Below are 139,423 nucleotides of genomic sequence, written 5' to 3' on the forward strand. Positions count from 1 at the left end.
CGTAGGGCAGTTCTTTTCTTTTTTTTTTTTTTTAAAGATTTTTATTTATTTATTCATGAGAGACACAGAGAGAGGGAGAGAAACAGAGACACAGGCAGAGAGAGAAGCAGTCTCCACGCAAGGAGTCCGATATGGGACTCGATCCTGGGACTCCAGGATCACGCCCCGGGGCGAAGGCAGGCACTAAACCGCTGAGCCACCTAGGGATCCCTATTTTTAACTCTTTGAGGAACCTCCACACAGTTTTCCAGAGTGGCTGCACCAGTTCACATTCCCACCAACAGTGCAAGAGGGTTTCCCTTTCTCCACATCCTCTCCAACATTTGTTGTTTCCTGTCTTGTTAATTTTCACCATCCTCACTGGTGTGAGGTGGTATCTCATTGTGGTTTTGATTTGTATTTCCCTGATGGCCAGTGATGCAGAGCATTTTCTCATGTGCTTATTGGCCATGTCTACGTCTCCCTCTGTGAAATGTCTTTTGCCCATTTCATGATTGGATTGTTTGGTTCTTTGCTGTTGAGTTTAATAAGATTATGGATACTAGCCCTTTATCTGATATGTCATTTGCAAATATCTTCTCCCATTTTGTAGGTTGTCTTTTAGTTTTGTTGACTGTTTCTTTTGCTGTGCAGAAGTTTTTTTATCTTGATTAAGTCCCAGTAGTTCATTTTTGCTTTTGTTTCCCTTGCCTTCATAGATGTATCTTGCAAGAAGTTGCTGTGGCCAAGTTCAAAAAGGGTGTTGCCTGTGTTCTCCTCCAGAATTTTGATGAGGTTTAGATCTTTCATCCATTTTGAGTTTATCTTTGTGTATGGTGTAAGAGAATGGTCTAGTTTCATTCTTCTGCATGTGGATGTCCAATTTTCCCAGCACCATTTATTGAAGAGACTGTCCTTTTTCCAGTGGATAGTCTTTCCTGCTTTGTTGAATATTAGTTGACCATAGAGTTGAGGACCCATTTCTGGGTTCCCTGTTCTGTTCCATTGATCTATGTGTCTGTTTTTGTGCTAGTACCACACTGTCTTGATGATCACAGCTTTGTAGTACAACTTCAAATCCAGCATTGTGATGTCCCCGGCTCTGGTTTTCTTTTCCAATATTCCCCTGGCTGAATAAGGTCTTTTCTGATTTCACAAATCTTAAGATTTTTTTTAAATTTTTTATTTATTTATGATAGTCACAGAGAGAGAGAGAGGCGGAGACATAGGCAGAGGGAGAAGCAGGCTCCATGCACCGGGAGCCCGATGTGGGATTTGATCCCGGGTCTCCAGGATCGCGCCCTGGGCCAAAGGCAGGCGCCAAACCGCTGCGCCACCCAGGGATCCCTATTTTGTTTTTTAAATAATTTACACAACCATCTCCTTGTCTAAGACTACAACAGAGTTTTTTTTTTGTTGTTGTTGTTTTTTTAATTTATGAGAGACACACAGAGAGAGAGGCAGAGACACAGGCAGAGGGAGAAGCAGGCTCCACGCAGGGAGCCGAATGTGGGACTCAATCCTGGAACTCCAGGATCACACCCTGGGCCAAAGGCAGGTGCCAAACCGCTGAGCCACCCAGGGATCCCCCAGAGTTCTTTTTTTAAACATTTATTGAGATATAATTCACACACCATAAACTTAATCCCTTTAAGGCATACAATTCACTGATTTTTAGGATTATCAGAGAGTTGTACAACCAATCACCACAATCTAACTCCAGAACATTTTCATCACCCCAGAAAGAAACCCTTTAGCCATCACAACCCCGTTCTCTACTCCTCCAGTCCCTGGAAACCACTAATCTACTTTCTGTTTATCGATTTGCCTATTCTGGACATTTCATATCATTGGAATCATTAGATATGTGGTCTTTTGTTTTTTTGTTTTTAATTTTTTTATTTATTCATGATAGTCACAGAGAGAGAGAGAGAGAGAGAGAGAGAGAGAGAGAGGCAGAGACACAGGCAGAGGGAGAAGCAGGCTCCATGCACCGGGAGCCCGACTGTGGGATTCGATCCCGGGTCTCCAGGATCGCGCCCTGGGCCAAAGGCAGGCGCCAAACCGCTGCGCCACCCAGGGATCCCTGTGGTCTTTTGTGTCTTTTTTCACCTGGCATACTCTTTTGAAGGTTCATCCACGTGGTATTATGAATCATTACTTTTTAGACATTTTAAAATAGTTTTTCTTTTTTTTTAAGATTTTATTTATCTATTCATGAGAGACATAGAGAGAGAGACAGAGGTTTAGGCAGAGGGAGAAACAGGCTCCCTGCAGGGAGCCTGATGTAAGATTCCATCCCAGGACCCCACGATCACGACCTGAGCCAAACGCAGATGCTGAACCACCCAGGCGTCCCTAGATGTTTTTTTTTTTTGTTTTTTGTTTTTTTTTTTTTTAGAGTAATTTAGAGTTAAGTTGAAAGTACTGAGAGTTCCTATATCCCTCTACCCCCTATCCTAGCCTCTCTACTATCAGCACCTCATACCAAATTGGTACATTGGTTATAATTTATGAATCTAGATTGATATATAATTATCACCCAAAACCCACGATTTACATTAGGGTTCGCTTTTGGTTTTGTACATTTTATGAGTTTTGGCAGAGGTATAATAACATGTATCCACCAATTATTATCGTATCACTCTAAAAATCCTCTGTGTTCCACCTATTTATTCCCTCTCCCCAAAATCTGGCAACCACTGATCTTTTTACTGTCTCCGTGGTTTTGCCTTTCCCAGAATGTAATATAGTTGGAATCATACAGTATATAGCTTTTTCAGATTGCCTTCTTTCTCTTAGTAATAATGTATTTAAGGCTACATGGGTTTTTAAAAAATTTTTATTTATTCATGATAGTCACAGAGAGAGGGAGAGGCAGAGACACAGGCAGAGGGAGAAGCAGGCTCCATGCACCGGGAGCCCGAAGTGGGATTCGATCCCGGGTCTCCAGGATCACGCCCTGGGCCAAAGGCAGGCGCCAAACCGCTGCGCCACCCAGGGATCCCCGGGTTTGTTTGTTTGTTTGTTTGTTTGTTTTTTTGTATCAATAATAGCTCATGTCTTTTTTTTTAAGTTTTTATTTATTTATTCATGAGAGACAGAGAGAGAGAGGCAGAGACATAGGCAGAGGGAGAAGCAGGCTCCCTGCAGGGAGCCTGACGTGAGATTCGATCCAGGGTCTCCAGGATCATACCCTGTGCTGAAGGCGGCGCTAAACCACTGAGCCACCCAGGCTCTCGTGTCTTTTTAAAAAAGATTTTATTTATCTGAGAGAGAAAGAGAGAGAGAGAGCAAAGGCAGTAGGGAGGGGCAGAGGGAAACGCAGACTCCCGGCTGAGCAGGGAGCCAAACGCCGGGCTCTATCCTGGGACTCCGAGATCATGCCCTAGTCGAAGGCAGATGCCCAACCGACTGAGCCACTCAGGCACTCCATGGCTTATGTCTTTTTAATGCTAATATTTCACTGTGTGAATGTACCATGGGTTATTTATCCATGTCCTACTAAAGGACATGTTGGTTGCTTCCAGGCTCTGGCAGTTATGAATAAAGTTGCTATAAGCATCTGTCTGCAGGTTTTTGTGTGGACATAGAAGTTACCAGATTATTTGGGTAAATACCAAGGAGAATAATTGCTGGAACATATACTGAGAGTATGTTTAGTCTTATAAAATAGCTGTACGAATGGCTTTTTTTTTCTTTTTCAAACTAAGCTCTACACCCAGTGTGGGGCTTGAACTCACAACTTCAAGATAGTCATATGCTCTACCCACTGAGTGGGCCACGCACCCAAGTACTAATGGCATTTTATTTTTAAAAGACTTTTAAAATTTATTTATTCATGAGAGATATAGAAAGAGAAGGAGGCAGAGACACAGGCAGAGGAAGAAGCAGGCTCCATGCACCGGGAGCCCGACGTGGGATTTGATCTCAGGTCTCCAGGATCGCGCCCTGGGCCAAAGGCAGGCGCCAAACCGCTGCGCCACCCAGGGATCCCAGAATCTATCAGTTTTCCATAGTGACTGCACCATTTTACATTTCCACCCACAGTGCACAGAATCCCAGTTACTCCACATCCTGGCCAGCATTTGTTCTTTTCTTTCTTCTTTCTTTTTTTAATGGTAGGCATCCTAATGGTTTGGAAAACAGCACCGTTTTTTGAATATTGAACAGCTTTATCTAATCATCCCTATTTTAAGTAACTGCTTATTTATTTTTTTTTTTAATTTAGAGAGAGAGCCCAAAAGCACCTTTGAGAGCAGGGGGAGTGGCAGAGGGAGAGAAGCAGACTCCTCACTAAGCAGGGAACCCCACACTGGGCTGGAATCCCATCACCCTGGAATCACAACCTGAGCTAAAACCAAGAGTCAGATGCTTAACTAATGGAGCCACGCAGGCGCCCCTAAACAGCTGCTTTTAATGTGACTTCTCTAGCTCTTTCTCCAGTTTTTTCCTAATTGATTCACAGGGCTTGTCTTTTTATGTGTTCAACTCAGAAGAGAGGCTGTCTTGGGCAGCCCGGGTGGCTCAGCGGTTTAGCGCTGCCTTCGGCCCAGGGCCTGATCCTGGAGACCTGGGATGGGGTCCCACGTCAGGCTCCCCGCATGGAGCCTGCTTCTCCCTCTGCCTCTCTCTCTCTCTCTCTCTCTCATGAATAAATGGATAGAAATCTTTTAAAAAGAAGAAGAAGAAGAAGAGACTGTCTTATAATTCCCTGGAGTGTATCAGTGCTACCACTGTGGCTTCCCATGGTAGATCCCATAGGTATCTTCACAGGTAAATATATTGGACAAAGGTATAATATGCAAGGGGCCAACTACCCTGCCCTCAGATGTTTACAGAAGTCACACTGAGCTAGGAGTGAAGTCTGCACTGCATTATGATGCCCTTATTACCTTGGAACTCCTGGCTCCAATCCAGGCCTTTTCCACCCCTCAAGGCACCCAGACCTTTGTATATTTGTTTATCTCCCCCGGGGCTGTAAGCACCACTGAGAACAGACCTGCTTAGAGCCACCTCTTTTCAGTCCCCAGCATTATGTTTGCAGATGCCGCGCGTTTAATTATCATCAGCCCAAGGGAGCTGCAGGCGCTTAGGGACTAAGCCTTGGGTCACACCCAGCGGAGACCTGGGAATCTGGAAGGCCGTGGAGAGCAACTTGGCCTCCGTGGCCGGGGAGACTGTTTAGCTCCCTGCTCTGTACCCAGCTCCCGGAGCTGAGCTCAACTGGGGCGCTCAAGGCGAGCGGAAACGTCGTCCAAGTCCGAGGGCACAGCCGGCAGAGAGCCCACCCCCGTCCCCGGGCGATGCAGAGGGGCTCTGGCGAGGCCCGGCCGAGCCCGCGGGGGAAGAGGAGCGGTGCTCTGGGCCCTCGGGCCTCCCGCCGGGCCGCGCCAGCGCGCGGGATTACGGAGCAGGTGCTCGCCAGGCCTTCGGGAAGGAGGCCGGCTCGCACGCTGCCGCCCGCTTCCCTCCAACCGAGCGATTCCGCGCGACCCAATCAGAACGCCGGCTCCCGGCTTCCTGGCCCGCGCCGCCCAATGATGGTGCGCGGGAGGGAGAAGGGCGTGAAGCCTGGCGGCGCCATTATCCTTGAGGGCGAGCGAAGGGTTTCGAGCCCGGGTGCAGCGGAGGGGTTGGTGGGCGTCTCCTGTGCTTCCACCGTGGCCGCAGGCATCTTCCGGTGCTCTAACCCAGGTCCATGAAGGACCCGTAAGATTAACTCCGGAGGCGTTTGCCACGGCCCCACGAGAGGCTGGTCCTGGTGCCCTTCGGGCCTCCGGGGCGGCGCTGTGAGCCCGAGCACCGGCCGGGTTGGGCCACGCGGCTTCCAGAACCCCGGACCCGCCGGCGAACCGAGGTGGGGTGGGGGAGGGAGGAAAGCGTTGGACCCATGGTGCCACCCTGGGGCCCGCGCCTCGCCGGCAGGCAGGCAAAAACCCAATCTGGGCGAGGGAGGCCCGGCGCCGTGAGCTTCGCGGACGTGGCCGTGTACTTCTCCCCGGAGGAGTGGGGCTGCCTGCGGCCCGCGCAGAGGGCCCTGTACCGGGACGTGATGCGGGAGACCTACGGCCACCTGGGCGCGCTCGGTGAGGCCCCACCCGCCCCTTCTCTCCCTTTTTATGACACAGATTTTTAGACTTAGGGTCTGGGTGCTCCTGTGTGTAATTTGGGAGGGTCTTCTTCCGGGTTCAGGAGGTTATACTGCCCCCGTCGTCTAGGCTCTATCCTCTCACCCGGTCTGCTGTTGGCCTCTTCTCCCCTAGGATTCGCAGACGCCAAACCCGTTCTCATCGCCTGGCTGGAAAGAAAGGCGGAGGTGTGGACCCCGGAGGCCGAGGATCCCGAGGAGGGGGCCAGGCACCCAGGATCTGGGATAGGTGAGGAAAGTTGGGCTGAGCTGGACTGCAGCCGCTTTTTGGGAGCCAGCCTGGAGCCAGCCTGGGGCCAGCCCTTTCTCCTGGCAGCCCGCTTCCCACACACAGCCTCTTTTAAACACTCTAGTTGGTAAGAATCCTCTGAGCCTTCTCTTCCAAAGTTCCCTTTATCAGACCTCGTGTCTTCCTTGGGTCAAGGATAGCTAGGCAGGGGGAAGAGAAGTTAGGGGAAGAGAATTTACTGAACCTTCCTCTCTATGTTCCTGGCGTGTCTGCAGGCCTCAGAAAGCGGCCAGAAGTTCACTGAGTGAGAACAGCAATTTTGGCTGAGGTGGTGACCACTGTTTTGGTAGACACTGACCTGCAGCTCATTCCTATACCAGGAGAAATCTCTGTTCCTGCTGAAACGCCCGCATGTAGGGGCTTTAACACAGCAGGTGATTGCTTATTTCCAACAGGCACTACCATCCTTCAGCTTCTGACAAAAACCACAATTTTCTAAGCCCTACATGAGGGAAACAAAAGGGCATGTGGCCATGGAATGGGGAGCTGCTGTCTGAGATGAGCCTGGGGGCTCTGAAACACGGACTAGTCCAGAGAAATGCCCTGCTGCTCCATTCACTTCCATCTCCCCATGGTGAGAGAAAGCACAGAATTGCATTTCAATTCTCTTGTCTCTTTAGAAAGCAAGAAAAAGAAGAATGAACCCAGCAGCAAAATAGCGGCCAAGGAGCTTGAGCATGCCCCTGTGAAGAATGGGCCACCAGTAGAGGCCAGGCTGGTCCCTAGTTCCAGGGACTACAACTATCCATTGCCTCAGGTGTCCAAAGACATGGGACACCAGTGCACTGAGACTCCCAAGAGGCCCTACCCCTGCCTGGAATGCAACCGTTCTTTCAGCTACCCTTCCCTCCTAGCCAGCCACCAGCGGGTCCATTCTGGGGAGAGGCCCTTCCCCTGTGGCCAGTGTGGACGTTGCTTCCGCCAAAGAGGCAATCTGGTTGTCCATATGCGCATACATACAGGGGAGAAGCCCTTCTCCTGCCCAGACTGTGGGAGGCTCTTTGCCTATCCCTCGATGCTGGTCAGACATCGGCGAATCCACTCTGGAGACCGCCCATATGTCTGTGGGCTGTGTGGGGTTCAGTTCTCCCAGAGGGCTCACCTCGTCCAGCATCAGCTGCTTCATACAGGGGACAAGCCTTATTCATGTCCAGATTGTGGCCGCTGCTTCCGCCAGACTGGGGCACTGGCCATCCATAGACACAGACATGGTGGGGAGAAGCCATACGTGTGTATGGAGTGTGGACGCCACTTTACACACCCTTCCCTCTTGGCTATCCACCAGCGCACCCATACTAGGAAGAAGCCCCATATCTGTTCTGATTGTGGTCGGGGCTTTGCCTACCCCTCCCTCCTGACCAATCACCAGCGAGTCCACTCTGGTGAGCGCCCCTACCCTTGTCCCCATTGCAGTGCCCGCTTCGCCCAGCAAAATAACCTGCTCCAGCATCAGCTCATTCACACAGGTGAAAAGCCCCATGAATGCCCTGATTGTGGCCGCTGCTTCCGGCAAAGCGGATCTCTGGCTATTCACAGGCGCACACATACAGGAGAGAAACCCTACTCCTGCCCCGAGTGTGGGCACCAATTTACCTCTTCCTGTGTCCTCAACAGCCACAGGCGCAGCCATTCTGTTGAGAGGCCCTTCCCTTGTTCCCAGTGTGGGAAGACCTTTAAACGAAAGAGTGCCCTGGAAGCCCATCAATGGATCCATCGTACAGGTGGGACAAGTCATAAGGGTGACAGACCTCTGTTACAACCCCCAGCCCAGGCTTCTGTTCCTGAGGGTCAGGAACCATCAGTACACTTCCAGCATTTTCCTGACATGTTCCAGTAGTGGGAATGACAGACTTAAGCAGCCACTAGCAACAAATGTTTTAAGAGTCTCCCTCATCAAGTGTTGGGAAGGAAGTGCACAGAGGGCAAGGGATAGGAGAGGAAAGAAAAAAGGGATCAAAATGGGGAGGTGGGGGCTAATCTATGTCTGGAATCTATGAGATATGGGAGGTGAGAGGGAGGACATCCAGAGTGAAGAACCTGCCAGGAAAAGCATGAGACTCCTCCAGTCTCCTCCCAGCCCTGACTGCTGACCTCAGACCTTTCGGCTCTGGGTTTCCCCTCACTCTAGATCTCAGGAGAACATATCACAGCTTGGACCAAGGGCCATAGTGTAAGAGGAGGATCATAGACTTTGAATCAGTTTATCCCATGTTCAATCTTGGCTCATCTCTTGCATCCTCAACATCTGACTATAAAATGAATACATTAATACTAGGTGGTTGTGAGGATTAAATAATATATAGTCAGTCAAAACTGTCTAGTACAATACTTTTCACTTGTGTATATCCTTCCAAGCTTTGCACCTGCAGAATTGTTTGAATACTGAGGACACCCTTACCTAATTACTCCTGCTGAATACAACTGCTGTTAATGTAAATTTTCTAGCTCTTTTACATGATTCAATAAGTTACAAACTAATATTCTGCCTATTTTTTTTCCCCTGGTACTCACAATGCTTATCTTTTCTGGTGCTCAACTCAGGTCTCATAATTCCCTGGAATGTGTCACTGTGGCTTAGGCACCCAGACCTTTGCTTATATATCATGTGTCTACCTCCTGTTTTTTTTTTTTAATGTTTTATTTATTTATTCATCAGAGACCCACACAAAGAGGCAGAGACATACGCAGAGGGAGAGGCAGGCTCCCTATGGGAGTCTGATGCAGGACTTGATCCCAGGATTCCGGGATCATGCCCTGAGCCAAAGGCAGATGCTCAACCACTGAGCCACCCAGGTACCCTGTACCTCCCCGGGTTGTAAGCACCACTGAGAACAGACCCGCTTAGAGCAACCTCTTTTCAGTCCCCAGCATTATGTTTGCAGATGCCGCGCGTTTAATTATCATCAGCCCAAGGGAGCTGCAGGCGCTGGGACTAAGCCTTGGGTCACACCCAGCGGAGACCTGGGAATCTGGAAGGCCGTGGAGAGCAACTTGGCCTCCGTGGCCGGGGAGACTGTTTAGCTCCCTGCTCTGTACCCAGCTCCCGGAGCTGAGCTCAACTGGGGCGCTCAAGGCGAGCGGAAACGTCGTCCAAGTCCGAGGGCACAGCCGGCAGAGAGCCCACCCCCGTCCCCGGGCGATGCAGAGGGGCTCTGGCGAGGCCCGGCCGAGCCCGCGGGGGAAGAGGAGCGGTGCTCTGGGCCCTCGGGCCTCCCGCCGGGCCGCGCCAGCGCGCGGGGAACGGAGCAGGTGCTCGGCCAGGAGCATCCCGGGCTCGCCAGGCCTTCGGGAAGGAGGCCGGCTCGCACGCTGCCGCCCGCTTCCCTCCAACCGAGCGATTCCGCGCGACCCAATCAGAACGCCGGCTCCCGGCTTCCTGGCCCGCGCCGCCCAATGATGGTGCGCGGGAGGGAGAAGGGCGTGAAGCCCGGCGGCGCCATTATCCTTGAGGGCGAAGGGTTTAAGGTCCCGGCGCTAGGCCCTGGGCTCTCTGCAGGGACGCGAAGCGGCGAACCCAGGACCACCTGGGAGTGACCTAAAAGTCCCAGCCCTCCCCTTCTCCGCATTTTAGAAAGAGGGGGCACCTTCGGCATCGGCCCGGATGTGCCCAGTGCCTGTTGTTGGGGAGGGTCCCCTCCACTCTAGCTCACGAGGCTGCACCCCACTTCCCCTAGTCTAGGCTCCATCCTCTCACCCCGCCCGCCATTGGCCCCTGTGCTTGGGATCGCTGGCCTCAAACCCGCCCTCATCTAGCAATGCAAAAAGGAGGTGTGGAGGGGATGAGGCACCCAGGATCTGGGATAGGTGAAGAAAGCGGGGCTGAGCTGGACTGGAGCCTCTCTTGGGAGCCAGCAGGGCAGGCCCTTTGTCCTGTCAGCTACACCTACACCCCTCTCTTTAAATACCAATATTCCAGGGCAACCTGGGTGGTTCAGTGGTTTGGCGTCTGCATTAGGCTCAGGGCGTGATCCTGGGGACCCAGCATTGAGTCCGGCGTTGGGCTTCCCTTGAGGAGCCTGCTTCTCCCTCTACCTGTGTCTGCCTCTCTGTTTCTCATGAACAAATAAATAAAATCTTAAAGAAAAAAAGGCCAATATTCCTAAGAATCTGATGAACCTTCTCTTCTAAAGTTCTCTGTCCCAGACCTGGAGGCTCTTTGCCTTCAAGGGTAGTGGGTCCCCCTGGTACCAACTGGGGAAACAGTCGAGGATTGAGATCTTTGCCTTCTTTCCTCTGAGTACTTAGATTATTGCTTCCATTAGAGTTTTCCTCGATTGTGGGAATGTTTTATCTGTGCTGTAGAACACAGAAGCCACTAGCTACATGTGGTCATTTAGTGCTTGAAATACAGCTAGTGTGCCCAAGGAAGTGAATTTTTCATTTTAATTAACTTAAGCCTAGGGATGCCTGGGTGGCTAGGAGGTTGAGCAGCTACCTTGGCTCAGAGCACCATCCCTGAGTCCCAGGATCAAGTCCTGAATCAGGCTTCCTGCACGGAGCCTGCTTCTCCCTCTGTCTATGCCTCTGCCTCTCTCTGTGTGTCTCATGAATAAAATCTTTTTAAAAATTAACTTAAGCCTAGAGATATGCATGTTGTATTTCTGACTGGCCTTGGAAAGAGGCCAGAAGTTCAGTTTGGCTTATTGGCCTACCCCCGTGTCTCAGGTCATATCCTGCCATTTGAAACTGCCCGGAGCCCTGTAGAATTTAATAACTTGCCATCTTTCGTTTAGAACGAAAACAGGTGTTTTTGTGTGCTCCAAAGGTGCGAAGGTCTGTTTTTTGAGAAATGTTTCCACTGAAATGTCTATATTTAAGGTCTATAACCAGAGGTGCCAGCTTCCCCCTGAAATGCATTCAGCCCCTTCTTTATGAGAACCCTCTCTAGTTCTGGAAGCCTGAACTGAGAAGGAATGATACTCTTTCTGAAAATGGGAAATGTCTGCCTGAGGCAGGTGGGGCATCGCTGGGGAGGGATTCACACTTAGATCCTTCTGCCCTGAGTGAACGGGGCATTCAGTTACCAGTGCCGCTCCATCTGTGGTGATCACAGCACCCCACAATCTATAGTTGCAATTCTCTTGTCTGCACAGAAAGCAAGAGTAAAGAAAAGAAGGGAGAAGTGGAGGGTAAAGGAACTTAATGCAGCCTATGTGAGGCTACCATGTAAGGCAGCGTGGCAAGACACCTTTCAAGTAAGTGAGGGCCCTGGCTCCAGGGGGCATGGCCAGAAACTCAGGGCTCCTGAGCCACAACAGCAGTGCTGTCAGGCTCCAGAGAAACCCAGCAGGCCTGCTGTGCTGAGCAGCGTCTCTGTCTCCACGTTACGGTGAGGATGCCCCTTTCTCAGTACAAGGACCTGTTCCAGGATCAGCCCCTCCACACCAGCCGGACAATCTTCCCCTGCCCCCAGTGGGGGTGCTGCTTTTTAACAAAGTAGGGTACTGGCCACCCATATAAAGGAGGAGGTTTGTATGTGTCTGAACTGTCGGCAGCTCTTTGCCATCCCCTCACCATTAGACATGGGCAGATCCACTCTGGTGACTGTCCCTGTGTGTGTGTGCGGGGAGATCCTGCGGGGGCCACTTTTCCCAGAGGGCTCACCTGGTCTAGCTCTAGCTGTTCTACACAGGGCACACCTGTGTCCACTGTAGCTGCCACATCCACCTGTGTAGGGCCCTGTGTGCCCGTGTGGACACAGGGGCAGACTATGGGTGTGACATCATATGGCCCTCTCTCCTGGCCAACCACCTGCCTGTGCACCTGAGGAAGCCCCGCCATCATTGTCTAATGGTGCTGTGGCTATAGGTGGTGCTTCCACCATAGGCTCCCTTGGCCATTCACAGATGCACACCCCCCCCCCCCCCAGGAAACTACCCCTGCCTGGGTGTGGCATCTGCTTCTCCTGCTCCTCCCTCCTGCTCAGCCACAGGCATATCTGCTCTGATGAGAGGCCCTTTCCCTGCACTGAGCGCGCTGAAAGCTCCAAAAGAAAGTATACCCTGAAAGCCGGCCAGTGAAGCCATCAGGCAAATATAGAGAGGCCACGGGCACCTGGGGGGCCCAGTAGGTTAAGCATCTCTTGATTTCAGCTCAGGTCATGATCTCGGGGTTGTGAGGTTGAACCCCATGTAGGACTCCATGCTGCGGGTGGAGCCTGCTTAGATTCTCCCTCTCCCTCTGCCCCTCACAGACAGCCCCCCCCAAATCTCACGCTGAGCGCTGTCTCTCTCTTTAAAGATTTTATTTTATTTATTTTTTAGATTTTATTTATTCATGAGAGGCACACAGAGAGAGGCAGAGAAACAGGCAGAGGGAGAAGCAGGCTCCCCATGGGAAGCCCGATGTGGGACTTGATCCCAGGACCTTGGAATCACGCCCTGAGCCAAAAGGCAGACGCTCAACCTGCTAAGCCACCCAGGCATTCTGAGCTCTGTCTCTCTTTAAAAACAAACAAACAAACAAACAACAAAACCAAAACACAGAGAGGTCAAAATGTGGGAGACCTGTGCCCCACCCTCCTCCTTTGGGGATCAGGACCCTTCAGTTCATGTCCACTATTAGATAAATTCCAGAAATGTGGGTGCTGTGAAGGAGCTTATAACGGAAGATATCCCTTCTCGGCAAGTGTTAGCCACACAGAGCGAGTAGAGGCAGAAGAAAGAGGGGTAGGGGTGAGATGTACAAAGTGAAAAGATCTGTAGGTGCCTTGACGTCCTCCCTCAGAGAACAGTATATAGAGGTAATCAGAAATGTACCAGTGAGTTACCTCACCCAGGAACACACAGGCTAGAATTGGACTATGTGAATCTGTTGGGAAAAGGGAAGATTCCGTAGTGCCTGGGTGGCTGAGTCGGTTAAATTTCTGCCTTCAGCTCAGGTCATGATCCCAGGATCCTGGGATTGAGCCCTGCATTGGGCTCCCTGCTCAGCGAGGAGTCTGCCTCTCCCTCTCCATCTGCCCTTCCCCCAATTCATGCTCTCTCGCTCTCTGTCTCTCAAATAAATAAAATCTTGAAAAGGGAAGGTAAGATTCCTTCATTATTCATGACATAACTTTCTCCGAGGACTACTGTTTGCTGGAGTGTGGGTTTATGGTGCAATGACATTTGAGGCAAAGGTTAGGTTATAGTTAGTCTATAAGGTGAAGTCCATGGTGTACAAAAATCAAAGGTTGGACTGCCAGGTACTTCCCTCTCAGTGAGCATGAAACAAGGAGAAATTAATCTCAAAGACTTGCACCCTGTTTAGAGCTGCCAGTGGAATGCAGAAGACACTCTAGGTTCAAATCTCATCTCTGCCTTTACTAACAAGTTTTGGGCAAGCTGTTCCACTGTTTGATAATTGTCCTCATAAGGACTCTGAAAGGTGAATTTCTTATTTAAGTTTTTTTTTTTTACATTTTTAAAACTTAAATTCAATTTGCCAACATTTAGTATAACACCCAGTGCTCATCCCATCAAGTGCCCTCCTCAGTGCCTGTCACCCAGTCACCCCATCCCCCCACCTACCTCCTCTTCCGCATCCTTTTGTATGTTTTCCAGAGTTAGGAGTCTCTCATGGTTTGTCTCCCTCTCTAATTTTTCCCCATTCAGCTCCCCTCCTTTCCCTTATAGTCCCTTTCACTATCTCTTATATTCCAGGTATGAGTGAAACCATATGATGACTGTCCTTCTCTGACTTATTTCACTCAGCATAATACCCTCCACTCCCATCAGTGTCAAAGCAAATGGTGAAAATTCATCTTTCTAATGGCTGATATTCCATTGTGTGTATATATATACATATATACATATATATATATATACATATATATACACACACCACATCTTCTTTATCCATTCATCTGTTAAAGTACATCGTGGCTACTTTTTAAAAAATATTTTATTTATTTATTAATGAGAGACACACACACGGAGAGGCAGAGACGTAGGCAAAGGGAGAAGCAGGCTCCTTGCAGGATGTGGGGACTTGATCAATGTGGGACTTGATCCCAGGACTCCAAATTCACACCCTGGATTGAAGGCAGACACTCAACCACTGAGCCACCCAGGCATCCCAACCTTTTTTCTTTTTTTAAGTAATCTCTACACCCAACATGGACTCAAACTCACAACCCTGAGATCAAGAGTCACAGGCTAGGGACACCTGGATGGCTCAGTGGTTGAGCGTCTGTCTTCGGCTCAGGGTGTGATCCCAGAGTTCTGCACCCTGTTTAAAGATTCCATATCTGGCTCCCTGAGGGGAGCCCGCTTCTCCCTCTGCCTATGTCTTTGCCTCTCTCTGGGTCTTGCATGAATAAATAAATAAAATCTTAAAAAAAAAAAAAGTCACAGGCTACTATGACTGAGTCAGCTGGGCACTCCTGGAAGGTGAGTTTCAATTGAGATCATCTATATCAATGTGCCTACATGGTGGCACTTAGTTGGTACTTTTTTGGCCCTCACCACCATTTTCCTTTACCCAAAACAAGGTGTCCTTGGTCCTTATGTGGCTTCTTGGTGTGCAGACTCCATGGATCTTCTCCATTCTTCTCTACAGGGGAAATAAAAAGGCGGAGCCCTGCTTGTCTTTGTACCCAATGTGGATCCAGGAATTTATACAGAAAGGAGCAAGAACCTCTGTTGTTTTTTTTTGTTTTTTTTGTTTTTTTGTTTTTTTTATTTATGATAGTCACAGAGAGAGAGAGAGAGAGGCAGAGACATAGGCAGAGGGAGAAGCAGGCTCCATGCACCGGGAGCCTGATGTGGGATTCGATCCTGGATCTCCAGGATCGCGCCCTGGGCCAAAGGCAGGCGCCAAACCGCTGCGCCACCCAGGGATCCCGAACCTCTGTTGTTACATTAAGTTCTGGGTGCTTCTCCCTCCAAAATGTTTCCCTATGGTTAAGAGCATCTGACTCTGCCTGATTCCTAGATCCTGCCTTCGTAGCTCCCACCAAGACAAAAATAAGCTAGGCCAAATGGGACCTTTCCAACCCAGGGCTAACGGGCTATATGTGGGAAGAGGGCTCAGCACCTTTTCATCTCAGTATTTAATCATCCTTCCTATCCTTCCTATTCGGTATCAGCATCATTGACAGCACATCATTACCATTTAGGCAAAATTCCCACAGATGCCTTTCCATTGTTTGAACACTTTCTTCCAAATGAAATGGTTTGCTATCCATTGGCCTTTGTATTCCCTTAGCAGCCCAAGTTTACCTTCTTATTTCTTTAAACTGAACTATGTATAGGCAGAAAGCATAGGCACAAAGCTATCAGCCCTGCAAACTACCAGAGTATTTTTCCAAAAACATTATCAGAAAGCAATTCACTCCTCTAAACTGATTTGGAACTCCCCAGTGTGCAGGATAAAGCCATCTAATACCTGGTGCCAGCCTATCCTTTCGATCCTTCAGTTTTACCCTAATGGTATTTTGTACTGCATCAGAAAGTGGACTCATTCCCTCCACACTCAGAACTTTCCTGAATTCCTTGTTTTGTACCAGAGATCTTTATGGCCCTGGAATTCAGCTGTTTATTCAATGGGTGTACATTGAGCACCACTGCCCTCCCTAAATCCTACCCATTCATAGACCAAACTCATTTTTCACCTGATGCATCAATCTGGAACGTCAGAGGGACCCTGTCTTATTCATTTGGCAATCTTGACATTCCACCTGCATCCCCAGTAGTTTGTTCAATCAACAGTCACTATGCTTGGAACAGAGAACTCAACCTGTTTACTGCAGGTTTTCCCCCCTTACTTCCGCTGTTCAAAGTCATCTTCCTGGGCAGCCCAGGTGGCTCAGTGGTTTAGCGCCGCCTTCAGTCCAGGTCATGATCCTGGAGACCTGGGATCGAGTCCCATATCGGGCTTCCTGCATGGAGCCTGCTTCTCCCTCTCTCTGGCTGTGTCTCTGCCTCTCTCTCTCTCTCTGTGTGTGTCTCTCATAAATAAATAAATAAAATCTTGAAAAAAAAAGTCATCTTCCTTGGAACCCCTTACTACCTATGTTATCCTACGAATTCCTGACACATTGTGTTTACTCATTGCAGGCTTTGGGGGTAGGTGTTTTGCTAAGAGTAGGTACTTAAAAAAGGTTGATTAGGGATGTCTGGGTGGCTCAGAGGTTGAGCCTCTGCTTTTGGCTAGGTGTAATCCCGGAATCCTGGGATTGAGTTCTGCATAGGGCTTCCTGCTTGGAGTTTGCTTCTCCCTCTGCCTATGTCTCTGCCTCTCTCTTTGTGTGTCTCTCATGAATAAATAAAATCTTTTTTTTTAATTAAAAAATTGATTAATGGGCTGGAGAGATAGCTGAAATGTTGTAGCAAATGGCATATTCTCTGATCCCCAGATCCTTGGGAAACCCTGCACAGCCACAGAGAAGTGGGGACCGATGGAGTGAGGGCTGACTGGTTCCATCAGCAATTTTCCTATGCCTTTCACATAGATGCTTGCAGCACTGTTACTACTTTTAAATGCATGTGCCTCACTCAACTATTAACTCCATTCAGAGCATGGTGCACGACTCATTTCCAAAATGCCCAGCACCACGCTTTGTACATTGGACAAATGTCACGTAAAAATAAACTATGGAGAAATGTGCAGAAGATAGAACCTGAGAAAAGGCCAGGAGGTCAGATCATTGACAAGCGAATTCTGATAGTGCGGGGGAAGGGAGCCGACTTCAGCGGTTTTAATAAAGGGCCGGTCAGCCTCGGGTTTAAATCTTTGTTTCTTCTCCTTACAAGCAGAATCCCTTTGAGATTTTTCCTATCAGTAGAAACGGAGGATAACCATCACGAACTTTACACAACGGTAGCAAAGAAAAAAAAAAAAAAAAGATGAAATGTGTCATAGGGGAACGGTGCCTGCGTGCAGGAAACGCCAACGTTCTTTCCCCTCCCGAAAGGGCACCAGGAAGTTGTCCAATTCGGAGAAAGCCACCAGGGTACTCTCAGCCCCAAGTTGGCCGGGGTGGCTCCGTCACTCAAATCCTTCCCTTCCTCAGGGAGGCAGCGGCTGCCAGAGAACAGGGCCGGTCACTTAGCCGCCTAGCCGCCTCGCCGCCGCCCGCCTGCGATCTGGCTGCAGGGCCCCGGCGCCCAGGCTCGGCTTCCTGCCCTTAAGCTTCGGTTGGCTTCGTTCAAACAGGCCGCTTTCGCCACCATCCAATCAGAACGCCCGATCTTCGGCCGCCGCCCAATGGGCGCGTGTAATGGGGGAAAAAAGGGCGTGAAGCCCAATCGCAGCGCCATCACACTTGAGGGCAAAGAGGTTAGGAAGCCGGCATGGCGCTCCGGTCAATAAAATCGATAGCTGGAAGCCGCCTGTGTTCCAGGCTAAGGCGGTGCGGTAGCAGCGCCGCCATCTTCCCCGAAGGCATCTTCCGGTGCCTTTCACCCAAGTTCGGGCAGGAGTTTCCTGAATAACAGCGAAAGGTTTCCGTTAGCCCCGCAAGGCGGCCGATTCCTATTCCCTCCGGGCCTCCCCAGGCACGCTCAGCCCCGGCCCGGCTGGGGATCCCAAATCCCGGGGTCCGCCAGGGGTCCAGGCCGGGACGGGGAAGGCCGTGGCGCTGGCTTCTGGGGTCCAATGGCGCCACCTTCGGCTCCACTGTCCGCGCGGGGACAAGGAGAGGCCGCACCCGGCCGGAGAAGGGGAAGGAGGCCGAGGGCGGTGAAGTTCGCGGACGTGGCCGTGTACTTCTCCCCGGAGGAGTGGGGCTGCCTGCGGCCCGCGCAGAGGGCCCTGTACCGGGACGTGATGCGGGAGACCTACGGCCACCTGGGCGCGCTCGGTGAGGCCCGGCCCCGTTCGCGTCCGCGAGGCCCGAAGGGATGGAGGAGGTTAGGAGCGGGCGGGGGGTAAGGGCAGGGCGGCAGGGAGACCAGAGTGTCCAGGGACCTGGCCTGCGACCAGGTTGTGTCAGGGGAGGAGGACAGGAGATGACACCGGGTAGATCTTTACCGAGCGTTATCTAGGAGCTGGAAGTCTGACTGGTTCTCCTCGCCCAGGGTGCGCAGGCCCCAAACCAGCCCTCATCTCCTGGTTGGAACGAAATACCGATGATTGGGAACCGGCTGCCCTGGATCCGCAGGAGTGCCCAAGACGGGTAACAGTCCAAAGAAGTGAGTGTAAAATGCCTGCAAAGGGCCTGCAACCTCTAACGACTTAGTCTAGAGTGTTGGTGGCCTGGGGAGCCTGTGGCCCATGCTGTAATGCTTGATTTTCTGTGTTCATTTTCACACCTTAGGATCTTGTCTCTCTGATGGTGTTGGGTGGGTCCACCATACAGTGATTTACATGTCAGTTTGCAAACCAAGGGCCTGCAGTTCTCTGTTGTGTGAATGAATTGGTGAGCTTTTAGAAGGAGCTACCCTCTGGCCTCCTTCCCAGGATCCCTGTCCTCCAGTCTGCTCTGAACTGGGCTCTGACTGAGACACCTGGTACCTGTCTGGGTGTTCTGGATTTGGGTTGAAGGGATCTCATGGGGAACAGCTGCCTGGGGTGCAGGGTCCTCTTTTTGCCCTTTTGGCAGGGCAACCCCTAATCGGTGCAGGAATCTGCTCTCAGGATCAAGCAAGGCTCTGATTAATGCCATTAAGGTGGACCGGTCCCAGATTCACCCATAGGGGTGGATATAACTGCTTGGGCTGCTGTTTGTGTGCTGGATTCTCTGAGACCAGGGCTGTCTTTCCAAGATTCAGATCTGTCCATGATACTTCCTTGCTTAAAACTTTTCCGTTTTTGCCATGGCAGGTTGTCATGTGGCTGTCAGTTATAGCGCAGTCACTTGAGGAACTCAGTAAAAAAAAAAAAAAAAAAAGATTCCTGGACCCAGAACTATTAATTTACTCTGATGGATATCTAGGACCTTGTATTTCTTTTGTTAACAGCCCCAGTTGACTGGCATGCATGTTTACGTTTGAGAAGCACTGGAGTTTAAGGTCCTCAACAGCAGTGGTTGAGAGTGTGGTCCTCAGACCAGCAGCAGCATCACTCAGGAAAGAATCAGAAATACAAAATCTTGGGCTCCATGCCAGACCTGCTGAAGCCAAACTTGTTTCAATAAGCTACCCAAATAATTCTCATCACAATAAAATTTCAGAACCATTGGCCTAGAGGGCCTTATGACCTAGTCACTGCCATCTCACACCTCATGCTTCTACTTCCTGCCTTACACTTAACCTCTTCAAAAATTTGTAATTTCTTAAATCTGCATAACCTCCAAGAAACTCTTCCTGACTTCTCCAGATAGAGCTGGGGACTACTGGAATATCCTCCCTATTTCTTTAGTAGTATGTCACAGCTTGTTGTCCTTGGCACTAACACTCCTTGAAGAGGGGCTGAGCCTGTTTGTCTTCTCACCTGTAACAGTGTCAGGGGCAAGGATAGGGGAGTAGTATTTGTTAAATTAATCTCTCCCTGTGTTTCTATAGAAACCAGAACCAGAAAGAAGAATGGAGAGAAGGAAGTATTCCCGCCTAAGGAGGCACCCCGAAAAGGGAAGAGAGGGCGGCGGCCCAGCAAACCCCGGCTGATCCCCAGGCAGACATCTGGGGGCCCCATCTGCCCTGATTGTGGTTGTACCTTCCCTGATCATCTGGCCCTGGAGAGCCACAAGTGTGCCCAGAATCTGAAAAAGCCTTATCCTTGCCCAGACTGTGGGCGCCGCTTTTCCTATCCCTCCCTGCTGGTCAGTCACCGGCGGGCACACTCTGGTGAGTGTCCCTACGTGTGTGACCAGTGTGGCAAACGTTTCTCCCAACGCAAGAACCTCTCGCAGCACCAGGTTATCCACACAGGGGAGAAGCCCTACCACTGCCCCGACTGTGGCCGCTGCTTCCGTAGAAGCCGCTCCTTGGCCAATCACCGGACCACGCATACAGGTGAAAAGCCCCACCAGTGCCCCAGCTGCGGGCGGCGCTTTGCCTATCCTTCCCTGCTAGCCATCCACCAACGCACACACACGGGAGAGAAGCCCTACACCTGCCTGGAATGCAACCGCCGCTTTCGGCAGCGCACCGCCCTCGTCATCCATCAGCGTATCCACACAGGCGAGAAGCCCTACCCGTGTCCAGACTGCGAGCGGCGTTTCTCTTCATCCTCTCGCCTGGTCAGCCACCGGCGGGTGCACTCCGGGGAGCGCCCCTATGCTTGCGAGCACTGTGAGGCCCGCTTTTCCCAGCGCAGCACGTTGCTCCAGCACCAGCTCTTGCACACAGGAGAGAAGCCCTACCCCTGCCCGGACTGCGGCCGCGCCTTCCGGCGGAGCGGCTCCCTAGCCATCCACCGCAGCACGCACACGGAGGAGAAGCTACACGCCTGCGAGGACTGTGGCCGCCGCTTCGCCTACCCCTCGCTCCTGGCTAGTCACCGGCGCGTGCACTCAGGCGAGCGGCCTTATGCCTGCGACCTGTGTGCCAAGCGCTTTGCCCAGTGGAGCCACCTGGCTCAGCACCAGCTCCTGCACACAGGGGAGAAGCCCTTCCCCTGCCTGGAGTGCGGCCGGTGCTTCCGCCAGAGGTGGTCTCTGGCAGTCCACAAGTGTAGCCCCAGGGCCCCGAACTGTAGCTCTAGATCTGCTCTAGGGGGCGCCAGCCAGAAGGGCAGTGCGCTTTAGTAGGGGAAGGACCCAAGAGGTTCATTTGATTTCATGGAGGGGCCCAGAGAAGGGAAGCAGAAGCCCCAGGTCAGGCAAGGCAGAGTCCGAACAGAAAATCCAGGTGTCCTGCTACAGAGCCCTGAACTGTAGTCTCTTCCACCACGCTGGCTGCCTTACCGTAAGTGTCTAGAACAGACAGTCCCATTAGGAGAGGTGACATCATGTGGTGGTTTTCCAAGCTACCCTATCCTGAAAGTATTTCTGTGTGTTGATATCAGCGCTGACAGTTCTCCCTGCTATTTTCCAAGCTGTTTGCTTTTCTAGTTTGTGTATACAGGGATTACCTGTCCCCTTGCATACAGTCAGGAGAATCCCATTCATGGGGGGGCGGGAGGGGGTAGTTTGCCCTGCTCTGCCCCTTCCTCCATACCAGGTTTAAACAGACCTGGTTTAGCCCTCTTTTTACAACACTCCTGCCAAGTTGTTTTACCCTTGCTTTAAAACCTCCCTTGACAGGGAGCTCACTACCTCACAAGGCAGGTCATTTCATTGTGGGATAGCTCTGATCTTTAATAGAAGGCTGTTGAAGTACCACATTCTCCTTCCCAATAAGCCTGGCCCAGAATATGTAATACTCCATCTACATGACAGCATTTCAGATAATTTAAATTACATCTGCTTTGCCCATGTTTTCAGGTTAAACAGCATTATTTGGTCAATCATTCCTTAAAGACAGAGTTTCCATTCCCACATGTGCTCTCTCCAAACAGGTGTTGGTTTTTCAATGTCCCTTTTAAAGGGTCAGGCTAAAATATGCCATCAGCACAGTGTACACTGTACACCTCCTTGGTCTCTACCTGTTTTAACAGCTGTAGATTGCACTGAATCTGGGGGTGGTGACACTGGACCAGGGCTTCATTGCAGACACATAAATAGGTTTTTTTTTTTTTTTTAAACCACATACTGTGAAGACAAGTCTTCTGCTCCCCATGTTTGGGAAATTGATTCAAGTTGGGTCTGGGACATAGGCAAAATAAGCTTTGGGAGAAGACTGATTTTAAGGAAAAGCAGGGGAGCCATGACCTAGCAGCAAGAGGTAAAACAGGGACCAGCTTGTGCTTCATCCAGTGGATGTGGATTAGTTCCAGGCAGCCAGTGGCTAGAAAATCCTTGAGAACTGGGTCTCACTCCTCCCTGATTCTCATCAGAATAAGGAAACCTCAGCACAGGACTTTCCATGAGTCCTCAACAGTTTTCATAAAATGAGATGAGGCCATTCAAGGGAGGTAGAAAGTTGAGTAATTGAACACAGAGCAGGAAGAGTCTATAGTCCCCAAATTGTGTTCATGCCTGCCTTCCTCACATAAGCTCCCCAAAGCAGCAGCAGCAATGTGTCTTAATCTTTGCTCTGCCTCCCTGGCACCCATCAGAGTAGATGCTCAGTAAAGCTTTACCACATTAAATGAACAAGGCCTACCACTTTGCCTTGGGTAGCTGCACCAAATTGGGATTTCCCAACATGACTTCTCTGCTATTCCAACAGCTGGAGTGGGTCATGTTCCTACCCCTGTTGCTTGTTCCTTCAGCTCTCCTAATCTCAGCCCCAAAGTGGGGGAGCTGCTGGAGGACACAGTGTCTGTAATTACCTCTGTTCTGGTATTTAGCAAGTTGCATTGTAACTGTTTCTCCTCAGATGAATGGATGAGCTACCCTAAGACGGGTCATACCAGATTGGGTCTCATTAAAATATCAATAAATGATGTTCCTTGTGGAATTACTGTTTATAAAATATAAGTCTAGGTCCTTGACTGGGTAGAAATTTTTACAGTTCTGATGCAGACCTGCCCTAACAGCTATTCAAATGTCTGCCTAGCTCTATATTAGAACAGGCTATTCTATGTTTACCACCAGGCTGACCCAACTCTCTTTACCTAGGAATTCTGTTGACTTCCTTTGGGCCCAGATTCTAACTCATAAGACTTGGAGGCCCTGGTGGCCAAGTTCCAGTGTGTGTGTGGTCAGTAGAGGGCCAAGATGAGTGACAACTTCCTAGGTCCCCTAAAGTATTTCAGTCCCAGTGTCATTCCATGCCCAGCTGTGACCTGGCCCTGTTTTCCTTGGGAGATCCCAGTATCCTTCCAATTAGTTCCCCCTTCTGTTTCAGGTAGTTTGAGTTTCTGTTACTTGCAACCCAAAGAATGAACAATCCACAGTCATGATATGGATTTATCTCCCATGAGCTGTAGAGGAGGAAATAGCAGTGCTGCTGAGAGGTGCCAGAGCCAGCACCACGCCTTTCCTCATCTTCAACCTCAGTGAGCCTTCAGTATGTCTTCCCTGTATCCTTAACCAGTGAATACCTTCTCTTTAAGAAACCGAAGGTTTCAAATAGGAGCTCTTAATATCTCACTCTCCACTGACTCCACATTTACAAGTATTTAATTATAGCGTTCACCAACATAGTTGTGCTTGATTTTATCTCCTGCCCTCTAGGGGACTTTGCTACATCTTTCTCTCCTCTTAGTTTTATGGTTTCAGAGTCCCTCTCTTGTCTGGAATACACACCTGCCAGTCTAAAATCTCTTTTTTTAAGATTTTATTTTTCAGTAATCCCTACACCCAACATGGGACTTGAATTCACAACCCAAGATCAAGAGTCGCATGTTCTACCAACTGAACAGCCAGGCGCCTCTCAGCTAAATTTCTTGAAACAGTAGCCTATATTCACTGTATTCTTTGGCCTATTGCAATAGTATCATAGCCACTTTGTTGAGCATTTATGATGGGGCACATACTGTGTTAAGCACTTTATATGCATTCCAATGTAATGTGTATGAGAACCCCATAAAGTAGATGTGAGGAGATGCTCCTCCATGTGTCTCTCGTGTTGCTCCACATCTTGCAGAGTATGCCAAAAATGCAAGGCCTTGCCTTCAACAAATTCTCAGACGAGCCAATACCAGATCTAGAGCCTCCTAAACGAAGAGAGGTTGAGCCCCCTGATGAAGGACTATATTACACTGGCAAAAACACAGGATATATCTTCCTTCTAGCCTTTCTCAAATGTACCTGCAGCTATTTCCCAGGTTGGCAAGGCACAGGAAAAGGGGAAGTCATTATGATTTTTAGGGATTACTGGACATTGGATCTATACACATTCTAATTCTTGGAGATCCAAAATATCTCTGTACTTCACCAGGCAGTGGACTCCTGGAGACCAGGCATGTATAGAAAAGGGTTAACTCAGCAGGCTTAAGTTGCTCAAACCCTGCCCACTCCAAAGAAAGCCCATCTTCAGGACTGGCACTTGGCTCATTCCTGGGAGATAAATTCCAAAGCCTTGTACTATTTTGCCTGATTAGGGTGTGACTGTATGCTGGAGGCACCAAGCCGTGCTGTACCAGTCTGACCAGATGAGTTTATCCTGACAATGTGGTTTATGATGAATGTGTTTTTGCTCCGGGAGGCTGAGTCTGAGTAGCTAAGGTCAGTCATGTGGGTACTCTGTGTGTAACTGACTCCCCATTAAAAACCCTAGATACCAAGGCTTGGGTGAGTTTCTCTGGTTGGCAACAGTTCACACATATTGTCACAAATCATTGTTAGAAGAATAAAGTGCATCCCTGTGCAACTCCACTAGACAAGAACGCCTGGAAGTTTGTATCTGGTTTCTCCTGGACTCTGCCCATGCACCTTTCTCCTTTGCTGACTTTAATCTATATCCTTTTCCTTTAATAAGCTATAACCAGGGCACCTGGGCGGCTCAGTGGTTGAGTGTCTGCCTTCCGGCTCAGGTCATGATCCTGAGGTCCTGGGGTCAAGTCCCACATTAGGCTTCTTGCAGGGAGCCTGCTTTTCCCTTTGCCTGTGTCTCTGACTCTCTGTGTCTCTCATGAATAAATAAATAAAATCTTAAAAAAAAAAAAAAAAAAAAAAAAAAGCTGTAACCTAGAGTATAGAAAGCAAGCAAGCAAGCAGGCAAGGCCCTGACCACTCTTTTACTCTTTCCCCAGCCATTTCTTATGGTTGTGTTTGCATTAAGCAACTGTAAGGGAGTTTGGGACAACGAGCAGCTTGCTTGCTACTTACCATAAAACACCAGGTTCCCAAAGTTCATTGTTCCTCCCCCACAGTGCCACACTCACTGCATGCCTGGTGTCCATCAGGCCCCTCCATGCTGCCTCTGTGGGGCTTACAAGACAAAAGAACCAACACACACATTATGCTCAGGTGGCTTGTTGTGCCCTGGACAAGGTCTTTGGTCTAGGACACTAGGGTCTCTTGTCTTCTGCCAGCATCCACTAAACAGTAAGAGGCTAATTTGTTAATTTGTAAGTAGGGTAACCTTAGGTTGCACACCTGACAGAATGTATAATTCCCCTTTAATAGAGGAGGAAACTGAAGTTACTGATAGATTAAGTAACTTGTCTAGGATCACATATCTAGTAAGCCTGAGGGCCAGGATTCCAAGCCAGGTATGACTCCAAAGTTGACTGCTCTACACAGTGTTTGTTACTCCACCCAAACTGTCCTTTAAGATGCCTGGTGACTTGGCAAATCAATAATTTACTTTCAATCTCATTTACCTTAGTTTTCCTACTGAAGCTCTCCCATAACTTAGCTTTCATGCCCATATTCTAGTGCTCCTGGTGCCTCTTGTGGTTCTTTCTGGGGTGTGCATGTAGGAATTCCTTCTCAATGTTTCCTAGGGAATGTATATACATTTTCCCAAATTCCAAGAACAACTGGTCAAGGAACTGGGAAAATGCAAAAAACAGTATCATAACTATCCTGTGAATTAAAGCTTAACAATAAACACAGAGAAGTTACTGGTTTAGAAGATGTTGTTAAAAGCAAGACTAGGGGGCACCTGAGTGGCTCAGTCAGTTAAGTGTCTGCTTTTGGCTCAGGTCATGATCTCAGTGATCTCAGGGTCCTGGAATGGAACCCCATAATGGGCTCCCTGCTCAGCGGAAGGTCTGCTTCTTCCTTTCCCCCTGCCTGCTTGTGGTCTCTCACTCTCTCTCTCTCAAATAAAATCTTCTAAAAATAAATAAAAGCAAGACCAGGAAATGCTCCTACAGAGTTGAGAAAATGAATGTTAACATACCTGTGAAAGGGACAGAACCCCTAAAATAAAAGATACTGCAACAGAATCAGTAATCTTGCTTGTAGGTATGGCCAGGTGATAAGTCTGTGTCCTGTCTGCTGCTAATCAGGAGTCATTCTTACAAATAAAATACTATCTTCCCAGAAGAATTGGTACAAATCTCCTATAAATGTTATTCAAGAAATGAGCTTTGGAAGTAAAGTAAGTCAGTCTCTCTCTCTTTTTTCTAACGATGTTATTTGTTTATTTAAGAGACAGACATAGCAAGCAAGAGAGAGCACGAACTGGGTAAGGGACAGAGAGAAGCAGACTTCCCGCTGAGCAGGGAGCCTGATTCAGGGCTCAATCTCAGAACTCCAGGATTATGATGATCATGATCTGAGCCGAGGGGAGGTGCTCAAATGACTGAACCATATAGTTGCCCCTGGCTACTTTTAATCTAAAATGAAGGGCAGCCCTGGTGGCGCAGCAGTTTAGCGCCGTCTGCAGCCCAGGGCATGATCCTGGAGACCCTGGATCGAGTCCCACATCAGGCTCTCTGTATGATGCCTGCTTCTCCTCTGCCTGTGTCTCTGCCTCTCTCTCTCTCTCTCTCTCTGTCTCTCTGTCTCTATGAATAAATAAATAAAATCTTTAAAAAAAATAATCTAAAATGAAAAATAATGGGGCACCTGGGTAGCTCAGTCAGTTAAGTGTCCAACTCTTGATTTTAGCTGAGATCATGATCTCAGGTCCTGGGATAAGCCCTGCATCATGCTCCCTGCTGAGTGGTGTGTCTGCTTGTCTCCCTCTGCCCCTCCCGCAGCATGCATGCTCTCTCTGTTTCTTTAAAATAAATAAATAAACCTTTAAAAAAAATAAAATGAGGGCAGCCTGGCTGGCTCAGCGGTTTAGCACCACCTTCAGTCCAGGGCCTGATCCTGGAGACCCGGGATTGAGTCCCACGTCCGGCTCCCTGCATAGAGCCTGCTTTTCCCTCTGCCTGTGTCTCTGCCTCTCTCTCTCTCTGTGTCTCCCATGAATAAATAAATAAAATCTTTTAAAAATTATTTATTTATTCATGAGAGAGAGAGAGAGAGAGAGAGAGAGGCAGAGACACAAGCAGGCTCCATGCAGGGAGCCTGACGTGAGACTCAATCCCAGGTCTCCAGGATCAGGCCCTGGACTGAAGGTGTAGCTAAACCGCTGAGCACCCCCAGCTGCCTGATAAAATATTTCTGACTGATAAATCTGAAAAGGAATTTGAATCTAGAATATATTTTAAAAACTCTTACTCCGATACCAAAGCTAGACAAAGACATTATAAGAAAAGAAAGTTACAGACCAATCCCTTATAAATATTAATACAAAAGTACTCAAAAAATACTAGCAAACCAAAGCAGTATATTAGAAGGGTTATACACTATGACCAAGTAGGATATATTCCTGGAATGCAAGAACGCTTCAACAAATGAAAATCAGTCAATGTAATATGGATACCACAATAAGAGGACAAGGAAAAAAAGGTCAGCTCAATGCAGTAAAAGAATTTGACGAAATTCAATATCCTCTCATGACAAAAACACTCAATAAATTTGAAATACAAGGGACACCTGGGTGGCTCTGGTTGAGCATCTGCCTTTGGCTCAGGGCATGATCCTGCAGTCCCGGGATCGAGTTCCACATGGGGCTCCCTGCATGGAGCCTGCTTCTCCCTCTGCCTCTGTCTCTGCTTCTCTCTCTGTGTGTGTCTCTCATGAATAAATAAACAAAATCTTTAAAAAAAAATTCAAAATAGAAGAAAACTTCCTCAATATGATAAAGGCAATAGATGAACAACCCATACCTAACATCACACTCAATGGGGAAAGACTGAAAACTTTCCCCCTAGAATCAGGAACAAGACAAAGAAGCCCAGGTTTTTGGTGGTGGTGTTGTTTTTAACATTTTATTTATTTTTTAAAGTAGGCTCCACATCCAATGTGGGGCTTGAACCCACAACCCCAAGATCAAGAGTCGCACATCCTGTATTGACTGAGCCAGCCAAGTGCCCCAAGGAATCGACTTTTGCCACTTCTTTTCAATACTGTATATAATATAAAGAAACAAAGTGGAAAGGAAGAAGTGAAATGATCTCTATTCACAGATGACAAGATCTTATATCTAAAAAACCCTAGAGATTAAACACACACACACACACACACTGTTGGAGCTAAGAAATAAATTCAGCAAAGTGGCAAGATGCAAAATCAACACACAAAAATCAGTTGCATTTCCATATGCTAGCAATGAATAATCCAGAAAGGTAATTAGGAAAACAATTCCAGGGATCCCTGGGTGGCGCAGCGGTTTGGCGCCTGCCTTTGGCCCAGGGCACGATCCTGGAGACCCGGGATCGAATCCCACGTCAGGCTCCTGGTGCATGGAGCCTGCTTCTCCCTCTGCCTATGTCTCTGCCTCTCTCTCTCTCTCTGTGTGACTATCATAAATAAATTTAAAAAAATAAATAAATAAATAAATAAAAAAAAAGGAAAACAATTCCATTTACCATAGCATATTAAAAAGAATAAAATACTTGGGAATGAATTTAACTAAGGAGGCAAAAGACCTGTATACTGAAGACTACAAAATACTGCTGAAATAAATTAAAGACCTAAATTAATGGAAAAACACCTTGTGTTCATGGATTGGAAGACTTAATATTAAGATGGCAGCAATATCGAAAAAAATCTCCAGATTCAATGTAATCAAATCAAAATCACAAAGAAGATAAAGTTGTGAAAGAGAAGTGGTGGTTGTCAAACACTGCAGATGCACCAAATGCCATTTAATGGTACATTTTGAAAAATGGTTACTCCTGCCTTGTCTGAACATTAACTAGTTTGCTTCTCTTTTCTTTTTCCCCATTCTATTTAGGAAATTTTCAAACATAAAGTTGAAGCAATTTTACAGTGACCACTCATATACTCACCATCTCGTTCTAGCATTAACATTTTACTATACTTACTTTATTGCTTAACTATCCATCTCTCTACCAGTCCATTTTATGTTTTGATGCATTTCAAAGAAATTGTCAACATCAGTACACATTACTGATTTTTTGGTTAAACTGACACAGAATAGGGATGCCTGGGTATCTCAGGTTGAGCATCTGTCTTTGGCTCAGGTCGTGATCCTGGGTTGTGAGATCGAGTCTCACATCAGGCTCCAGTGGGAAGCCTGCTACTCCCTCTGCCTATGTCTCTGCCTCTCTCTGTTTCTCATGAATAAAAAAAAATTTAATAAATAAATAAACTGACATAATAAAATGCAAACAAATTTTAAGTGTGTGTTTGCTGAATCTGGCAATACATACACCCAAACCTCTATCAAAATACAGAACAGGGGCAGCCTGGGTGGCTCAGCAGTTTAGCGCTGCCGTCAGCCCGGGTGTGATCCTGGAGACCTAGGATTGAGTCCCACATCAGGCTCCCTGCATGGAGCCCGTTTCTCCCTCTGCCTCTGTCTCTGCCTCTCTCTGTGTGTCTCTCACGAATAAATAAAAAAATAAAATCTTAAAAAAAAAAAAAAATATATATATATAGAACATACCATCATCCTACAAAGTTCCCTTCCTGGTTAAACCCATCCTTATCCCACCACAGACAACTATTGCTCTAATTGTGTCCCCAGCACAGATTTATTTACCCTGTTATAAAGTGTTATACAACCGGAATCCTAAAGTGTGTATTCTTTCGTCTACAGCTTCTTTCATTCAACATAATCTCTTTGAGTAATGCTTCTTTTAGATCTTCAATTCTCAAATTCAGAGCTAGGAGAGTGCTCCTACGCCCAATACAGTACTTGATAAAGCTCAGAAATAGCTCCTCGATAATGTGACGTGTATTAGTTTCCCATTGCTACTGTAAGAAATTACCAAACTAGGTGGTTTAAAATAATGCAAATTTATTATCTTACAATTCTGTAGGTCAGAAATCTGGAAATGGGTCTTATGGGACTCAAATTAAAATGTTAGCAAAGGGGGACACTTGGGTGGCTCAGTGTTTGAGCATCTGCCTTTGGCTCAGGGCATGATCCCAGGGTCCTTGGATAGAGTCCCACATCAGGCCTCCTGCTGAAGGGGGAACCTGCTTCTCCCTCTGCCTATGTTTCTGCCTCTCTCTGTTTATCATGAATAAATAAAAATCTTTTAAAGAAAAAAGATGTGGGCAGCCTGGGTGGCTCAGCGGTTTAGCCTTCAGCCCAGGGCCTGATCCTGGAGACCCAGGATCGAGTCCCACGTCAGGCTCCCGGCATGGAGCCTGCTTCTCCCTCTGCCTGTGTCTCTGCCTCTCTCTCTCTCTGTATCTCATGAAGAAATAAATAAAATCTTAAAAAAAAAAAAGAAAAAAGAAAAAAGATGTTAGCAAGGTTGCATTCACCAATCTCTAGAGGAGAATCCTTTCCTTGCCTTTTCCAGCCTCTAGAGGCTACCCAAAGTCTTTGGTTTGTGTCCCCGTTCCAGCAATCCATCATTCCCACCAGTTTTTGTTGTCACATCTTCAACTTTGATCTTCCCACTCCCTCCATTTTTTTCTTTACATAAATTAACTCATTTATTATAGGCTAGCAATGTTTCAAATGAAAAAAATTCCTTCAGTCTTCCAATAGTCGACTTTACTGTGACAACAGAAGTGGTCTTGTAGGGATCCCTGGGTGGCTCAGTGGTTTAGGCCTGCCTCTAGCCCAGGGCATGATCCTGGAGTCCTGGGATCAAATCCCACATCGGGCTCCCTACCATGGAGCCTGCTTCTCCCTCTGCCTGTGTCTCTGCCTCTCTCTCTGTGTTTCTCTCATGAATAAATAAATAAAATCTTAAAAAAAAAAAAGTGGTCTTGTAGGTTCAGACACCACTAGCTTCCATTTTCATGTAGGAACCACAATGCCAGTTCATGTTTTCATCTTTGGTTTGTCACAGAGGGAGCACAAATGTACTTGGGAGTGCTGGCTTATTTCGATTTTCTTTTTCTTATTTTTATTTTTAAAGATTTTACTTATTTCTTTGAAAGAGAGAGACAAGTCAGGAGAGGGGCAGAGGGAGAGGGAGTGCAGACTTTTCGCTGAGTAGGGAGCCCTCCTAGAGACTCCACATGCCCCTCTGAATAGTATTCTATGAATAGTATTCCATGAATAGTATTTTAATTAATATTCCACAATATATTTATTCATTCTTCTACTGTTGTGGATAGTTTCTGGGTTTTGGCTATTGCAATTGGTGTTGTTGTGAACATCTGAACACATGTCTTTCAGTAAATATATGCACTTCTTTCAGTAAATGTATGCATTTCAGTAAACTTTTTGGTAATATGCATGCACTTCTGTTGGGTATACATGGAGGAGTGGAATTGCTGGGTCATAGGTATGCATATATTTACCTTTAGTAGATACTGCAAGTTTTCCAAACTACTTGTACCAACTTACACTCCACTTGTATTTTAAAAGTGTTCCATATTTACAAAACTTACTTTTGCCTATATAGTCTATTGAATTTGGTTAAATTATGAAATAGAATGGATATCCACATGAATTGTAAAGCTATATTATGTCTTCAAAGTGGTTTCGCTGTGAGGATGGACAGCTTTTTTGTTATATCTCTAGAACTTTTCTTTTCTGTTCCTATGAATATTACTTAGTTGGGAAAGCTTGCAAAACAGATCAAGGGATAGATGATCTGATTTGTCTCCCAGTTTTATTACTCATTTATGAGCTGTAATTTAAACACAAGTTTTCCGATTGACACAGGGTACAGTAAGCACTTAGCTAAGCACTTAGCTGAGCCTGGAAGCCAGATCACTTTGAATTTGGCTCTGCCGCCCGTGGGCAGTCACCTGGGCTTTCTGTCCCTCAGCTGCTGCGTCCGTGAAAGGCAAGACATTTGCAACCTCGGGGCATGGGCCAAACCAAGTACCGGGTAGGAACAGGGGCTGGCGGGGCCCTGAGTACCCAGAGCAGGAGGGGATGGGCCATCCCTCACTTCCATCATCTCCAGAATCGGCCTCAGTCTTCGCTCGTCAGCTTTTACTCACCTGCAAGCCCAGGAGATCTGCATCTGCTCGCAACAGGTCTCACGTAAGTAGCAGAAAGGAGTAGCTCCAATCCGTCAAAACTTCTGTTTTAGGTCCTGTCGCAGAAAAACCAGGGGAAAAGAGAGCCTACAGTCTCTCAGCGCCCGGCACCTACACACCAGTCTTTCCCTCAGCCTTTCAAATAGGCCGCTCCGGAACGACCAATCACTGCCCGCCTTCTTCCCCTGTTCGCCCGGCGCCGTCCAATCAACGCACGTCACCTACGGTTGACGGCGCTGCGGCTCCGACTTCCCTTCTGGCTCTTCCCTCGGTAGGTAAGGGCAGACAGGGAAGGCGAGGGAGGTTGAGGCTGGGGAGACGCCATGTTGGTTAAGGGCAGTGCTATGGCCCTTAGGGACTTTTTGAGAAGATAGCGTTTCCACGTATTCCGGAAGCGTCTCCTGGCTTAGCACTGAAGAGTTTTTCCCATGGCGCCGCCTCTGGCCCCGCTCCCGGTGGATGTACCCGGGGAGGCCGGGAGCGGACCCACGAGAGAAAGCAGACCCGGGGCCGTGAGCTTCGCGGACGAGGCCGTGTACTTCTCCCCGGAGGAGTGGGGGTGCCTGCGGCCGGCGCAGAGGGCCCTGTACCGGGACGTGATGCGGGAGACCTACGGCCTCCTGGGCGCGCTCGGTGAGGCCTTGCTGTCCAGCCAGCACCTAGTAATCCGTGGGGAAGCGGTACTGATGTCCCCAGAGACGAGTGGGCTGAAATGTGGGCACTGAGGAAGCACCCTCATCCTCCCCTCTCAGGTTCTCAGCCGGACCCAATGTTTCCCCTCCGCAGGATTTTCAGGCCCCAAACCCGCTTTTATTTCTTGGGTGGAAAGAGAGGTCGAGGCGTGGAGCTGGGAGGCCCAGGATCCAGAGGTTGTCATCAGAGACAGGGGAAAGATAACAGGTACTTAAATTCAAACCCAGTATGGGACCTTTGAGAATCCCCTCCCCCAACACAGATCCACTGGACACAGTGCCCCCTTTACAGCCCCATCATATCTCCCTACACCTCACCTTCAGAAAGTTCCAATCTCACTGCAAAATGGCTCAGAGAACCGCTAAATTGGGATTTACTGCACCACTTAATTAGACAGGGAAACCCTGGTTTAGTGCAAAATAGAGCTTGAGTTGACAGGGCAGCCAAGGGAAAGGACAAACACATCTGTAATTTGATTTTTAAAAATTTTTAGTTATTTATTCATGAGAGACACAGAAGGAGAGCCAGAGACACAGGCAGAGCGGGATGCGGGACTCGATCCCAGGACCCCAGGATCAGGCCCTGAGCTGAAGGCAGACATTCAACCACGGAGCCACCCAGGCATCCCTGTAATTTGATTTTTGCTGTGTAATATAATGAAGACAAGTGTTCTTTTTTTGATATTATGTGGATCACATGGTAATGATAGTGTCATTCATCAGAGATTTATTTTATTTTTAAAGATTTATTTATTTATTTATGATAGACACACACAGAGAGAGAGGCAGAGACACAGGCAGAGGGAGAAGCAGGCTCTATGCCAGGAGCCCAACGGCGGATTCGATCCCGGGACTCCGGGATCCTGCCCTGGGCCAAAGGCAGGCGCCAAAACGCTGAGCCACCCAGGGATCCCTCATCAGAGATTTTAAAGTCAAGAAAACGCGTTTTCTCTGCAGCCATGTCCCAATAAATGCTTATTCCCAGGTCTTCCTATGGTACTGAGAGTACAATCCAAGTGTAGACATTTTGGCAATGGCCCTGAATGGCACCAAGGGACATCATTTAATGGCTACTTTGCAAAAGGATCATAAACAGGTTCAGGACTGTAAGCTCTATGAGGGCTGAGACCATCCTACCCTCACTGCCTGACATAACAGTAGAGCTTAAATATTGTTGACATCTCCATTTATTTCCTGTTTTCAGAGCTTTCTTGCATTAACACCATCCAGACGATGAAATCTGCTTTTACTCCAGGATAGCTTTCTAGGCTTGAGGAGGCCCCAGTCTCAGAACCTGCCAGATACTCAGACATTCATGCTACTTCCCAGGGCAGGCCACTGTATGGAACTATGGAATGTGCTACTGAGTTTCAAGTTTTATCTTTTCCCATCCCAAGATCCAGGGATGTGAGTGAAGAAAAAGAACTGAAGAAGAGTCCAAAGCAAAAAGAGATGGAGCATGAGGAACTGTCTGAGGAAGTGTCTATCGAGGAGTGGTTGCCATCCAGCAGGCCCCCTGGTGCCAGTCACAAAGCTGCAGGCCCAGAACTCTGCTGGAACTCTGGGCAGAGCCCTATCAAGCCTTGGTTCAGGGGCACTCCAAACCGTAAATCACCCTACTCTTGCTCAGACTGTGGCCGCAACTTCAGTTACCCCTCCCTCCTGGCCAACCACAAGCGGGTCCACTCTGGGGAGCATCCCTTCCCCTGTGACCAGTGCCAGGCTCGTTTCTCCCAGCACAAGTACCTGCTCCAGCATCAGTTCATCCACACAGGTGAAAAGCCCTACTCCTGCCCTGATTGTGGGCGATGTTTCCGCCAGAGGGGTTCCCTGGCCATCCATAGACGAGCTCACAGTGGGGAGAAGCCCTACCCATGCCCAGACTGCAAAAGTCGCTTTACTTACCCCTACCTGCTAGCCCTTCACCAGCATAAGCACACAGGTGAGAAGCCCTATAGCTGTCCCAGCTGTGGCCTTTGTTTTGCCTACAGCTCCCTGCTGGCTATCCACAGGCGCACACATACAGGCAAGAAGCCCTACCCCTGCCCAGACTGTGGCCTCCGCTTTACCTACTTGTCTCTCCTCAGTCACCAGCGCATTCACTCTGACAGCCGGCCCTTCCCCTGCTCACAGTGTGGGAAAGGCTTTAAGCGCAAGTATGCCTTGGAAGCCCATCAGTGGATCCATCGCTCTGGCAAGAGGCCAAGGTGGCAGCGACCCACAGTAGGGCATTTAGAGCCGATCCTTGTTTTGGGAAGCCAAGATCCCCCAGTTCATTTCAGGTATTTTCCAGATATATTTCAAGAATGTGGGTGATAGAGCTCACGAGAGATGATTAGTTTTCTTTGGAAGGGAAAAGGCAAAGTTTATGCATGCGGGGGATAAGGAATGGAAAGGAAGTAGCATTTAAAGAAAACAAAGCTCTGAGTTAAGGGAGCACGGAGCTGGTCCTTTGGATGGAGGCAGGAGTCTGAAACTTGGGAGAGTTCTTCCCTGCAAATCATTCACCTACCTGGCTTTTTCCCCTGGATTGTTCTCTCCCATAGAGCATTCTGCTTTCTGGCCTGTATATCTCCTGTTCCTCAGAGATGGGGTCCCCGAGACACAAGAGCCTATTAGAGGAGTCTGTACCCTCTGAGTATCCCCTGGAATAAAAGGCACACCTAGGGCCTATCCCCAATGGGGGAAGCTCATCCAAGGATTCTTTTAGCCAGTGTAGGTGAAATTTTTGGCAAGGAGGCACATGTGGTGTCAAGCCACTGTTGGCACTCTTTGGTCTTAAAATCCTAATGGTGACCATAGGGAGAACAATGGCTTCAGGTGGAGAACTGTCCTGCCCCATCTTACTCTGCACATAGTATACAAAAGTGTCCAACTTAGCTTAAAGGTTTTTCCCCTCAAACTTTTATGAGTTAGTGATTGCAGTGTTTTTTTCTTCAGATATTAGCATGTTCTCTGGATTTTACACCTTCTGAATAAAGATGTGTTCTTGGGGACGCCTGGGTGGCTCAGCGGTTGAGCGTCTGCCTTCGGCCCAGGGCGTGATCCCTGAGTCCTGGGATTGAGTCCCACATGGGGCTCCCTGCATGGAGTCTGCTTCTCCCTCTGCCTGTGTCTCTGTCTGCCTCTCTCTCTGTGTCTCTCATGAATAAATAAATAAAAATAAAAATAAAAAAGATGTGTTCTTGGGCCACAAGCAGCGGGAAACATAATGCCAGCACTTTTGTTTAAGAGAGTAAATTACTTGTGATTAGACTTGAAATCAAGGCCAGGTATCTCCAGTCTAATTTTTATTGTAATGCTTGTATGTGTCAGCAGTTAAGAAATGTTTTTCTGACCCATTTTGATCTGCTAGTCTTACTTTTGATCAGGAGACTTTTTTTTTTTTTTTTTAAGATTTTTATGTATTTGAGAGAGTGCACACAAACAGAAGGGGCAGAGGGAGAAGCGGGAGAAGCAGGTTCCTTGCTGAGCAGGGAAGCCTGATGCGGGGCTCCATCCCAAGACCCCAGAATCATGACCTGAGCTGAAGGCAGCTGCCTAACCAACTGAGCCACCCAGTCGGTTAGGCCAGTAGGACTAAGGACATCTCCATGCCAGGAGTCATACTGGGGGAATCAATGGCAGATGCCCCAAATTTTTCTTTAAGAGTTGTAAGGGGATGCCTGCATGGCTCAGCGGTTGAGCATCTGCCGTCAGCCCAGGGTGTGATCCTGGAGTCCCAGGAGTGAGTCCTACATCGGGCTTCCTATATGGAGCCTGCTTCTTCCTCTGCCTGTGTCTACCTCTTTCTGTGTCTCTCATGAATAAATAAATAAATAAATAAATAAATAAATAAATAAATAAATAAATAAAATCTTTAAAAATAAAAAAAAAGTTGTAAGAATTGTATGAGAAACACTCATGCCCATCATTTAGATTCCACAGTTAATCTATATTCTAGAATTGTGCTACATTTGTAGATCAATCCATCTCCTATCTGTTCATTTATGCATCTTATTTCACAGTACATTGCAGGCATTTTTATACTTCATCCCTAAACACTTGAACACAAGGCTAAGCTTTACATAATAAACTTTGGCTCTCCCTTAAAATTCAAATGTACTGCAACGCCTGGGTGGCTCAGCAGTTGTGTCTGCCTTTGGCTCAGGGCGTGATCCACCGTCCTGGGATCGAGTCCCATATCAGGCTCCTTGCGTGGAGCCTGCTTCTCCCTTTGCCTCTGTCTCTGCCTCTCTCTGTGTCTCTCATGAATAAATAAAATCTTAAAAAAAAAAGTTCAAATGTACTGGGGTGCCTTGGTGGCTCAATCCGTTGAGTTTTGCCTCTTGGTTTCAGCTCGGGTCATGATCTCAGGGTTGTGAGATTGGAGCAGGGCCTGAGCTCAGTGTGGAGTCTGCTTGAGATTCTCTCCCTTTCTCTCTGCCCCTCACCCCGCTTGCACACACACACACACACACACACACACACTCTAATAAAATGTTTTTAAAAAACTCAAATGCACCCTGTTATAGACAAGTAAAATTTATAAATTATAATTACCTTTGTATGTTTTATAACTTCTTTTAATTATATCTGATCAAGATTCTGGAACAAACATATACAATTTGGTGGCCAATAAAACAATTTGAAAGTAAAAGCATCTTTGAATTTTTATGTTTGGCTGGAAAAACAACATGACACTGACCACTTAAGATGGTGCAGTTTTAGTCTTATAGTCATTTTTTTTTTTTTTTTTAAGATTTTAGTTATTGAGGGAGAGAGCACAAGCATGGGGAGAGGCGGAGGGAGAGGGAGAAGCAGACTCTCTGCTGAGCAGGGAGCCAGACATGGGGCTCGATCCCAGGACCCCGGGATCACAACCTGAGCCAAACTCAGGTGCCCCTAGTCTTATAGTCTTATTACTTAACACCGAAGTTTATTGTTTAGTTCCATTTCCTTATGTTTTCTCCATCCCTGGTGCGAAAAGAAGCAATTTATAACACAGTACCCAAGTAAATAAAGGTATTTTTTGGTCTAGATAAAATCCTCTGGGGATGCCTGGGTGGCTCAGCAGTTGAGCGTCTACCTTCGGCTCAGGTCTTGATCCCAGGACTCCCAGGATCACACCCTGAGCCGAAGGCAGACACTCAACCGCTGAGCCACCCGGGCATCCCTGTTTTGTTTTGTTTAGTTTTTGTTTTTGTTTTTGTTTTTTTTTTAATTTTTATTTATTTGTGATAGTCACAGAGAGAGAGAGAGAGAGAGGCAGAGACACAGGCAGAGGGAGAAGCAGGCTCCATGCACCGGGAGCCCGACGTGGGATTCGATCCCGGGTCTCCAGGATCGCGCCCTGGGCCAAAGGCAGGCGCCAAACCGCTGCGCCACCCAGGGATCCCTGTTTTTGTTTTTTTTAAGGTAAAGTTGATTCTCTGTTTAGAAGGAGACTCCTATGTGAAGATACGTTTTTCCTTATTTCAGTTCTACACTATTCACCACAATGAGTGCAGTGAGGCCCCTCCAGGACTCATGTTTTAAAAAGTTATAAAAATAAGTAATTATTGGGATGCCTGGGTGGCTCAATGGTTGAGCATCTGCCTTGGGCTCAGGTTGTGATCCCGGGGTCCTGGGATTGAGTCCTGCATTGGGCTCCCCGCACAGAACATGCTTCTCCCTCTGCCTGTGTCTCTGCCTCTCTCTGTGTGTCTCTCATAAATAAATGGGTAAAATCTTAAAAAAAAAAAAAAAAAAAAAAAAAAAGTAATTGTTGAGGTGAAATCAGCAGAAGTCATACCAAAAGCCAGAGTATTCCAGGTGAAAAACAGCAAGGGTGGGGCAAGGAAACAAAAGATGGAGAAGGTACTAGCTTGGTCAACAATGAAGAACATTTGGGAACATAAAGGAGAGATAGCGTGTGCTAGGGCAGGCAGGAGAGCCAAGCAAGGAGTTCCAAGGCTCCCAGATTCCCAGACCGGACAATGGACTGCTGTCAACAGAGATGTAGGTTTTGTTTGTTAATCCCAAGGACCAGCCCCATGTTTACCAAATAGCATCTGGCCTTCTGCCTGATGGCAAGAATAGTCCCAACAGGGATGTCTGGGTGGCTCACTGGTTGAGTGACTGCCTTTAGCTTGGGGCATGGTCCGGAGTTCCAGGATCAAGGCCCACACTGGGCTTCCCTTGAGGAGCCTGCTTCTCCCTCTGCCTATGTCTCTGCCTCTCTCTCTGTGTGTGTCTCTCATGAATAAATAAATAATTTTTAAAAAAGGAATATTCCCAATATACTATTAGATACAGCTATCTAGTATTTATAGTCCAATGCCACAAACTATTAAGATGATCCATCTTGACTAAAAACTAGAAAGATAACTGAATCTAGGAAGCAGAGGATACAATGCAGGACAGTAGGGAAGTCAGACCCTGGATGACAGCTGAGGCCCAGGCAAGTCTGGACAGAGTAGACCATAGGGTCAAGGAAGGATTCCCAAGGGAAAACAGTAATTTGAGATTTGATGCTATCCCTGGTAATTTAGAACTTAAAGAACCAATGGGACACCTGAGTGGCCCAGTCAGTTGTCTGCCTTAGGCTCAGGTCATGGTCCTGCGCTCCACATCAGGCTCCCTGTTCAGCATAGAGTCAGCTTCTCCCTCTCTCCCTCACCCCACTTATGCTCTCTCTCACTCTCCCTCAAATGAATAGATAAAATATTTAAAAAATAAAAACTCGGAAAACACAGATAATGCAAGGAGAAAGGGAAGACACTTAGAAAATTTTTAAAAGGCAAACAATGACAATGGCAATCATATTACAATACATACATTTATCAAAACATGTACACCTTACATTTACAGTGTTCTAGGTCAAATATGTTTCAATAAAAAAGAGCAAACAGTTGACAAGAAAGGAAACAATCATAGCATGTATAGGAATTGTTAAGATATTAATTAATTAATTCATTCATTCATTCATTTATTCATTTTAGATAGAGCTCCTGCAGCAAGCAGGGGAAGGGGCAGAAGGTGAGAGAGAAGAACAAGCAGACTCTGTGCTGAGCATGGGGCTCGCTCTCACCACCCTGAGATTATGACCTGAGCAGAAATTAAGAGTTAGACACTTAACTGACTGAGCCACACATGCACCCCAGGAAACCTTATAATTTATTGCATTATGTTGGGAAAAGAGATGAGGGAGATGAGGCTAGAAACTAAGCAAGTATCATAGCAGGATGCCTAAAAATAATTTCTAAAATAAATATATCAAGAAACAACAGTAAAAGCATATTTTTTCAGAGGTTTTTTTTTTTTTTTTTTTTAGAGTGAGAGAAAGCATGTGTGCACATAGGTGGGTGCAAGCAGGGTATGGGGGGCAGAAAGGGAGAATCTAAAGCATATTTTTAAAAAAATAAAAGCTCAGGACGCGTGGGTGGCTCAGTGGTTGGGTGTCTGCCTTTGGCTCAGGGCAGGATCCCAGATTCCTGGGATAGAGTCCTGCATCCAGCTCTTCGCATGGAGCCTGCTTTCTCCCTCTGCCTGTGTCTCTGCCTTCTGTATCTCTCATGAATAAATAAAATCTTAAAAGAAATAAATAAAAGGTCTATTAGAAAGGCTAAGACTTAAAAGTGTATTGATCCAGTTTGTGAAGACGAAAAAGTTCTAGAGAGGATGGTGGTGATGGTTGCACAACAATGTGAATGTACTTTTTTTTGAAAAATATTTTATTTATTTATTCATGAGAGACACAGAGACAGAATGAGATTCAGAAACACAGGCAGAGGGAGAAGCAGGCTCCATGCAGGGAGCCCAACGTGGGTCTCAATCCTGGGTCTCCAGGATCACACCCTGGGCTGCAGGCGGCGCTAAACCGCTGCGCCACCGGGGCTGCCCATGAATGTACTTAATACCGCTGAACTGTACACTTAAAAATGGTTAAGATGGCAGTGAAATATGTCAGACACAAAAGGACAGGTATTATATGGTTCCACTTACATTAGGTACCTAGAATAGGGAAATTCATAGGCATATAAAGCAGATTCGAAGTTACCAGAAGGTGGGGAAGAGAATGAGAAGTGACCACCTAGTGGATTCTCAGTTTCCTTTTGCAGTGGTGAAAATGGTTTGGAAATAATGATGAAGAATGCATGGCATTATGAATATAATTAATGTCACTGAACTGTACACTTAAAAACAGTTAAAATGGCAAACTATTTCTTGTACATTTTACCACAATTTAAAAAAATAATGTAATATACCAAAACCCATTGAACTGTACAATTTAAATGCACGGATGATCTACTGAGTGAATTTTATCTCAAAGTGGTTAAATAAAATGCCTTACACAAATGTTCACAGCTGGGGCACCTGTGTGGCTCATGGTTGAGCATCTGCCTTTGGCTCAGGTTGTGACCCCAGGGTCCTGGGATTGAGTCCCACGTTGGGCTCCCCGCAGGAGGCCTGCTTCTCCCTCTGCCTGTCTCTGCCTCTCTCCATGTCTCTCAGGAATAAATAAATAAAACCCTTAAAAAAAATGTTCACAGCAACATAAAAGGTGAAAACAAGTCAAATTTCTATCAACTGAGGAATGGATAAATGTGGTATATGGGTATCTCCTCACTTCTTCTTCTTTTTTTTTTTTTTTTTAAGAGAGTATTTGAGAGGGAGAGTGCACATGTAAGCGCTGTGGGAAGGGGCAGACGGAGGAGAGAGAAACACAAGCAGACTCTGTACTAAGCACAGAGCCAGACTCGAGGCTCAATCCCACCACCCCAAGATCAGACTTGAGCCAAAACCAAGAGTTGGACAGCCAACCAATTGTGCCACCCAGGCATTCCCTTTTCGAAAGCTCCCATTAGGCCACTTTGCTTTAAGAAAAAACTATATTAGTACCTGTTTTCGCTAACTAAAAGAAATCTGAAGAAGATTTTTATTTTTACAGAGGCAGCTCACACCTTGAGCAGCGAAAGTGGTGTGGCCAAGCTCTGCATCAAGCTACTGTAGCTTTGAGCTGTGTGATCATCTGTGCTTGATCTAGTATGTGCATCTTTTTAGCAAGATGTGTCCTAAGGTATCAGTAAAGCGTAAGAGGTTTTGTTTTGTTTTAATATTTTATTCACTTATTCATGAGAGACAGAGAGAGAGACAGAGAGAGAGGCAAAGACACAGGCAGAGGGAGAAGCAGGCTCCATGCAGGGAGCCAGAGGCGGGACTAGATCCCCGGGCCTCCAGATCAGGCCCTGGGCGGAAGGCTGAGCCACTGGGGCTGCCCAAGAGGTTATTTTTGGGGCCTGGAAATGCTCAAAAATTTTTCCATATAAAGTAATGGTAATTGCGGGATGCCTGGGTGGCTCAGCAGTTGAGCTTCTTTCTGCCTTCCACTCAGGACGTGATCCCAGGGTCTGGGATCAAATCCCACATCGGACTCCTTGAGGGGAGACGGCTTCTCCCTCTGCCTAAGTCTTTGCCTTTCTCTGTGTGTCTCTTATGAATAAATAAGTAAAATTCTTTTAAAAATTAATAATTGCTTCTTTGCTTTACACCATTTCAGCTTATAAAACGTTTCATAGAAATGCTCTACTTTGGGAGAGCAGAGGAAACCTGTATCCATACAGTGGAATATTAGTCAAACATACAAAGGAGTAAAGTACTGATAAATGCTATATCAATGAACACTGAAAACTCTTTGCTGTCAGGAACCATACAAGAAAGGCCACATATTGTATGATTCCATTTATGTGAAGTATCCAGTAAGTAAATCCACAGAGATAGAAAGATTCGTAATTGCCAAGGGATGGAGGAAGGGAGAATGGGGGGCATGGGTCTTCCAAGGATAAGGGATTTCTTTTAGGGGTGATGAAAGTAGTGATGATGGTTGCATATTGTTAATGTCCTAAATGCCACTACTGTAAGGTCTAAAATGGTTAATTTTTGTTACATGGATTTTACCACAGTAAAAAATTGTGTAATAACTGGAAAGTGTACACAACGAAACATGCAGAGATCATCAGTGCTCTGTATTTTGTTTTGGGTGACAGTTAACATCGTTGTATGCATTTGTCAAAACAGCGAATTTTACACTGAAAAGGTGTGCATTTTACTATACGTACGATATAATTCAAATACATAGAGTTCAAAGTGGTCTCTAGGGAACATAGTCAAAGGGTACAGGGGGCTGCCTTTTTCATTATAAACCTTGATATTATTTTTTTAAACCATGCATATTACTTTGCAGAAAATTAAAATGTAATTTAAAGTTTCCTCACTCCGATTCCAACCTCACCAAGCAAAGGTCCTCCCCCTAAGCTCCAATCCAGAGACTGAGAGAACCGTCCCGCGGGTGCAGAATCGGGCACGTTCCGCAGCCGAGATCCCAGCGGTAGACGTGTACCTGGTGTCTTTTTTTTTTCTTTTTTTAAGATTTTATTTACTTATTCATGAGAGACAGAGAGAGAGAGAGAGAGGCAGAGGGAGAAGCAGGCTCCATGCAGGGAGCCCGACACGGGACTCGATCCCCGGACCCCAGGATCACGCCCCGGGCCGAAGGCAGGCGCCAAACCGCCGAGCCACCCAGGGATCCCCTGTACCTGGTTTCTATCTCGGCCGTCCCCAGGGTTCGGCCAGGGTATGTGTATCTCCTGCAGGAGCGAGGAACCCGATTCCAGATGCTACCGTCGAGAGGCATAGGGGTAGACCGCAGAGGGAACAACCCCGAGTTCTAAGGATGCCGAGGATAGGTTCCAGGTGACGGAGGGGCGCTTTCCAACGACCCGCCAACCGGGGTCCCGCGGCTCAGCCTCTTCCTGCTTTGTGAGCCAATCAGCGGCCGCCGGGAAGTGCGGGCAAAGAGCGGTGCTGGAAGCCACTGCCCACCCATCTGTCTCGAAGGCAGGCCGGCTCCGCCCCCCGGCCCACTTCTCCCAGTTCCGTCTCTGCCTCGCCTAAAAGCCCCACCTGCGGCGGCCATTGTGGTTGAGGGCAAGTGGCCGCTGAGGCCAGAGAAGCCAGACAGGCGCCATGTTTGATATGATCAAGGAATGGCGCCCTTAAGAGCATCCAGTGACAACTGAAGCCAGGATGTCGCCATATTTTCTGAAGACACCTTCCGGGTCCCTTAGCCCGCTGTCTAAGTCCAAGCTGCCATGAAGTGAATAAACACCGAGGGGTTTTCTTTATCCCTGTCACAACCCCCGAATCCCTAGCAGCCAGTCCCTGCTATCTCGGTGCCCTCGACTGCGTTCGGACGCCAAGGCTGGGCGGGGCCCCGACCTCCGGAGCCCTTCTTGTGGACGACGAAAGCTGAGGCCGCGCGCCGGGAGGCGGTGGCCTAGGGGCCAAGGCGGCCGCCGCTCGGGGCCAGGAGGCCCCATGGCGCCGCCCCCAGCCCCGTTCCTGGCGCTGAGACCAGGGGAGACCGGGCCTGGTCACAAGAAGCCCGGGGCCGTGAGCTTCGCGGACGTGGCCGTGTACTTCTCCCCGGAGGAGTGGGGCTGCCTGCGGCCCGCGCAGAGGGCCCTGTACCGGGACGTGATGCGGGAGACCTACGGCCACCTGGGCGCGCTCGGTGAGGCCCCGGGTCAGAGCCCCCCGCCCCCTCTTCCTTCACTGGGGTTCACAGGGGAGATGACATGAGGACCGAGAGGATTGTGAGCCCTAATCCGGCACTATTCCACCAGCAGCACCAGCCATCTCTATTCCCAGGACAGGGCTTCAGGTTAGCGAGCACTTCCTTCAGGCAGGAGCACTGCAGACCCTGTCCAGGCTGAGCATAAGTTCTGAGGAGGTGCCCTAACCCTGGCAGGGGGTTGCCGTCTTCCCAGGACAGCCTCTCAGGCCAGCACTGTGATCCCTGTTCTCTCCCAGGATTCCCAGGCCCCAAACCAGCCCTCATCTCTTGGATGGAACAGGAGAGTGAGGCTTGGAGCCCCGCCGCCCAGGATCCTGAGGAGGGGGAGAGCCTGGGAGGAGCTCTGAGAGGTGAGGGATGGTCCCAAGTCTCCCCCAACTTGGCGCTCTAGGGCTTCCTGTCTCACAAAATTTTCCTTTGGACCCCCACTTCCAGCAACCCTAAAGGAATTCCAATTTTGGATACTAAAGGAGAAAAGAAGGCAGACCTGTTACAGAGTTTTCAGAACTTGGGACAGTTAGTCATTTTAGGACCAACTAAATGTCATTTTAGGATCAACTCCTACCAGAGTAGGAGCATTAAGAACCCAAGTGCAAGACTCCAGTTTCCAGGGACCTCTTGGAGAAAACACCACTCATTCTCCCCTTTTCAAGAACAACTAAAACCCCCTAGGAATGGAAGCTGCTTCAGGTCTGCCTTTCACATTGCTCAAGCAAGGCAAAGTGGTACAAGAGGTCAACAACATGGCTTTTCCCTCACCATCCCCTAGCAGAGTGATCTTGAACAAATATGTCTCATCTGTAAAAGCCTTATCCTACAAAAAAATCGAGAAAACACAATAATAATAGCTATTGTTGCAGTGAGCATTTACTAAATGCCTATGACATGCTTCTATTGATTTACTCCTTCCAACAACCCTGTGAAGTAAAGAAACCATTGATTCCCATTTGAAACAGGAGTGAGACCAAGGCCCGGATAAGTCACTCGTAAGAGATGTGAATCTTGTTTATCATTCTTCAAAGCCTGTGTATTAATCGCTCGGCAGTACTTTTTGCCACTTCCCTAAGTAAAAGAACCCTATAATCTGAGATGGTGTAAGGAAGCGTGTTTTAAAATGTATCTTAATTCCTGTTTCCCAGGAGACACCCCAAACAAGGAAGAGGCACCAGAGGAAGGGCCAGGAGCCAAGGGACCCAGAAAGATTCCTGGGAAGGAGTCTTTTAAGGAGCTGGTTAAACACAACCCTGACCGGACCATCAGAAAAGTTTCAGCAAGAGCACAGCCACCCACGAACGCTACCTGGAACCAGAGCACAGGTGCGCAGCCCTCAGTGCCCAGCATGGACACTCAGGAGAGCCAGCGGCGACACGTGTGTGCAGACTGTGGCCGCCGCTTCACCTACCCCTCACTGCTGGTCAGCCACCGACGGATGCACTCAGGGGAGCGACCATTCCCCTGCCCAGAGTGTGGCATGCGCTTCAAGAGGAAGTTTGCCGTGGAAGCGCACCAGTGGATCCACCGCTCCTGCTCAGGGGGGCGACGGGGCCGCAGGCCGGGGATCCGGGCTGTGCCTCGGGCTCCGGTGAGGGGTGACCGGGACCCACCTGTGCTGTTCCGACACTACCCGGACATCTTTGAGGAGTGCGGTTGAGCTACTCCCAGAGGCTGGGGTTAGTCTGACCTTGGACTGCCTGGGCCCTGAGGGAGGCTCCTAAGGCAGGGATTTTGGGAACCGAAATTCATCCCTTGGGCTTCCATCAAGGATCCCTCAAGTTTCAAAACTTGTAAAAAGAAAAGTGCCTGTAAAGATTCAAATAGATTAAACTTGACACTACTCCCCCTCCCCCCAGTCTTTCTAAAAAAAAAAAAAATGAACAGTGAGATACTGGACTTTTCTCAAAGTGTTAATCTCAGCAGCAAGTGCAACCTGCTGAGTGTTGTCTCAGAAACCTCCCCTTGCTGCTTCTCTACATCAGAGGCAAATGCTGAGGGGACTCCCCAGGCCTGGGGAAAGGGGCCCTGGAACCTAGGGCATGGTGAAGCCCTGGCTAATTGACAGCAGGGAGCCTAGGAAGTGAAGTGGGTGGAAAGAGCACAGAAGCACAAATCTAGTCTCTGCAACTTGTCCCTGGGCACAGCTGGTAAGTCATATCCTGTCCCTGAGCCTCAGCTCCCTCATCTGTAAAATAAAGATTAAAAATATCTACCTCAGCTGGTTACTGTGAAGGCTAAAATTTTAACAAGATAGTATGTATGACATAGTAAATGTGCAATAAACATTTGTTGAAAGAGTGAATTATTGACATTTTATGCTTCAGAAAATGTAAAGAAGCCTCCTAAGGAGGCAGGGCATGGACCTCAATAGCCATATTTTGCAGATGAGTAAACTGAGGCTCTGAGAGAGAAAGTGGTTTTCTCAAAGTGTCACTGCTATAAGGCAGCAAAGCTGGAAACTGACACAGTGCCTAGATATCTACCACCTTCAATGGGCGATCACATCTGGGTAGAAAACATAGAAGGGGCTCAGGTTAGGGGGAGGTGAAGACTGGGTTCTGGGGAGAGGCCTAGCCTTGCCTTCTTGGGAGAGTCTCACCAGGAAATGGAGAGTCCCATTAAGGCCAGTGATCTTTCACTTAGAAAGTGCCATCAACATTAATGACCAGAGATTGAGTGGCTTCTGTGAGAGACTGCTAGGTGGTAAGGGAGTTCTAGCATGAGGCAGGCTTATCTCATTCATTCATTTGTTCAGCAAACACCATATGAGGCCTCTGTGGGGTTTTTTGCTGGGCTCCAGGGACACTCAGACTCATTCATTCATTGATTCATTCAGCAAATACTCTATGAGGCCTCTGTAGGGTTTTGTGCTGGGCTCCAGGGACACTTGGACTCAGGTCCCATGCTACATGGTGATTGGGGCTATGATGGAGGAAGCCCAGAGGCACCATCTAACCCATCCTGGGTCAGATGATACATCTGTATCATCCTGATGATGATACATCAGGAAATGCAGCTTGGAGGAGGTTTACCCCTGAGGCACTGAGGAGCCATAGACAGGTCTTAAACAGGAGCAGGGCTATTTGACCAGTGTTGTGGGAAGATGTGACCTGTGCAGAAGTCTAGACTAGAGATCTCTTGAGCATCTGCTCCCAGGTAGAGGTGAGCAGGAGCTGGGGCCAGGCTAAAAAGCAAGTTGCTCTTGTTTGCTGACCTTGGAACTGGGGAGAAAGATACCCAGGAGAGGCTTCTGCCATAGAATCTGCATGACTCAGTGGGTTTTAATATGAGCTGTGAAAAAGTGAGTCCTACAGGGTTCAGGCTTAGAGAGCTGGAGCAAGGGAGCCTGAGTGCCTGGCAAGGGGCAGTCGGGAGTGGGACAGTGTGGAGGATAAGGGATGACCAGTACTGGACAGGGGTGAGTCGAAGAGAAGGTGGAGCTGGAGAGAAGAGGCGCCACCAGGGAGGCAGGAGCAGAACCCAGCATGGTGTAGCAGGAACAGAGCTGCCCAGGTCAGCATACAGCACAGAGTGAGTGCTATCTGCTTTCTTTCGTGTTTATCCATTGAACAAATACCTACTAAGCATTTGCCATGTACTAGGCACTGTTCTGTATGCCAAGACACAGCAGGGAAAAGGGACATAGGAACTGTTTTAGAGCTTACTTTTGAGAAGGGTGGGGTGGGGGATCCCTGGGTGGCTCAGTGGTTTAGCGCCTGCCTTCAGCCCAGGGCATGATCCTGAAGACCCGGGATCGAGTCCCACGTCGGGCTCCCTGCATGGAGTCTGCTTCTCCCTCTGCCTGTGTCTCTGCCTCTCTCTCTCTCTCTCTCTGTGTCTCTCATGAATAAATAAAATCTTAAAGAGAGAGAGAGAGAGAGAAGGGTGGGGTGAAACAAGTGATAAGCCAGCCCATAAGTAAGACAGACAAGTGATAAACCAGTACATGAGACAGGGTATTGGAGCTGTAAATACTAAGTACCACAAAGGACTAGAACAGAGGATGTACTTTGAAAGTGCCTGTTGCAGATGGGTACTAAGGCCAGACCTTGATGCAGAGGAGACATCTGAACTGAGATCCAAATGATGAGAAGGAGCCAAGAGGAAACAGGTGGCAGGATGTGGGAGTGGGTGTGTGTGTGTTTTAGAAGCGGGAGTCCAGGGCGGAGGGGGCAGTTTCCAGGCAGAGAGAACAGCAGGTGCCATGCTCTGAGGTGGGGAGGAGGTTGGGTGAGGAGCAGATAAGATAGGACTCTGGTGGCTAGGTTGAGGAACTGAGTAGAGAAGAATTACAGATAAGCTTGGAGGAGGGGAAGGGAGCGAATCATAAAGCTCTGGCTTGCCACAGTGCCAAGTCTGGATTTGATTCTAAATATACTGGAAAACCATTGGGTTGTTTTTGTTTTCATCTGGTGGCAAAATATACATAAAAATTTACCATTTAAAATATTTTTAAGTATACAGTTTAGTGACATTAAGGACATTCACATTGTGTGCATCCATCATCACCAGCCCTTTCTAGAACTTTTTCATCTTCCCCAGCTGAAAGCCTGTCCCCATTACACACCAAGTTCCCACTCCTCCTTTCTCCAGCCCCGGGCACCCACCATTCCATTTGCTCTATGAATTTGACTACTCTAGGAACCTCCTCTAAACCACGGGGAAGTTTCAAGCAGAGTGGCAAGGTGATCTGATTTGCAAACCCACTCTGACTGCTCTGCAAATGGACTGCAGAGGGGCAAGCAGAATGGAGATGGAGGCTGGCAGAGGGCGGAAAGTAAACACTGGGAGTTGAAAGGACAGGACCGGTCTGTGGGCTGGGTGTAGGGGCTGAGGGCATCAGAGGAGATAGGAATGATGATAAGATTTTTGGCTGAGGGAGGAGGAGGATAGAGGGGCCAGTTCCTGGGGTGGCCCAGGGTTGGGGGTGACGACAGCATGGACTGCAGCATTTCAGAGGTGGAAGGGAACTTTTGCAAGCTGTCTGGTTCAAAGGTTTAAGCAGGGTTTAGTAAGCTGTGAGTGGAATATGTTTCTTTGCTGAGGAGATTTTTCCCCCTGGGGGACATGGGGAAAACTGTTCTTTCCCCAAGCTTTCGTGTAAATACTGTTCCACAGAATATGTTCTGAGAAAGGCTGAGGCCCAGGGAGGGGAAGGACCTTACTTACGATCACACAGTTGAATTAGTGGCAGCGGTAGCCCTGGAACCTAAATCTCTGAATTTCTCAGTGGATGCTCTTGCTTTTTTTTTTTACTACACCAGGTGGCAGTGTCAATGGATGGGAAAGGCAAAAAGGCCAGAGGTCCAGAGGGCAGCCAGGCAACCCAGGCCTAAATCAGCAAGGGCTCGAATGAGGATCCCACTAATGAGAGCTGCAACAGGGTACCTCTTGTGAAGCCCATCACCCTTCCTCCAGGGCAATTTCACCTACCTCCTAAACACTCAAATGATACTTTTTTTGCCATGACACAACCCTTAAATACAACCCTTTTACTTACTTTCAATACTTATGATAGCCCATCATTTAACTTTTTTTTCTCTTCCCTTTTGTATGACAGCATGGAATTGTATATACGACCAGAAGCAGCTCTTCCAACCTCACGGGTTGTTGCTCCATGCACTAGCTCACATTACAACTGCATTTTGGTAACCTGGCTTAAAATCCACCTCACTCTGTGGTTGCTGAGATTTTACCTGCAGTTATTTGAAGCATTACAGCATGGGTTCTGGTATTAGACTGCCTAGGTTTGAATTCTGGCTTCACCACTTAACAGCTGGGTGGCCTGGGGATAGGTCACCCTCTCCCTGTGCCTAAGCTTCCTAATCCAAAAGGGGATTTACCTCTGAGAGATTGTAAGGGTTCAGTGAGTTAACAGGCAGAAGTACTTAAGACAGTCTGGCATGTAGTAAGTGATCAAGTAAGGTAAACTAACATGATTCATAGTTTACTCAGACAGAACCAACTACAGCCCTTGCACAGTCCGCCATTGTTCTCTTAGAGGAGCTTGGACTTGGGAAGTCCCAGGCACCTTTAAACGCTGTGTTAATACAAACGAGCCAGGTTATTCACTAACCCATCAACCCATATACTTTTTTTTTTTTTTTAAGGTTTTATTTATTTATTCATGAGAGACAAAGGGCGGGGGGGGAGAGAGAGAGAGGCAGAGACACAGGCAGAGGGAGAAGCAGGCTCCATGCAGGGAGCCCGACATGGGACTCTATCCCAGGTCTCCAGGATCACGCCCTGGACTGAAGGCGGCGCTAAACCGCTGAGCCCTCCGGGTTGCTCCCCATCTACTTTTTATAAAAGTATCATTTAAATGGAGAATGGAGTTCATTTTCACAAGGTCAGCAGGGGTCAGTACATTCAAAGTCTTTGTTGCTTTTCCTGTAACAAGCCTGGAGGAGGCAGCGCGAAATGGTGGAAAAGGCTCGAATTTAGGAGTCAGTTACTCCTGTTATCCCATTGGCTGCTTGACCGTGGTGACGACCAGATTTGTTTCCTCTTCTGTCAAACAGCTGAACTCTAAGGCATTCAGAGGCATTCGGCCTAGTGTCCTCGGTTAAAGAGCTAGCATATGTATGGAAATAGTACAGTACAGGCTCTATCCGGCTGCATGTTTAAGAAACTGATTATCGAAGGATAGGGTGGGAGGAGATGTCACACAGTATTATTCTGTACTTTTTTTTTTTAAGGTTTTATTTATTTATTCATGAGAGGCACAGAAAGAGAGGCAGAGACCCAGGCAGAGGGAGAAGCAGGCTCCATGCAGGGAGCCGGATGTGGGACTCCATCCGGGGACCCCAAGATCACGCCCCGAGCCACCCAGGCGTCCCTATTCTGTACCTTGTAAATGAAAAAAAAAATTGAGAAATGAACTAGCTTGCCAAAAATAAATTTTCTTTTAAGATCACCGAGTGGGCGGCCGAAGGGGAATGGGAGGGGGCCGTCGAGTCCTGACCCCCGACCCCTCCCACCGCCCCAGTCGGACCGAATTGCCGGCAGCGCTCACGCACCCGAGCCTCCACCCCTTTCCCCCCGCCGGACCTGAGCATGGACGTCGAAGCGGGTGGGGCCATCTTAACTATGGGCAAGAGGCGTTCCTAAGCAGCTTGCGGAAAGCAGAAGACGGCTCGAGGGCGAAATAAACCAAGTCATCAATACCAGACCCATAATGACGCTGTTAAATGCTTCTCCCTAAAATTGAAAGATGCTGGAATGCCACCATCTTTTTTGAGGGCGCCTTCATTTTCTCGGTCGTGGAACCACCGAGTTTGCGTAACCGACCTAGCCGTCCTAGCGCGGCCCCACCCGAGGCTACTTCCGGCCGCCGAGGCCCGGAAGAACCAGCTTCCTGGACGCGGAATCCTGGGTCGTCTCTTCCCTGGTGCGGGGGTGGGGGGCCACTGGGTACCTGGCCCTGTTCCCGGCTCCCTGCTGAGGGGCTTGTAGAGGCCGGACCAGAAGAAGAAAGGTGATAAGACCGAGGGCCGAGAATTTCGCGGAGGTAGCCGCGTATTTCTTCCCTGAGGAATGGGGGTGTCTCCGGCCCCCGCCGAGGCCGGTGTGCCGGGACGTGATCCGGGAGACCTATAGCCACCTGGCTGCGCTCGGTGAGGTCGGCCGGCCTGAGTCTCTGAAAAGGGAAGGGGGCGGGTGGGATGTGCAGGTCTGAGTGCCAGACTCGCCCCCACTTCAGCCCTAGCCCCCCTTCAGCCCTAGGATGACTTCCCCACCAAATCGGCCTAACAAATTTATAACTAAGCCTCTTCGCCCAGGCCGGACTACTCTCCAGTGCCTTCCCAGGACTTTCTGCAAAACGTTCAGAATCTGTGTACTACGGCGTCAAGGCCCGTGGCCTGCTAACCTCCAATTCAAACGCAATCTCTCTCTACAAATGATCCCATCGGTTCCAGCTACAAGGAATCTGTTTTTTGGACATCTAACTTAATGAGCTAATCTAACACCTTTCAATGCCCTTTTCAAATGCCGTTTTTAATAAATTCCCCCTGGAACTCTTCTGCCCCATGCAGGAAGTCTCAGCTGCAGCTCCCTGTCTATCTCTATAACTGCCTTAAGGTCTCTGCACCTGTGCTCCTAGTGCTCATAGATATAAAAGAAAGAAAGAAAAAAAATATATATATATATATATTCATTCATGAGAGTCACAGAGAGAGAGAGAGAGAGAGAGGCAGAGACGCAGGCAGAGGGAGAAGCAGGCTCCATGCAGGGAGGCCGATGCGGGACTCCCATCTCAGGACTCCAGGATCAGGCCTCGAGTTAAAGACAGCGGCTCAACCACTGAGCCACCCAGGCATCCCTCTCAGTGTAAATTTAGAGCTTACTGTAAACTTAGAGCAGGAACCTTATTTTGGTTAACCAATGTCTCCAACACCTAGAACATCTAGAACAATGCCTGCCACACAAATAATGGCCAATATATTTTCATCAAATGAATGAATGAAGTGTTTAGGGTTCTTCCCTAAGTGCTGAGTGCTTAGGGTTCTTCTCCCGGATTCCCAGACCCCAAATCAGCCCTCATCTCCTGGGTGGAGCAGGTGCCCTAGCTGTGAGGTGTAGATGCTCAGGGTCCCCAGGAAGATGACTGAGAGAAAGATGAGAAGTGGGGGTACTATTCGAGGTCCAGCTAGAAGGGAATATGTTTTGTTGAACAGGAAACCCCATCTATGTGTTACTTACCACTTTTTGCTGACCTGAATTTATGATAGCCGCTGGGGACTAGGATCTTGACCTTCTCTTTCTCACTTAATTGAGGCATCCAGTGGTCAGGTCACACTGTACAAGTCAAATTCTAGGTCAGTGGCAGCATGTGAATTAAAGTTTAGGATGGAAGCAGTTCACGTTCTGTCTCTAGGTGCCTGTGTCTTAAAACAGCTGTTGAGGGGATCTCTTTGGGTTGGTCCTGAAGTGGGAATGTCCCTGACTCGTGACCGACCACCTCAATTGGTCAACATGATCTCGATGGGTGCTTCCAAGGGGCTAGGTACCCATCTGCGGTTGTGAAAGTTGATTCTGTCACCTGAACATGAGTAGAGTTTGACTGAACCGGGCAAAAATTAAGTTTTGAATCTGCTATGTTTCAAAACAGCCACTCAGAAAAATGATACATTTGGAAGGAGCCAGCAGAAGGAGTCTACTGAGGGGAGTTGTCCTGAGCCCCTGGAATCAGAGACACTAGCTTGGTCTCTGAGCCTGTGGTCAAGCCTCCCTACATAGACAGCGCTTCCCAAGCCCCAAGTCTATACCAAGCTTCAGTGCCTGGTACTCACACAGCACCCTGCCCTGAATGCAGCCACACTTTGCCATGACCTTTCACCTGACTCAGTGCACTCTGGAGAGGGACCCTTTGTCTACAGCTAGTGTGGCACCTGTTTCTGCCACAGCTAATACCTCTCATGCTACCTGCTGACACAGAGGCAAGCCCTCTTATTCCTGTCCCCCGTGTGGGAGGTGCTTCTGCCAAAGACCCACCAGTAGACCCCAGTGCAGCCTGTGTTGTGGACCTCAAGGGCTGACACCTGGTTGTGAACTCTGCCCTGGGTTCTCCTCAGGAGCGTCTAGACCCCTCTGTGAGTTTCTAGCACTACCCAGAGCTCTTCTGGGCCTGTGTGAGAGCTATCACTGTGAGGAGTGGGCAGCGACATGACAAAACTCTTACTAAAAAAATTTGTCCTTCAAGGGCCTGGGGTTAGGAGTAGTTAGGGCTCAGTCAAGTCCCCGAGCAAATCTGCATCCTTATCTTTTCTGGGCTTTTTCTCTTCCTTTTCCCCTTTCTGCTTTGATCACTTCTACTTGCCCAGCTCTTCCGGTGTGGGGAGAGGTATCCACTAGGTGTAAAGTTTTAGACAGAAGTCTCAGGGAGACCTCTGGAAAGTGGAAGTCAAGAGAAGCTCCAGACTAGATCCGATCTGGTGAAAGGAGGTGCATTTCCATGATGTGTGTGAAATGCAGTGATTTAGCTGGACAAAAAAAAAAATTATCAAGTGTTCTTAGGGTAGGGTATTTATGAAGTCATGTGGGGCTGCAGAGTAAGCCCTCAATAAACGTGTGGAGTGAGAGAGGGAGGTTGGAGATAGAAATGATAGGGAGGGATCCCTGGGTGGTGCAGCGGTTAGGCGCTTGCCTTTGGCCCAGGGCGCGATCCTGGAGACCGGGGATCGAATCCCACGTCGGGCTCCCGGTGCATGGAGCCTGCTTCTCCCTCTGCCTGTGTCTCTGCCTCTCTCTCTCTCTCTGTGACTATCATAAATAAATAAAAATTAAAAAAAAAAAAAGAAATGATAGGGAGAGTTGGTGTCATTTGCATGTAAAGATCCCAGGGGGAGCAGGCTGGGGGAATAAAGGGAGGAGTTCAGTTGGAGCCTTGCCTAGTGGGAGGTGCTAGTGGGACATTCGCAGGAGCAAGAGGGCAGGTGGCTCTGTGATCAGGAGCTTAGGAGCCAGGCTTGAGCTAGAAGTAAATAGATGTTCTAGAGGCCTCCTGCAGGGTAGGTGCGGAGGGAGTAACCTAGCAGAAAGTGAGTCCTTCTGACCTTTTACAGACCTTACCTTATCCCCCCTCCCCGCCCCCGCCGCCTGTATGATCTCCTGAAATAGAAGCTCCCAGAACTTCAGGCTCGAAGAAGTTTCCAGTAGAGAAAGTTCTCTTTTACCCACATTTTTCTCCTCTCAACATTGGAAAAAGGCTGTTGTCACACAGTGACAGGCCGAAACCCAGGAACCCACGAGGGAATGGCTGGGCGAGAAAAGTAGCGTAGAATTCACAGAGGCAGAGGCCAGGTCAGCCCGCACCTCCCGCCGCGCGCGTCCCGCCCGGGGCCGTGGTGGCCCGCGCCTCCCTGGGGGCCAGGTGGAGCGGGCCGGCCTCCCGCACTTGTAGCCGCCGCGGCCATTTTGGCTGAGGGCTCGCGGACAAAGCCACCTGGAGACCCCGGGGGAGGCGCCATCTGGGCACGGTTGCGTCGGAGCAACGTTCGCGCGTCGCCTTGCCGCCATTTCTCTCTGAGGCTCTGTATCCCCTCCGCTTGCGGCCCCGCGTCCCTGGGCACCCTGGTGGGCCTTCGAGGGGCCGGCTGCTGCCTCGCAGCCCGCCGCACCGCGCCCCGGCCCGGGGCAGTCCTCCGGCGTGGGAGGCCCCGCGGGCCCTAGCCCGGCCCTGGCCATGGCGCCGCCTCCGGTCCGGCTCCCCGCGTGGGAACCGGACGGGCCCGGGCGTGAGCGGAGGAGGCCGGGCGCCGTGAGCTTCGCGGACGTGGCCGTGTACTTCTCCCCGGAGGAGTGGGGCTGCCTGCGGCCCGCGCAGAGGGCCCTGTACCGGGACGTGATGCGGGAGACCTACGGCCACCTGGGCGCGCTCGGTGAGGCCCCGCCTGCTCGCCTGGCCACCTCCCCGCCCCGCCCGCCCGCCCAGCCTCCCGGCCGGCAGGGCAGTGGGGAGGCCCTAGGTCTGGGAAGCCCGCACCGCGGGGGGCGGCCTCCCGGCAGCGTGGGCTTTACGTTCTCCTCCCCCAGGGTTCCGAGGCGCCAAGCCCGCTCTCATCTCCTGGGTGGAGGAAGAGGCCGACCTGTGGGGCCCGGATGCCCGGGATCCGGAGGTGGGAGAGTGTGTGACAGAAACAGACGCAGGTGAAGTATTGGGTACTGCGTCTCCTGGGACCTCCTCTGGGCCCGACCCTCCAGCTGCCCTCTGCCACCGGCTTCCCTGCGCCTGTTACCTTGCCGGCGCCTGCCTCGCAGCCACCTAGAAGGGGACTGGGAGTGGCCCAGGCGCGGCGGGGGTGCGGGGCCCTGCGTACCTGCCTCTCCAGCCAGTCTGTGCCCCTCCCATCTTGTTGGTCTCTAAGCTCTATTGAGCTGCACATCATCCCTCCTGCTGTTGTCCTACACTCTAGCTTTTCTGCCACCTCTTGTGTTTTAGTTTCTTTTTGTTATATTTTTGGTGCCATCTCCTTTCTCCCTCCGTGTGAACTTGTCAATGCCGACCTCCTTCCTGCCTTTCTTGTACTGTTCCTGCTGCCTCGAGAGCCCTTAGACATCACTCATCCTAGGTGATCCAGCAAAAATGCCCCCCCCTCCGCCCTCCCTCCAACCCTGTTCCAATTCCTCAGCTCCAAGGTAGAATGTACAGTGCTCTGTTCCTTCCTTCCTCCTTTCCTTCTTTGTCTCTGCGTCTTTTCTGTTTTCTGTAGCTCGGTAAAAAGTGTCACTCGGAGCTTCCTTGCCTGCACCAAGCTAAGTCCCAGAGGCAGCAGTGGGTCCAGAAGGTGGCTGTATTTAAAAGGCTTCTCTGTCACCGCTTGGGGTTTGGCCTTAAAGACCAGGATAAGCCAGGGCCTGAGCTCTACCCTTACCTCCCAGCAGATTCCAGAAACAAGGAAGAGAAAAGACAAAGAGAGGGGACCGAGGCCCTGGAGAAGAGCCCTTCTGTGGAAGCTCGGCCTTCTGGGCTGACAGTTCTGTCACACCCTTCTGCCGGGCTCCCTTATAGCTTGGAGCAGCCGTCCAAGGCAACTCGCCGTGGTCGCCCTCCACTCTGTGCCCATCCCCCTGTCCCAAGAGCAGACCAGCGTCATGGTTGCTACATGTGCGGGAAGAGTTTTGCTTGGCGCTCCACCCTGGTGGAGCACCTGTACACCCACACGGGAGAGAAGCCCTTCTGTTGCCCTGACTGTGGCAAGGGCTTCAGCCAGGCCTCCTCTCTGAGCAAGCACCGAGCCATCCACCGTGGGGACCGGCCCCACCGCTGCCTGGACTGTGGCCGGGCCTTCACCCAGCGCTCTGCCCTCACTACTCACCTGCGGGTTCACACGGGCGAGAAGCCCTACTGCTGTGCTGACTGTGGCCGCTGCTTTAGCCAGAGCTCTGCCCTCTACCAGCACCAGCGTGTCCACAGTGGCGAGACTCCCTTCCCCTGCCTGGACTGTGGTCGTGCCTTTGCCCATGCGTCAGACCTTCGGCGCCATGTACGCACCCATACGGGCGAGAAACCCTACCCGTGCCCAGACTGTGGGCGCTGTTTCCGGCAGAGCTCTGAAATGGCAGCCCATCGTCGTACCCACAGCGGTGAACGCCCCTACCCATGTCCTCAGTGTGGCAGGTGCTTTGGCCAGAAATCAGCCATGGCCAAGCACCAGTGGGTCCATCGGCCTGGTGCCGGGGGGCACAGGGGCCAGGGTGCCAGTGGGCTGCCTGTGCCTCTGGCCCCTGGCCAAGAGGACCTGGACCCACCTGTGGGTTTCCAGCACTACCCAGAAATATTCCAGGAGTGTGGGTGATGGTCTCAGAGATGTCAAGGCAAAGGGTGAAGATCTAAACCTCGCCTGAGGCCCAGGGTGGCCTCTGGGGCCTGAACCTCTGTGGCAGCTCCAGGGAGGTCGCAGAATTCCAGGCAAGAGGTGGACCTGGGGGATGAGGACCATCTTATCTTAGGCCTTCACAAGCCTGATCTGCTGACACCTTGCTCCCTACTGTCCAGACTCTAGAAGCCCCCTCTGCTCCATTAGGGCTGAGGTAAGCACCTAGATAAGACCTCCACTGTGGGGAAGAGAAGGCTGTTAAGAGACGTGTTAAGAGAATTGAGATAGGGAACTTTGTTGTATCCATTGTCTTCACTGCAGGAGTTAAAAACTGATGGCCATGTACTGGATCTGGCTTGTAATAACTGTTTACAAATTATTTTTGGCCCAACCAGCATTTTAAAAATGTTACAAATTATGGTTAAGACTTAAAAGGATATTTTACACAAAAATCCAGGTTTCTGGCCTCTTTTGAAAAATTCAAAGATTTGGTAACTCGACCTGAGTTCCTACAGAACCACAGTTGGCAGGAGCTGCAGGGCAGCTGTTCATCATGCTCACCACCCCTTCCTGGCTTCTGACGAGTGTCAGCTGGCCATCGTCATCACTTGTCCATGTCCCTGGTATAGCAGACTCCCTCCATCTGGCACTTTCCCCTTGTTTTCATGCCCCATTGGGCTCCTGTAGCTGTTCAAGTTTGCAAACTGGTGTATAGCAGTCATGTTTTCCTGAACCAGGGATTCAGGTAGACAGCACCTATATGAAAGGGTGGCAGGAAAGAAGTAAAAGCAGGCTTTATTTCAGATGTTTACTTGTGTCACGTTTTCTGGTTTACAAAGTAATGTCTTGTTCATTAACTCATTTTGCCCTCATAACTGTCTGAGGAAGGAATCATGTAGCTTGGGCAGCCCCTGTAGCGCAGCGGTTTAGTGCTGCCTGCAGCCCAGGGTGTGATCCTGGAGACTCAGGATTGAGTCCCATGTCAGGCTTCCTGCACGGAGCCTGCTTCTCCCTCTGCCTGTCTCTGCCTCTGTCTTGCTCCCTCTGAATAAATAAATAAACCTTTAAAAAAATAAAAAAGGAATCATGTAGCTTGAAGAGGACAGCCTAGTCAGGAAGAGGCTGCCAGGACTGTACTTGGCCCCAAACTGAGAGGTATCTTTGCCATGCCACAGTAGGATTTCCACTGACTGGCACTTCTTGGTTTTGAAGATGAAGGCTCTGAGTCTTCCAGTCCTTGGGCCTCCCTGGGAGACCCTTACCATTGGGCCTTAGCTAGCCTCTACCCAGCCAGAAGGCCCTCATCACATTTTTGAATTGGAAGAGAGCTTTCTATCTTTTTGCATTTGGGGACTCTGAGACTGGGGAAAGTCAAATGACCTGTCCAAGGTCACACACAGGGAGACTCCAGGGTTCTTGGTTTACTGCCATCTTTGTCACACCACTCCTGAGTTCCTTGCCAGTGTCTCAGCCAGGGTTCTGGAGGCATCTGCTCCCTCCCTACAACGACTCCCAGGCAGTGACCTAGCCTAGGGACAGAGCAACCCAGTGTCAGTGAAGCCCAGTCACAAGATGAGTGACAAAACAGCCAAATAGCAAAGCAAGGAAAGGGAGAAACCAGCCTGAGGTGAGAGTTCCAGGGCAAACAAGAAAAGCTTGCTTCTCTGTTTAAGTGTCTCATCATGAACAAAGAGGGACAAGGCCAGGAACATTTGGGGTTAGTAGCCAAGGGAACTACTCAAGTGTATTCCCAAGCTGTGTTACTTGTGACTCCATTATTCATCTACCAGTTCTGCTGTGGTCAGAGTCCAGCCTTGTTCAGGTAATGAAGCAGCTAGCCATGAGCAGACCCGTTGATGCCTCCTTCACCTTCACTTCAAGGAGTAATAGCAGGGCCTTATGTCTTCTGCTGGCCTGCGTGTACCTGCCTTCTTCATCCAACTCTGCCCCATGTCTTGTCTGGCCTACCTTAAGAAGAAACCAGATTTGTCAACCTAGAGAAACTTCTAAAGAAGTAGAAACTTTTGGGAAAGGACACTGTTGAGTGAAATAATCAACTGAATCAATTGAATCAACTGAATTGAAATCAATTTAATTTTCAAATCTGACTTCACCAAGACCTGGCTTACCCTAAACTTTACTGGGAGGATTGGTTTATGTATCATCTTGTCACAAGGGGGAGGTAGAGTGAAAAGAGGTACCTTGGCAGCAGGAGCTACTTTTGTACCAGCTTTTAATTCCCTACAGAAGCCAGTGTACAACCCTTCCCTCGCCTCACCCTGAGCAGAGCCTGGGGAAAGCTCAGCCTGCAACACCAGTTGTCAGCTCAAGATTCAAAGCCAGATCTGGACCCTTCCCTCAGCTTGCCAATTAAAGGTACCATAATTACTACTTTCTCTGAGTGCTTTGAAGTTTGCAGGGCTTGCATAGGGCCCCAAAGTCAGACCCAGCTCCTCTGCTTCTTGCCCTCATGACCCAGCTTTCTGCCATTTTCTGATTTTTGAGTGTCACAAAATGCTTAAGCTTCAGCCTCACTCTCTTCTCAGTTACTCCTTTCTTGGCATGGATGGATACTGCTACCAGAGATGGGGCTCCCTTTTCTCTCTGCTACCCTAGTTCTTTGAGGCTCAGACCCTAAAGCACTTTAAGTCAGAAAGAGGGTTTTCCTAGGGCTTTCTTGGTACATCAGGAGAAATACTTGTCTGAACCAGACAAAATGAGGCCCATCCACAAGGCCAGAGTGAAATGTCAAGGTCATGACCACATGACTCATTCCCAACGTGTCCAAGCCATATAAAATAAGGACAAGTGTTGATCTGAGCTTGTGAAAAGATGTTTATGACTCAAAGAAGCAAAAACTTGCTCTAGACCGTATTTTTTTCCTTCCTTCCTTCCTAGATTTCATTTGAGAAAGCAGAGTGAGAGAGAGAGAAGGAGAGGACAAGTGGAGAGGGAAGGGGCAGAGGGAGAAGCAGGCTCCCTGCAGGGATCCTGACACAGGGCTCCATCCCAAGACCAGGATCATGACCAAGCTGAAGGTGGATGCCTAACTGACAGCCACCCATGCGCCCCTAGGCAATTATTTTTCAAAGTAAGGCCTTTCTGCCACAGAATCCCATTCAGTAACTAAAATGTAGTCTGCTCCCTGGGCTTTGTCTCTGGACTATTGAATCAGAATCTCCAGGGATGGAATCTTACACATGGTAATGATGCTCTGAACAAAATGTTACTTTCTAGCTGCTCTTAGTTTTGCAAACGCTTGAGGTCAAAGGATGACCTAGCCATATACAAAGACTCCCATTTTCTTTGTTCTTCTCAAAGGAGACTGTGCCATGGCTGAGCTCTTCCTGGGTACCTATATATCTTGAATATACGGAGGTCTCTTTGTAGCATCTGACAGATCCTCTTAGAGGGCCTGTCTGTTGCATGTAGGGTAAAAGCAGTTCACACAGGAGTCTCCCTCCCATTGAGGACCTATGCTCAAGTGTTGGCCAAGTTGGCTGGACCATAAGCCTTAGCTGCACACCAGGAATGATGCCATGGACAAAGTGGCCACCCAACTCAGAACACAAACACAGCTTTTCCTCACTAGTACACACTGGTAGAATAAGGTCAGTGGACTCCTGCCTTGAATTAGTTGGTACTGGGTCAAGCTGGAACCCACATCAGAGGATTCCCTTTCTTAGAGCCTCCACTGCTCTGGGTGAGTGGCAGAGAGAGGCTAGTTGCTTCTCAGGCCCATTGCATGGATAGGACTGGTGCTGGAGGAAGCTGCCTGGAAGTCAGCTACTCTTCTACTCTAGGCACTAGTGAGACTGAATTTCCATGTGGCAGTGTGGGTGCCAAAGCAGCTTGAAGCCTTGGCCTGACGTCTGCTACATGTGGGGCTATGGAGAGTACAGGTCATGGAATAGTGTCGGAGCTGTGGCTGGAGGCCTCGCCATCCCCTTTGTAGAGAGCAGCTTCTCTCCTGTGTAGATTTTCTGGTGGGTAAACAGGTTGGAGGTCAGATAAAAGTGTCTCATGAAGGAGACTTTTTTTTTTCTCGTTTGTGTGAGTGGTTTGGGAATGACCGGAGTATGCCCCGGGTCCTCTCCTTTCATAGTCTGCACACTTGTGGGCCATCTAGTAGTGAACTATGTGAGCTGTTCTTCACACATGGTTGTAGGATAGACCGACTTTGGGGTGGGAGACAAGCATGGAGCTGGAAGCTCTTCCTCTGCAGGGGAGAAAACTACTCCTGCTTTATTTGTAGGAAGATAATTATGATTCTATTTATAAGCCTGTTTTCCCTAGGCTTCTACTACTTGCAATTCTCCAAATTCTTGTTCTCCTCTCTTTTCAGCAGAATGGAAGATGCCATCTTTCCTCCTAAACCAGTTTCTTCCCTTCATTTGTCTGAGAAGGCAACAAGATAACACAGCCACGGCTCCTGCATCACTCACACAGGGAGAATTTGGCTCATCAATTGTCAAGAACGCTACCAAAATACTTTCAGAAGCAAGGGCCTAAAAGGGGGTGGGGGTAGGGGCACAAGAATTCTCTTTCCAGTATCACTCTTCCCTTGCTTGATTCAAAGCTCCACCAAGGGCAGTGTTCCTCAGGTTCCCTTCTCAAGTTTCTGTCCAAGTCAGGGCTGGAGAGTTCTTAGCTCCCTTAAAGGCCAGATGGTTTTCTACTTCTCCTCCTGAACTCCACCACCCTCACCTAGAAGTAACTCCCATAAGATCCCTGCCTCTTTGTGAGAAAATCCAGGAACCTGGGACTAAGGCTCCCATCTCAGGGAAGGTGGAAGGGATAGGCAGGTAATAGAAAAGAAAGCAGCCCTCGCCTCTGCGGGAGCATCCGCCGACTGGCCCCTTCAGCACCAGGAACCTGTGGGAGAAAGGAAAGTACTGGGAAAGGAAGTATGCGGAAGACCTGGGGAGAAGGTTGTCTGTCTCCAGATCCCTTGGCTTTCTTCAGAGATAAGACGTAATGAAAGGTAAATGGGGGCGGGAAAAGTTCTGAAAGCACCAGCCCGACGACTGAAAGGGAGACGCCAGGCGCCTCCCTCTCAGCTCTCGGCGGGCACTTCTGACCACTGGGGTAGGTGGTCCCCCTCCAGCCAATCAGAAAGGTGCCTGGCGTTCCCTGGCGACCATTCAAGCCTATCAGTTGGTGAATAGCGCTAGGAGGCGGGACGATGAGAGCACGAGCTCCCCCGGCCAATCGCCGCACTCCCAGGGAGTTAGGGGCGGTGCTTCTGGAAACTGGAGGCGGAGCTGTTTCCTTGGCAACGATCCTAGCCCTCCAGGAGTCGGTAGGGTGGAGATTAGGAGGAGCAGAGAGGGGAGGGGGACAGGAGGAGTGGGGGTGGGCGCACCGGTGCGGAGGAGTAGAGTTCGGGGTGGCAGGGTGGGAATCCCTGGCTCAGGAGCTCAAGGCGGGGGGTCGGTCCGGGTTCCCGAGGCACGGCCGGAGCTGACCCCCAGGCCCAGGAGGGGAGGGGAGCTAGACACCGCCCCCGCTGGCGCCGGGAAGCGTCGCTCCTTCTCGCTGACCTTGGTCTCGATTGTCGCCTCGCCCTTGGCCACAGGCACTGACGGACGCAGGGCCCGGGTGACGGATAGATAGGCTCCTGGACGGATGGAGACCTAGGACACAGCACACAAACTACCCCAGCCTTTTCTGCCTGCTCCAGGGCGCCCCGTCCTCCCCCACCTGAACGCCGGGGCCATCCAGCCCAGGGTTAATGCCAACGAGTTTCCACCTCCAGCCGCTCCTAGAGAGGCCGTGGCGCTAGCCAGCGGGGGAAACTGGCCGCGGACGGACACTTCCTGTGCGGGGGGAGGAGGGGGTCGGATAGCCGCAGACCAGCCCGGGCTGGGGGGCCAGACGGCGGGGTCGCGGGCGGGGAGCGGCCTCCGGGGGCGGCAGGGCGAGTCGTGAAGACCCTCACCTCCGAGGCCACGACGCACGGGACCTTGGAGGGCCCCAGGGCAAGGCGAGACCTTGTGGGTGGGGGCGGGGCCGTGGGTAGGGGAGGGGCCCAGCCGGCTGGAGAGGCCCAGGGTCAAGACGTCCGGCCTCAGGGGCCCGGGCTGGGCAGCCGGGTCCCCTGGGCGGCGCTGAGCAGGCGGGCGGCGAGGGCCCGGGTCTCAGGGCACTCAGGCCTGGTCGCAGGATCGTCCGCCATCACCGCCACCGCCGCACTGGGAGCCGGCGGGGATGGAACGGGAGGCGTCGCCGTGGGGCCTCGAGCCCGGGGATGTGCAAAGTCCTGACGAACTGGGGAGCCCCGAAGGGTCCCTCAAAGGTGAGGGAGGGAGCGCCTCTCCGAGGAGCGTGCCTGGGGGCGGGAGGGGGGGCTGTGGGCCGTGGGAGGGGAAGGGAGCCGGGGGGCTTGGACACCTGGGACTTGGAGGCGGGGGCGGGGACTGGACGTCCCGGGTCGGCGGAGGGGGAGGTGGGAATTTCAGCACCTGCTCTAGGGCCAGCGACCCTGTTGGAGGAGGGAGAGGCTTGTGGCAACTAGTGGGACTAAATGACCTTCCAGACCGCACACAATCTGGGTTTTCTGTAACTCTCTGATCCTGCAGGCAACATGAGTGAGAATGAGGAAGAAGAAATGTCTCAACAAGAAGGCACTGGGGACTATGAGGTCGAAGAGATACCCTTTGGGCTGGATCCCCAGAGCCCTGGGTTTGAGCCGCAGAGCCCTGGGTTTGAATCCCAAAGCCCCAGGTTTGAGCCGGAAAGCCCAGGGTTTGAATCCCGAAGCCCTGGGTTTGTGCCCCCAAGCCCTGAATTTGCACCCAGAAGTCCTGACTCAGATTCTCAGAGCCCTGAGTTTGAACCCCAAAGTCCAAGGTATGAGCCCCAAAGCCCTGGCTATGAACCCAGGAGCCCTGGTTATGAACCCAAGAGTCCTGGGTATGAACCCAAAAGCCCTGGGTATGAACCCCGGAGTCCTGGGTATGAATCCCAGAGCCCAGGATATGAGCCCCAGAATCCTGAGTTCAAAACCCAAAGCCCTGAATTTGAAGCTCAAAGTTCCAAATTTGAGGAAGGTGCAGAGATGCTTCTGAATCCTGAAGAAAAGAGTCCTTTGAGCATCCCCTTGGGAGTCCACCCCTTGGACTCCTTCACCCAGGGGTTTGGGGAGGAGCCCACGGGGGGTCTGCCCCTAGGGCCACCTTTTGAGATGCCCACAGGGACCCTGCTGGCTACACCCCAGTTTGAGATGCTCCAAAATCCCCTGGGCCTGACAGGGGCCCTTCGGGGTCCAGGTCGGCGGGGTGGCCGGGCCAGGGGTGGGCAGGGCCCTCGGCCTAATATCTGTGGCATCTGTGGGAAGAGCTTCGGGCGGGGCTCCACCCTGATCCAGCACCAGCGCATCCATACGGGTGAGAAGCCCTATAAATGTGAGGTCTGTAGCAAGGCCTTCTCCCAGAGCTCTGACCTCATCAAACACCAGCGCACCCACACGGGCGAGCGGCCCTACAAGTGTCCCCGTTGTGGCAAGGCCTTCGCCGACAGCTCTTACCTGCTTCGCCACCAGCGTACCCACTCTGGTCAGAAGCCCTACAAGTGCCCGCACTGTGGCAAGGCCTTCGGTGACAGCTCCTACCTCCTGCGGCACCAGCGCACCCACAGCCACGAGCGGCCCTACAGCTGCCCCGAGTGCGGCAAGTGCTACAGCCAGAACTCTTCCCTCCGTAGTCACCAGAGGGTGCACACCGGGCAGAGGCCCTTCAGCTGTGGCATCTGTGGCAAGAGCTTCTCACAGCGCTCGGCACTTATCCCCCATGCCCGCAGCCACGCCCGTGAGAAGCCCTTCAAGTGCCCTGAGTGCGGCAAGCGCTTTGGCCAGAGCTCTGTGCTGGCCATCCATGCCCGCACCCACCTGCCAGGCCGTACCTACAGCTGCCCCGACTGCGGCAAGACCTTCAACCGCTCCTCCACGCTGATTCAGCACCAGCGCTCCCACACAGGCGAGCGGCCCTACCGGTGCGCCGTGTGCGGCAAGGGCTTCTGCCGCTCCTCCACACTGCTGCAGCACCACCGGGTGCACAGCGGGGAGCGGCCCTACAAGTGCGATGACTGTGGAAAAGCCTTCTCACAGAGCTCCGACCTCATCCGCCACCAGCGGACCCACGCAGCCGGCCGGCGCTGACCTGGGGCCCTGCCAGGGGTGGGGAGGTGATGGGCAGGAGAAACGGGCCAGGGAGCTGAGAAACCTTTAGAGGGAATAGTGGAAAACCTGGGGGAGGATGGAAGAGTTGAGGGCCAGGGTGGAGGAAGTTACGTGCCCTGGAGACTTCTGGGAAATGGGCTATGAAGAGGGGTTGGAGAGAGGCCAAGCAGGCAGTGGGAGGCTCTGGGAGAGATCCAGAAAAGAGGTCAGTGGAGAGCTGGCCTCAGCAGCAGCATGCCCCTTGGTGGGTGCCTGGCTTGGCAAAGCTCTAGGCTGGGGTGGGGGGAGGGGGGAGGGTTACTTAATTAGAGTGGGTAGCTTAGATTGGTAGCTACTGAGACCCTGGTTGAGTCAGGAAGGGGTGAGGGTAGGTGGGGTGGGGAGTGGGGCCCTGGGGTGGGGCTTGGGCCTCAGTGCAAACTCCAGCCTCCCTTGTCTTCCTCAGGCTTTGGAGCCCTTGAATTTGAGTTCAATAAAAACCTTTATGTGGTAAAAGAGACTTGTCCTTAAAATGTGTGCATGGACAGTGCCCTGGCCAGTGGGAGACATGCAGTGGTAACTATACAGCCAGCAAAGCCATAGGGCTCTGTCTGGAAGCCCTCCATGTTCCAGGTTTCCTCGGAATCTTATAATTCGATGCTCAGGAGACAACATCTGCACATATATTTCCAAGTTATGTCTCCTGCACAAACCCACGGAGCTCAGTGTGGGAGGTGTGAGAAAGCCTTCGACTTTGTGGGATATCCCTTCTACCAAACACAGAGGTTCTGTCCTTGGGCCAGAGAACACACCTTGCACTCATATCCGGGCGTAGAGCCTGTGTCCTACCTCTCTGGCTCCCGGTATCTAGCTGTGCTGTCCTCCTCTTGCCTTGGAACCTTCATGGCCATCACTTGGTGCAGACCCTGAGTGACCAGAACCAGACTACCTGCGGTCTTGGCCCCACCTGTAGGGGGCGCATATGGGACCCAGTGTGAGGATTAGATAGCTCTAGCTTTTAAGACCCACCCACCAGGCTGGGCCTGATTTGCCACAGCTCTGCCACTTTTTTAGGACTCCTGGACCTATTGGGATCACCCAGCGCGCGCACACACACACACACACACACACACACACACACATGCCTTTATCTTACTTTTCTTTCCTGTCTGAGCCTCAGCCCTCCTAATACTCGGCTTTCGGAAAAGAATGGAGAGTCGGTGCCAGCTGTGAGTCTCTGGATCCTGGGATGTGGCCTGCCTTGACCTTAGCTGAGTAGGACAGGCCACACCCTGGGGAATCACCCAGCTGCCAGGAATGTCTTGAGATGAATGCCTGTAAGGGCCTGATTGCCCTGCAAAGATTTTTTTCAGTTTCATGGATAAGGAAAAATGAGTTCACAGAGCTCTGACCTGCTGGAAGTTTCTCTGTGGATAAGAGGCAGGTGAGAAATTCAGACCACATCTCTCTGGCTCATCAGCCCCAGCGGCTCAGCCACACAGGCAGGTGGGCAATAGTGCTCTACACTGGCTCTTGGGCTTCAAATCCTCACGTCACCCCCAGCCCCGCACCTATCCTTAGGGCCTTATAACTTGTCAAGAGCAGAATAACTTCTCTTAAGGACATTTCAACCCAGCCTCTTATGTTCTGCACACTCCAGAAGGAGCCTTAGACATCACGTAGTTCAACAGTTTGGTTGTGTTTGGTGTTTTTAGTTTTTTTTTTTTTTTTAAGATTTATTTATTTATTAATGATAGAGAGAGAGTGGGGGAGGCAGAGACACAGGCAGAGGGAGAAGCAGGTTCCATGTTGGGAGCGCGATGTGGGACTTGATCCCGGGACTCCAGGATCGTGCCCTAGGCCAAAGGCAGGCGCCAAACCGCTGAGCCACCCAGGGATCCCTAAAGTTTTAATTATTTTTGGAAGTAGATCATTATTTTTCAAGTACAATCTCTTAGTCTTTTAAATACTCTTTGTAAACTTTTTGCACATTTTTGTACAGACACCCAATAACACATAATTTCAAATATTAAAATACTCCACCTCCCGCATTTACGTAGTTCATATATGTGAGTACTTATGTTAAATAGGACTGCATTTGACTACCTAACATATCTGTTGGTTTAACATTTCTTTCTTTTTTAAAAAAGATTTTATGTATTTATTCATGAGAGACACACACACAGAGGGAGGGAGAGACAGAGGCCAAGGGAAAAGCAGGCTCTGTGCAGGGAGCCCGAAGCGGGACTCGATCCTGAGACCCCAGGATCATGCCCCGAGCTGAAGGCAGACGCTCAACCACTGAGCCAACCAGGCATCCCAGTTTTTTTTTTTTTTAAAGATTTTATTTATTTATTCATAGAGACACACACACACACACAGAGGCAGAGACACAGGCAGAGGGAGAAGCAGGCACCATACAGAGAGCCTGACGTGGGACTTGATCCTGGGTCTCCAGGATCACGCCCTGGGCTGCAGGCAGTGCTAAACCGCTGGGCCACCGGGGCTGCCCCAGGTGTCCCAGTTTAACATTTATTTCAATTATACAATTTGATTTTCATTCTTTGGAGTTGATTTTTCCCTCCAGCTCCCAAACATGTTTGTAGGCCATTGAAAGCACAGTGCATGTAGTACTTAATTGATAAAGTAGCCTGTATGCTGCTTATGAACCATAGTATATAAAAGCAGATCAAGTGACAGTGGGGGGGCTCAGCTGCTCAGCCCCCACGCTTTTCTTCCGTATGACAGCTCCTGCGGTACCTGTAGATTCCAGGTGGGGCAGATCAAAGCCCAGGAAGGACACACATCTTTCTCAAGGTCACGGTGAAGAACTAGGATGCCAGTGCCAGGTTTCCTGACTTTCAGTCCAGCATGCTATTTTTACCACACCATCCTGCACAACTAAACCATCTTTTAAAAAGTAATCTCTACGCCCAGTGTGGATATTGAACTCATGACCCTGAGATCAAGAATCGCATGCTTCACTGACTGAGCCAGGCAGGCACCCCACAACTAAACCATTTCTATCCACCACGTTTATTAAGCACAGATGTGCTGGAAACATTTCTAGACAGTTTGCAAGTGTTTTCCTCACAACAGCTCTGAGGGATATACAGTTAGTATTCCCATTTTACAGAGGAAGAAATGAATCCCAGAGAAGATAAGTAATGGCCCTACATGGCACAGCTATGGGGCAGGAGAGCCTGAACTCAAACCTACGACTGATTAAGTTTGACTATTCTCCCAAGGATACTGTTACTTACTTTTTCACTTTGTGCCATGGGTATGGTGTCTTCCAGAGGCTACATGGCCTGTGATAACATGTCATCATTCTGACCACTTGTAGGGAATGTGGCCTTGGGCGTTAGTATGTTTTAAATTTTTCTCCTTTTTTTTTTTTAGATTTTATTTATTTATTTAATGCAGAGAGCGAGCCCACAAGCAGGGGGAGGGGCAGAGGGAGAGGGAGAAGCAGGCTCCCCGCTGGGACCTGGGGCTCCATCCCCATCATCCCAAGACTCTGGATCATGACCTGAGGTGAAGGCAGATGCTTAGCTGACTGAGCCGCCCAGGTGCCCCTGCAGTAGGAAGATTTTTTTTATTTATTCGTGAGAGACACAGAGAGAGAGAGAGAGAGAGAGAGAGGGAGGCAGAGACACAGGCAGAGGGAGAAGCAGGCTCCATGCAGGGAACCCGAGACGTGGGACTCGATCCCTCCAGGGTCTCCAGGATCACAACCTGGGCCAAAAGCGGTGCTAAACCGCTGAGCCACCCGGGCTGCCCAAGTAGGAAGATTTTAAAGGACAGAACAAGGTAGAACTAGATGGGCTGGCAAGAGGAACAGCATGTGCAAAGACAGAGGCAGGTGTTTGAGGATGGGTGCTGTTAAGGGAGTCGGGATATAGATTTCTGGGCATGATGAGGGCAGGACTGTTCTGAAATGAACCTCCCAGATTTTCTGTGTTTTGCTTCCAACCCTGATGAAAACATTCACTCTGTGTGTGTCACAGAGCATCACTCATGTAGGAGGACCCTCACTAACTTGTTATCCTGTTTTATCTTCTTCACAATCCCCTCACCGCCTAGAATCACAGGTCTACCTTTTCACTCTGTTTTCTCATTGGGGTGGTGCTTCCTGAGGGCAAGGACTTGTCCATCTTGTTCATCATCCTGCCCTCAGGGCACAGAACAGGCCCTGACACCAGGTGCCCATGGGTGGCTCAGGCCAGCAGGGGGTTGATGAGGTTGAAGAGGCTGGCAGGAGGCTGTTCTGGGCCTTGAGTGCCAGGCTTGAGAACATTCTCTTACTCCCTGTAGGCAGAAGGGAGCCTTGGGAGGTCAAAAGCTATTTCTCAGCTCTCAGTGCTGAGCCCAGAGTTGTCCTGAGAGTGACTCCATATTCCCTGGGGAGAGGGTTGGGGGAGTGGGGGAGGGAAGGAGGAGAGAGGAGAGAGAGCTGTGCCCAGCTCTGGGGTCCTACTGACCACAAGAGGGCAGCAGCGACAAGCCTGCTCTGTCCTCCTAAAGGTGGGGGGGCCTCAGGATCAAGCCTCACCAATTGCTGCTTAAAAAAAAAAAAAAAAAAGAAAAGCCTGGGAGGGTCTATTCTCACACCTGAATGAATTGTCAATGCCTCATGCAGGTTAGTCTCTAATGGTTGTCATAAAAAAAAAAAAAAAAAAAAAGAAAGAAAAGAAAGGGAAAGAAATGAAAAGAAAATACAGCTGACTGGGTCCCACTTAGAGAAAGGGTGAGAAGGAAATGTTTAATTGAGCCAGGCCGAGATGTGGCACCAGCTTACAAACTTCATATTTATCAGTAGACATAGGCAGGCGCTCTGCTTAGCACTGGGAGCCGGGGCAGGAGGTGGGGGGGTAGTGAAGGGAGGGGAGTAGACAGACCTGTCCCACATCTTGAGCTCACTGCCTCCCAGCCTGGGGCCATGATGGGATTTGGGGAGTCCCAATAGGGGCTACAAAGGAAGGAGGCAGGAGCCTGAGGGAAGACAGAGCCTTGAAGGATGGAGATGCCATGGGCCCATCCAAACGTTTTCTGGAACTTCCCATAGGCACCCTCACTAGTTCAGTGAAATTGAATCAAGCGGGATCCCTGGGTGGCTCAGTGGTTTAGCGCCAGCCTTCGGCCCAGGGTGTGATCCTGGAGTCCCAGGGTTAAGTCCGGCTTCCGGCTCCCTGCATGGAGCCTGCTTCTCCCTCTGCCTGTGTCCCTGACTCTCTCTCTGTGTCTCTCATGAATAAACAAATAAAATCTTAAAAAAAAAAAAAAAAAAGAAAGAAAGAAATTGTATCAAGCACCCACTGTGTCTGGCTCTGTGATGTCACCAAGGTGAACATAGCAGGTATGGTCCCTACCCCCGTGGAGCTATGGTTGGATTTGAGAGATGAATATTGAGTAACAACCATGATCTGTACTGTGAGGGGAAGTGCAGGCTAGTGTAGGCATGTGTGCTATGAAAACCCGCTTGGGGCGGGGTTGAGGGCAGCCCTGAGGAAGTTCCAAGTGAGCTGAGATCTGAAGTCTGAGTGAGAGCCAGCCAGGGAAAGGGCTGGGGAGGAATGTTCCAGGCAGAGGGAGCAGTCTGGATGAAGGCAGTGGGACAGAAGGGGGCTTGGCTAGTGAGAAAGGCTGGTGTAACTGGAGCTTCGAAAGGGAGGCTGGGAGTCTCTGGAGGAGGCCAGGAAGGCCACGGGGACCCAGTACTGCACTGGCATGTTAAGGATATTTTGCAGATTTTGGAAGTCGTATTAAGGAACTTGGTCTTTAGCCACAGAGCAAGGGGTCTGCAGCAGCAATGTCGTGACACAGATCAGATTTGCTCTCTGGCAGCAGATGGAAAGCTGACTGGACTCCAGGCAGGAGAGAGTGAAGGGCAAGGTTCTGAGAGTCTGAGGCATCTGGGGACATCCAAGGGCAGATGGGTGTGAGGGCTGGGAGTGTCACTAAGTCCTGAGATGACAGTTTTTCCAAATTTAGATCAGATATTCTCTTCCATGGGAGGATATTAAGAAGGACCAGGGGAAGCCAGAACCAGCTGATAATTACAAGCCCTCACGTACATACCCTTCCTGGCCCATCCCTCATAGATCCTCACCATGAGCCCACAGAGCAGGCAGGCAGGAGTGAGCTCCATGTTCAACATAACGAAACTGAGGCCTAGGTGGGGGGGCAGAGACTTGCCCGAAGACGCACAGTGAGACATAGGTAGAGGCAGAATGGCACCATACATCCTGGGTCCTCTGCCGTGGGCCTGGGCCTCAGTCTTTGACAGCTTCATCCTGGGCCTCCCCCTCCTGGAGGGGCTCCAGGCAGCCTGGATCCCCAGCCTCCTCCTTGGACACTGGCTGCTCAGAGTCTTGTTTAGGGATTTCATTTGAAGCTTCTACAGCCTCCATCTTCTCCTTCAGGTTCCGTTTGAAGAAGCCAAGCTGTAGGAAGACAAAAATGGAGTCAGCAGAAAGTCCATGGAATATTCTGGACCAGTCAGCCTCGGCAAAACATGAGTGCACCCTTCAGAATGGTAATGAGTCATTCATGCTGCACATGCGTGGTTATCTGCTCCAGGGATGGGGCGAGGGTATCAGCCACACTTGGTTCCTATGATAAACAGCTGTACATTTAACAACAATTCATTCTTTAGGTTTATCAAAATGTCATAGGCCAATATGTGGGGCGGGCGGTTTGAAAATATCCAGTAATACTAACAAATAGCAAGAGCTTGCACTTAACATAGTGCTTGGCATGGGTCAGGTACTCTCCATTGAAAGCTCAGAACATACATAGTCTACTTTTTTTTTTAAACATATATATACTTTGGCTCAGCCATTCCAACTCCAGGAATTAATTTTTTTTTTTAAGATTTTATTTGTTCATCAGAGACACACAGAGAGAGAGGCAGAGACACAGGCAGAGGGAGAAGCATGCTCCATGCAGAGAGCCCGATGTGGGACTTGATCCCAGGTCCCCAGGATCACGCCCCGGGCTGAAGGCAGGTGCCAAACCACTGAGCTACTCAGGAGTTCCTACAGGAATTAATTCTAAAGAAGATTTGAACAAGTGTGCAAAGATGTGGGTGCCAAGAGCCTTTTTGGTCACCATTTAAAATAAGTGGAAATTATTTATCAGCTGGGATCTTGTTTCAGTAAAAGGTGGAGCATCCAGACAGCAGCAACCCAGGCAGGTTAAAAGGCAAGAGGTGGGGAACCCTGGGTGGTGCAGCGGTTTGGCGCCTGCCTTTGGCCCAGGGTGCGATCCTGGAGACCCGGGATCGAATCCCACGTCGGGCTCCTGGTGCATGGAGCCTGCTTCTCCCTCTGCCTATGTCTCTGCCTCTCTCTCTCTCTCTCTCTCTCTCTCTCTGTGTGACTATCATAAATAAATAACAATTATTTTAAAAAAATAAAAAAAATAAAAGGCAAGAGGTGGATCTGATTGTGCTCACACAGAGAGACATCAAGATAGAATATCCAGTGGGAAATACAAGCTCCCAAGCAGTATATATGCTATTATTCCATTTACATTTTCTTTCTTTTTAAAAGATTTAATTTATTTACTTGACAGAGAGAGAGAGGGGACAAGTAAGCAGAGTGGCAGGCAGAGGGAGAGGGAGAAGCAGACTGCCCGCTGAGCAGGGAGCCTAAGGCAGGGCTCGATCCCAGGACCCTGAGATAATGACCTGAGCTGAAGACAGATGCTTAACTGACTGAGCCACCCAGGTGCCCCCCATTTATATTTTCTATGTGTATATACACAGACACTGACTTGCTCTCTCTCATGCTCACACATATACTCACACATATATTATTTATTTATTTTAAAACCATATTGGTTTTATTTATTTATTTATTCATTCATTCATTCATTCGTGAGAGATACAGAGAGAGAGAGACAGAGACAGAGACATAGGAAGAAGGAGAAGCAGGCTCCATGCAGGAAGCCTGATGCAGGACTCGATCTCGGGACTCCGGGATCATGCCCTGAGCCAAAGGCATATGCTCAACTGCTGACCTATCCAGGCATCCCTTATTTATTTATTTATTTATTTATTTATTTATTTATTTATTTATTTATTTATTTATATTTTATTTGTTTATTTGGCAGAGAGAGAGCACAAGCAGGGGAGAAGGGCAAGAAGGCACAGGGAGAGGGAGAAGCAGACTCCCTACTGAGTAGGGAGTGGGATGTGGGGCTCCATCCCAGGACCCTTGGATCACCACCTGAGCCAAAGGCAGACACTTAATCGACTGAACCACCCAGGTGCCCCTACATATACACATATTTAAACAACAAAATTAGAAGCTGGAAAACGGTTGTTAGTAACCATTCTCTGGGAGTACAAGGGGAAGAAACTGATTTTCTGTGTTGTCTTTTTCTGGGGTATTTAGTTTTCATATGGAACATCTGCCCTCCACCATTCTTCATCTGGCTACTCCTCCTTCAAACCCCAACTCAAATGCCTCCTCTTCTGGGAGGCCTTCCTGGACTGCCCCAGCCTGAGTGAGGCTTCAGCACACAGGCCCTTGAGTGGAGCCCTGTCTGCCTCCTCCATTAGACTGTGAGCCCTCTATGGCAGGGACCATGTTTATGGTGTGGGCCTCTGTGTCCCAGCACCCAACCCTTAATGGGCAGAAGCACCCTTCTCTCCTAGGTAGACAGTCCTGGCTCTGCCAGTGCTTGGAGGAGGGAGGGGAAAAGATTTGCTTGCTCTTTGGGCCTGGGGAGCTTTATCTGAAAGAGGGGGGGTGCTGAGGCCCCTTCTAGCTTTAAGGCTCCCCAATCTCAGTATTCTCCGCCCTGACCCCTGCAGAACCCTTTCCCCAGCCAGGTTGTCTCAGCCATGCCCCACGCTCCCAGAAGCTCCCACCTTGTAGAGTGCCACAAAAATCAGCAAGAGCAGCAACAGCCCCCCAATGCTGCTCAGCGCGTAGACATGGAGCATTTCCTTTTCATATATGATGTCAACCTTCATGACGACCTGGAGAAGGAAAAGAGAAGGGAACGTAAAGAGCAGGCTTTCACCTCTGACATGCTTGTGAATGGCTAGGTCTTCGTGTTTCTGGTTCGGACTGCTTCTGGATACAACCCGGCTGGCCCAGATGTCTCCCTCCAGTGCACCTCCCAGTGTGCAACCATCAGAGTGAACTAGGAGACATGCACATAACCCATCGGAAGCCCTTACATGGCTTCCCTTAGTCCCAGAATAAAATGCCAGAATCTTGGCTCAGCATGCAAAGCCTTCCGGAGTCCAGCTTGGGCTTGCTTCTTAACTGCAGCTTCCCTTCTCCTGCTCTGACCTGCTTGCTCTCCCACCTGCCTCGCCATCCTCTTGGCTCCGTGGTCTCGCTACTCGCTCTGCTTAGAGCTCATTCCGTCGTGCTCACGGTGGGCATGGGGTGGGTACCCTTTGCTGAGTTGCATCAAACTGGCTCTCTGCCTGACATGTCTCAGACGGGTGTCCCTGTGGCCTACTTGCCCACCAGCAGTCACAGGGAGCTCATGGCATCCAGCAAAGCCTTCGCCAAGGCTGACTGCTTTGACCGTGGGGAGACGGTGTGCCCTTCCTTGTTCCTGGAGAGCCCAGACCTCCCATGAGGCCCTACTACTTTTGGCTCTAGCTCTTCTAGCTCTGCCCTGGGGTTCCCCAGACCCCTCTGCTGACCCCTGCTCCCTGGGGCTTCTGAGGAGGCAAGACCATACCTGGGCCATGGAGGCATTGCTGCCATAGAGGTGGAAATGCTTGATGCTGTTGAAGGAGACGGAAAGAGAGCTGCAGAGGCTGACCATGGAGGAGGCCTGTGGGGTATGGGGGAGACGTCAGGCCAGAGAGAATAAGCACCAGAACCCACTGATTTCAGCACCCCACCTCGGCTGAGGTTGGAGAACAGGTCCCAGGGGGCTGCACCATTCCTACTGAGTTCCCTACTGTAGCATCCTAACGGGTCACTCCCCACAGCTGGAAGGAAACTTTTCCTACATAGAACCAGCAAGAACCATCCGTAGGCCCGTGAAAACAGCCCTGCACATTTCGAGCACGATTCTCTTTCACCTGCCACCGTGTAAATATCAGGGCTTTTCGTCCAGGTGGTACAGAATGCAGGAAGCCCATCTGGCAGGGATGCTCGCTCCTGACCCCTCGAGGCCTCCCCAACCTCTATGTTGCCAGCAGGTGCTACCTCAATCTTCTCCACCAGCTCAATAGTCCCGATCACTTTGACGAAGATCTCCTCCTTGTAGACAAATGGGCAGTGGAATCTGGCCCCGGGCAAACAAGGCTGCCAAGAATGAAGAGAGCAGGGGTCAGAGCGGCCTATCTTCCCACCTGCACTCTGCTGGCCCCACCCTGACTTCTGAACCCACAGGCCAGTACCTCAGCCACACTGGGCAGCCTGTCCAGATCCTCACGATAACAGGTCACAGGAGGCTCCTAGGAATGATGGGATGGAATGAGAGCAGAGAGAGGACACTGGCCCCTTAAGGCTGGAATCTGGCCTCCCTCCCCACTCCATGGATACACGGCATCCCGGTTCACTCCCACTGGCTCCTGGCAGGTGCAGAAATCACTGAGCCCAACAGGATGCATCTACCCTCACTCCCTTCCCACACATCTGTACCCCTTTATGAGCTCACTCCCAGGGACCTGGGTGTCTTTCCCTCCTCCAGGCAGTACTCACCATCTCCACATTCCATTTGTGTGTGATGGGCCCCTCACTGTGAGATACTGGTACCCCAATCAAGGCCTCCAGGGCAGGCACTTTGTGGTCATAGATAGAAGGCTGAATCCTCACCTAGGACAGAGGACATGGGACCGCAGAGCCCTAAATGCCAGCCACCCCTCCAAATGCCTCTCCAGACACGATCCTCCCTGGCTGAGGCCTGAGCGCCTGCTCTTTGCCAGGCAGAGGGCAATGACAGCTTCATGTGGCCCCTATCTTCAAGGTTTTACAGTGTGGGTTACCTGTGCCTTTCTGCTTTCGCCACAGAGCAAATCCTCACATATCCATCAAGGTACCCCTCAAATATCATTTCTGATGGTTCCGCTGACTCCCCAAGGGGAAGGCAGCTCCCCCTGTGTGTTCTCATAGCGCACTACATCCCCCCCCCTCCCCGCAGGATGGCTAAGTATCTACTTGTGTGTCTGTCTCCTCTGGACTGCGTGCTTGGTGACTGTGGCTTCTTTCACTTGCAGTTCCCTGCTGCATACTACTGAGCACATAGCAGGCCTCCAGAAATGTCATTTTTTGAATGAGTGAAAGAACGAAGGCAAGGATACATGTGAAAATTATTTGCACAATGCAGGTTGGGAAAGACTCATTTTGGTGAGGACACCACACAGATTGAAGAAATACATCCTGAGTACCTGTTAGATGAAAGAGCCTACTGTGTGGGGCTGGAAGACCCAGAAGTAGAGAAGAAAGTGACAAAGGGGCAGCACCAATGAACATCTCAGGGAGGTCCTGCAGGGAAATATATGTCCAGTTTGAGAGGTTCTAGCATTCTTCACTTGACACACTTTTACAGACACTTGAAAAATGTCAGGTAAATTAAATTTAAAAGGCCTTATGTCAGAGGCAGCATTTGAATTTAACTGTGAAGGACAGAGAGGAGTGGAACAGATGAAGATGAGGGGTGGCATCCAGGAAGAGAAAATGTGGACAGTTAGAACAGTTAACACCAGGCAAGTGTGACACAGCTGGAGGTAGGGGCTGGGACCAAGAGACAGGACCTACATCTGGAAAGGAGACCTGGGGTGAGATTGTGTGCCCATGAGGCCTAAGGGCCAGAAATCAGGGGACTCTTAACCGGGTAATGGTGAGGAGGGAAGGCTCGGTGGTAGGGTGAAGTGGGCCCAGGATGGGAGAAAATGGGGAAGGCAGGCCAAGGTCCAAGAAGGAGCCTGCGCCGATGGTTGCAAGAAGGAGGGGAACCTGAGTCTGGGCATTAGTGGAGGCAAAGGAAACAAGAGAATACAGAACGAGGTTGAGGAGGTGGGAGGACCAGCCACGGAGGAAGGACAAATTCACTCAGACTTGGAAGTTTTGCTTGGGGCAAAGGGTGCTTTTGAGCACACCAGGGGTGATGCTGGCTGAGGGGAAAGCAGTACATTGGGTTTAGAACATGCTGAGACAAAGCCTCAAGGGGAACAATTGCACTCCCATATATATACCCAAGAGAAGTCAAATATGTCTGCACCAAAACTTGTACAAGAACGTGCAAGCAGGGGCGCCTGGGTGGCTCAGTTGGTTGAGCATCTGCCTTCAGCCCAGGTCATGGTCCCAGGGTCCTGGGATACAGCCTTGAATCGGGCTCCCTGCTCAGCTGGGAGTTTGCTTCTCCCTCTCGGCTGCTTGTGTGCACGCGCTCTCTCTCTTTCTCAAATAAATAAATAAAATCTTAAAGAAAACCCCAAAACATTCAAGCAGCATAGTCAATGAAAGCCCCAAAGTGGAAATCACCAAGATGTCCACCAGCTGCTGAATGGACAAATCAAACGCAGCCTACCTCGCAATGGAATATTATCTGGCAATAAAAAAGAATATGGTAGTGGGACAGGCTACAACAAGGATGACCCCTGAAAACACTATGTAACCAAAGGAAGCCAGTCATAAAAGACCCCACACTGGAGGATTCTGCTCCTACATAATGTCCAGAGCAGCCAGGTCTCTGGACAGAGACTAAAGTAGTGGCTGCCAGGAGCTGGGGGAGGAGGGGCAGGAGAGCATGTGGGTACAGGGGTCCTTTGTGGAATAATGAAAATCTTCAAAAATTGGATTGTGGTGATGGTTATATAACTTTACAAATATGCCAAAGGCCACTGAACTGTATGTTTTAAAAGCAGATAAATTAAAAAAAATTTTAAAAAGCAGATAAATCATACAGACTGTGACTTGTATCTCATTCTATTATAAAGCTGTTAAAAGACAAAAAAAAAAAAAAAAAAAGATGCAGGGAAGACCTCCCAGTGGAGAGCAGGGACAAGCTGTAGGGACAGGTGCCCTGGAGGAGCAGGAGGGTCACAATGCAGAGTTGTGAGCTGGACGGGGGACTCAGACTGTGGGTAGAGAGGCCACATGGGGACCGGTGCAGAGCAGTCAGTGGCACAAGCATAGAGCATCAGCCTGTTACCAGGGCAGCGCGAAGATGGGGTCATGGGGAGACCACAGAAGAGCAATCACCATTTGCTGAACACTCAGTGTGCTGGGCCTCTGTGATTCTCACTGAATGTAGGATCTCATTCTTTTCTCTCAGGCTGCCTATGTGGCAGGCAGGACTGATATCCCCACTTCAGAGGGGAGGACTGAGGTTCAGGGAGATTAATCTGTCTGAAGTGACGGAGTGGAAAGGCGGGCATTGGAGCCCAGGCTGGGACTCCAGAGACCGGAACTACATTGTTCTATCACCTTCCTTGGATGATGGTGAGAACAACACTGCTAAAACCAGTCACTGGGGATCTCTTGGTGGCGCAGCGGTTTGGCGCCTGCCTTTGGCCCAGGGTGCGATCCTGGAGATCCAGGATCGAATCCCATGTTGGGCTTCCGACGGAGCTCGCATGGAGCCTGCTTCTCCCTCTGCCTATGTCTCTGCCTCTCTCTCTCTCTCTCTCTCTGTGTGACTATCATAAATAAATAAAAATTAAAAAAAAATAAATAAAACCAGTCACTGGTGACCAATGGCTTATGTGTGGAGTACTGTGTGGAGCACTTAACATGAATTTTCTTATTTGCTCTTCATAACAACCCCATAAGGAGGTCTATTATCATCCCCATTTTACAGATTGAAAAACAGATGCTCACAGAGGTTAAGTAAAAAGCCCAAGGCCACACAGCTTTAAATAGCAGAGCTTCAAAAAGGTTTTAGGTCTGGCTGAAGCTTATACTCCTCACCAGCTTGGGGAGAGGGCCATCATGAGGAAGAAGACCCCGTGGCCCAGCTGCCCAGGTCTCACTGAATTACCATGCATGTTGAGCTCACCAGAAACCCAAGCTGACCTCCTTGTGGCAAAAAGGGCCTGACTAACAGGACGGCTTCGGGCAAGAGGGAAAGATCACCAGTGTCCCACGCTGAGTTGCGTTTAGTTAAAACAGACATGATCAGGCCCTTAGCAAGAGTGGCTGTGTGCTTGGGCCAGGCGGCAGGGAGCCAGATGCATCGCTTAGGATGCTGGAGGGTGGATGGAGGTGTCTAGCCCTGATGACCATCCCGAGAGAGAGAAATGGGGTATGTGGTGCGGGGAGGGGAGCTCAAAGGGTTTGAACGGGTTCCCAGAGGAGTGGGGCAAGAATGCAAGCAGGCTTCCACAGTAGCTGGAGAAATCTCCAGGCTGGGCCACAGCCCCCACCTCAGTCATTAACTACCTCCACTTCCCGGGCACTGGGCCAAGCACTTCATGGGGAGTCAGTAACCCACTTAAACCTCAAGACACCTGGAAATTCTCATTCCAAATGCCGTTTGTCATAGCAGGGAACCGAGCCATGCACAGTTAAGCCTGTGGCCCAAGGTCACACAGAGCTGGAATGGTAGAGCTGGGGCTTGGATCCATGCCTGTCCAAGCCTTCCCGGCTATTGGTGGGGAAAGGACTGGTCTGCCAAGCTCCTTGGGGAACCCAGAGCCATCCCAGTGAACATTAGAAACCAACCCAACTGGCCATTCTCAATGCAAATGAGCATCTGACCTCCCCAAGGGCCACTCTCCTCCATGTTTTGTCTAGGGGAGATGACTCCAGCCTCTGTTCTAAAGGGGCTGCCTGACCTGGGGTTCCTTTCCTGCTGGGCTCCTGCCCCAGTCTGTCCTGATGCCAGCAAGGCCTTTGGTAAGACAGTCTCTCTGGGGCTCAGTCTCCTCCACGGGAAAATGAGAATGCTCTTGGCTTGGTCAATGCCTACTCCTCTCTCAGGGGTTACCTCTAAAAAAGCCTCAGACCCCTCGAGCTTTAGACTCAGGGGCTGTCTTTCTTTGTTTCCATAATGAAGATTGCTATTTCAGCCGCGAGCATATGGCATACAAAGTGACAGATCATTGACTTAGAGGTTAAACACATTAATTTTGGGGGGTGCCTGGGTGGCTCAGTTGGTTGGGCATCTGCCTTTGGCTCGGGTCATGATCCCAGTGTCCTGGGATGGAGTGCCAAGTCAGGTTTCCTGCTGAGCGGGGAGTCTGCTTTTCCCTCTCTCTCTCCCTCTGCCCTCCCCACTGCCAGTTCTCTCTCTCTCTCTCTCTCAAATAAATAAATACAATCTTAATAAATAAATAAATAAACAAACAAACAAACACATGAATTTTGGTATTCAAATAAGGGCCTGAATCTGACTCTTCCCCGCTTAGTAGCTGTGTAGCCTGGCAAGCTACTCAATCTTTCTGTGCTGTGGACTTCTTGTCTGTATGCTGGGAATGACAACGCCTCTGCCTTATGGGGCCTCACAGTCAGTGTGAGAATCCTGGGGTGGGGGTCACATACATAAAGCACCAGGCACAGAATTTGGCTCCGGTGAGTAGTCAGGGGCACTGCCTTACTGCTGCCTCCACACCTAAGCTGCAACAGTGGCTCATTAAACATGTGAATGAAAAGCTAGGTTGTCTCTCAGAGTGCTTCTGCCTCTCAAGTTCTGAGATCCCACTGACAATGCATCCAGCACCGGAAAGGAGCTGTGCAGCCACTGGCCACTGGAGGCTGTGAGGCTCTCTAGAAAGGATCACAGCATGGGCAGAGGGAGCTGGGTTCACGGAGGATAGGGCTGTGTCTGGTTGGTCTCTGCAGCCTCTGTCCTCAGGACAGAGTTGGAAAATGTATGATCCAGAAGGGCCTCTCACACAGAAGCTCATACCTGGTAGAAGTGTTCAACAAAGTACATCTTGGGACCTTTTGGGGTGAAGCCGACATACAGTGTGGAGTTCTCCTTGCTGCGGAGAGAGAGAGAGAGGAGTGGGGGTAGAAAGAGGAGGAGATAAGGACCCAGTCTCCAGTAGAGCAGGGACCCAGGCCTGGGGAAGCTCTGAGGGACCCTCTAGGGACCAGGAAGGCATGCTCTCATGGAACCCTTCCAGCACTCTTCTGTTTCCCTTTGGAAAGCAAGGCTCGTGGAAAGGGCCAGTCTGCTGCCCAGTGTCTGGCAGAGGAGGGCCAGGGCTGGAACCCAGGCCAATGTGCCTCTGGAGCTGTGTTTTCCCCACCACACAGGTCCCTGCCTCATGAGGGTTTCCACTGTCTTCTGGGTTCTCCTGCATAACAGTACCAGCCTCTGGCTTCCTCTCCATCTCATCCATCTAATGACCTTCCTAACATCACTGTCTAATCCTGCTACCTCCCCACTTAGAATCTGCCTATGGCCCCCAGCCATCCACAAGGGTCAGGCCCAAAGCTCCTCATGTCCACATTTGCCCACCCAGTGCACCCCACACATACCCGCTGTCCCCTGCACACTCCCTACTTCCCAAATCCACACCATTGCTTGCTGCTTCCTTTTGCCCAATGGTTTTCTCTTTGATGGGGACATCCCTTCTCCTCTCTGGCCCCTGTCTAACCCTTCGAACTCTCCAGACCCCAGTTCAAGCCCTTGCCTCTCTGTGAACCCTTCCATCTCTCCACCAACCCAAATCATCCTTCCTCATTCTAATTTAATACCGTACTTCAGATAGTATCATTATGTATGGCATTTGTGTTCAAAAGCACCAGAGATCTTGGCTCAGTCACTGTCCCTGTCTTTCTCTCCCTGAGCCAGCTTGAGAAAATTGGTCTGCTTTTCTGGCTTCAATCTCTTTTCTGTCAATGAGAAAATCCAACGGGTCATCCCCATGGGTCCTTCCTGCCATAACCTTCTGAGACTCACTGATTCTGTGTGCACATGAGCTTGGCCTTTCCTGCCTGCCCATGAGCTTTCTGTGGGCAAAGAGCCACTGTGAACAGTCTCTCCTCCTCTCTCTGTGCTCCTGACCCCTGTGGGGGGGGGGGGCGCATCTAGCATGGGGTTTTGGAGTCAGACAGACCCAAATTCAGATGCAGCATCAGTGTTTCCTATCTGTATGACTCTGGATGAGCACCCTTCTCAGAGGCTGCTTGTTCACCAGTAAAATGGAAAGAGGCACGGCTGCCTCATTCCAGGGGCAGCCCCAGCTGTGCAGAACAGCTGGCACAGGCATCAGACACAAGGTCAGCATACAATGCGCTTTTTCTTCCATCAGTAAACTGCTGATCTCAGAACTTTTTTTTTTTTTTTTTTTTTTTTTTTAAAGATTTTATTTATTTATTCATGATAGTCACACAGAGGGAGACAGAGAGGCAGAGACACAGGCAGAGGGAGAAGCAGGCTCCATGCATCGGGAGCCCGACGTGGGATTCGATCCCGGGTCTCCAGGATCATGCCCCGGGCCAAAGGCAGGCGCCAAACCGCTGCGCCACCCAGGGATCCCTGATCTCAGAACTCTTAAAGGCCTCCATTGTTTTGGGTATTGAAAACTCCTGAGGAAAAAAAAAAAAAAAAAAGAAAAAAAAAAAGAAAACTCCTGAGGGGGGCACCTGGTTGGCTCAGTGGTTGAGCCTTTGGCTCAGGTTGTGATCCCAGGGTTCTGGGATTGAGTCCCATATCACACTCCCTGCAGGGAGCCTGCTTCTCCCTTTGCCTATGTCTCTGCCTCTCTCTCATGAATAAATAAATAAAATCTAAAAAGAAAAAACAACAACAACAAAAAAAAACTCTTGGGGTTGTGGCTGGAATCAGTTCTAATTACCCCTGGACAGGAGAGGATGAGGCTTTGAAGGAGAGCCCTGGGAAGCCAGGCTGAGGCCCTGGCTCAGGAGGCTGGGGTTGGGGAGGCTGCTCACGACTTACTCCTCAGTGAGAATGTTGATGGGGTACAGAACTGGGATGGTGGTGGTGGCCAAGTTGTTCTCCAAGAGGCCGGAGTCCTCATTGTGACTACATTGGGACAAAGCAGAGGGCAGTGTGAGGGAAGGGTGTGGGCAGGACCACGCGGCAGTCTGAGTGGGGAGGGCAGCTATGCCTGTCCGGGGTGGGTTGGGGTGGGGAGACGGCTGCCTGGGGCCTGCTTACCAGCTCACATTGGCGTGCAGCTCAACAGAGTCCCCCCAGGAGCTGTTCAGCAGCATATGAAACATCACCTGGATAGCAACCTGGCAGGGGAGAAGAGGGGAATGATGAGGGATGCACCCCATGGCCCCCATGCCCAGCTGCTGTGATACCAGTGACCACTGGTACTTATCCCCCAAAACAGGTGCTTTAGCCCCGTTGTACAGATGAGGATACAAAACTCCAAATGATACAAAGTCACCTGCTTAAGGTCACAAAATGAATAATCAGACAATCCAGGTTTGTCTGAATCCAAAGTCTAGGCCATCCTTCCCTTTGAGGTGGGAGGTGGACGGGGGTGCTGTTCTTTACCCATCTCCTGCACCCTTCACCCCCCACCCCCACCCCCGAGCCCAGAGCCCTTTAGTGGCTTGGCTCCTAAGGGCTCGAAGCACTCACCACACTGCCTGCTCTAAAGATGGGAGAGCTCACATTGCAAGAGACGATCCTGTTCATAAGCTTGGCTACCTCAGGAAGCTCCTCGCAGCTCACAGGTATCTGGCTGTGGGGCTGGAGGTGAGAAGAGACGGAACAGACTTCTTAGTGGGCAAGGCTAAGGTTTCCCAAAGCCACCAGCCCTTGGGGCCCATGCCCCCCTGGCTCCATCCCTGCCATTCTCAGAGAGGGGGGCCCAGAGAATCAGGGGTACAGCCAGAGGATTCGTTCAAAGATGTTCACCACAATGCTACTTAAAATTGTAAAATTCCTGAAATGATCGAAGAGTTCCAAGAGATAGGAACGGTTTGGCCCGCTGTACAATCCTAGGAGAGGATACAGGGAGATTGTTAAAATGCCCCTACTACATCTATACAGTCAGCAACCGTTTTTCAAAGAAGCCAGAGCCTGATTCTGGGCTAAGCAGCCCATAGCCATCCATCTTCATCCTCATCTGTGAGGACAGATTTCAGCCTCAGATTGGGGAGGGAATTTGATAAGGAAACAGAGGCCTGCTGACTTCCCCAGGTCCCACCCCTGGGCCCTCTGGCAGGGATCTGGTAGGAATTCGAACACAGGTCTGTCTGACTCCGGATCTTGAGTTCTTAGTCACTCTATTAGATGCCCATAAGGAAGCATTTAATGTTGCTGATAAGAATAATTCAAATGTCTGTTGACAGATGACCACTGGATAAATAAATGTGGTCCATCCATACAATGGAGTGTTACTTAGCCTCAAAAAGGAAGCAATCTCGCACATGCTATCACACGGATGCTCCTCGCAAACACCATGCTAAGCAAAGAAGACACACAAAAGGACAAACTCGTATGATTCCATTTCTGTGAAAAATCTAGAACAGGCAAATCCATAGAGATGGAAAGTAGATGAGAGATCACCAGAGCGGGGAATGATTGCTTTTGATGGATTGAGAGCTTCTGTTTGAGATGATAGAAAAGTTCTCCAAATGGATGCCAGTGGCACAACACTGTGAATGATCTTAATGTTACTGAATTGTATGCTTGTAAAGGGTTAAAAGGGCAAATTGTCCATTATGTGTATTTTACCACGATAAACATTTGTTGTAAAAACAAGGAGCAAAAATAACCAAATGGAGAACAAAATGGCAATTACTTAAAACAAATAGAAAATGAACGAATATGCAGTGTGATTTATACGTATGTATAGAGATACACAGCAGGATAACCACCTAAATATTAAAAGTAGTAACTGCTGAGTTGTAGGAGCATAGGGTGATTGTTTAAACTTCTCTATGACTTTCAACTTTCTGTGGTAATCATGTATTACTTCTGTTCTAATAATTTAAAAAATAAAAGTTGTATTTAAAACAACCCAGGCCGGGGTACCTGGGTGGCTCAGTGGTTGAGTGTCTGCCTTTGGCTCAGGGTGTGATCCCAGGGTCCTGGGATCAAGTCCCACATCGGGCTCCCCACATGGAGCCTGCTTCTCCCTCTGCCTATGCTTCTGCCTCTCTGTGTTTCTCATGAATAAATAAATAAATAAATAAATAAATAAATAAATAAATAAATAATCTTTTTTTAAAAGATTTTTTTAAACTTTATTCATGAGAGACACACAGAGAGAGGCAGAGAAAGAAGCAGGCTCTATGCAGGGAGCCCAATGCAGGACTCCATCCTGGGACTCCAGGATCATGCCCTGGGCCGAAGGCAGGCACTCAACTGCTGAGCCACCCAGGCATCCCATAAATAAATAATCTTTAAAAAATAAATAAATAAAATAAAACAACCCAGGCCACCCCGCAAAAACACGTTGGTCACCTTAGGTAGGAGGGAGTCTGAGCTCACTAAATCTGTGTACACCTTTCTGGTCACCAGAGCCAAGAGCTTGTCACACTCTCCATTCCATGCAACCCTCTTGCTAGCCCTGCAGGTATCCCCAGTCTCACTGGTGGCAGGATCTGAGGCCCACAGAGGGTGAGGGTGGCCATCAGGCTGAGAACCCGGATGAGGGCCTAAGGCTTCTACACACCATCTGCTGCCTATATCTTCAGATTGTCCTGTCTGCCTGAGGCTCTCTGATGGGAGCAGAAGCTTCAGGAACAGGTATGGCCTCAGGCAGGCCCTGCTTTGGCACTCACCTTGAGCATCTCTACTTTGCGGAAGGAGAGTCCCTGGGGGAAGCTCAGATTGAGGTGGACGGAGTAAGCGTCTTCTCTCAAGTTACTCAGTATCAGCTCCACGGAGAGGCTGGCAGAGGGGATCAGGCGCAGGACTCTGGATCTGGGGGCAGGGCCAGGGAAAAGTTACGGGGGCCAAGGTAAAGGAAGCAGGATAGAGATGGGGCTTTCAGAAGTGAAGGATCAACTAGGTTAGAAAAAATGAATACATCAACATCAGCTGTTGCACATAGGCTGAGCAATTCGACTTCATCAGATCCTCACAGGCGTGCCCAAGGGACTGGAATATCTCAGAGAGGAGAACTAAGGTCCACAGGACAGATCTAGTGAATACAGATGGAGTCCTTCTGACTCAAAGCCCCCCTGCTCTTTGGAGCACACAGGAGCTGCCTCAGGAAAACACCAGGTAGAAGAGGAGGGCCTGGGGGCTTGAGGCCTTACCCTGCTGGGGAGAACGAGAGCCCTAGGTCTGCCTCACACTTCTTGTCCTCCCCGCAGTTCTTCTCAAAAGGGATCTGAAAAGCCAAGAAGAGAGATGAGGAGGCTCAGGCCCCAGACCCAGGAGGGAGGGACCCTGGCCTCTCCAGCTGCCCCCCTTCTCTTCTTACCTCCGTGTTCGCTACGTGTGGTAAGGGTCTCAGGATGGGCCGGATGTCCCTGTCCAGCTGAGCACAGAGTGGTGGGAGGGCCGGGAGGCAAGACAGATTAGCTGAGGCAGCAGAACTCTTAAAGGAGGGCTCAGGGGGCTCAGAGCTGGGGACTCAGCTGGGCCGACTTGGTCGGCCCCTCTCAGGAGCCAAAGCCTGCCCCAGGCAGCACTTCACCCTCCTGATTGGGCCCAAGGAGCCCTGGGACAGGAGGCTGTGCTTCTGAGGCTCTTAGTTAGTTGCGGCCATGTGACCAGTGAGATGTAAGTGTAAGCATCACGTGGATTTTCAGGACCTAAAAGGGCAGGCGTGTGCTCTTCCACCCTCTTTCCCACATACTGTGCTCCCAACACCCACAAGCTCTGGCATTTCTGTTGTCTGTGCTCACGCTATGCCTTCTTTCTGAATTCCCACCTCCTCTTCTGTACCTGGGGACTTTAAGGGTTTCATCTTGCCTTCTTTCTGAATTCCCACCTCCCCTTCTATACCTGGGGACTTTAAGGCTTTCCTTGTCCCCTACACATGTCACACAAGATTATATGGCCACACTGTATCTAGCTTTACCACAGCCTTACACAGCATGTCATGACTGTCTGTTGACTTCAGAGCAAACTGTGAACCTCTTCTGGGTAGGGAACATATTTTATTTACCTCAGTGGAGCCAGTACCCAGAATAGGGATTAGCACAGGCCAGTGCTCAATCAGCTTTCCTTAAGTGCCTGATGAGCACCTGGTGGGCAGGGGCTTCAATTTTTGGTGAGCACGCCATCATTCCCTTCACATCTCAGGAGGGTGAGCATGCATGGGGGAGTGCTCAATGCATGCCGCCAAAAGCCATGAGAAAGCATGCACTTAGCAGTCATGGTGCTCCAGCTCTAGGAGAGGCCTCACAACTTATTTTATTATGAGGACACAGTCCCAGAGAGGGACAGAACCTGCTCAGGTGCTCACAGCAAGAGAAACAAAATCCACATTTTTGGTCTGGTGGGTCCAGGCTCTTTCCACCAGATCCTGCTGCCTTCGGACAGAAGCTAAACCACCAGCTGAGTATCAAGGGTTTGAGGAGAGGAAATCTGGCTTTGGCCCTGGATGAGGAGTGTGTGATCAAGTAGATGAGAATAGATACTGCTTTCCTCTTCTGTTATATCATCATGGCACCCCGATTCGGCTTTGAGGAAACTACTCCATCTCAAGGGAATACACTTTGGTGAAAAGGCTGACCAGAGTGCCCTGTATTCCTGGAATTTGCACCATGAGCAGTTCTAGGACCCTGGTGAGGTCCGAAACTGATGCTTGGTAGAGACCTGGAGTAGATCCACTGGAGGTGCCATCTCCTGAAGAGTTCATTCATTATTCCTTCCTCTCAGGAGCTCCCAGAGCCTCCACTTAAGCTCCCCTTTCTTCCCAGTCTTGCTTTGCCAAATATGAGCTCCCATATGTTCCTTTCCTGCTGAAGTAGCTGTATTTGGTTTCTAGTGCTTAAAGCCAAAGACTTCTATAATACAGTCTTGCTAACCTGAAATTCTACTCTCCCCTGTTTCCTATACACAAGAGTGATCTCTTCTTACCGCACGTTTGTTCCTCGGTGTCTCTTCTTCCTCCCAGAGAGAGAAATTTAGAGAGACGTTGATGGGAGAGATGAGGTCTTGAATGCACACCTGAGGGTGATGAGAACCACCTACACTGTGAGTTTAGTCTTCCAATTAAATGCTCACCTTGTTCCTGCTTTACAAATGATGAGGTTCTAGCACCAGGGATTTATCATAGGCCTGGGGTTGCTTCTCAGCACAAATATCATCCTCAGCCCCAATTCCCATGGCAGACATCGCTGGTCAACCACCCCACTTTTCCCAGAGTTCTGACCAAAGCCCCCAAATCCCTGTCAAACCGTTCTAGGCAACTATTATCAAAGTTTGCACAAGAAAAGAATATTTTAGAATAACTAGAATATCCTAGTTCCTTGAGAACAGGGATAGGTCTTGACCTTTTATGTTATTACAAGTCCCTCACACTGGCACTTTGCAGGCACCCAATCATCTTCACCTGAACTCCTTCACCAACCTGAAGAGGCAGGCATTATAAACCCCACATCAGAGATGCGGAACATGAGGTCAAAAAAGGTGACCCAAGTTTCCTAAGGACTAAAGCTAGGAAGTGAGTCAAAATCCATCCAATTCCCAAGTTCAAGGTATTCCCATTATGACACACTACCTCTTCTTTGGCAAATTTATGTTGAGAACTTCCACCTTTTGTGGGGGGTGGGGTGTAAGGAAGCAGAGGGATTCTGAGTGCAGGAATAAATGAATGACACTGGGTGATGGGTATTTGGGGGCTCACTAAGCTATTTTTTTCTGCTTTTGTATGTTTGAAATTCCCCATAACAAAAAATTTAAAATGAACCTCAAAATCTTTTTGTTTTTAGAGAGCAGAGGTGAGGGACAGAGGAAGAGGGAGAGAGAGAATCCCAAGCAGACTCCACGCTGAGCGCAGAGCCCAACACAGGGCTCAATCCCACGGCCCTGAGATCACGACCTGAGCCGAAATCAAGAGTTGGACATTTAACCAATGGAGCTACCCAGATGCCCCTGAATTTCAAAATCTTATACACCAATCCCATACTCAGTGTCTTATGAAATATTTAAAGCATCAGGATAATTTGCCATCAATCCTAACTTTACACGGGACTGTTAGAAGCAAACTAAATTTGGGCGTCTCAGCAGTTGCTCAAACTAATATTAAAAAAACTTTTTCTGTGATGGATGTTAATATAAATGACCACATGTACCTGACAAATAAGGATGTACCGCTGTGACTCAATATTTTGTAGCTATTAAAATAATTATGGAAAGCTGGGTAGCAGCATTAATATATGATATGTGGAAAAATTACGGGAAAAATGGGAAGTACTTTCTAATGGCAACCATGTTAAAAAGCACCTCCATCCATAGGCTAAGGATTAGAGAAAGTGTGCTAACGGTATTATTACCACTATTACACAGTTGAGAAAATGGTGGTGTAGAGAGAAAGGACTTGTGACCCAGCTGGACGGTGACCAAGCTGAGCCTTGCACCGAGGTCACCGAGATCACCACCCCCTTACTTCCCAGGGCAGCCCTGATGACTCCCTTACCGGGAAGTGAAACCAGAGCTTGATACAGGACCAGTCTCTGGTGACGGCTATGTTCCCGCTGAGTTCCTGTCTCCCTCCTGGGAACAGCCCCCGGCTTCTGGTCCGATGGCCATCCAGCTGCAGAGTGTAAATGAGATTGGCAACCAGGCGACCTGGGCAGGGAAAAAAGGAGGAGTTGAAGGGTGGCAGTGGCGGGGGGCAGGGGGAGGTGGTGGGTGATCCTGGGGCCATAAGCCTGCATTTGGGGTGGGCAGCTATTCTGGGGCATGAGGGAACAGCACTCACCTCGAAATTGGAGGGTGAGAGGCTTGACCTGGAAACAGACTGTGATATTAACTCCTTCTTTCTTCTTGTTACTGGTTGAATGGGAGCATTCCACTTCATGCACTGGGATCTCCGCCGGGGAGAAGGATATATGAGTGAGGATATCCACCACAGGCCGGGAGCTGCAGAGCAGAAAACAACCAACTCTCTCTCTCTCTCTCTCTTTCTCTCTCTCTCTGGACCTCAACTGCAATCCCCAGTCAGACCCAGGGTTCCTTCTACCAGCATCCAGAGGACTCTCCTCCCTGAAAGCAGACGCCAACCTCACTGTCTCCTCGAAATGGTAGTAATAACGATAATTCATTAGGGCTTCCCAGTTCTTCCTAGCAGCCTTCTGACCCATTTTTCATATGGAACAATGAGCTTTTGCGGGGAGACGGGGCATTTGAACCCAGAGAAGGAGACAGAGACAGAGAATCCCAAGCAGGCTCCATGCCCAGCACAGAGCCCACAGGGCTCAATCTCACCACCCTGAGATCACGACCTGAGCTGAAATCAAGAGTCAGATGCTCAACTGACTGAACCACCCAGGGCCCCCAGAAGAGTGAGCTTTTAGAAAGAGAAGTCATACCGAGCAACTTCCATGCTTATAATGCTTCACTGATGCCACATGGAGTTGAGAATAAAATCCAAACTTGTTACTATCCATACCACACTGCCTGTTCTCCCATCTTATTTCCTCCCACCCTCTTCCTTGGCTGATGTTACAGACTTTGCCTGCCTCATGGCCTCAGCACATCTTGAGCTTTTTACACTGAAGGCTCTAACTCCAGATTTCTGCAAGCCTGACTCCTTCTCCAAGTCCCAGCTCAAATATCACCTCCTCAGAGAGGTCGTTCTTGGCTACCCAATCTAGAGGAAGGCTCCCGTATTCACAGAAGTGCTGACTCCCAGCACTCACCACAATTTGTAATCACCTACCTGTGTGCTTAATTTTTTATTATGTATTTCCCCACATAGACACTCTATACCCAATGCCTGGTTCAGTATTTAAAACACAGCAGGGGGATGCCTGCATGGCTCAGTGGTTGAGCGCCTGCCTTTGGCCCAGGGCGTGATCCTGGAGTCCCAGGATCGAGTCCCACATCGGGCTCCCTGCATGGAGCCTGCTTCTCCCTCTCCCTATGTTTCTGCCCCTCTCTCTGTGTCTCTCATGAATAAATAAATAAAATCTTAAAAAAAAAATAAAAAGAAAACACAGCAGGTACTCTAGAAATGTCTACTCATTATATGATGTTACACCATGCCTCCAGTAACGGGAAGACAGGGGAAAGGCAGGAAATGTCATCATCATGTCAAGGATGAGAAACTGAGGTCCTGAGGAGCTAAGTGACTGGGGTAAGATAGATCACCCAAAAAGCAGACGGCAGAGCTTCTACTTGAATCCAGGTGACCATGTTCTTTTTTTTTTTTCCCCAGGTGATCATGTTCTAGAGCCATCACAGGATATTGTTTTTCAAGGAGGTTTTATTGTCAGATAGGCCTGGGTTCAAATCCTATGCTGTCATTAAATTGTTAGCTGTTTAAATCAGAGTAAGACATGAAGGCTGTGTAGGAAAAGAACCTCTCTGACAGGGTTGGAGACAGACCAGAGGAGTCCCACCTACTACATGGGTAGCTGTTCAAAGGATGAGAGCTGAGATTCTCATCAGCCCCATCTTACCTGAGTACGATCACCTGCCCCTCAGCTCCCACAGCCACGTCTGTCAGGCCATCTCCTCCAAGGTCTTTTACCCCATGGATGGAGCGTCCGAACCATTGAATTCCTGAGAACACCTGGATCCCCTCTATCCGCTGAGACCAAGAGAAAAATTTGTGAGCTAAGCCTGGAGGATAAGAGTCAGGCCAGGCCAGTGGGGCCTGGGCTGGGAGGCAGGGCTTGGGTTGGCAGGCAAGGTGCCTCTCACCTGACTCGGCTGGGGGCTCAGCCCACCATGCTGCCCGTTGAAGATGTACACAGCGCCCTTCTCCTCCAGAGGGGCCCCCACTGCCACGTCCACCAGCCCATCCCCGTTGATGTCAGTCAGGGCAGTGATGGCGGCTCCAAACCGCCCAAGCGGGTAGCCAGGTTCCCCCTGCAGTTCCGAGACAGCTTCAAACCCCAGCTGTGAAGGAGCAAAGTGATAGGTCCCACCTCAGTCACTGGGCAAGCAGCAAGTGTTTGCAGGGTGTACCCCATGTACGTGGAGAACACTGAAGAAAGGTCGGACGTGGTCCCACACAGGCAGACTGACCTGGGCTCAAGTCCCAGCCCCACCCCTTGCTGTCTGGGTGACCTTGGGGCTTTGGAAGGTGACCCAGCCTTGCTAAGCCGCAATGTTCCCACTCAGGAACGAAAGCTCAGTTTCCTGGAAGCTTACTGTGTGAAGACCAAACGAGTTGTGGTGTAAATAAAAGGTAAATAAAAGGTTTGGCCCTGGGCCTTGCACAAGGCTTACCTGCTTCCCCGCCCCACCGCAGTCCTGGTGTCAGCTAGTGTTGTCGGTCATTCTAAAGCTCTGATTCATTCAGGGAAAGTCTTTCAGAATAACTGGGACCTGGGTTGGCCTGGAATCTATATCTCCTACCCCTTCCATTCTATGTCCTGGTCCCTACCTGCTTCCTCTGGTAGATAAACACCCGGCCTCCTCTCTGCTCCCCATAGAACAAGGGAGCTCCGATCAGCAGCAATTCCGTCTCCCCATCTTGGTCTATGTCAACACCACACAGCTCGCCACCAAAATAAGAGCCAATCTGCAGGGAGAAAGAGATGTCTGAGGATGCACCTGTGAGCTGGGCTTCTCTTCCTCCTCAGCCGTACCATGTCCATCTCACTTTGATCCCTCAAATGCAGGTGCGTGTCCTCCCCCCTCAGAGCCTGTGTGAGTCCGGACAAGGTAGGGCTCTCTGAGGTTCAGTTTCTTAAGCTAGCAGGTGAAGATGACAACACTTACCTCAGAGGGTTCTGTGGGGACTGAATGTGACAGGGCTTGGCACAGGGCCTGAGGCACAGTGAGTGGCTGAGTGCTCGCAGCTGGCAGGGCACATAACCAGTGCTATACCAGTCCCTGATCTGCAGATGCCCCTGAGGCCATGCTCACCTGGTTCCCATCTATTTTCTGGATCTGGCTCCAGTGTTCTTTGTCCTTTGACTCCTGGAACAGCACCACCCGCCCCACATGCTGGTATCGGGGGGCTCCAGCTGCCAGCAGCGAAGTGAGCCCTCGGGAGTATAGCCAGGTCACTGTGTAACCTGAGGGGGATGGAGAGAGAGAGAGAATGGGAGAGAGGGAGGGCAGGGGTTTGGAATTAGAACCACAATGGCTGCTGGAAGGAGGTAAAACCCAGAGGCAAAAAAGGGAGAGACTGGGAAACTGGGTTTGTAGCAAAGATGCATTGAAACAGTCTGAGGGCCTTCTCCTGAGAAAAGGAGCCATGTGCTCTGAGTGGCACAAATCCTGCCATCTTGGTTCAAAGCTGCATTTCTCAAACTGTGGACAACACATAGGCCCAGGAAAAAGCAGCCATGTATGATAGGCTCAACATGGTGCAACTTCCTGAGCCTCAGCTGACCCGAAGTTTGGTAGGGGAGACTACACTTTCTAAAAACAATAAAATGAAGGGGCGCCTGAGTGGTTCAGTCAGTTGGGTGTCTGCCTCCAGCTCAGATCATGGTCCCAGGGTCCTGGGATCGAGTCCCGCATCAGGCTCCCTTCTCAGTGGGGAGCCTGCTTCTCCCTTTCCCTCCTGCTCCCTCCACCCCAATCATACTCTCTCCCTCTCTCAAATAAGTAAATAAATAAGATTTATTTATTTATTCATGAGAGACAGAGAGAGAGAGAGAGAGAGGCAGAGACACAGGCAGAGGGAGAAGCAGGCTCCATGCAGGAAGCCCGACGTGGGACTTGATCCCTGGACCCCGGGATCACTCCCTGAGCCGAAGACAGACACTCAACCACTGAGCCACCCAGGCATCCCAGGTTATTTCTTCTTGAAGGAGCAACATTGCTGGCAGTATACTGAAAGACACAAAGCTCCTTGAAGGCAGTTAGGAGCTATAGTATAAGTGGAGTGGTTACTAGACCAGACCTTGGGGTTACACCACCTAGGCTCCACTTACTTGTTCTGTGACCTGGGGCAAGTTATTTAAATTGTCCTGGGATCAGTTCTTTCATCTATAAAACAGAGGTAATAGGGATGCCTGGTGACTCAATCAGTTGTGCGACTGACTCTTCTTAATTTTGACTCAGGGTCATGATCTCAGGCTCCTGGATTGAGCCCCACATCAGGCTCCATGCTCAACAGGGAGTCTACTTAGGATTCTCCCTCTCCCTCTGCCCTTCCCCCTGCTCATGCTCTCTTTTTCCCTCAAAACTAAAAAATAAAATAAAATCTTAAAAAAAATAGAAATAACGGGCAGCCCAGGTGGCTCAACAGTTTAGCACCACCTTCAGCCCAGGGCCTGATCCTGGAGACCCAGGATCGAGTCATACGTCAGGCTCCCTGCATGGAGCCTCCTTCTCCCTCTGCCTGTGTCTCTGCCTCTCTCTATGTGTGTCTCTCATGAATAAATAAATAAAATCTTAAAAAAAAAGAAATAACAAAAATACCTACTTGTAGGGTTGTTGTAAGAATAAAATGAGATAAAAAAAAGATAAAATATGTCAATATATGTCATGCACTTAGACTAGTGCCTGGCACATAATACTTACTCAGTAAAAAAAATGTTGAGAGATTGAGAAATCATAGAGGATAGCCTTCCTTAGAAGGGTATATGCAAGATGAATGGCACCAATTTTCCCAAGGAAATTATGTAATAAAGTCTAAGTGTTTTGTGAGTTTAATAAAGACATGGTCCAACCTTATACAGGGGTCATGGATAAGGCCAGGTGATGGGTTTCTAGGTAGCTCCCGGAAGCAGTGCTATCCCAGGGCTCTTGGAGCCAGTCTATGCCTTGACACAGCATGACTATGGGAGCATGAACCAGAAGAACTATAACTTCTGTACACAAAGGTGAGGCCTCTCTACCGTCTGAGGCTGGCATCCCCTTGGGTGGACGAGGAGCCACAGAGCTGTGCAGGATAAGCTCACAACAGTGACACCCCGAGGCAGAGAGAAACAACAGCAAGTGTGGACTGACCAGACGCCTTTGCTCTGTGCTTGGCCATCTGAAGAACTCTTGAGGTGAATCAATCTTTGAGTTCCTGGACAATTCAAGAGGAGGAAGCCTCAGGGAAGAACTGCTGGTCCTCCTACTAATGAGACAGGTTGCTATTAAACGAACCCAGCGTTTAATTTATGGGTAAGACATAGAAACGTTGCTGGGTAGGCAAGCTTGAGCAAGCTTAGGATGGGATGGTTTGAATAATGCTGGCTGGAACTGGTCTACAAGGGTGGTCCTTAACTAACTAGAGATTTAGGTTGGGGGGAATACTGGCTTTGTGTGTTAAAGTTAGATAAAGGAGGCAGTTGGGGGATATGAGCTAAGGGGTGGCTGGGTGGCATGCAAAAGGCCTGCTCACAGGCCACTTATTTGCTACCTGTAGGAAATAGCTCGTCCTGGGAGGGTCAGTGTCTCTGGGATTCTGAAGGCCTCAAGATATCCAAGCCTCATAAAATACGGAAAATAAAAAACATGACTACTATGCAGCAGAGGGGTTGTTAAGGGAAAAATTAAGAATGTTAGAGCTGGGCAGCCCCTGTGGCACAGCGGTTTAGCACTGCCTGCAGCCTGGGGTGTGATCCTGGAGGCCTGGGATCAAGTCCCATGTCAGGGTCCCGGCATGGAGCCTGCTTCTCCCTCTGCCTGTGTCTCTGCCTCTCTCTCTGTGTGTCTCTATGAATAAATAAATAAGAATCTTAAAAAAAAAAAGGAATGTTAGAGCCATGTTTAAATTCTAAGTGTGTTCATGCTGTTTGCTTAATTGCTTTCCTTATTATTTTAAAAATCGGTAAGTGACTCCTGCCCCTAAGACCAAAAGAATCCAGCAGAAAAGAAAAGTACTTGGGCAGCCCTAGTGGCTCAGTGGTTTAGTGCCACCTTTGGTCCAGGGCGTGATCCTGGAGACCTGGGATCGAGTCCCACGTCAGGCTCCCTGCATGGAGACTGCTTCTCCCTCTGCCTCTCTCTCTCTCTCTCTCTCATCAATAAATAAATAAATAAAATCTTTTTTAAAAATGAAAAGTACTCACCCAAATATCCTGCTCTCGCTTCTGGTGTTAGTGGTTCATTCCCAACAAATGCGTCATCTTGCAGGTCTGCCTTGAGGTCTAGAAAGCCCCCAGCCCAGTCCTTGGCTCCGACTGCCCCTACAATGCAACGGTCCTGCCCAGGGAAGGAGACAAGTGGGCTTAGCTACATTCCCACAACATCCCTCAGCCCCCCTGTTCCAGGCACGTCACCCACCTACCTGGCTGATGTCAGCGCTGAGCCCACTGGAGGACAGCTCCATGTTGAAGGAGGTCAGGTCCTGTTTGCTTGTGCCTGAGAGCAAGGTAAAGAGAATGGGTGGACACCCAAGGAGCAGCAGGGACAGTGACACTGGAGAAAGACTGAGAAAGAAACCTGGCACTGACCTTCAGGCAAGGCAGAAAGAGTCCACAAGACCATCAGACTGGCAGTGAATTGAAGTGGAGTCTGATGTGAAACTGCGAGCCCCAGACTCCACTCAGCCAAGATGTAGCTCTGCAGCTCTGTCCTCACTCAGGCTTCCCCACTGTCCAGCCTGGTGAACCAGGACTCAGCCCCTTGCTCCTTCCCTTCTCCTCGTTCTTTCTCCAACATGTCACCAAATCAGGATGGTTTTATGTTCAAAATGCATTTCCCCCTTCTCTGAATAGTGTGTTTTGCCAGCACAACGGTCCCAGCCATCCTACCCTCTTGTTTAACTCTTGTACTAGCTTTACTCACTTGGTCTTTGACTTCATTCTTCTTATCATGTCTTTTTTCCACAGAGCAAGTTGGAGTATCTTTTTTTTTTTTTTTTAAAGATTTTACTTATTTTTTCATGAGAGACACAGAGAAAGAAGCAGAGACATAGGCAGAGGGAGAAAGAAGCAGGCTCCCTCTGGGGAGTCCAATGCGGGACTCGATCCCAGGACCCCAGGATCATGACCCGAGCCAAAGACAGACACTCAACACTGAGCCACCCAGGTGTCCCTGGAGTAATCTTTTTAAAAAATGTATATCAGACCACACATTTCCCTTAAAAACCCTTCATCACTTGCCATCGCCCTTTAGATGAAATCCTCAGCTGCTTCTGAGGAACTGGAAGGCCCCTACCTATCTCTCCTGCTTTGTCTCATTTACTCACTACACTCCTGCCATGCTGACCTCTTTCCTGTTCTCTAGCTTGCTCACCCTCCCCCAACTCCTGGCCCCAGCACTGGCTCTTCTCTGACTACAGGGCTCTTTGCCCACATTCCTCATGTAGCTGTTTGATTCTCATCTTTCATGTTTCAGCTCAAATGTCATCTCAGAGTGAATTCTACCTCCATTAAAAAAAAAAAAAAAGGTATCTAGAAAGGCCTTCCTTGTGAAGCCTATCTAAAGTGGCTTCCCCCAGTGAAATCTTTCTATCCGGTTTATTCATTTTCTTTATAGCAGCTATCATAGTCTCTAATTATCCTGCTCATTTGTTTTCTGTCTTTATCCAACCTGAATATGAGCTCCATGCTGACAATAACCTTGAGTACCTTATTCACAGTACCTGGCACCTGGTTAGTGCAAGCCTGAATTATTAATGAAAATCATCCCACCAGCCTTGCAAAGCTTCTGAGAGGAATGAATTAAATGATATCGAAAAACTGCCTGTTACCTGCAAGCTTTCAAGGAACATAGCAATTACTGTGAAGACTTTGTTCATTCACTGCACAAATATTTAGAGCATCTAGACATTTGGTGCCAGGGATACAATGGTGAAAAAGCAGGCACAGTGCTTGCTGTGACAGACCCCCATAGTGTGGTGCGGGAGATGGACACGGAACAGATAATTTAATACAATGTAAGTCTCAAGGGTTCCGATAGGGAACATGTAGCCGTTACAGCAGCACCCGGAAAGAAGCACCCAACCTAGGCTGTGGTTCGGGGAGAACTTATCAGAGGAAGTGACTTCTAAAATACAATCTGAAGCACTAGTAAGGGCAGGTCAGATAGAGATATCAGTCCTGCAATTTATAGAGGGCCTGCAATGTACCAAGCGCTCTGAGAAGCAGTAGTTAGGGTGTGAACTGTTCTCTAAAAAAAGATATTTTTACGACCTAAGCCCCAGTTCTTTAGAATATGCCCTTGTTTGGAAACAGGGTCTTTGCAGTGTAATCGGGTTAAAATGAGGTCATTGGGGTGGGCCTTTATCCAATATGGTCCAGTGTCTTATAGTGTCCTTATAAAAGAGGGAAATGTGGACACGGAGAGAGAGAGAGACATGCACAGAGAGAAGAGGACATGAAGGCAGACACGCAGGGAGAAGGTGGCCAGATGACAGAAGTGACGCAGCCACAAGCCGAGAGATGCCAGGGACTGTTGGAGGATCCCGGAAGTTACAAGAGGTGAGCAAGCGTTCTCTCCTAGAGCTGTCAGAAAGAGCATGCCTCTACCTGCCCTTTGATTTCTGACTTCTGGCCTCCAGAAGTGCAAGACAATGAATTTCTGTTGCTTTATTAAGCCGCTTGGTTTTTGGTGCTTCTTTACAACAGCCCTTGGAAACTAATACAACAGCCAAACGTTGCAATGCTGTGAGATTGGGATTATTATCACCATCTAGCAGAGAACAAGCCTCAGAGAGAGAAAGTGACCTGGCTGAGGTCAGACAGCATGGGCAGAATGGATTCTTGAGCATCTACCCTGTCCCATTATATATTCCACATCGCTTCTTCAACTGAACCCAGCACCAAGCCTGTGTCCAAGCAAAGGGGCCTTCCCAGGGGGAATCCTGGAGAAATACCCTCCCATAGCAAGTCCTCCATCTGGCGAGTGCAGTCTAAAACTTCTCTTCTGGGTGAAGAGGGCCTGTGGGCTCCCTGTACTCAGGCCCTGAGCATTGCCACCTAAAGTAATCTGATTACAAAGGAAAATGAGGGAGCTGAGTATGGAATTGGGAATTCTACTCCTTCCACAGGCTTTGGTTGACCAGCAGGCTAGAGGTTAGTTCTGGGCCCCATGCTGGATCAAGCTGAGTTTTACGGGAAAGATGGATTTTCAGAGAGAAACTGCTCCTCAAGCACCCTCCCCCAGATTTTCACCTGGGGCCTTTCCAGGAGAGCTCTTCACACAGTGTCAGATACTCTGTAAGCAGCCCGATATCATCACTCAGCATGTCTCTAATCTGATGTCCCAGATGAGCTTCTGTTAACAACTTCCCAAATTCTCTCCCCAGATCTGCCACTCACCCTCAATGACATAAATCTTCTTTTGCAGCTCTGTGAACAGATCTTTAAGCTTCTCAAATGTGTCCAGAATCTTTACAAACTCCTCCGCAGGTTTTGAGGCAAATTGGTGAAGTGTTTCCTGACTTCTCTTGGTCGCAAAATGCTTTCCAATCTGGGTGGGTGTAAAGAGTGGAGAGCTGGCATCCCCAGAGTGGCTGACAAAGCCCTAGCCCCAAGGAGAAAGGGGAGTGGGGCTCAGGGAATAGGAGAGGAAAGATGAGATGTAGGAGGCAGCCAGGACCCATACCCCAATGATGTAGCGGATGATGTCTTTGGCTGAATCAATGTTGGCACGATCAGTGGCTTCCCCATCAGTGATGATGATAAGCACTTTGGTGGCATCTGGACGGGCCCCCAGGTCTTGCCGGAATACCTCTCTCCTGTGTCCAAGAAGGGGTGTGTGTGAAAAACTCCTCCAGATAATGAAGTCTCCCTCCACTCAACCAGCTCATTGAGTCACTGTCCTGCTGATTATGCAAAAGCTCTTTTCCCCATCCCCCAGGCAGTATTCCCAGCCTTCAAATTTCTCTTCTGGGGATCCCTGGGTGGCGCAGCGGTTTAGCGCCTGCCTTTGGCCCAGGGCGTGATCCTGGAGACCCGGGATCGAATCCCACGTCGGGCTCCTGGTGCATGGAGCCTGCTTCTCCCTCTGCCTATGTCTCTGCCTCTCTCTCTCTCTCTCTCTCACTGTGTGCCTATCATAAATAAAAAATTAAAAAAAATTAAAAAAAATTTCTCTTCTGAACCTCCTGCCTCACCCTTGCTGCCACACCTCTCTTTCCAGACCTGCGGTCTTCAGTGGAATTCTGGGTGGCCAGGAGGCAGTCCCAGAGCCAATGGGCAGTGACAGGGAGGCTTTTTGAGGAAGGATTTTGGGCTTCCTACTCTCCAGTTCAACCACATGACCACAATTATCCTTTCATCAGTTAGATATGCTGAGGATCCAGGTGAGATTTCAATATGGAAAATGGGCTCCTTGGCTGGAGAAAATGGGGAAGTCACTTTTCCAGAGCAAGCTCATCTGGCTCCCCTATCATCCCCCACCATCACCAGGCTGCCTGTAGATCTCTGCCACAGCAAGTCTTTAGGGAAGTGAAGTGACTTGTTTCCATGTCAATTTCCCCCAAACCATGAATTCCTCAAGAAAGGAACATATCTGGTCTGCTGCTGAATCTCTGGCTCCTGACACAGAGTAGGTGTGCTCAGTGCAGGTGATATAAAAGGAAGAAGGGAGTTCTGAGCACTGGACAGGCCAATGCTCCAAAGTCCCACTTGCCCACAGCCTCCTTCTGGAGTAAGCCAGGGTGCCCACAGTTTCTGTTGGGACAGCAGTTCTGTCTGCACCATCTGATCCTTCCCTCCTCATCCCACAGCTAACCAGAGACAGATGATTAATCCTAGAGCAGCCAGTCTACAACCCCTGACTTATGATGTGACCTGCCTTGGAGCAGAAGCTGAAAAGTGACATGGAGGGGCCACAGTGGCAGGTGTAGGAGAGATGCAGAAAGGGGGGCCACAAAGCAGAGTGGAGCTCTGATGGGCAGAGCCAAGGCCTCTGTTCCATCTTGGATGTAAATTGTTTCCCTAGCCTTCACCCACACGGACACGGCGTCTCACGGCTCCTGTTTGTGGATTTCTACCCTAGTTTGAACCACCATCACCTCTCATCTGGATTTTTCAATAGCCTCCTACCTGGTCTCTCTGCTCCCACCCTGGGGGCCTGGAGCCTAACAGCTCTGCAGCCAAGGGGTCTTTTTAAAAACATAAATCCAATGATCACTCCTCTGCTCAAAACCTCCAGTGACTTCTCATCTCACTCTGAGGCAAAGCCAAAGTCTTCCCTATGGCCTCCAAGGTCCTGAGTGCTCTGGACTCCCATGGTCTGTCCGACCTCATCCCCTACTACTTTCACCGTTGCTTACTTCTCTCCAGTCACACTGGTGTCCTGGGTCTTCTCGGAACATCCCAAGCATGTTCTCATCTCAGGGCCTCTGCTATTCCCTCTGCCTGGAATGGTTTTCCCCAGGTATCAGTATGGCTGCTTCCTCACTTCTGAGTCTTTGCTCAAATGTAACCTTCCCTTATTTTCCTACTGAATGCTTTCTTCTTCTTTGTAAGACTTACATCTTCTACTATATTATCTGACTTACTTCTCATGTCTATTGTATTTCTCTCCCCTTGCTACATTAAACCTCAAGAGGGTAGAGATTTTTGTTTCATTCACTGCTATATTCCCAGAATCTAGAACATAGCAAATGACAACCCACAGGCCAAAGCCAGCCCACAGCTTGTTTCTGTATGGTCCATGAGCTACAGGTGATTTTCATATTTTTATAGATTTTATTTATTTATTTGAGAAAGAGAGAGAGAGCACAAGCAGGGGGAGCTGCAGGCAGAGGCAGAAGGAGAAGCAGGCTCCCCACTGAGCAGAGAGCCCAAAGTGGGGTTTGGTCTCAGGACCCTGAGATCACAAACTGAACAGAAGACAGCCACCCAAATGACTGAGCCACCCATGCCTCCTGTCAAGAAGTATTTATAAAATATATTTCTCTGACTGCTCCTTTTAGCTCCCATGGTTGACACTTTTGGAGTATCCTCCCATCCTATCAGGACCCCTTTCTCTAAGAAACTACCCTCTTTCCACAGAGGTGGGATCTGAGAATCCATGTCTGTGCCATGTGACTTTATGCCATAAAACAGAACTGGGTGGACCGGTGGACACCTAATCTGGGGTCAGCCAATCAGATCTTCTTTCCTGGAAGCTGGAATTCAGGTTATTCATCTGAATTGAGTAGCTGAGGCTGTCATTTTTTTTTTTCCAGTGGACATGGTTTACCATGTACCCACCAAAGCTGTCTATAGAGAGTGAAGTAGACATGACAGGCCAAGTGAACCTCAGAAGAAAAGACTTGGAAACACCTATGTAAAGTCTTGAGGAGATGACTCACATGCATGTTTAACTTCTGTAAATCCAACTATATGTGCTTGGCAAAGAAATGACAATGAGAAAAATAAGTGTCATAGCACAGGAGGTCTTTCCTGCTCTTTTACTCAATTTGAGTGCATGCCCAGGGTGAGCATAAGATGAAATATATAATTTTCTTATCTTCCAAATCGTTTTCAGTTTCCAGGGCCACTTTAACATCTAAAGATAGGTATTTTTATTTTTATTTTTAAAATGATTTTATTATTGTTATTTTTTAAGTAGGCTCCATTCTGGGCATGCTGGACATGGAGCTCGATGTGGGGCTTGAACTCACACCCCCAAGATTGAGACCTGAGTCAGTCCACTTGCCCTGGCACTGCTGCAGGCTCAGTATCAGCCTTTGTCTGTGTGTGGGCACATGCCACTGTGGTGCTCAAGAACAGCCCATGGAAGAATCATATGAACAGGTGGTGACTAAGGTCATACACCAGTGTGGACACGTTTGGATTTCCAACAGCTACCCTGCTGGGCTGTCATGGAAGATATGCCCCGAAGGTAGCATTTTCATCACATCTGAATATGATGATAGAAGCCCACCACAAATATGATCACTCTGGGGCCACGGGATCCTCAAGCTGGGACTTCCAGAGCTCTGTCAGAAGGGAGACACTGGAACAAAAAACCCCAGGTTCTAAGATACTACAGGAAGGTTCACCTCGAGTGGAACAGAGGGCCTATGAGTGTCAGGAATGTGGAAAATCCTTCCAGTAAAAAGGTAGTGTAATCTTGCATGAGAGAATTCACACTAGTCCAAAGCCCTTTGAGTGTACCTCTCGGAAAAAACGCTTCAGAGGCAAAGGCAATTTTGTTACACATTGGCAAATACACACAGGAGAGAAGCTCTATCAGTAAGAGGAATGTGGGGAAAGCTTTAGTCAACGAGGTGGCCTGGCCATTTGTGAAAGATCCCGCACTGGACAGAAACCCTATGAGTGTGCTATTTGTCAGAGAGGCTTCAGGAGTCAAAGTAACCTTGCTGTTCGTAGAAGAATTCATGGTGGTGAAAAGCCCTATAGATATCATCAGTGTAGAAAAGTCTTCAGTCAGAAAGGAAGCTGAATTGTTCACATCAGAGTCCACACAGGCCTGAAACGGTATGCCTATATACACAGTGCAGGAAGAGTTTCCAAATCAGGGGGAACTGTGTCCTTCAAAGCAAAATTTACACAGGAGACATACCCTATCTGTGTGGTCTATGTGGGAAAAGCTTCAGTTAGAGAGAGTCTGGCTGTGCACCAGTGAAACTGCTCACAAAGACTCACCCTTTGATCACTCTCTTCAAAGGAAGTTCTCTTTATGAATATAAAGTACACAATCCTCAGATCAGACAACCTATCCAATTCCATGGAATGAATGGAGACACTTTCAGAAAGACTATCATTGGCTAGGACAAACTGGCTTTTCTCTTTTCCCCCAAATGAGTATGAAAAGTAAATGTCTTATTTATAATGATTAATAAAAACATAAAATATACAATATGGCCCTTCAACGCAATCCAACTACATTCATCTAGGCCTCAATTTATTAATTCATTTTTAAAGATTTTATTTATTTATTCATGAGAGACAGAGAGAGAGAGAGAGAGAGAGGCAGAGACATAGGCAGACGGAGAAGCAGGCTCCTTGCCGGGAGCCCAATGCGGGACTTGATCCTGGGACCCTGGGATCATGTCCTGAGCTGAAGGTAAACGCTCAACCGCTGAGCCACCCAGGTGTCCCTAGGCCTCAATTTAAACACAGCCATCTGGGGATCCCTGGGTGGCTCAGTGGTTTGGCGCCTGCCTTTGGCCCAGGGCGTGATCCTGGAGTCCCAGGATCAAGTCCCGCGTCGGGCTCCCAGCATGGAGCCTGCTTCTCCCTCCTCCTGTCTCTGCCTCTCTCTCTCTCTCTCTCTCTCTGTCTATCATAAATAAATAAATCTTTAAAAAAAATAAATAAACACAGCCATCTGGTCCAACTCCAGAGGAAAAACTTCTACAGTAGATTTAGGAAATCAGTATATGCTATCTTCCAATGTGGGGCTTGACTATATTGAATTTGTGAACAATTCAAGGAATTCTTCAAGGAGAACTTTGACTAGTAGAGATTGTCATTCACACACTGACTTCAAAAGCTGATCCCTATATAAGATGTGACTGTATCATGACTGCCATGTTCACAAGCACTTTCCAAGTCTTGGTTCTAGTTCCTCATGAGGCCTGGCAATACTCGCTGTACCAAAGGCTAATGAACTATCCCTGCATCCTCCCAAGAATTTCCCTCAGGGATTCAATTAATAAAGTAGATTTCTGTTACTTACAATTCAAAGAACCTGGACTAGGGGAGCTTTGGTGGTTCAGTTGGTTAAGCGTCCATCTGCCTTTGGCTCAGGTCATGACCCCAGGGTCCTGGGATAGAGCCCCGCATCGGGATCCCTGCTCAGCAGGGAGTCTGCTTCTCCCTCTCCCTCTGTCCCTTGCCCTGCTCATGCTCATTCTCTCTCTCAAATAAATTAAATCTTAAAAAAAAAACTGGACTAAAATTGCTCCAGTTGAATTTCTACAATAATCTGCCCATTGCTAAGCCTACACCCTACAACCTGAAGAAGCCAGTGCCAACTGACAGGTGGGCTCTCTCCTGCAAAAGGGGACTCACGCGACATAGTTGATGGCACCAAAGGTGTTGGTCAACAGGCGCATGTGTACTACTTTGCCCAGCAGAACATCAGGGTTCTTCACCTTCACATAATCCAAGAAATTAAATTCTGTTTTGCAGTCTGTGGAAAACTGAACAGCAGCAAACTGGAAAAAGAAGCAAGAAATGAAATGTCATTACATAGCCCTTCCCACTTGTTTGCTCCAATTGATTTCTTTTTTTTTTTTTTAAGATTTTATTTTTAAGTAATCTGCACACCCAACATGGGGCTCGAACCCAAACCCCCAAGATCAAGAGTTGCACACTCTACTGACTGAGCTAGCCAGGTGCCTCTTGCTCCAACCTATTTCTTTTCTTTTCTTTTCTTTTCTTTTCTTTTCTTTTCTTTTCTTTTCTTTTCTTTTCTTTTCTTTTTTTTTAGGATTTTATTTTTAAGTAATCTCTACACCCAACATGGGGCTCGAACTCACAACACCGAGATCAAGAGTTGCATGCTCTTCCAACTGAGCCAGTCAGGAGCCCCTTCTTTTTTTTTTTTTTTAAGATTTTATTTATTTATCCATGGGAGACACACTGAGACAGAGAGGCAGAGACACAGGCAGAGGAAGAAGCAGGCTCCACGCAGGAGTCCGATGTGGGACTTGATCCTAGGACTCCAGGATCATGCCCTAGGCTGAAGGCAGGTGCTAAACCGCTGAGCCACCCAGGGACCCCAGGAGCCCCTTATTTTTTTAAAGATTTTATTTATTTATTCATGAGAAACACACACAGAGAAAAAGGCAGAGACACAGGCAGAGGGAGCAGCAGGCTCCATGCAGGGAGCCCGACGTGGGACTTGATCCTGAGTCTCCAGGATCAGGCCCTGGGCTGAAGGCGGTGCTAAACCGCTGAGCCACCATGGCTGCCCAGGAGCCCCTTCTAATCTATTTTTTATCCAGCACCTGGGTAACCCAACCCCCACATTCCTGTCTCAAAGCATTTTTTTGAAAATGAGGTAATATATGCACAAACACAAAAATAAAATTAAATAAACCTTTGATCCCTTATGCAGTGATGTCTGCTATACTCCTGTCCTTGGCCTGTCCTCCCCAGTGGGGATGGTTCTGCTGAGTGACCCGGCTAAACTGGACACAGCTGGTTGGGCCACAGACGGCCACTTGGCTGCCTCGAGGCCAGTCAGAATCTATTCTCCAAGAATTTGGAATATGCAGAGGGAGGGGTTGGTGGAGACGACAAAAAACCCTCCTGAAACTTTAACTTGTGAATTTGGGAGCTTTCCACAGGCCCACGTGATCCAAAGAAGCTGAGGAAGAACGTGCAGAGAGAGAGAAGAGGGAAGCAAAACCCAGAAGCAAACCAAAACCCCCCAGAAGTGAGAACTAAAGAGAATCCCACAAACTTTCTATTCCTTAGTTCTGTCTCTTCCAGAAGTCCAGTTACAACCATTCCTTTAGGTTCTGAAGACACCTCATACTGAGTTTTTCTTTTATGCCTTAAGCTAGCTCAAGTAGGTATTTATTGCCTACAAATAGGAAAACTAATTAATAGATTTACCTGGTAGGAAGAGTTGCTGAGTTTCTTCATCACATCCTTCATGAAGTCCAGAATTTTCTGAAATTCATCTTGCTGCAAGCTCATTGAACCATCAAACAGAAATACCAAGTCCACGTTGCCCTTTATACATTCTACAGAGGCCAGGCACAAAGGGACTCGATGAAGTGTCTCCACGGGTTGGCCTGCCCAGGCTGCTTCCCTTGTATGAGCAGCCATCTGGGAGGGATGTTTACCCACTGGACCCCCGGCTCCTTACCCTGATAACCAGGGCGCCCTTGCAGCACAACACCTCTCAGATTCTGGTGGAAAAGGTAACACAGGCCACTTAGGTAGACATTCTGATCACACGTCCGAGACAGCCCAGGGTCACAGGCCTGAAGGAAGCAAAGGTTTAAAAAAAAATAAAGAGTTGGGGCTTCTTCCTTTGTATATTCTGGGCATCACCAGCGAAGAACAAGAACCTTCAGAGTCATCATCTCCTGACTTCACTCCCTACATCCAACTGGTTACCAAGGCAAGGTAATTCTGCCTCCGGCTCTTCTAGGAATTTCTCCATCCCTACCACCAAAGCTGTATGCCAGTGGATATTCACTGTCTATAGAAGAGTTTAAACTTTGGAGGTTGGCATTCATACTGTTTGCAGGTGGGGACTCTCCTACATTTCCAGGCCAATCCCCTTCCATTTCTAATCACACATTCTGTGTTTAAGCCAAATTACTCACTATTCCTGGGATATACAATGTTGTTTTTTTCATTTATGACTGTTTTTCCTGCCAGACTGAAATTTCCTGAAGGTCAGAGCTCGTATCATCTTTGTATCTCGCTCCTCTGACCCTATGAGAACTTAGCACACCGGCTGGCATGTAATAGTAGCTAAGTAAACAAGCTCCAAGAAAATGCTAGATGAATATATCCCTCAGTCAGCCTTCTACCTCTCATATACCCATGTTTGAAGATGCTGCTGGGATGAACTGTAAAGATCAATGGATTTAGAATCAAATGGGAATTTGATTCAAATCCTGGCTCTACCATGTGACTTTGGCCAAGCCTCTTAAACCCTTGGGTCTGTTTCCTCACATGTAAAATGTGTATACTGGGCACTCAGGTGGCTCAGTGGGTGAGCGTCTGCCTTTGGCTCAGGTCGTGATTCCAGGGTCCTGGGATTGAGTCCTGCATCAGGCTCCCTGTGGGGAGCCTGCTTCTCCCTCTCCCTCTGTCTCTGCCTTTCTCTCTCTGTCTCTTATGATTAAATAAAATAAAATCTTTTTTAAAAATGGGTATACTGATCTCTGCCTCATCCAAGTACCTCGAACATAAAGGAGATAAAAGCAGCGTTTTTGCACCACTAGTCATTTATGTACACTTCACAATTTCTGCCATGTGGGCCTATCATGCATACTCTTATTTATGTAATGTTTTATTTACTTTAAATTTACCTTTTTTTTTTTTTTAACTTTAGCTTTACCCCAAGCAGTTTGATCCAAGAAATCATGAATTTGATGTGTGGTATATATTTCCTAAGAAGCCATTAAATAAAGATATAAGTATAAAACATCAAAAGTTTGTGTACCACCAAAAATCACCTCTGTATGTCAATGGGCACATTTCATATTTGGAAAAAAACTGACATAAGTAAGAGCTCAAAAATAGTTGGCTCACACTGCATTCTTAATAAATCCTGATTAATTCAGAATCTCTCTGATGCCTGAAATCTTCCATAGGATTTTTACTCCCTTTGCCTTCCTTCTTTTTAATCTGTCTTTCTTAGTATCACTACATGAGATTCTTACCAAAAGCTTTCCACTTATGAAGTCTGTCGCCAAGGTCATCCCCAAGTACTTGGAAGTATAGTTGGAACCTGTAGGCACCAGGAGATTGATTGGTCTGGAGGAACTTAGGTACTGAGGTGTGGTGGGGCCAGCCTCGACTTCCCTGGGACAGTATTCCTCCCAGGCCCCTCACCAGTTACTCACCACTCAGGCTGACTGGTAGGCAGTGGCCAGTGCCTGGCTGGCATTGATAGAGGTTTCCTGTGCTGTTCCCCTCACCTGGAGCTCCCACGACAACCCTGATGAGAAATCTCACCTGTGAGATGAAGTTGTCCCATCTTTACCCACCCACTCCTACCCATTGGGGGGCTCAGATCCCAAGTTTCTCAAAGCAATGCAGTTTGTCCCCTGCAGGGAGGCTCCTCAGTCCCCACCTCTTCCCTATTCAGAGGCAAAAATTCTAGAAAGTTAAGGATCTTTTCCATTTATAGTTTAGAAAAACTGAGGTCCAGAGAATGATGTGCCAGATGTCACATAAGTTTGCTCAATCAGGCAACAATTCAAAAGTCATTTATGAAGGTGCCTCAGTGTTTCGCTGCCTAACGTGTGCCTTGGGCTCAGGTCATGATCCTGGTCCTGGCTCCTGGGTCCTGGAATGGAGCCTCACACCTGGCTCCCTGCTCAGCAGGGAGTCTGCTTCTCTCTCTCCCTCTGCCCCTCCACCTGGTTGTGCTCTCTCTCTCAAATAAATAAATAAAATCTTTTTTAAAAAGGCATTTATGACATATCTACTCTGTGCTAGGTTGGGGCATGTATTGGGCATGAGGGGAAAAATGAGAGAAACAAAGTTTCTGCTGTTAAGGAGCTCACTGTCCAGCCCAGGCCCTACTGGGGAATTTAGAAGTGTTGCAAAGCCTTTTAGGGGCTGTGATATTTCCCCTTCTATCAGGCACTTAGGTGGAGATTTAAGGATGGACTGTGCTGGTCCTACTATCTGATGGCCTCGCTCCTCCAGAAGGAAGACCCTCGGCACCTGCCGGTTTCCCGACCTGCGCCCCCCACGCCCCCGACGCCCGCTCCCCCGCGGGCTGGTGTCCTGGTCTCCAGTCCTGGCTCTGCGGGGCAGGGGGGGCCAGGGGCGGCTCACCGGTCTCCAACCTGCAGGACTCTGTACCCAAAATGCCTCCCGGCGTGTGGGAAGGAGAAGTTCTGCACGTGACGCACTTCCAAGTTGTAGCCTGAGGCCAGGGCTGAGGGAGACCAGGGGGTGCGGTCGGTCGGTCAGGTCAGCGGGTCAGCGGTTCCGGCCAGCCAGGGTCCCCGCAGGGGGCCCCAGAGCCGCAGGCGCTGATTGGCGGTCGCCCACGTGCCCCAAGTGGGCGGCCCACCCACAAAGACCCGGCTCCTTCCTCCTGGGGCCACCCGCCGCCTGCTTGGGAGGCAGAGCTAGACCTTCCCCCTCGGGCTTCCCCTTTCAGAGCCTCGACTCCGGGAAATTGGAAGCAGCAACTCCCTACTACCCAGAGCGCACTTGGACTGCTAGCAAAGAAGGAAGGATGAGAAGGCGTTGGTCCGTGAGATAGAGGCAGATGGAAGGGGCCCCCCGTGGGATGAGGTTGCCCCATCGCAGGGTGCATCTCCCAACACACCCACTTCTCCCTTGGGCCTAGGACCCTAGATAATTAGCCTCAGGCTTCTGCCCGCAGACTCATGGTTTCAAGGTCCCCTGATCCCCATGCAGCTGCTTCTCATCTAATGCTCCCTTACTGCCCACCCCACTGTGCACCAGGCTCTTCCTTCCATTAGATCTCAGGTTGGCCCATGTCATCCCCCACTTCAAGCTGCCTAGCATCCTCCTTTGCAAGCCCCTAACTGTCCTTTCTGGCCCTGCTTTCTTCCAGGCATCAGGCTTCTTTCCCAGGCATCCAGGATGGCAGAGAAGCTGCCCCACTGTTTGTTCACGAACGGACTGAGGTCCAGAAAGAGCAAAGTGCTGAGATGGTACACAGTGGTGCCATGGGCAGGACCAGACCCCAGCGACTGCTCCAGGTACCCATTAGCCATCTGCCTTTTTAAAAAACCCTAAGCCAGAGATGCCTTCAGCTCAGGGCATGATTCTGGGGTCCTGAGATCCAGTCCCTCATCAGGCTCCCCACCGGGAGCCTGCTCCTCCCTCTGCCTGTCTCTGCCTCTCTCTCTGTGTCTTTCATGAATAAATAAGTAAAATCTTAAAAAATGAAAAATAAAGACCCCACTCTGTATCTCTGTTGCCACCTGTGTCTTCCTTCTCTTTTCCTCCAGACCTTGCCTCTACTTTGGACTCTAACCTCTTTTTTTTTTTTTTTTTTCTAACCTCTTTCTTTCCTTATCCCCTTCTCCCTCCAAGATTCCTAACCCTCATGTCACCTGTGGCCAATCCCACCCGACACTAGCTGCTCTTTTACTCCAGTTCCACAAAGTCCTGTGGTCTCACTGGACAGAGACACATGTCCCTTGCCTTCCCCTCCATTTTTTCCCTTGCCTACCGAAGAGGGAAGGCCCGGACAGCAGCAGCCTCGTTATGATGATGTAGGAGTTCATCTTTCCAGCGGCTGGAGATGTCTAATCAAGACTCCGGTCTCAGAGAACCCTGGGGATTTGGCAACCAGACAGACTAAAAGAGGGAAATAATAATGCCCCAGGGCCTCCTGCAGTGAGACTTTTTCACAAAGACGCCAAGCTGGTGACAATGGGTGGTGGTGAGCCTATAGGGCTTGTGAAACCACATGGGTTTAGAGGAAGTGTAGGCAGGTTAGAGACACTTCCTGTGCCCGCTTGCATTTTCACATCATCCAAGAGCAGACAACACAGTAGGTAGCAACCTCCTGACCAAGAGCTGCTGGTTCCTTGTCTTTCACCAACACATAAACTGAAGACTCTGTCTTTTAAAGTTCAGCATAGGACTGGTCAAATCAACTGTGGCACAATCATAATGGAGTGCCACCTCGAAAAAATAAGGGACACCTGGGTGGCTCAGTTGGTTGTCTTCCTTCTTCTTCTTCTTTTTTTTTTTAAGATTTTATTTATTTATTCATGAGACACACACACACACACACACACACAGAGAGAGAGAGAGAGAGAGGCAGAGACACAAGCAGAGGGAGAAGCAGGCCCCATGCCCTGTTCCACAGGGAGCCTGCTTCTCCCTTACCCTCTGCCTGCCATTCCTTGTGCTTGTGCTCTCTCTCTGTCAAATAAATAAATAAAATCTTTTTTTAAAAATGAGAAAAGAAGGAAAGCAATAAGGTAGGAAAAAAGAAAAGAGTGACATAGCCTTCTCTTGACATTGAAGGATTCCAATAATACACTGATAAAGAAAAAGAACAAGTTACAGACAGTAAATTTAGTAACTTACTTTTATTCTAAAAAACAAAAATATCCACAGAATGGGAGAAAATATTTGCAAATCACATATCTGATATGGGACTTGTATCCAGAACATACAAAGAATTGAACAGTAAAAAAGACAAATGGCCTAACTTTTAAAGATTTTTTAAAAAATTGATTAGAGACACACACACACACACAGAGAGAGAGAGAGAGAGAGAGAGAGGCAGAGGGAGAAGCAGTCTCCATGCAGGGAGCCAGACGTGGGACTCGATCCTGGGTCTCCGGGATCACGCCCTGGACTGAAGGCGGCGCTAAACCACCGAGGCACCTGGGCTGCCCGGCCCAACTTTTAAACATTTCTCTGAAGATGATACATAAGATTTTATTTTATTTATTTGAGAGAGAGAGAGAGAGAGAGAGCATGTGAACGCACGTACACCCACACAAGGGACAGGCAGAGAGTTGGGGGAAGGGCCGAGAGACAAGCAGACTCTCCGCTGAGTGTGAGCGCAGAGCCTGACTCAGGGCTGCATGCGAGGGCACAAAGATCATGACCTGAGCCAAAACCGAGAGTCAGATGCTTAACCGACCGAGCCACTCAGGCGCCTCTGAGGATAACATAAAAAAACTGCTAACATAGACAAGATGCTCAGTATCATTAGGCTTTAGGGAAATGCAAATCAAAGCCAAATATCCCTTTACAGTCATGGGGATGGATAGTATTAGAAGGGAAGGGGCAGCCGGGGTGGCTCAGCGGTTTAGCGCCGCCTTCAGCCCAGGGTGTGATCCTGAAGACCCGGGATAAAGTCCCACGCTGGGCTCCCTGCATGGAGCCTGCTTCTTCCTCTCCTTCTCCCTCTGCCTGTATCTCTGCCCCTCTCTCTCTGTGTCTCTCATGAATAAATAAATATATATATATATTTTTTTAAAAAGGGAAGAAAAGAAAACGTGTTGGTGAGTGTGGAGAAAGAGGAGCCCTTGTACGTTGCCAGGGGGATATAAAATGACTAGCCCCAAACTGGAAACAATGCAAATGTCTATCAACTGATAAAGAGATCAACAAAATGTGGTCTATGCATACAATAGCTTATTATTCAACCATAAAAAGTAATGAAGCACTGATCCATCCCATGACGTGGATGAACCTGGAAAACATTATGCTAAGTGAACGAAGCCAGGTACTCACAGACACAGATTGTGTTATTCCATTTAAGTGAAATGTCCAGAATACGTAGATCTATAGAGACAGGACATTAGATTAGTGGTTGCCAGGATGGGGATGGTGGGGAATGAGGAATGACTGCTAATGAGTACAGGGTCTCTTTTTGAGGTGAGGAAATGTTCTGGAATTAGTGCTGATGATTGTACAATTTTATGACTATATTAAAAACCACTGAATAGGGACACCTGGTTGGCTCAGTAGGAAGAGCATGTGACTCTTGATCTCAGAGTTGTAATTTTGAGCCTCACGTGGGGTGTAAATAAATTATTTTATTTTTTACTTTATTTTATTTTTTAAAGATCGTATTTATTTATTCATGAAAGACACACACACACACACACACACACACACAGAGGCAGATACATGGGCAGAGAGAGAAGCAGGTTCCATGCAGGGAGCCTGATGTGGGAATTGATCCCAGGACTCCAGGATCACGCCCTGGGCTGAAGGCAGGTGCTCAACTGCTGAACCACCCAGGGATCCCTTAAATAAATTTTTTAAAACTTAATTTATTTTTTAAACTTGTATTTATTTACTTGAGAGCGATAGTGCACAAAGGGAGAGGAAGCACAGAGGGAGAAAGAGAGGCAGACTCCCTGCTGAGCAAGGAGTCCCATGTGAGGCTTGATCCCAGGACCCTGAGATCATGACCTGAGCCTAAGGCAGCCACTTAACTGACTGAGCCATCAAGTTTTTAAAACTTTAAAAACCACTGAACTGTACACTTATTTAAAATGGTGAGGCTTGGGACGCCTGAGTAGCTCAGGGATTAAGTGTCTGCCTTCAGCTCAGAGTGTGATCCCAGAGTCCCAGGATCCCGTCCCACATCAGGCTCCCTGCATGGAGCCTGTTTCTTCCTCTGCCTGTCTCTCTGCCTGTCTCTCTCTGTGTCTGTCATGAATAAATCAATAAAATATTTTTTTAAAATAAAATAAATAAAATAAAATAAAATAAAATAAAATAAAATAAAATAAAATAAAATAAAATAAAATGAGGCTTGGGGCACCTGGGTGGCTCAGTGGTTGAGCATCTGCCTTTGGCTCAGGTTGTGATCCCGGGGTTCTGGCATAGAGTCCCATATCCAGCTCCCCTCTAGGAGCCTGCTTCTTCCTCTGCCTATGTCTCTGCCTCTCTCTGTGTGTCTCTTATGAATAAATAAATAAAATCTTAAAAAAATAAAATAAAATGGTGAGTCTTATGGTATGGGAATTCTATCTGAAAAAAAAAAAAGTTAAAAATGAAGGGGCACATGGGTGACTCAGTCCCTTAGGCATCCAACCCTTGGTCTCAATCAGGTCTTGATCTCAAGGTCATGAGTTCAAGCCCCATGCTGGGCTCCATGCTGGGTGTGGAACCCACTTAAAGAAAAAAAAAAAAAGGAAAGAAAAAAAGAAAAATAGGAGTTGAAATTATGTGTGTGTGTGTGTGTGTGTGTGTGTGTGTATGTAAAATCTGAAAGGAAACACAACTGAACTCCAAACAGTAGTTACTTCTGAAGAATAAGGTTTTCATATTTCTATATTGTCTGAATTTTTTTCTTCCAAGGAGGATGTATAACTTACGTAATTTTAAAAATTAAAAATAATTAAAAATGCAACAGAATAGAGGAACTTGTATTTGCTTATGGGAAAGTGGGAAGGATGTTAAGATTTTCCCTGTGTTGTGAGGAAACCCTGCTCAGCTTGCAAAGCCACTGCCAGTGTCACTGCCCCTGGGGAAGACTTTTGCAAACAGATTATCTGTAATCTGCTGCTAGGCAGCTGCAACTGACAAGTTGCCTTCTGGTACTTAGATAATATCAGATAGTCTTTTTCAAATTCAGTTAAAATCAGATAATTTGGGCTGAGTCCTTTGATCCTATGTACAGTAGTTACAATTTACAGCTAATCAAAATCTTTTGTTCTGAAATTACAAAAAAGAATACACATTTAAAAATTCAAACATAAAAAGAATAAAAACTCAAACATTACAGAAGTGTGTAAAGTGAAAGGATAAATGCTCCCTTTTAACATACAGCTCGCACTTGTAAATCTCAAACAATTTAGAGCCGTACATTCTTCTTGACAAAAAATATATATATATTATATATATTATTATTATTATTATATTATATATTATTATTATTATATATATTATATATATTATTATATATTTTTATAATATATAAAATATATATTATATATTATATATATATTATATATATATATTATATATATATAAAATATATATATATATATATATTAGTTTAGTTCTAGTTCTAGAACTAGATCTAGTAATTAACCACACAGGTTGGACCTGTTTGGAAAAACTGTAATTATCTCACCACAGAACATCTAACCCAAAATTAATAGTCAAATCGATCCTCTCTAGAGTGAAGGTTTTCCTTTAGACTGTCTTCAAAATTTAGATTCTTAGGGTTCCTGGGTGACTCAGTCAGTTAAGTGTCTGCCTTTGGCTCAAGTCATGATCTCAGGGTCCAGGGATTGAGCCCCCCAGGTCAGGGCTTCCTGCTCAACAGAGAGTTTGCTTCTCCTTCTCCCTCTGCCCCTCCCTCCACTTGTGCTCTTGTGTGCTCTGTCTCTCTCAAATAATCAAAATTTAGATTCTTGAATTAGGGCTTAAGTTTATAGAAACTTCAAGTTTATCAGTAATAACACCTGGAACAGAAAGAATTCAGGAAATGATCTCAAAGTAAGTCTTCGTTGCTTGGATCATAGTTTATGTGTATGCATCAGCAGGCAAGTGTACTCATTTACATATTTATCAGATTCTGGTTTTCAGTTTAAAAGAACAAAAGAATTTTTTTCCCATCTGTTTGAGGACTGTAAGGCTGAGGACGCTACAAAAGTACAAGTAAGCCCTGAGAATTCTAGAGTGTCAGGGGCTCCATGTTGGAGAGATCAGGTGATTTCCCTGAAGAGCTGGGTTGCAGAGATCCCAGGCTGAGATCACGTGAGGAAGTCCTGAGGCAGGATGTTCCTTACATGCGCATGCGCATGCGCACACACGCACACACACACACACACACACACACACACACACTTCGTTAGTCACTAGCCTTCATCATATCTCAGGTTGTCAGTTCTCTCTGAGGGCCCAATTTGGTCTCTCAATTCCATTCCATTTGTTCAAACCCCCATCAGTTCTCAAGGAACAAATTACAGCCACTACAGCCATTCCTCCACTCTTCTGCCTCTAGAGAAGGTTCTACCTCCTGGGGAATTCCAAATTAACCTAGAGAAACCTAAGCATGTTTCTCTTAGGCTTTACAACCTCAGGTAATTCCCCTTTTGCATACATAAGATCACGTCCGAGATTGTTGGTATGGCTTTCAAGGGCCTTGTTGTCTGTCCATACTCTGCTCTAACTTAGTTAACCAATGACTCCACAGGGTTTAAATAGACAAAGTACCTAGAGAAGAGCCTGAAACTCAGAGCATTAACCATACTGTCACCCCATCCTGAGGAAATTAGCTTCAGTAGGTGTTTTCTGTTTGATGTTATCTCGGCTGCATCAAATGAACAGTACAAAACCGATTGTGCTGGGGCACCTGGCTGGCTCAGTGGGTGCAGCTTGCAACACTTGATCTCACGGTTGTGGGTTTGAGTCCCACATTGAGGGTAGAGATGACTTAAAAATAAAATCTTAAAAAAAAAAAGAAGAAGAAAGAAATTGATGGTGCTGGCATGGTGACAACTGACCGTACCCGAGATCAATGCCCAAGTGCTCGCTTCGGCAGCACATATACCAAGATCAATGCCCAGGGCAAAGGTCACCTTGTGTAGACTCAACACAACAGATGCCAGCTACTCTTCAGGATGGCTTAGATGTTTCCTTACCAATTGTCCCATCATTCCATGAAAATGGACTCAAGCATATCATCTTGCAGGGAAGTGACAAATGAGATCCTAGACTGGGAAGTTCTGGGGTACCCAGAATCTGTGCATCCTTTTTTTTTTTTTTTTTTTTTTAGAATCTGTGCATCTAAGATGGAACCCGTGGCCTGGATGCCTCAGGTCTTCTGTGTCCTTTGTAAGGTAAAATTATTTCAGTTATGTCTTATTTTTCTAGAGGTTCATCTGAAAACGAGAGATAATTTTCTCTTGCTTTACTCAAGAGAGTAAACAAGACTTTGTGTCTAGCCATTTCTCATCTTCATCATTGCTCATTCCCCGGTCTGACCCAACATCACCTTGTGTCTGGATTTTGTGGTCCCCCTGCTTCCAGCCTTGCCCCTACCAAAGTCTGTTCTCCACACAGCAGCCAGTAGGATTCTTTAAAAATATAGATCAGGGACGCCTGGGTGGCTCAGCGGTTGAGCGTCTGCCTTTGGTTCAGGGTGTGATCCTGGAGTCCTGGGATTAAGTCCCACATTGGGCTCCCTCCATGGAGCCTGCTTCTCCCTCTGCCTATGTCTCTGCCTCTCTCTCTCTCTCTCTCTCTCTCTGTGTGTGTGTGTGTCTCCTGAATAAATAAATAAAATCTTTCTAAAAAATTAAAATATAGATCAGATCATGTTATTTTCTTGCTCAAAACCCTCCAGTGGTTCCGTATTTCACTCAAAATACAAGCCAAAGTTCTCATAGTGGCCTAGAAAGATTTAACCTATCAGACACCTCACTATCTCTCTAAAACCTGGTCCCCCTCTTGCTCACTCCTTTTCAACTACACTGTTGTCCTTGCCCTTGGCTTATTCCATCATACCTCTGCTGCATGGCCTTTGCACTTGCTATTCTCTTGCTTGGCTTTCCCAAGAAAGCTTCATGGCTCATTCCTGGATCAACTCCTTTGAACTTTGCTCCTTAGCACTTGTAGACTTCTGCTTATACTAACTAATTTACTTATCCATCAGATTTATTGTCCATCTTCTCTATTACTATATAAACTTCCAGGACAGGGGCAGCCCGGGTAGCTTAACAGTTTAGCGCCGCTTTCAGCCCAGGGCCTGATCCTGGAGACCTGGGATCGAGTTCCGCATCGGGCTCCCTGCATGGAGCCTGCTTCTCCCTCTGCCTGTGTCTCTGCCTCTCTGTCTCTCTCTGTGTCTCTCATGAATAAATAAAAAATTAAAAAAAAAAAACTCCCAGGACAGTATGATTATTTGCTGTTGCTGTTCACTGAGGTATCCCCAGTACCTAAAACAGTGCCTGGAGCATAGTCAGTGAATATGTAGTCAGCAAATATTTAATGATAAGTGAATGCTTGGGGCTCTTCCTTCCCCTAAGGATAATAAAGAGGCTTTTGGTTTCCAGAGTCTAGACTCTTAGGAGCAAAAAGCTGTATTGTTCAAAAAGGAGTGGTTGAGGGAATTGAAAGTGAAGGCCCAAATTAAATTATATATTTAATTTAATATATAAAATTAAATAAGACACTGGTGGCAGGTGAGCAATCAGTTGGGTTTCTTCAAAGATTTTTTGTTTATTTATTTATTCATGATAGACATAGAGAGAGAGAGAGGCAGAGACACAGGCAGAGGGAGAAGCAGGCTCCATGCCAGGAGCCCGACGCGGGACTTGATCCCAGGACCCCAGGACTGGGCCCCCGGCCAAAGGCGGCGCTAAACCACTGAGCCACCCAGGGATCCCCAGTTGGGTTTCTTCAGAACAGAAACTGGAGGACGCAGAGGGAACTGGCCAGTCAAAAGTGAGGAGGGAACCACACAGACATACAGAGAAATAGATCTTATGAGAGAGAATCACGAGGTTTCTGAATGGGAAGTGGTGAGAGCTTGGAGGGCTACCTCCATTCCTCTTTTCTTTTTTAAGATTTTATTTATTTATTCATGAAAGACACAGAGAGACGCAGATAGGCAGAGGGAGAAGCAGGCTCCTGGGGGAGCCCGATGTGGACTCCAGGACCATACACTGAGCTAAAAGCAGATGCTCAACCGCTGAGCCACCCACGCATCCCTACCTCCATTCCTGATGACCTCCCTAGTTCCAGTCTTCAGTATGACCACACTGAACCCTTTCCTTCATGATGCTTAAATGAATAAAATGTTGAATAAGCAAGGATGTGGCAGCAGGGAGCCTCTGGGCTTGCTTGGGGACCAATAGGCCCCTGGGTGACGTAGATGGTGGCAGGAAAAGCTGGCTGGGACCTTCCCCGCCCCTACCCGCAGTCCACCAGGCCTGACTGCCTACAAACCCAGGACAAACCGGGGCAAAGTTCTCATTTCAGACACACACAGATTTGTTGGTGCAAATGCTGCTGGTTGCCATCAGCTGCTACTCTTAGCTCAGGCTTGCCACCCACCACTTCCTTCTGAGTATAATAACATAGGCCACTTTGGTCAGGATGGTTCTAACAGAAATATCTGTGTCACCATAGTGCCCTTTTCCCTTCTTCCCACCTGCCAGGAGGTTGGAGGGAGAGACTACCCCAGGGAATGAGGCTGGGCCTCAGGGGAAGGGAGGTCATTGAGGCCCAGAGGTGCCCAAAATAAGTGGGGTCAGAGGCCACCACCCTCTTCCAAGACCTTTATGATCTCATGGGCTAACTACACCCAGGTATTCTAAAGTTCTAGAAACTACTTGGGATTTTCTAAGGGAAGGCTGAGTGGGATGCACTTACAGGTAGGGATTTTCTACAGATGGCCTCTTGAGTATTCACACGCAGTCCATGGGAGCCTGTTGTCACTAGTTGACCTCACTCCAGGGCTTCCACTTCCAGCTTTTTGGCATATGGTTTATTGTGTCCAAAAGAGCATATCATACAGGGCCAGAATCCCAGGAACCAGTTCCAAGCAGTACTGTCTTGCTATGTTGCACCAAGGCCCCCTTCACCTCTCTGGGCCTTGGTTCCCCACTGCGTACACAGCTCACGCTTCTGCAGGACTCACCACCCTGTGAAGCTCAAATAGGATCATACTAATGTTAATACTCCCGTGTTGTTGCCTTATTACTCCCACCTGCTAGTACGAGATCTCCAGCTTCCTGCAGATTCTTTGCTATTTCAGAAAGTCTTCAGAGGGATTTCACTTGTGCTTCACTTCCTTGTACGTGAACTGCTCCAGGCCTCACATCTTGGCTGTAGATCCATAACCAAAACCATAGATAGAACAATTCTTGACTCCTAACCCCAAGCCCTTGAAACACCAAAGCTGCGGTAGAGTTAGAAGAATCTCTCTCTCTCTCTCTGCTTTGAATTACCCCAACCTCCAACTGCTTGGGCTCCCATGTGCACAGGCTAATAAAGCATCTCTTTCAAGTTTTACTTATGACTCTTTCTATCTCTCTCTGTCTCTCTCTGTCTCTCTCTCTCCCTCTCAAACACTGATTTATGTTCAGGGGGTGGAGCCAGAATGACCAACATAATAGCTACCATGTACAGGAAGGATCATGACTCCTGTCTGATAACGAAAATTTCACTCCTGGGTCAGACTCCTTTGAGTCTGAGCCTCCCCACCTTCATGACATGCCTGTGCTCCCTCTTGAATATTCTATTGGGTCACTTCATTAGTGCTTCAGACACACCCCCTTGTTCGTGAACTTCCCAGATGACCAAACCCACATTTGGCCTGCAGTGGGGATATTGGTAACCCCAACCTATCTTATTTGTTACATCAAGGAAAGTGAACTCTCTGCCATCACTCTGGTTCCTTGGGAAAAAGGAAAACATTTCCTCCCTTCTGACTAGATAGCTTGAGTCCATATAGAAAACAAGTCAAATGGAGCCCGGAGGACTTATGTATCATTGGATGACATGCTTGAACTGTACAATGAGGTGGAACATCTGGAGGAAGCAGCAGCTCTGTTGATTATCTAAATGATGAGGAAGGCCTGCTCCCTGCTCTCACCACCTATCAGACTCTTCTCAACCGTTTCTGCCCTCACTCCTCCAGCTGAATGTTCCTGAAGCTCTTTCAGGAACTGTGGGTGACTCCCTTCAAAGCCTCGGATGACTCCTTAATTTAGAGAGTCTTGGCCGAATATCATACTGTGGCAAGTCACAGGAACCCATTTGAGTTGGCAGAAAGCAAACGAATACATTTGTCTACAGGATATCACAAAGCCCTTTGAAGAAGCCAAATACGATCAGATCTCCCCGGTGTCTGGAAGACAATGTCATATGCTCCCCATTCTCTCACTCTGCAGGCCACCTTTCTTCACCTCTCCAGCAAAGGTTGAGGAAGCTTACCCCTCAGCCCAATTTTACATACACTCTGAATGTCTACACTCTTAGGAAGGAGAATCTGGTTGAGCTGGGATGAAATGTTCACCCTGTAGTAATCAACTACTGCCAAGGGAACAGAGTCTTAAACACCAACCAGCATCTGACCGCCTTACCCTCAACCTCAGAGGTTCTTGGTCACCTGAGGTAAAGCTCAGTCTTACTCCGTAACTTTTTTTTTTTTTTTAGATTTTATTTATTTATTCATGAGAGACAGAGAGAGAGAGAGAGAGAGAGGCAGAGACATAGGCAGAGGGAGAAGCAGGCTCCATGCAGGGAGCCCGATGTGGCACTTGGGCACTTGATCCGGGGACTCCAGGATCATGCCCTGAACCAAAGGCAGGCACTCAACCACTGAGCCACCCAGGTGTCCCACTCCATAACTTTCTTTAGCTTCATGCCCGACTTTCCCTCCTCAATCTCATCAACCTATCCCCTTTGCCTGGAATGTGCATCCCCAAATCACCACTTGTCAAAATATTCCCAGCCCTGAGGCATCGTGCCAACTTCTTCGTGCCATCCTTTATGATATCTTTGAGTGCCTGAGTAGCTCCATGGAGTCAAGTGCCCGACTCTTGGTTTTGGTTTGGGTCATGATCTTGGGGTCATAAGATGGAGCCCTGCATTGGGCTCCACACTCAGCAGGAAATCTGCTTGGAAATCTCTCTCTCCTTCTCCCTCTGCCCCTCCCTCCTTTCTCTCTCTCTGTCTCTCTCTCAAATAAATAAATAAATAAATAAATAAATTTTTTTAATGTAGTAACAAAATTTCAGATTTGAAAGGATTCTCAAATATCACCAAATTCAACTTTGGCCTACTGCACAATAGTCCTTTCTATATTATTTCCTATTAAATCTTCAACCAGCTTCTCCTTACACACCTCCAGAGACAGGATGCTCATGACTTCCCAAGGAGATCCACTGCATCTCCTGCAGCTCTGCTTGCATGAAAATGCTTTCTTTTTTTTTCTTTTTTTCTTTTTTTAGATTTTATTTATTTATTCATGAGAGACCCACAGAGAGAGGGGCAGAGACACAGGCAGAAGGAGAAACAGGCTCCATGCAGGGAGCCCGATGTGGTACTCCATCCTGGGACTCCAGGATCACACCCTGGGCCAAAGGCAGGTGCTCAACCACTGAGCCACCCAGGGGTCCCCAAGGAAAATGTTTTCTTGTATTACATGCCAGTTTGCCTCTTTGTGACTTCCATGCTTTAGGCCTGGTTCTGTCCTGCTAATATGCCTGGGACAAATCTGTTCTCTTTCCCATCTGGAAGCACCTTCAGAAATGTGGACAAGGCTCACAGGTTTCTCTTCCAGGCTGAACATCCTCAATTATATCTAATATTACCTATAAGACAAAGTCTCAACTCCTCTGACCACCCCAGGAGGAACAACTTGTTTCAATGATCTTCCTAAAATCTGGTGCCTTGAAATAAATGCAACGAGGATATTCATGGAAATCCTTTAATTAAAAAAAGAAAAAAATAAATTGAATATCTAACAATAATAGGAAGGTGGTTATACCAGTTAAATAAGTCCATTTTTAAAAAAGATTTTATTTATTTATTTATTCATGAGAGACACAGAGAGAGAGACAGAGACACAGGCAGAGAGAGAAGCAGGCTCCATGCAGGGAGCCCAACATGGGACTCAATCCCAGGATCTGGGATCACCCCCTGAGCCAAAGGCAGACGCTCAACCGCTGAGCCACCCAGGCATTCCAAATAGGTCCATTTTATGAAACACTTCAGCCTCTAACAAAATGTGGTATATTTACATATACTGGTTTAAAAAGATTGTCAAGATAATATAAGAAGAAAAATTACTAGTGTGTGTTACATCTTTTTTTTTTTTTTTTTTTAAGATTTCATTTATTTATCTGAGAAAGAGAGAGCACAGAGGGAGAGGAGAAACAGACTTTCCACTTAACAGAGAGCCCAGCTTGGGGCTTGATCCCAGGACCCTGAGATCAAGACCTGAGCCAAAACCAAGAGCCAGACACTTAACCAACTGAGACATCGAGGTGCCCTAGTGTGTGTTACATCTTAAACACTTCATTTTTTGCAGTGTTTCGGTGAGCTCCAACTATCAGGGTGTCGATCTCTGTCCTCATTTGCATTCTTTCCATTTATTCATTCAACAAATGCTGTTTAAGGCCTTCTCTGTGCCAGAGCCCACGCTGGGCCTTGAGCTCCTGGAATCCAGTGAGGTGTGGTCTCAGCTATAAGGCGCTCACAGGTGTCAGAGAAAATCTAGCATGAAAATGGTTAGAACAAGGAAATTTCAGGGTTAGGAGATCATGGAGGAGGGGTCTCCCAAGTCTTGAAGATAATGCTGTTTGTTGGGCATAACGCGTCGTTGGGTAATTAAAAATGACCAGTGCAGGGGATTCCTGGGTGGCTCAGCGGTTTAGCACCTGCCTTTGGCCCAGGGCTTGATCCTGGAGACCCGGGATCGAGTCCTGCATCGGGCTCCCTGCATGGAGCCTGTTTCTCCCTCTGCCTCTCTCTCTTTCTCTCTCATGAATAAATAAATAAAATTTTTTAAAAAAGAATGACTGGTGCAAAGGTCCTGAGGCAGAGAGAATTATGCTGTATTCTGTCCACCCCACACCATACTCTATCCTAATCCAAGTCCCCACCAACTTTCACTGGTCCTCTGCTTAATCATTCCCCTACAGCCTATTCTTGACCTAGCAGACAGAATGAACTTTCAAAACCATGAATATAACCATACCACCTCTCTGCTTAAAACCAAGCCCATGACTTCCTCTTTCTCTTAGGACAAAAAGTCCAAAATTCCTTCACACAGCCCATCAGATCTTAAAAAAAAAAAAAAAAAAAAAAAAAGACTATTTATTTGAGAGAAAGAGAGAGAATACAATCAAGGGGGAGGAGCAGAGGACAGAGAGAAGTAGGCTCCTCACTGAGCAGGGACCACGATGCGGGCCTCTATCCCAGGACCCTGAGATCATGACCCGAGCTGAAGGCAGATGCTTAGCCAACGAAGACACCCAGGTGCCCCAACACATCAGATCTTACATTTACTCCATCAGGAAATCTGTTGCTTCTTCCTTTAAAAACTATCCAGAATATGACTACCTGTCACTATTTCCGGTGTAACCAAGTCACCATCATCTGTCCCCTGGGTTTTTTCAGGAACCTCCTCATTGTCTCTCTGTATCTATTTAGCCAACCCTGTTCACCCTCACCTCAGCCTCTGGTCTAAACCATCCCATGGCTCCCATCTTACCCAGAGCCAAAGCTAAAGGCCATACCATAGTCCAGGGGCCCTGCACATCTGGCCCTTCACTGCCTCTCTGACATCACCTCCTCTTGCTCTCTCTCACCCACTTGTCACCAGCCATACTGGCCACCATCCAACACATAAAACTTGCTGGTCTTTGCCATGGGTACTTTTCTGTCAGAAATGCTCTTGTGCCAGGTTATCCCATGACTCCCTCTCTCAGCATCTTCCAAATCACTTTCTCATTTTTTTTTAATTTAATTTCTTTTTTTTTTTTTTTTTTGAGAGAGAGAGAGAGAAAGAGCACACAAGCAGGGGAGGGGCAGAGGCAGAGGGATAAGCAGACTCCTTGCTGAGCAGGGAGGCTGATGGGGGGCTCAATCTGAGGACACTGAGATCATGACCTGAACTGAAGGCAGATGCTTCACCGGCTGAGCCACCCAGGTGCTCCTCACCTTCTCATTCTTTATCTCCATCTCCAAACCCTCCATTCTCTGAGCTCTGCCATCACTCTGAGTCTCTTCCTGTCCTGTGTCTCTCTTGTTCTGATGGCAAGAGGTGACTCAGTATGGCTTCTCACATTTACCCCAGATACAAAGATGACATTTCCTGCCACGTAAAGTGATAGAAGATGGTTAAGAGTGTGAGGGGCCATGAACATAGGCGTCAGTTCTCAAGTTTCCTGAGGGAGAGCCTGTTGCTGGAAGCCCCACCAAACAAACCCAGGGAGGCGGGGATAGGGAACTGAGGCTGTGCTGGGCCTGGGTCAGGCTCAGGTTCAGGGGCTGGCAATGGGGACACTGACCTGGATGCTGGGCCAGAGTGGTTGGGGTTCAGACCAATGAGGAATGTTTTGACCCCTGGGGTTTGAATACAGAGTAAAAGCTATAGCAAAGTCAGATTACAGCAGTCCTCCAGTGATCTGCAAGGCCCTATGTCCTGTGCCATTTACACCAATCCTGTGATGTGCCTGTCTGACATTTCCTACAACTCTCTCCACTCAATATGCACCAGTCTTCCTGGCTGCCTTGTTGCTCCTAGAATAGCCCAAGTATATGCCTGCCTCAGGGCTTTTGCACTCACCATTCTCTACCTGAAGCACTCTTTTTCAGATATCTGCATCCTATTCTTCTCTTCATTGAGGCCTTTACTTCAAAGTCATCTTTTCATTGAGGCCTCCCTGGCTACAATTACACAAAATACATTCACATACCAGACTTCCTACTCTTCAGGCTTCATTTTTCTCTCCTCAATACCTATCCTTAACTAACAAATGGTTGCTCTTACCTATTACTATCTCTTTCCATTAGAATGTCTGCTGCATGAGGACAGGAATTTTTGCCTGGCATTCACTGTTATAGCTTCAGTATCTAGTGCACATAAGTTTTCAGTAAATAGGGGGCATCTGGGGATCCCTGGGTGGCTCAGTGGTTTAGCGCCTGCCTTCAGCCCAGGGAGTGGTCCTGGAGTCCTGGGATCAAGTCCTGCATAGGGCTCCCTGCATGGATCCTGCTTCTCCCTCTGCCTATGTCTCTGCCTCTCTCTCTGTGTGTGTGTCTCTCATGAGTAAATAAATAAAATCTTTAGAAATAAATGAATAAAATAAAATAAAATAAATAAAATAAAATAAAATAAATAAAAAAATAAATAGGGGGCATCTGGATGGCTCAATTGGTTAAGCATCCAACTCTTGGTTTTGGCTCAGGTCATGATCTCAGGGTCATGGGATCAAGCCCTGTGTTAGGCCTCACACTTAGCGGAGAGTCTATTTCAGATTCTTTCTCCTCCTCCTCTGCCCCTCCCCACTTGGGCTCTCTCTGTCTCTCTCAAATAAATAAATAAAATCTTAAAAAAAAAAAAAAACACTTTTCAATAAATATTTACAAATGAATCCAGCAGGAGTGTTGAACACCTATTACATGCCAGATTATTTCACCCATTATATAATATCCTACTAGAAATACTTGGAATGATCCCATTTTTGTTTTAAAAATTTTAAAAGTAGGGATCCCTGGTGGCGCAGCGGTTTGGCGCCTGCCTTTGGCCCAGGGCGCGATCCTGGAGATCCAGGATCGGATCCCACATCGGGCTCCCGGTGCATGGAGCATGCTTATGTCTCTGCCTCTCTCTCTCTCTCTCTCCCTCTCTCTGTGACTATCATAAATGAATAAAAATTAAAAAAAATTTTAAAGTATATGCAAATACACAGAGCACACTGCTCTACACCGCCTGGAGGGAGTGACAGGGCGCCCCCTGGTGTTCAATGTAGTGGCTTTCCTTACTCATGAAGGAAAAGGTCTAAAATACACGAGGCTAAGCTGTTGCTAGTACTTCTCTCTGGGAGGAGGATTTTGAGGTAACCTTCTTCCTCTTTACTAAACTGCATTTTGTGATTTTTCTCCAATGACAACATAATGATTTTTGTAATAATATTTCTGGCTCATCAACAGAGTGTGCTGACTCATGATCTTGTAAGTTCGAACCCCACCTTCAGTATATTACGTAAAAAATAAATTAAAAAAAATTTTTTTTTAAATAGGGACGCCTGGGTGGCTCGGCGGTTTAGCGCCTGCCCTCAGCCCAGGGTGTGATCCTGGAGTCCCCGGGATCGAGTCCCACATCAGGCTCCCTGCCTGGAGCCTGCTTCTCCCTCTGCCTATGTCTCTGCCTCTCTCTCTCTCTCATAAATAAATAAAATCTTTAAAATTTTTTTTAAAAACTAGGGGCACCTGCTTGGCTCAGTGGTTGAGTGTCTGCCTTTGGCTCAGGTCGTGATCCCAGGGTCTTGGGATTGAGGCCCCCATCTAGCTCCCCTCAGGAAGCCTACTTCTCCCTCTGGCTATGTCTCTGCCTCTCTCTGTGTCTCTCATGAAAAAATAAACAAGATATATTTTTTTAATTTTTAAATAAAAATAAAATATTTTTTAAAATGTGTACTAAACCTATTGAAGTATTTTCGGCATACTAGAAATGTACTGAGTGTATAGTTTACCACAATTTAAAAATTCTTGAAAGTGTGTGGAACCTAGGGTGCCTGGCTGGCTTAGTCAGTAGAGCTTTTAGCTCTTTATCTCAGGGTCATGAATTCAGCTCCACATTGGGTGTAGAGTTTGTTTAAATATATACACTTTAAAAAATAAAAAAATTAAAATAAAGTTTGCTGATCTGTGGCGCCTGGCTGGCTCAGTCAGTGGAGCGTGCAACTTTTGATCTCAGGATTGTGGGTTTGAGCCCCACACTGGGTGTGGAGATTACTTAAAAATAAAATATTCAAAAAAATAAAAATAAAGTGTACTGAACCTTAAAGTGTAGTGTTATGACTGGAAATTTTCATAATGAGAAAAAAACTATAACTAGCATTAGCCCAGTGCTTTTGTCGTATGTAAAAAACAAAAGAGGGGCTAGTATTCAGACTATTATTCTCTAAAACCTCTTTTCTCCTTTGCCTGCATTTCCAGCCCCATCTGGGCCTTTACTCTTGCAGTCTTTGGCCCAAAGCTTTAACCCAAGCCATAAATGTTCAGTAGATCTCTCTGAAAAACAAGAAAAAGATCAAAAGGATACTTTCAAATGCTCATAATACAGTCACAGGGATCACCCTCCAGAGGCCCATGGGGATCATCTGCACAGAGGCTCATGAACTTGCTCTGAGCCTAGTGGGTGGTCCCTGACCAAGGCAAATTCATGACTTTCTTGGCCTGAGTGAACATTGCTTCCAAACAGCAGCAAATTACAGGATGAAACCCTCCCTCCAAAGAGTCCTGCTTCCTTGGGGCATATGATGGGAGTTGTTAGTATTCTCAAGGTGGGCGGGCCCACGATAAGGCATAGAGCACCAGACTTCAGGTTAAAAAGACCTAGGTTTGTATTCTCACTAGGTGACCCTGTGAGGGACTTCTGACTTTTCCGGGATCTCAGTCTCCTCTCCAAAATTGAGCTAATAATGATAATTCCCTGGCGCCACTATGAGCATTAATGAGGAGGTGAGTAAGTGCAAGATGATCAGTGCCACGGCACCTGGGTGGCTCAGTGGTTGAGTGTCTGCCTTTGGCTCAGGTGGTGATCCCGGGGTCTTGGGATCAAGCCCCTTGGGATCAAGTGGTAGGGAGCCTACCACTCCCAGGGGGAGCCTGTTTCTCCCTCTGCCTCTGTCTCTGCCTCTGCCTCTCTCTGTGTCTCATGAATAAATAAATAAAATGTTGAAAGAAAGAAAAAAAGAAAAAGAAAGAAAGAAAGAAAGAAAGAAAGAAAGAAAGAAAGAAAGAAAGAAGAAAGAAAGAAAGAGAAAGAGATTAAAAAAAAAAAAAAAGATCCTCAGCCCCTTGTCTGGTTCATCATATGAGCTCAGCAAATTGTGTTGCATAAAGTGACATATTTATTCATCAAATGTCATTGCCCTGTAAAGTACAAGGGAAGCCAAAGTAGGCACAACAGGGCAGCCCCTCCCTTGTACAGCTTACAGACTAGTGCCGCAAACAGATAATTGTGGCACAATCACATGAATAAAGAATTACAAACTCTCCTAAATGCTGAGAGGAGAAAGTCCAAAGAAGAGAGAGCATACAGAGGCACCTGATCTAGTCACTTTTTAACCCAGGTGAGGGAACTACAGACGTAATGGAGTGTTTTCATTTTTCCCTTAGTGATAGGAAGATCCTTCACAGGTACAATATACTAAAGATTTTGCAAAACAAGTTTCATAGTTGAGATTTTTATATGATCCTTATACCATATCCTAGGCAGAAATGATGACCTTCATTTGACAGAAGTGGAAACTAAGGTGTAGAGAGGCTATATCACCTCTTCAAGGGCAGATAAGTTCACTGACAACAAATCCAAAGGTCAGACAAAATCCAAAGGTCTTCTTTTCATCTCTTGTTTTCCATTCTTTCCTTTTTCCTTCAGTATTTTAAATTCTGAAGTATATAACATTTTCTTTTTTTAAGATTTTATTTATTCATTCATGAGAGATACAGAAAGAGGCAGAGATACAGGCAGCTCCCCTGCTGGGAGCCTGATGTGGGACTCCATCCCAGGACCCCAGGATCATAACCCAAGCCAAAGGTAGATGCTCAACCACTGAGCCACCCACGTGTCCTGATTTTCTTTTTTTTGATGTTGAAATACAGCTTACAAAAAGAGCATAGGAAAACAGATACGAAAAAAAAATTATAATAAAAATAAATAAATAAATAAATAAATAAATAAATAAATAAATAAAAAAGAAAGAAAAGAAAACAGATACGTATGGTTTAAAGAACATCATGTAACTACAACCCAGCCCAAGGAACAGAACTTAATGTAGCCCAGATCCCCTCTGCACTCTTCCCCAGAAGCAATCCCTATGCTAAATTTTGTTAATCATTCACTATTACTTTTTTAGAAGTTTTTATCATTTTGCATCTCTTATCAATATATTATTGCTTTGCCTGGTGTTGAACTTTATATAAAGGGCATCTTAGTTTACGTATTCTTCTGCAACTGGCTTCTTGCTCCCAACATCTTGTTTTTGAGATTACTGATATTGATGATGCCTAGGCCTATGATTCATTTTCATGGGTGAACAATATTCTGTTGTGTAATTATACCACAATCCGCTTATGCGTTCCCTATTAACAGACAGATGGGTTATTTCCAGTATTCCAATGTTACACTCCTCTTTTTCTTTAGGAAGACAAATGGATTTGTTTTTACAAAAATTTTCCAAGATGGGGATCCCTGGGTGGCGCAGCGGTTTGGCGCCTGCCTTTGGCCCAGGGCGCGATCCTGGAGACCCGGGATCGAATCCCACGTCGGGCTCCCGGTGCATGGAGCCTGCTTCTCCCTCTGCCTGTGTCTCTGCCTCTCTCCCTCTCTCTTGGTGACTATCATAAATAAATAAAAATTAAAAAAAATTTTTTTCCAAGATGTTATAAGTTTTGTGAATTTAAATTCCAGCCACTCCATCTACCTTAATAGTGGTGTGTGATGATAGATTCTGTTTTTTATGGTAAGCTTACCATCAGCCAGGAACTGTGTTAGGTGTTTTACACACATTTTAAAATTTAACTCTCAGAAACACTCCCATCTGGTATCTATCATTATCTTCAGGTGAAAGGACTATTTTATAGGTAGTGAAACTAGGGTTCCTAGAGGTTAGATAATTTGTCCAAGGTCATTAGGAGAGCCAAGACTGCAACTCAGTCTAATTTTAACATTTGAGTTTCTTCCAATTTAATCCATGCCTTCTTAACACTGTATTGCAGAACAATAAAAACCAAATGTAATGACTTACTGTAAGAGCTATAAGTATCCTTATGTTTTTTTTTCTATTTTTAATTGTGCCAAAATACATATGACATAAAATTTTCCACCTTGCCTTTTTTAAGGGTACAGTTCAGTAGTGTTAAGTACCTTCACATTGTTGCATAATCAATATCCAGAGCTCCTACATTCTTGCACATGTCTCTTGGGGCACCTTTGCAAGAGTTTCTCTAGGGCGTGTTTTATGGGTAGAATTGCTGGGGAGTTCCACCTATGTGTGGAATGCATAGGTTTGCACATGTTGATTTAATCAGTTAAGGCCAAACTCTTTTACAAAATGGTTGCACCAATTTATAGTTCCATAGGCAGGATTTTTTTTTTAAGTATGTAATACACTCAAATATTTTTTCAAAATTTTAAGTTCAGGGGATCCCTGGGTGGCTCAGCGGTTTGGTGCCTGCCTTTGGCGCAGGGCATGATCCTGGTGTCCCGGGATCGAGGCCCATGTCGGGCTCCTTGCATTGGAGCCTGCTTCTCCCTCTGCCTGTGTCTCTGCCTCTGTGTTTGTGTATGTCTCTAATGAATAAATAAATAAAATCTTAAAAAATAAAATAATAAAAAATTTAAGTTCCAAATGTTAAAGGAGCAAAAAGACATCATAATGAATAATCTCTCGTCCCCAGCCACCTTATTCCTCCCCAGAGGCAATCAATTCACTGGTTTCTGGTGATTATCCTCCAAGAGATATGTTATTGCATATATTTCCCCCTTTTACAACAAATAATAGTATTCTGTAAATACTGCTCTGAACCGTGCTTATTTCTCTTAACAAACATCATAAGCAATATAACCTGGTGGTCTTTGTTTTTTGCTTTTTTTAAACAAAGATTTATTTATTTATTCATGAGAGACAGAGAGAGGCAAAGACACAGGCAGAGGGAGAAACAGGCTCCAGGCAGGGAGCCTGACATGGGACTCCAACCCCGGTTTCTAGGATCACACCCTGGGTGGAAGGCGGTGCTAAACCGCTGAGCCACCGGGGCTGCCCAGCTTTGTTTTTGTTGTTGTTGTTGTTGTTTTTTAAGATTTTATTTATTTATTAATGAGAGACACAGAAAGACGTTAAGACACAGATGGAGGGAGATACAGGACTGGATTCCATGATCTCAGGATCATGCCCTAAGCTGAAGGAAAACACTCAACCACTGAGCCACCCAGGAGCCCCTAGCCTGGTGGTCTTTGGAACAAATTGCTTGGATTCATATCCAGCTTTCCATATTCTAAACTGGGTGTGAAAAAAATAAAAATAAAAATAAAAATAAAAATAAATAAACTGGGTATGACCTTGAGTGGGTCATTTAATCTCTCTGCATTATATTCTTTATCTGCAAGATGTGGAAAGAATCTTAACTCAAAGGTTTTTATAAGAACTAAGGTAATATAAAAAAAGAACTAAGTTAATATACTAAAGCATTTAGAACTGTGCTTCTTAGAATTGTAACTATTATCAATATAATTACATCAGTGTTTTCTCATTCTGTTTTAAAGTTGCTTGGGTAGTCTATTACATAATTATACCACAATTTATTTTAATCATAATTGATAAAACATTTAAGTTGTTTCCAGCATGTTGATATTACAAACAACACAGAAAAACAAAACAAAACAAGACAAACCTATCATTTCCTACACATAGCTGGTGAGTACATCTGTAGTGTAAAATCCTAGAATTGGAACTGCTGAGTCAAAGGTATTATGTGCAGTTTTTATTTATTTATTTATTTAAAAAATTTTAATAGGATTTTTTTAAAGATTTATTTATGATAGACACACACACACACACACACACACACACACAGAGGCAGAGACACAGGCAGAGGGAGAAGCAGGCTCCATGCAGGGAACCCGACGCGGGACTAGATCCCGGGACTCCAGGATCGCGCCCTGGGCCAAAGGCAGGTGCCAAACCGCTGAGCCACCAGGGATCCCCTTACTTTCTAATTAAAAAAAAAAAAAAGATTTTATTTATTTATTCATGAGAGGCAGAGAGACAGAGAGGCAGAGACACAGGCAGAGGGAGAAGCAGGCTCTCTGCAGGGAGCCCAACGTGGGACTCGATCTCGGGTCTCCAGGATCAGGCTCTGAGCTGAAGGTGGCGCTAAACCGCTGAGCTACCCGGGCTGCCCTGTAGTTATAATCTTAATAGATATTGGCAAATTGTTCATAATGGATCCATCACAGATTCTTATATATACTAATTTAAAGAGATACAGAAATTTTAGAATTTCTGAGCTTGGGTGGCTTAGCGGTTGGGCGTCTGCCTTCAACTCAGATTGGGTCCTGGTATCCTGGGATCCAGTCCCACATGGGTCTCCCTGCATGGAGCCTGCTTCTCCCTCTGCCTATGTCTCTGCTTCTGCGTGTGTGTCTCTTATGAATAAATAAAATAAAATATTTTTTAAAAAAGAAATTTTAGAACAAAACAAGGTAAGCCACTTTGTTGTCCAGATGAGTGAACTGCTGCGGGGGGAGGGGGAGGGGGGAGGAAAGTGACTCACACGGGCAGTTAGTGGTAGACGCAAGAGTCTTAAAAGACTTTAGGATCATATTTTTAAAACGTAATCTCTACCCCCAGTGTAGGGCTGGAAGTCACGACCCTGAGATCTAGAGTCGCATGCTCTTCCGACAGAGCGAGCCAGCCCGAGTTTTAAAATTCCTTCAAATCCATTTTAACATTTCATTATTTTGATGCTAAGCTTTGCTTGCTTGATGGTAGTAACTTAATATCTAATTTCTCATTATTCTGAGATTTCTTTTTTTATTTTATTTTATTTTATTTTATTTATGATAGTCACACAGAGAGAGAGGCAGAGACATAGGCAGAGGGAGAAGCAGGCTCCATGCACCGAGAGCCCGACATGGGATCTCCAGGATCCCGCCCTGGGTCAAAGGCAGGCGCCAAACCGCTGCGCCACCCAGGGATCCCTAACTTCTCATTATTCTTTCCGAATTTTTCCCTGGGCTCTTTTTCTCTCCTGGACTGGTCACGAGCGCAGTCAAACGACCCGTGGACAATTCTGCCCTACGGGAGATCTGCCAAGCGACCGATCTTCTTTATATTCGAAACTGCCCTTGGTAAACTGCCTCTAGGGGAGCAGATTCCGCCAGCCACTCCCAAGAGATCGTTTAAATTACATCTAGGGGAGCGAACCCAAGCACTTGCGGGTAATCTCTCCCCGACCAATTTCGCAAGCTGCTGGTTGATTTGTAATTTAGCTTTTAGACCAAAGGAAGCCCGCCTCTCGGTAGCGGAGTCGTCATTGGCTAGCACGGCTGTCAATCAGCGGGGCTATAAGTAGGGGGAGGCCGGCAGCTCCTCCTTCAGGAAGGCCAGGAGCGCGCGGGGTGGCGTGAGTCCGGTGGCGCGAGTCGTGCCGGGGAGAATCTCTGCGGTAATATCTGTTAGTCCGTAGTAACTGGAGTAGAAGATACAAGGGCGCTCCCCTCCTCTCTCCTCTTCCCTCCCTGCGGGGCAGGCGCGATGGCGGAAGCCGCGGCGACGGGCGCCGGCGGCGAGGTGGCGGCGGCGGCGGAAGGCTCGGGCTCCGCGGGCTTGTCTCTGGGCCGGGGCTTCTCGAGCTACCGGCCCTTCGAGCCCCAGGCGCTGGGCCTCAGCCCCAGCTGGCGGCTGACGGGCTTCTCCGGCATGAAGGGCTGAGGCTGCAAGGTCCCCCAGGAGACGCTGCTCAAACTCCTGGCGGGACTGACGCGGCCAGAAGTGCGGCCCCCTCTGGGCCTGGGCCTGGTCGGAAGCCATGAAGAGGCGGCCCAGGAAGGCGGCGTGCCGGCCGGGGCGGATCCCAACCCCACCTTTCCAGCCCTGGGCATCGGGATGGACTCCTGCGTCATCCCCCTGAGGCACGGGGGCCTGTCCCTGGTGCAGACCACGGACTTCTTTTACCCCTTGGTGGAAGATCCCTACATGATGGGGCGCATAGCGTGTGCCAACGTGCTGAGTGACCTCTATGCCATGGGCATTACTGAATGTGACAACATGTTGATGTTACTCAGCGTTAGCCAGAGTATGACTGAGGAGGAACGAGAGAAGATAACACCCCTTATGATCAAAGGCTTTCGCGACGCTGCTGAGGAAGGAGGGACTGCAGTGACTGGCGGACAGACAGTGGTAAACCCTTGGATTATTGTCGGTGGGGTTGCCACTGTGGTATGTCAGCCAAATGAATTCATCATGCCTGACAGCGCCGTTGTTGGGGATGTGCTCGTGTTAACCAAACCCTTAGGAACCCAAGTTGCTGTTAATGCCCACCAATGGCTAGATAACCCTGAGAGATGGAATAAAATAAATATGGTGGTCTCCAGGGAAGAGGTAGAGCTGGCTTATCAGGAAGCCATGTTCAATATGGCTACCCTGAACAGAACTGCTGCTGGATTAATGCACACGTTTAATGCACATGCAGCCACAGATATCACCGGTTTTGGCATTCTGGGACACTCTCAGAACCTTGCAAAACAACAAAGAAACGAGGTGTCCTTTGTTATTCATAATCTGCCAATCATCGCCAAGATGGCTGCCATCAGCAAGGCCAGTGGGCGCTTTGGGCTCCTTCAAGGAACCTCAGCGGAAACTTCTGGTGGATTGCTGATTTGTCTGCCAAGAGAACAGGCAGCTCGCTTTTGTTCTGAAATAAAATCTTCCAAGTATGGAGAGGGTCACCAGGCATGGATCGTCGGTATTGTGGAAAAGGGAAACCGGACAGCCCGGATTATTGACAAGCCTCGAGTTATTGAGGTCCTACCTCGTGGGGCCACTGCTACTGCTCTTGCTCCTGACAATTCCAATGCCTCCTCTGAGCCTAGCTCGTGAGATGGAATAGCAGAAGTTGTTTGGACCTTAGAGCCTTTGTACGCAATCATGAACGATTCTCAAAACGTTATTTTAAGAAGAAATTTCCAAAGAAGGCTGCCTGCATAGTAGTTCCAGCTGCCCTTTCGAGGTGATTTGAATCAGCCCATCACAAGCTGCACATTCCAAGGCCAGAAGTAACATTTGGGACTTCAGGGGGAGATTTGTTCATCTTGTATGTGGAAGAGGAGCAGAAAAACCTCTGTTCTTTCCAAGAGCAGGATGAGGCTATTCTATTCTAGTTTGAGGGATTTTTCTTGGCACTGGGTTGATTCATGTCTGCACAGGGAGTTAGGTTATGTATTAAAATTACATACACACCAAAAGAGGTAAATTGCAAAATGATTTAGATCAGAAGCAAATAAGTTTGGACCAATGCTGTTGATAAATCTAAATTGTTAAGAGAGATCTTATATTGTATTGTCAAATTCTTTATTAGATTTTTCTCAAGTACTGGCTCTTTCCTGCTCTGGACAAGAATTGAGCAGCTTGTCCAATGACTGGGAAAGGAGGACCTGCAACCATCTGATTTGGTCTCTGTTAATGACGTCTCTCCCTCTAAACCCCTTTTAGGACTGGGAGAGGCAGAGTAAGCCCCAGAGCCCAAACCTCAGTGGTTATTAAGATGTTCAATCTTGTGCTGAAAATTCCTGGTGATTTAATCAATAAAGAGTAATTTCTAGTGAAATAAATAAAAAGGACTTTGTGGAAAAACTCTTCTGCCTAATGTTTGGATTCTTGGAATTCTGAACTTTTTACAGTCTTATAAAATGAATCAATTGACACACTTAGAGTCTGGCAAGTGGAGAGTGAGAATGTTTTCCCTGATTCAGGACCAGAGGATTTAACACCTAGATTTACGTTTGCACCGTTCCCCTGAGTTGATAGCAAAGTACCCAAAACAAGCATTAACCCCAAGGACTACAGGGTGGGAGAGGAATCAATACTTCTTGGAAGATTCAAAGTAGGTGGAAGAAGAGTAACTGACTTAGCATAATAGAGGAAGCCAAAGTAAATGCCTTCAGAGTTGGGAAATATGAACAGGAAGCAAGGAGATATGCTCTGGAGGTACTAAGGGGTCAGGGTGGGGATAAAGACACTGAAAGTTTATATACAGAGTAATTATAATTAGATCTTTGAAGTTCACAAACCTCTCCCCCATGTCACTTAGATGACTGCATCTCACCTTTGTAGGTAAGGAGAGGTTTACTTTCTGGGAGACGAATTTTAAAAATACTGCAAAGCTGGGGACACCACACAAGGGGCCTGACCAAAAACAATAAGGGCTGAAAAACAAGACTACCCCAATCCCTTTCCTCACCTTAGCTATTAAAAACACTGTCCAGGAAGCTTATACCACCTTTGCTCCTCTGGAGAAAAAGAATGCCCAGAAAAAAGACCTATAAACATTTAGGGAGCCCCCTGTGAAAATCTCTACCAGGAAGCCTCCCAGTTGAAAAGTTTAACTCAAGCAACTCAATGCGTCATTCTTAAACAGAAGCAGTCAAGGATCACCAGACATTTGAGGCAAGCCTCTTTTAAAAAAAAAAGTCAAAGAAAACTAAAAACTCGGTAAAAAGACAATACCAAGAGCAGAAGAAGGAAAAAAAAAAAAAAGCAGAGGTAAAGAAGATCAAGGGTTCATAAAAAGAGAACAAAGCATTTAGAATGTAAAATATAGCTAACATTTTTAAATAGAATATTTAGAAGATAAAGTTGAGGAAATCAGAAGGTAGAACAACAAAAAGATGCACAATAGAAGAAAACAAATGTATGAAAATTAGAGGTGAGCCAGGAGGTTCAACATGTAGGAGGAATTCCAAAAAGATAATAAAGTAAATGGAAGAAAAAAATACGTGAAACTATAAGAAAGTTTTCTAAAATTTAAAAAGTACTATAAATCTCTGTCACATCTCTTGACTTCCCAGCATAGTGAATGAGAAATGACCTACACAAATTTTATTACATTTTAAAATGGCTGTGATAAAGAGAAGTGTTTTATATAAATTCATTTGAGCTGCCAACAACCCCATTTTGCAAATCAGGAAGCTGAGGTGCAAAGAGATTAAGAAATTTTTTCAAAGTTGCACAGGACATCTGCTAGGCAGAGTGAATCCAGAGTCCATTCTTTTTTTTTTTTAAAGATTTTATTTTTAAGTAATCTCTACACCCAATGTGGGGCTCAAATTTACAATGCCGCGATCAAGAGTTGCATGCTCCACACTAACTGAGCCAGCCAGATGCCCCCAGAGTCTAGGCTTCTAATCATACTCTCCTCAAACTTTCTGGGGGGAGGGGAAGAACATGTAGAAAGGTCTGGCAATAAGAATGATATCAGACTTCTCAACAGGGAATTGGAAACTGGAAGACAATGAAGTAACACCTTTGAAATCCTGAGAGTAAATTATTTTCTCTGTATAATTCTATACCTAGCGACATTTTTCAAAGTATCAAAGTGGTTTCATCCTATGCATTCTTTCTCAAGAAACTACTGGAAGATGTGCTCTAGAAAAATAAGGTGGCAAACTGGGAAAGAAAAACAAGGTTTAGGAAACCCATGCAAGCACAAGGTGAAGGGAGGTCTTAAGGTAATGGTTCTCCAGCAAGCCTAGAGAGCAATCAGCCTGGAACAGGCAGGACACTAGAAGATAGGAGCCTGAAGGCTTCCAGGAAGAGGAAAATGGACCGAGTACTCGTACAGTTGATTTTGTGAAAAATTATACTGGAAGGTTAATGGAAGATGTAAAAAGAATTAGTGAAAATTATATAGAAAGCCAGCACATGAAAAAAATGAGCCAGTAATCAACTCCAATAAAAAATAAAACCTGTGTGATGAATGAAATGTAATCATACATAATATTTGACAATGAATATTTACAGAATTGTAAATACTATCTAGCTCCAATAATCAATTTTATTTAAGATTTTATCCATTTGAAAGAAAGTGAAAGAGCACAAGCAGGGGGAGGGGCAGGGGGAGAGGGAGAAGCTGACTCCCAGCTGAGCAAGGAGCCCGATGCGAGGAGCTCAATCCCAGGACCCTGGGACTATGACCTCAGCCAAAGGGAGACACTCAACCCACTGAGCCACCCAGGTGCCCCAATCAATCAATTTTAAAAACTCAGCTTTTCTCCTATTCCAAGCTCT

At 48.2% G+C, this 139,423-nt stretch overlaps 7 protein-coding genes and 2 long non-coding RNA genes across 18 annotated transcripts; 6 read left to right on the forward strand and 3 right to left on the reverse strand.

Moving 5' to 3' along the window:
• Positions 1–5,546: 5,546 nt before the first annotated feature.
• LOC112640099 (zinc finger protein 764) lies at positions 5,547–62,292 on the forward strand. 6 transcript variants are annotated; one of them, XR_007411213.1, is made up of 4 exons: positions 55,418–55,868; positions 56,023–56,136; positions 56,872–58,020; positions 62,155–62,292. XR_007411213.1 is itself a non-coding variant. In XM_025415867.3 (3 exons), the coding sequence occupies exons 1-3, from the start codon at positions 5,873–5,875 to the stop codon at positions 8,254–8,256; spliced, it is 1,527 nt and encodes a 508-aa protein (XP_025271652.1). In that variant the 5' UTR covers positions 5,547–5,872; the 3' UTR covers positions 8,257–10,990. The 6 variants fall into 6 exon arrangements, 3 of the variants coding, with proteins under 3 accessions (XP_025271652.1, XP_048967214.1, XP_025271648.3); XR_007411212.1 differs by having other exon boundaries at positions 62,152–62,291; XR_007411211.1 differs by lacking the exon at positions 62,155–62,292 and adding an exon at positions 60,054–60,183.
• On the forward strand, positions 17,660–22,772 carry ZNF689 (zinc finger protein 689). The gene is made up of 3 exons (XM_025415862.3): positions 17,660–18,204; positions 18,422–18,535; positions 19,847–22,772. The coding sequence occupies exons 1-3, from the start codon at positions 18,000–18,002 to the stop codon at positions 21,028–21,030; spliced, it is 1,503 nt and encodes a 500-aa protein (XP_025271647.1). The 5' UTR covers positions 17,660–17,999; the 3' UTR covers positions 21,031–22,772.
• Positions 32,487–37,536, forward strand: ZNF785 (zinc finger protein 785). The gene is given in 3 exon segments (XM_049111264.1): positions 32,487–32,838; positions 32,992–33,105; positions 34,102–37,536. Coding segments are annotated over 3 exon segments (1,431 nt in total). The 5' UTR covers positions 32,487–32,633; the 3' UTR covers positions 35,214–37,536.
• LOC125755262 (zinc finger protein 688-like) lies at positions 43,741–46,704 on the forward strand. 2 transcript variants are annotated; one of them, XM_049111262.1, is made up of 3 exons: positions 43,741–44,430; positions 44,730–44,843; positions 45,633–46,704. In XM_049111262.1, the coding sequence occupies exons 1-3, from the start codon at positions 44,235–44,237 to the stop codon at positions 46,142–46,144; spliced, it is 822 nt and encodes a 273-aa protein (XP_048967219.1). In that variant the 5' UTR covers positions 43,741–44,234; the 3' UTR covers positions 46,145–46,704. The 2 variants fall into 2 exon arrangements, with proteins under 2 accessions (XP_048967219.1, XP_048967220.1); XM_049111263.1 differs by lacking the exon at positions 44,730–44,843.
• On the reverse strand, positions 58,259–62,881 carry LOC125755263 (uncharacterized). The gene is made up of 2 exons (XR_007411214.1): positions 62,727–62,881; positions 58,259–58,562 (listed from the first exon to the last, which is right to left on the reverse strand). It is a non-coding gene; the product is annotated as an uncharacterized LOC125755263 (long non-coding RNA).
• A 109-nt stretch (positions 62,882–62,990) lies between these two features.
• On the forward strand, positions 62,991–66,480 carry ZNF768 (zinc finger protein 768). 2 transcript variants are annotated; one of them, XM_025415861.3, is made up of 3 exons: positions 62,991–63,108; positions 63,385–64,104; positions 64,388–66,480. In XM_025415861.3, the coding sequence occupies exons 2-3, from the start codon at positions 64,017–64,019 to the stop codon at positions 65,962–65,964; spliced, it is 1,665 nt and encodes a 554-aa protein (XP_025271646.1). In that variant the 5' UTR covers positions 62,991–63,108; positions 63,385–64,016; the 3' UTR covers positions 65,965–66,480. The 2 variants fall into 2 exon arrangements, with proteins under 2 accessions (XP_025271646.1, XP_025271645.1); XM_025415860.3 differs by lacking the exon at positions 62,991–63,108 and having other exon boundaries at positions 63,168–64,104.
• A 2,504-nt stretch (positions 66,481–68,984) lies between these two features.
• On the reverse strand, positions 68,985–111,856 carry ITGAL (integrin subunit alpha L). 3 transcript variants are annotated; one of them, XM_025415850.3, is made up of 31 exons: positions 111,625–111,856; positions 110,247–110,349; positions 109,304–109,398; positions 109,121–109,188; positions 107,587–107,704; positions 107,331–107,461; positions 105,777–105,922; positions 100,405–100,537; positions 100,119–100,269; positions 97,142–97,215; positions 96,924–97,056; positions 93,832–93,983; positions 93,347–93,484; positions 92,659–92,856; positions 92,415–92,545; positions 90,713–90,873; positions 90,428–90,579; positions 88,867–88,956; positions 87,260–87,316; positions 87,093–87,166; positions 86,613–86,754; positions 84,460–84,570; positions 84,025–84,104; positions 83,803–83,889; positions 81,802–81,877; positions 76,653–76,766; positions 76,349–76,405; positions 76,155–76,253; positions 75,679–75,774; positions 74,846–74,956; positions 68,985–72,410 (listed from the first exon to the last, which is right to left on the reverse strand). In XM_025415850.3, exons 1-31 carry the CDS (start codon positions 111,677–111,679, stop codon positions 72,240–72,242), a joined length of 3,504 nt encoding a protein of 1,167 aa, XP_025271635.3. In that variant the 5' UTR covers positions 111,680–111,856; the 3' UTR covers positions 68,985–72,239. The 3 variants fall into 3 exon arrangements, with proteins under 3 accessions (XP_025271635.3, XP_035574291.2, XP_035574292.2); XM_035718398.2 differs by lacking the exon at positions 110,247–110,349 and having other exon boundaries at positions 111,625–111,854; XM_035718399.2 differs by lacking the exon at positions 110,247–110,349 and having other exon boundaries at positions 109,304–109,415; positions 111,625–111,854.
• Positions 111,857–123,313: 11,457 nt separating this feature from the next.
• Positions 123,314–126,039, reverse strand: LOC125755264 (uncharacterized). Its single transcript, XR_007411215.1, has 2 exons — positions 125,565–126,039; positions 123,314–124,115 (listed from the first exon to the last, which is right to left on the reverse strand). It is a non-coding gene; the product is annotated as an uncharacterized LOC125755264 (long non-coding RNA).
• Positions 126,040–134,716: 8,677 nt separating this feature from the next.
• SEPHS2 (selenophosphate synthetase 2) lies at positions 134,717–136,990 on the forward strand. The gene has a single exon (XM_025415852.3). It carries the CDS (start codon positions 134,894–134,896, stop codon positions 136,235–136,237), a length of 1,344 nt encoding a protein of 447 aa, XP_025271637.1. The 5' UTR covers positions 134,717–134,893; the 3' UTR covers positions 136,238–136,990.
• The last annotated feature ends 2,433 nt before the right edge of the window (positions 136,991–139,423 follow it).

This window comes from Canis lupus, chromosome 6 (assembly GCF_003254725.2).
Source record: "Canis lupus dingo isolate Sandy chromosome 6, ASM325472v2, whole genome shotgun sequence".
Classification (NCBI taxonomy): Eukaryota; Metazoa; Chordata; class Mammalia; order Carnivora; family Canidae; genus Canis; species Canis lupus.

Bases quoted from the DNA above. Each gene is read 5' to 3' on its own strand.
- LOC112640099 (XM_025415867.3), top strand. From the start codon at position 5,873: ATGGTGCCACCCTGGGGCCCGCGCCTCGCCGGCAGGCAGGCAAAAACC. The intron at 6,069-6,245 runs GTGAGGCCCCAC...CTTCTCCCCTAG, and splicing joins CGGCCACCTGGGCGCGCTCG to GATTCGCAGACGCCAAACCC. The intron at 6,360-7,039 runs GTGAGGAAAGTT...TTGTCTCTTTAG, and splicing joins GCACCCAGGATCTGGGATAG to AAAGCAAGAAAAAGAAGAAT.
- ZNF689 (XM_025415862.3), top strand. From the start codon at position 18,000: ATGGCGCCACCTTCGGCTCCACTGTCCGCGCGGGGACAAGGAGAGGCC. The intron at 18,205-18,421 runs GTGAGGCCCGGC...CTCCTCGCCCAG, and splicing joins CGGCCACCTGGGCGCGCTCG to GGTGCGCAGGCCCCAAACCA. The intron at 18,536-19,846 runs GTGAGTGTAAAA...GTGTTTCTATAG, and splicing joins ACGGGTAACAGTCCAAAGAA to AAACCAGAACCAGAAAGAAG.
- LOC125755262 (XM_049111262.1), top strand. From the start codon at position 44,235: ATGGCGCCGCCCCCAGCCCCGTTCCTGGCGCTGAGACCAGGGGAGACC. The intron at 44,431-44,729 runs GTGAGGCCCCGG...GTTCTCTCCCAG, and splicing joins CGGCCACCTGGGCGCGCTCG to GATTCCCAGGCCCCAAACCA. The intron at 44,844-45,632 runs GTGAGGGATGGT...CCTGTTTCCCAG, and splicing joins CCTGGGAGGAGCTCTGAGAG to GAGACACCCCAAACAAGGAA.
- ZNF768 (XM_025415861.3), top strand. From the start codon at position 64,017: ATGGAACGGGAGGCGTCGCCGTGGGGCCTCGAGCCCGGGGATGTGCAA. The intron at 64,105-64,387 runs GTGAGGGAGGGA...CTGATCCTGCAG, and splicing joins CCCCGAAGGGTCCCTCAAAG to GCAACATGAGTGAGAATGAG.
- ITGAL (XM_025415850.3), bottom strand. From the start codon at position 111,679: ATGAACTCCTACATCATCATAACGAGGCTGCTGCTGTCCGGGCCTTCC. The intron at 109,399-110,246 runs GTGAGCCGCCCC...ATTTCTCATCAG, and splicing joins GTCCTGCAGGTTGGAGACCG to GGTTGTCGTGGGAGCTCCAG. The intron at 107,705-109,120 runs GTAAGAATCTCA...TGCTTCCTTCAG, and splicing joins TCATAAGTGGAAAGCTTTTG to GCCTGTGACCCTGGGCTGTC.